The 102344-nt window shown below is 40.6% G+C and overlaps 3 protein-coding genes across 28 annotated transcripts; 1 reads left to right on the top strand and 2 right to left on the bottom strand.

Moving 5' to 3' along the window:
- Window positions 1-5492: 5492 nt before the first annotated feature.
- ATP5F1C (ATP synthase F1 subunit gamma) lies at window positions 5493-24548 on the bottom strand. 24 transcript variants are annotated; one of them, XM_081053594.1, is made up of 12 exons: window positions 24376-24461; window positions 22631-23106; window positions 21267-21375; window positions 16167-16201; window positions 15535-15666; window positions 13223-13427; window positions 12526-12669; window positions 12343-12407; window positions 10992-11147; window positions 10390-10486; window positions 7542-7578; window positions 5493-6922 (listed from the first exon to the last, which is right to left on the bottom strand). In XM_081053594.1, exons 3-11 carry the CDS (start codon window positions 21290-21292, stop codon window positions 7572-7574), a joined length of 867 nt encoding a protein of 288 aa, XP_080909720.1. In that variant the 5' UTR covers window positions 21293-21375; window positions 22631-23106; window positions 24376-24461; the 3' UTR covers window positions 5493-6922; window positions 7542-7571. The 24 variants fall into 24 exon arrangements, with proteins under 24 accessions (XP_080909720.1, XP_080909719.1, XP_080909721.1 ...); XM_081053593.1 differs by lacking the exon at window positions 22631-23106 and having other exon boundaries at window positions 24376-24512; XM_081053595.1 differs by lacking the exon at window positions 22631-23106 and having other exon boundaries at window positions 21267-21340; window positions 24376-24510.
- A 104-nt stretch (window positions 24549-24652) lies between these two features.
- On the top strand, window positions 24653-50950 carry KIN (Kin17 DNA and RNA binding protein). Its single transcript, XM_081053807.1, has 13 exons — window positions 24653-24819; window positions 28425-28519; window positions 32179-32222; window positions 32307-32429; window positions 33242-33423; window positions 34214-34262; window positions 35182-35239; window positions 36846-36975; window positions 39467-39517; window positions 42414-42482; window positions 43283-43382; window positions 44854-44954; window positions 48572-50950. Exons 1-13 carry the CDS (start codon window positions 24706-24708, stop codon window positions 48632-48634), a joined length of 1179 nt encoding a protein of 392 aa, XP_080909933.1. The 5' UTR covers window positions 24653-24705; the 3' UTR covers window positions 48635-50950.
- Window positions 50917-83957, bottom strand: ITIH2 (inter-alpha-trypsin inhibitor heavy chain 2). 3 transcript variants are annotated; one of them, XM_081053777.1, is made up of 22 exons: window positions 83655-83957; window positions 83000-83415; window positions 81656-81730; window positions 80088-80120; window positions 78528-78697; window positions 75780-75884; window positions 73531-73693; window positions 71745-71852; window positions 70938-71066; window positions 69510-69626; window positions 67569-67737; window positions 66870-66995; window positions 65294-65475; window positions 64233-64418; window positions 63735-63874; window positions 62151-62320; window positions 60033-60170; window positions 56715-56828; window positions 55682-55880; window positions 54941-55113; window positions 53641-53752; window positions 50917-52138 (listed from the first exon to the last, which is right to left on the bottom strand). In XM_081053777.1, exons 2-22 carry the CDS (start codon window positions 83081-83083, stop codon window positions 51991-51993), a joined length of 2841 nt encoding a protein of 946 aa, XP_080909903.1. In that variant the 5' UTR covers window positions 83084-83415; window positions 83655-83957; the 3' UTR covers window positions 50917-51990. The 3 variants fall into 3 exon arrangements, with proteins under 3 accessions (XP_080909903.1, XP_080909904.1, XP_080909905.1); XM_081053778.1 differs by lacking the exons at window positions 81656-81730; window positions 83655-83957 and having other exon boundaries at window positions 51818-52138; window positions 83000-83240; XM_081053779.1 differs by lacking the exons at window positions 80088-80120; window positions 81656-81730; window positions 83655-83957 and having other exon boundaries at window positions 51818-52138; window positions 83000-83178.
- Window positions 83958-102344: the final 18387 nt, after the last annotated feature.

Raw genomic sequence — 102344 nt, forward strand, 5'->3', positions numbered from 1 at the left:
GCCTGGAAGGACGCAGGAAGAGGCTGCGCCGGGTGCAGGTGGAGGAGGCCGCGGGAGAGGCAGGTGCTTGGGACCTTCCGGGGTGGGGGTGGGGGTGGGGGTGCGGTGACTTGGAGAGGAAGGGAGAGTGGACCGTCGGTGACTTAGGGGCAGAAGAGGGAACCGGCACATGAAATTAAAATGCAGGTATTAGAAGTTGGGAACCTTAAAGACTGTGAGTGCGGGAGCGGGATTTGGGGCCTGGGAACCGAAGGGCTCCCCCAAACGCGGGTCTGATCCGCTCTTATCTCTACTCAAAAAAAAAAAAGGGGGAAAGATATTTGAGCTGCGTACCATTGTCTAGATTAGGTCAAGTTCAAGCTGTTCGGCGTGCGATGCCGAGCCCTTCAAACAGGACGGGGACGAGGGTGAGGCGAGGGAGGACCGGACTCGGTGCACAACTTACGGGGCATCAGAAAACGTACTCAAGATCCACAATGTTTTAGTACACTATGTATTTTTTAAAAGTACGAACGGCTGCTAAAAAAAAAAAAAATGTCCTGCCTCCCTCACCCCATTATGATGCCCTGGTTACAGCAGAACGTTATTTACCAAAACAGGCCCCCGTTTGCCGATTGGGCCTCCGCCAGCCACGGTGGCGAAGGGAAAAAGGCGCCAGTCGCCTGCAGAGGCCAAACAAGCACCTTCCCTCCGCGACGCCGGCCGAGGGATGAGGGACACCTGCCTTCTCCAGAGCCTCCTTGCAGTTCCAGCCTAGTGTTGCCACGGCTTTCCGATTTGCCAGAAATCGGGATTCTGTGATCAATGACTCGAGTTTTAAATACTGGGAATACACTTTTAGTTTTAATTTGCAAACGAACCCCATGGTTACGGCAGATTCAGGCAGGTTGCAATGGCTCACTTACTGTTTCGTACACATGCCCCTGTGTGCGTGTGTCTCCCCCCAGCTTCTGGGGTGTAGCTTCCTAACTTGCCTTCATCACGCTCCTCTGTATCGTCCGTCAGTTTCTCTTAGGTAGTCTTACACTATCACAGTGCATTTAGTGTTTGCGTTTCTGTGCCTCCCCCAATAAATTGTGAGCATTATAACCTCCCCATGACTACTCCAGAACCTTGAACATACATAATATTCAATTTTTAAAAAGCCTTGAAAACCCGTGGTGGCCGCTTAGCTCTGTTGGTTAGAGTGTGGTGCTGGTTGCACCAAGGTTGCCGGTTGGATCCCTGCAGGGGCCACTGTTAGTTATGCCCTTCTTAAAAAAAAAAAAAAAAAATCTTAAAAACCCAGTAGAAAACTATTGTACTTCAGCTAAATGACCATCCGTAGAGAAAGGAACAAGGTGCTAGGTGGCAGGGTACCTATAACATTTTCTTCACTAACGCTTCTGACCCTAAGATTATCAGGGACCTTTTGGGTGCTAAATCTGTGGGCCACTTCATTCCTAGCCTTACTTGACCATTTTGTAGCCATTTGATAACATTGAACACTACCTTAATTTTGAAACTCTTGTACCTTGGGTCTCATATAACCCCACTGTCTTGCTGTTTCTTCAGTACTTCGGGAAGTTTCTCTGTATCAGACCCATCTTGATTTGTGGTGCGTGTGTTTTAACCCCTTAACATCATATTTTGGAAAATTTCAAACCCACAGAAAAGCTGAAACAGAAAAATATAAACACAGGTATACACTTCACCTAGATTCACCAATTATTAACATTTTGCCATATTTACTATACACACACACACACCTACCTTTTTCCAGAATAGTTTGAAAATAATTGCAAACTTCATGACACGTAACCCAGAAATATTCAGCATGTATCTCCCCCAAACAAGGACATTTCTCTACATAATTATATGTCACAGGTTCAGTTCCCCAGGAAGCCATTTCTGAGCTGGAGATCAACCCACAGGTGGTTTATTCAGGAGGGCTCCTGGGATCACCACCTGTGCAAAGGAAGGGGCTTGCAGTGCGCTTTGAAGGAGGCCTCAGCCAATCCCATAGGGAGCTCTAAAGATGGGCTGACCCTTCAGATTTGTCCTGAGATGGCACAAGGGGGCTGGACCTTTATATTCCTGAGTTGGTTAGGTCCTTGTGTGAGGCCTTCCCTGAAAACGGTATGTGACCTTAGGCAAAAGTGCTCTCTGCAGCAGAGGCAACTCCAGGGGAGGCGGGAGTCCTTCAGTCCTGAGGGGATCTGAGCACTGCATTACAGTGTTCAGTTCAGTCCTAGTCTCATCGGGCTGCCATAACAGAAGACCACAGACTGGGCCACTCACCAACAAAACGTTTTTCTCACAGTTCTGGAGACTCGAGCTCAGGGTGCCAGCATGGTCAGGTGAGGGCTCTGTTGCGTCCTCCTAAGATGGAAGGGGCTAGGGAGCTCTTTTATAAGAGCATTAGCCCCATTCAGGAGGGTTCCACCGTCATGACCTAATAATCACCCCCAAAGGCACCACCTTCTAACTCCATCACATTGCAGTAAGGGTTCCAACGTGAATTTGGGGGGTGGGGGGGACAGGACACAGACGTTTAAACCATGCAACTAGGTTCCACTCCTTGTACCCTCAGATCCACTTCTTGGTACGAGTTTGAGGAACAGCTCAAGGTCGATGGACCACCGACATTAGGCAAGAGTACCAAGAGGCGCCCAACCAGATCACTTGGGTACCAAACATTCCTCCTTGTCCCCATTGTGTGACGGCAGCCTGATTTCCCGAAGATTAGGGTCAATTACTCTCTCTGCATGCTAGCTCCTGGCCTAAGTGTTCAGGTGGCAACTGTAGCTGATGTTTCAGTGGGACTCCTTCTGTTTCCCCTGGTGAAAAAAGTCCTCCTTTGGGAAATAAAAACTATCAACCTGGGGAAGCCAGCATTGCAGAGACAAGACAGTTTCCCAGGTGGGTCCCTGGGAATGATGGTAAGTGATGGAACTCCAGCTTTCACCGTGTGTCATCTACCCAGCACCACAGACGGGTCATTGACTTAAAGTGGATGTGGCATCCTGGGGACCACACCCCATCCCCACAGGGCATTGTCCGTGAGCTAGTGCTGCTCTAGCGGGCCTTCAAAGGCCATTCCATGGCTCTGCCAGGCTGCCGGCTTGAGTGGTATGGTAGGTGACATGACCGGATTTCACAACCATGTGCCCACTCCCAACCTTTGTTGTCACATGGCTCCCTAGGTCTGACACAGCTTGATGTGGAACACCCACTACATTACTGAGTAGAAAAGGCAAATCTGTACCTAGAACATGTGCCTATTCTTATCAAAACAAATGGATTCCGTTTCTAGGATGCACAGGGCCACGGTGGTCAACATGCCAAGTAGCTGGTCAGTTTTCTTGGAGTGTAGTTGGCTCAGGCTGCCATAGCAACATGACAGACTGGGGGGCTAAAACAACGGGTTTATATTTTCTCAGTTCTGGAGGCTGGAAGATCGAGATCGGGGTGCTGGCGGATCCATTTCCGGGGTCCTCCTCTCTTCTTGGCTTGAAGCCATTTTGATTTCTGAACCTTGTGACGTTTTTCTCTGACAGCGTTTAGGTCTTTACCTCCATTGCTCTGAAATGTCACGATGATCTTGAATGAGCATTCTTGGACAAGTCTTTGCACACTTGTATGAGTACTTCTTTAGACTATTAGAAGTGGAATTGATGATAAACTGTGTACATCTTAAGCTTAATAAGCACTGCCAAATCGCTCTCAAGGATTGCAAACTTGTACTAACAGCATGAGATCAATCCCCCCTACTCTCTAAAACTGTCTTTAACAATCTGATGGGTGAAAACACAAGCTGACCACTCATTCATTCCCCATTTTAAAAATTGACTTATCTTTTTTTCTCACTGAAATGAGTTCTGTGCAGTGTCATAAACCCTTTTGTCAGATTTTGCAATTTAAACTTAGGGAACTTTGAGCACCCTGTTGGATAAGAATGCGCTATCAGTTTTCCTACTTTCTTAAATACAATCTGATCATATAAAGGAAAGGAATACTCAGTGTGGGGAAATGGTAGTATTAGAATTTTTGTACTTCTACTAGTTCCTTATAGACGCAGCACCAAGTCAAGTCTTGAGAAACAAACACATTGCTTCAACAACCACCTATAGAGAAGGTAGTTTTATATGCAGAGACCAGGGGTTAAGAGCCTAGACTGGGGCGAACTGGGTTAGAATCCCAGGTCAGTCTTATGGCTGTGACCTCGGGCAAGTTCCATAATCTTTGTCTGATCATCTGTGGAGATTAAAACAGTACTTAGGTTATAGGGTTGCTGTATTGAGTCAGTATTTGCACAGTATGTCTTACGTGACATGGGGGAATGTTCTGATTAAATGTTGCCTGATCTATGTAAAAGTGATCGTCAGTTCAATAGAGACTATTTATGCTCTTTTAGGTATTGGCACTTGTCAACTCGGAAGATACAATAATTAAAACATTTCTGCTAGGATCTTAGTCTTGAGCAAAGACAAGCAAATAATGAAAAAATGTGATAAGGGTTGTAATTGGTGAGCACTCAACAGGGATATTCCGCCAGCCATTTGAAAGGAGCTGAGGGGACTGAGAAGGCTGACCTGCCTGGAGAAGTGATATCTAAACATTTCCCATAAACCAATGACCAACAGTAGAAATTAGAGAAGAAACTACTGGGGCAGGATAAAACTGGAAAGGTTATCTGGGGCAGGATTCTGAGCACATCATGCTATGCACTTTAGACACATAGAAAGGAGCCTTGAAGAGTGAGCTTCAATTTTTTGCCCAAGTTATGCTTCCTCTTTCTTCTGCTAAGTGTTGTAACAGTGCAATTATAATTAAAAAAATGTTTGCATCAGTAGAGTTTATTACATTCACGGGCTATCGTGTTTTCTCAGGAAAGCAGAGGGAATCCAGGACAGCTACGTAGTTGACAGAGGACCACCTGTAGATTGGAACATCCCATACTCGGGACAACCCGAGGCTGTGACCACCAGGGCCCCCCCTCCTCTTCCGAACCTGAAGGAGTATGCCTCGGTCAGACTGACAGATTGTTTTTACTTATGTTGAATATGTGCTAAAATTCCTGCTTTTCCTCCTCCTACGGTCTAGAACATTCCATCTGTCCCCAAAGAAGTATTCTGGTAGCCTGGAAATTGGAGGGGGGCCAAGGTGAGTTTCGAAGCAAAATTAAAACCGCAGTATCCCATCCCCTGCGGACGTTCGGGAAAAGGTATCTGGCACTTGGCTCCCACTGCAGCCTGCCCAGCGCCTCGCTTGTGGCCAGCTGTTCCTCACAGCCTCTCCCACTGGCCCATCCAGAAGTGGCTCTTACAGAATTCAGGAAAGCTAGAAAACGACCACGCGTCTGTTCAGTTTGTCTTGTGGCAGCCTTCTTACAGTGGCAGCATTGCTCTGTACTCGTGCTTCCTAATCAATTTTTATCATACTCTGTTCAGTTAATCTTTATGAATAGTTGTTGGCAAAATAAAATATCTGGAGAATTCTTTCTAAATATATTATTTATTTCATGGTTTTTAAGAGTAATATACGTCAAACTTTTAACTAAGAGTGGGTTTTATATTTCCATATATTTTATTTTTTTATAGTTCTGTGGTCTTTTGGAAAAGTGTATTACTTTCGTAATAGAAAAACTAAGTTCCCTATTTTAAACAAATAGGAAAAACCCTGAGATCCTGGCATGGAACTCGTTGTATGGAATCAGCTAGGCATCCAGTTATCTAAATGTGAGTATGGAGTTCTAAGAAGTGCTTAGAAAAGATATTTAAAAATTTACTTTGGCTAAGTCTATGCCTGGCGTTCTATATCTCACATATGAGAAACAGCAAATGACTCCAGGCGCATTGTTACTTCATTGTTGGCTGTTCTTTGAAGGTTTCCAGAGGATGGAAGCCTGGGCTGAGGGTGTGGCTTGTCGCCTCTTCCTTCCACCCCGACCCCAAGGAGGCCAGACTTTCTAAGATTGATTCAGAAGAGACTCTTCAAATATCTTTTTACAAAAATAACAAAAATTAATACCATTTCCCCGAAAATAAGACCTAGCTGGACAATTAGGTCTAATGTGTCTTTTGGAGCAAAAATTAGCATAAGACCTGGTCTTATATTATGTAAGACCGGGTCTTATAATAAAATAAGACCGGCTCTTTTTTTTTAAAGATTTTATTGGGGAAGGGGAACAGGACTTTTATTAGAAAACAGTATGTACTTCCAGGACTTTTTATTTTCCAAGTCAGTTGTTGTCCTTTCAGCCTTAGTTGTGGAGGGCGCAGCTCAGCTCAGCTCCAGGTCCAGTTGCCGTTGCTAGTTGCAGGGGGCACAGCCCACCCTCCCTGCGGGAGTCGAGGAATCAAACTGGCAACCTAGTGTTTGAGAGGATGTGCTCCAACCAACTGAGCCATTCAGGAGCTCAGCGGCAGCTCAGCTCAAGGTGCCGTGTTCAACTTTAAGTTCAACCTTAGTTGCAGGGGGTGCTGCCCACCATCCCTTGCGGGAGTCGAGGGATCCAACTGGCATCCTTGTGGTTGAGAGCCCACTGGCCCATGTGGGAATCGAACCGGCAGCCTTCGGAGTTAGGAGCACTGAGCTCCAACCACCTGAGCCACCGGGCCGGCCCCAAGACGGCGTCTTATATTAATTTTTGCTCCAAAGGATGCATTAGAGCTGAATGTCTGGCTAGGTCTTATTTTCTGGGAAACATGGTAGTAGCATGTTAATAGCTTTAAATATTTTAACATCTCATTTTGAAAACTATAACTGTTCTTATATACTAAGAAAGACAGGAGTTTTTTATTGTAAGTTGTTTATTGTAAGATAATTTACAAATATCTTGCTGTCTTTGGTAATTTCAACAATTAGACCAACAATTTCTTCTGACCAGGACAGCAGTAAACTAAAACCAAAATTAACTGGCTGAATTTTCCTTCTTTACCTGAAAAACAAAGTACAGAACAAATAAAAATCAATCAATACTTTTTCTGAGAAAATAATGACATCAAGAGATAATACATAGTTAAGTGGGGTTTAGAGAACTGACTTTACCTAACAAAATGGTCCACTACAGGTAATGGTTCTCAGGTTTTGGTCTGGGGACCCTTCCACAGGGTCCGTGAGGGTCAGACTATTTTCATAATAATGTTATTTGAGGGTTTTATTCTCATTCTCAAGAGTATACGGTGGAGTTTTCCAGAGTGTGATATCAAAACGGAATGGACAAAAATAGATGAGAATCCAGCTGTTTTGTTGTTGTTGTTGAGTCAGACAGTCAGGGGTCCCAAAACCATAAAGTTTGAGAACCACCACTCTTCACCAATCTATACTTAATATCTCAAAATAATTCTAATTCTCTATCCTTAAGGTTTATTTAACAAGTCCAAGAACAAAAGCCCCCCAGCATTACCCATATGCCCCAACCAGCTGGCTACTGTAAACAGACCTAGCAATCTAAACCTCTCAGAACCTGTGTCACTTGCTCAGTTAGCTTCAGTTACAGCTGGCGGGGTGTCTTTTCTCAAGGGGTGTGGGGAGAATGTGAAAGGTCACCACTTTACCTCTTGTCTGAGGATGAAAGTTGATTTTCATTAATTCCTAATTATTGTGTTAAAAGAAAAAGACAAACACAAAACAAGCTGGTTAAGAAGCAATCCATGCTAGTTAATCATGTCCACTTTCCAACTAAAAAACGTCGTTTATTTCCTCACTTGTTATTTTGAGTACATCACATACTTACCAAAATACTCCTTGAAAACAGATTCAGTGATTATTATAAAAAAGATGTATTTTAAATCTGATTACAAGCAATAAAACCATGTTCATGCAAGTAGGCAAAACTGAATATATGATTAAAATCACTACTTTTTCTATACATATAGCATACAATGTATTTAAAATTTTTAGGTTGGCAACTAGTACTTGGCACCTCAAATACTATGATTTATTCATGCTTTTTAATTTTATTACTAAAAAGCCAAATGTGTTTCTGTTAAATATTAAAGTCTTCACCCAGAATAACCGATAGGTTAGAGAATATGCAAGTCAAGTTCATTCATATAAACAATCCAACTTTGGGACGACACAGCTAATTTTTTATACAGGATGTGGACAACCTTTCTAGAAAGCGAAAATTTATTAGTCAATTTCCAATTATTGGAATTCTTTTTTTAATTCTCAGTTTTTATGTCCTAATCACCCTCTCGTCCTTTCCCTTGATTTTGCTACTTCATAGTCAGGTTTCCCACATTCCTAATCCAGAAAAACCCTGGTCCTCAATTCTGCGGAACTCGTGCCCCCGCATTCCTTTCTCAAGAGCAAAAGAAGAAGCTTGGTTCTCTGGATCTCACAGCCCTGAACCTTCAGAATGCAGTTGTTTCCCTCAGGCCTTCCCTCACTTGCCATCCAAGAAAACAGACGACAAAACTGAGCTGCAGAGTATCTTAACCAAGTTTATCAAGATACTAAGTGGCAGGGCCACTGATTGTCGCACTGCACTCTATGATGCTAAGAGAACATTAGTGACCAGGCTGAGAAGGCTTAGTCTTGACGTGTCATCTCAGAAAGCAGAGTAAGAGAAGAAAGAAGCCTTAGGCCAGCAAAGCCGATGAACCAACTAATAACTTTGCGGATGGTCTCCATCATTTTTGTCTGGCATTTGCCCCGTTTCTGTCCTTGAGAGACTATACTTAAGGACAACTTTAAATTTCACCTTAGTGATAAAGCTTTCCCTGATTCTTAAACATGGACCTACGTTTTCGCACACTCAATAAAATGTTATTCCTCTCTCTTCTGAACTTCCAGTTCTTAATATACTTATGGCATGTCATTCAAGTCACTTAACATTTATTGAAGAAGTATGCCAGGTGACACAGCTACAAAAGTGAGAAGACGTGGTCCCTCCCTAGTGGCAGGACCACAGAGACAAATAAAAAATCAATTCCTAATAAAATGTAAGTGCTGAGAAAAGGAAGCACACAGTGCCAAAGAAGAGTTACCCTCCCCCCAAACCATGCAGGAGGCTTTTCTGGAGGAAAGGATTCTCCCTGCTCTGGAAGGACGAACAGGAGTCAGGCATAAGAACCAAGGATACAAGGGGACAGAAAAATGGCATTTCAGGCAAGCGCACGTGCCACTCTGAAGGCAAAAGAACGTGATGTGTTTATAGAACTGGCAGTAGCTTAGTGTGGCTGAAGCTCAAGGGAAGTGAGAAATGGCAGTGGGAAGTGACTAGACTACAGGTTCACATGTGTCAAGCCAAGCGGATTTTTCAGGATTATGTGAGAGAATGGGCTGTCATCTTCCTCATACCACTCTCTCACAGGGTCAGCAAATGTTTTCTGTGAAGGGCTAGATAGTAAATAGTTTAGGCTTTGTGGCCATATACTGTCTCTCTTGTTATGAGCCATTAAAATGTGAAAACCATTCTTAGCTCTGGGCTGCAGTGTGCTGCCCCTGTTCATTCTACTGCAGTTTCTAACATAAGGTCCGTCTTCCCTGTTAAGGCTGTGAGCTCTTTGAGGGGAAATACCATCCCCATCACATCCTCAGTGCCTAGCACAGGGCCCGGCATGTCAGAGGCTCCCAAGACACATCTTTTTTAATTCAGGAGAGGAATGATGACAACGATCTGCATTAAGTGGGCAGAAAGGGGGAAGAGTCAAGGGCTTTTAGAAAGCAAAACTTAGGGAACTTGGTGACCAGTTGGTAAGAGGGGAGAAAGAATGAGTCAAAGATAACTTACTACACATTTTATCCTTCATCACAATTATCTGCATTTTTTTATCCGATTAGAACATAAATGCTTTTAACACTGCGCCTACCCAGCATTGTACTTTGCATATAGTGAGTGTGCAGTTTAATAACTTTTTGAATAGAATTCCCATTATCTTAACCCTGGTTTTACAAACATTAACATGTAGGCAACGAGAAATTTTCTTGAGGAAAGTGGTACACTATCTTATGATACTGATATAGAAATTTCAATAATTAAAAGATTCCTGGACCCTATTACCATTCAGCGATTTACAGATTTATGTAAAACCAAACCCAAAACCAGTCCTGTAACTCAGAAAGTTTGGTTTATAATGGTTTTAAGTTCCAAAGACAGGTTTTATAAATGATAGTGAATTATTCACATCCTCATTCCAAAAGCTTTAGGAGAAGTGGAAACTACCAATATATAGATTTCTAAAAAGAAGAAACTAAGCCTGAAACAACCAGAATAAACCAGAGATCTCCTTTTCACCAAATTTTCATATCCTAAGAACAAGGTTACAAAATTAAGCAATGGATCATTTATTTCGTCTTTAACAGACAAAACAAACCCCCAACTCAAGCATCCAAAGGTTAAGTCAGCAGACATGGAGATGAAAACAAACTCTCTAAAGGGAACCTGCAGTTACTTACAGGGCCGCAGCACCCGAGATGATTTCAATCAACTCTTTTGTGATGACAGCTTGGCGAGTGCGGTTGAAAGTCAAAGTCAATTTGTCAATCATCTCAGCTACAAAAGAACAAAAGACAGATAACAAAATCTAAAACTAGAAAAGAATAACTTCTTTTTTAACGTATCCATAGATATATGTTGCTTAATTTAATAATAAGAAATTCTGTTCTTTTATTTGGGGGGTGGGAGTGAGGATGACGGTAGTGGGGTACCAAAACTGGCCTCTTGAAACATTTCAAGAAGATACTTTTAAATCTTCCATGGGATATGTTTTCAAAGTACTGGCAGACTTACTGCCTAAGAAATAATAATACCCACTTCCTTTAAGGCAGAGAGTATTATTTTTCTATCTTTTCAGAAGACCAAATTCAAAGAAAGACGGTATTTGGTCAAAAATTTCACAGAACCAGTAGCAGATCCCAGGCCCAATTCCTAGCTCTCTTGCTTCCTGGTCTACTTAAAGAATGGTCATGTTTTTCATGGGAGGGTCTCAGACACGCTTTCCTGTGTCTCAGACAGTTTCCTCTCAGCCACAGTTTTCTCCGCAATCCACTGTGCTTACAAGCATTCTTGCTAGCGTTGTCCATGGCCGTCATCCTGGCGCTCTGCTCACTCGTGGTGGATTCCTTTAGAGAATAGTAGATGATGTTGGCCAGACTGTATTCTTGGTAATTCTGCAGCACGTCAGCATCAATGTCATCGTAGATGCTCATGCTCTCTGTTAAAACAAGTGATAAATATCTTTGAAGCTATACAGTACAAGAACGATTTAATCAAAACAGCTTACTATTATAAAACTCCTTCATAATTACAAAGCAGAAGTAAATGAAAGATAGGTCAAAAGACTCATTCCTAAGCTTTCCATCTATTTCCACATCGTAAATTACAGCCAATTTTAAATGTACAAAGCATTGGATATTCTACTTTATATTCTACATTTCACAGTTATGAAGTCTTCTAGATAGCATCTAGCTGACTGCCTGGCACAAAGCCAGCAAACAATCAATAAATGGTTTTTTCAATAAAGAAATTAAGAACTGAAAGTAGTCTAGTGTAATACAAAAATTCCAGTTCAGCCTTTTGATGATTGGAGAAATTGGGAGTCAGTCAGTCACGCTTCAGAGAGGGAAAACTTTTCCACGAACATGGAAGACTGGGAAAATTTGAGGCTGATGTGAACTTCAGTAATCAGGTGGCAGAAATTTCGCAGGACACTCCAAAATTCATTCATTTGGGTAAAGCCGTGCAAACAGTACTATATTTCATCCAACTTAAGATGCTATGGATTATAAACACATTTGATGTACCATTAAGAAAGAAAACAACATAGGCAATTAATAATGACATGCCACTGACTGGGAGAAAAACCCCAATTTGAGGCATGTTAAAAATGTAAGAGTGTACATCTTAGATGAAATATGATACACAGAAGGGAAAAATGCGTTAGGAAAATAAAATCAGGTCCAGAGTATTGCTTCTAGGATGCTTCACTGAGCAATGGTGACTTTATTCAAGCAACAGAACAGAAGAACCGACTGGGTCAATGTAAATGAGCTGTGAATTTATTCAAATCTCTGTGCTAGAGCTTCGGACTGTATTGCAGTTAGGTACACTTCACACACAGACTGCAAAGCAAATTTCTAGCTAGGCTCTTCAGTCCCCGAGGACAGAAAACCTATGTAATGACGGCCCTCAACAGATATTTATTTGTTTAATTAATGAAGGAATGGAGTAAGTCGAAAAACAACGCATGGATTAAAACATCACGGAAGCCATTAATAGTTCGTGATAGAAACGGCCCAAAGGCATTTCGTTACCGCTGAAACAGGCCAACCTGACAAATACTATTTTCCTAAATGTCCAAATCTCTCCTTTCTACATGGAAAAATACTTGCCATACAAAAACTACTTACCAGCACTTGCAATGGTATTAAGGGAAAAGATGGGCTTTTCGTCTGTCTTATAGGAGATGACAGACCTAGAAATGACAAAAGCAAATGTAAATTTCAAACTGATAACTTTTCAACTGTTAAGCAGAGTTATTTTAAAATATAAACATAAACATAAAAAAACTTTGATTTCTAAAATTTTCTTGCCTGAATCGATTAAAGACAATAGATCCTTCGTCAAATTCATATCCAGAATTTAATAATTCCAGGGCAATGACTGATGCATCTCCAAAAGTAGGGGGTTTTCTTCCCACTTCTTTGAATGTCACCAGGAACTGGTCAGAATGAGTCCTACAAGAAAAGGAAGAGGTCACCTAAAATAGTGTAATAGTATACTTCTGCTAAAAAAACACAGGGAACAAGAAATAGTATTGCTATGGATCAATTTTTTTTTGGGGGGGTTGTTCACTAAATTAAGTATTCCACCCATTTGTGGTGATTCCTTTCCTTCAGCACGTGCAACAAACTAAGGACCAGTAATCAGGCCTTTCTTGTTTTCTATTTCTCTGTGCTGTTCTCTCTCTCCTTCTAATCCTAAGTTAAACTGTTGTTCATTTCGGACATTCCCAGGCTATGATAGCTCCTTCGAGTTCAGTTCTCATTTTTTAAAATGTCAGAGGCTTGTGACATTCCTACTGCATTCCATGTATGGTTTGGATGAAAAAACAAAAGACAAGTAGAGAATAGAGGAAATCTATATATTCTAATGTGCTCTGGAAAAACAAACAAAAATCTCTTGAGTATAAAATAGGTAACCCAAACGGGCACCTTGCTTAAATAAACTATCAAAGAAACTTCCATTTAGTCATGCTGTCACCCTTTTAAACAAACTACGTTAAATTACCTATGAAGTATACCCCTGATTTTATCACCAACTCCAACAATCTTCACTTCTTTCCCGGCTGCTGTGAGCGTAGCCACCTCGCTTTTGATCTGCTTAGCAACCGAGGAGTGGATAGCCCCACAGAGCCCTCGATCTGAGGACACTCCGATAAGGAGGTGTTTCTTCTTGTCTTCAGGCCCCTTGATATCAGCCTTTTCATACAGAGCTTAAAAACAAACAAAAAGAACCAAGAATTTTTTATATGTAATTTATACGAAATACAATAATAAGCCCTAATTTACAAAACAGCGGGCGGTTTTCAAAACGATGCATTTAAATTTAGATGGCACTTGACTAACATAATCAAAAGCGCCCATGTATTTATTCCATTTACAATCAGGATGAAAAGCATCTCTATATGACAAAGGTTCCTAAGAGCCCATTAATGGCCACTTTATCTTAAATATGGACTAAAAGAAACCTCTAGTACAATTAAAGAACTTGTAAAGAGGCCAGAATTATAGAGGTACCAACTTATCTAGATATCAGACTCCAAAAGAATGCAAATCTTCAGTGTACAACCAAAAAAGTACAAAGCAAATATTTACCAACTGCTCATATAATCTGCATTATCAAGCTCTTATAAAAACTGTTGATGATAAAATGATGCCACTTTATTTTGGGGATTACTTTAACAACCTCACTTTGTTGGTCTAATTTTCTAAGAAGCAGGGCCAAGAGAGGATTCAGCAGGATGCAATGAAATATACGTGGACTTTACTAGGAGAAATGACTGAGAGAAAACAGGAAGTCAGGAGAGCCATGATACCACCATGCAGGTCGGAGCAGTGGGAAGCAGAGAGAAGAAAGGGTGGGTGGCAGCTTTGCTGACCACTGTGCAATTTAAGGGAAGTTCAGCAAGGCTGCTGGGAGCCCAAGTCTCCCAGGAATATGCCTGCCTGCGTCCAGCCTGTGCCCAGCTGCTGACAGGAGCAGTCCACCGGAAGCATGGCCGGGTCACAAATGCAGGATGGGCTTCCGCAGCTGGTGCTCACTGCAGTTGCAAGGAGCATCTTCGTGGCCGCCATATCCACCCATTTCAACAAATTCCTGCCACTACCCTTACAGAGCCATGATTCTCAGATTTCAATACCCGAAGCCCCCCATACAAATCAGAGAGAATACTCAACTCCAAAGTTCAGTGGAGTGGGGAGAATATTTCTTTTAAGTCTCTTTATATTTTATAATGTACAGCATAAAATGCCTGCTTTCCATTTTTAAATATTTTAAATGATTAGTCATTTACAATATACCAATTAGTATTTTTTTTTAGTTTCAAGGACTTTATAGGAGCTGACTGGCAGCCTCAACTTGGATTTTTAGTATTTCACCACAAATACTCCAATCAGATATCTCAGCCAGTTTCTTCTTTATTAGACAACTTTGTGGTAATAGACTTTGGGAGGGAAACAAATGTACTATACCTATTCATGTCAGCAAGAAAGGTAAACAGTACAGTGACTTTCCTTTTTCACATCAATATGCTAGAGTAATTACCAACCAACATTTACTGAGCCACCAAATAGATGCTTAGAATTGTCTGGGCAGAAAAGGAGACTCATGAGAGCAAATGGCTAGAGCTGAGAAGGATTGCTAAAATCTAACTTGCCAACTCTACTCTAGTTGAAACTAAGTATGGCATTTTAAAGCAAGAAGCCATTTCCACTGAGGCCTTGTGCTCTATGATTTTCTCATGCAAAATTTCTTTAGCAGTGTAAATGCATATTTAAAAACTATGGAAGAGCGCAAGAAAACCACTATACAAGATAGATAATTTCACCTTCTTTACAGTTGATGTATAAATACTGTATTTATTTTTTTTAAAAAAAACCACCACCACCACAACAAAAAACCACTGCACTCATGTATTCACGAGCCATATCCATGCTCAGTAGGTCAACCCTCCACCACGTCCCCCTCTGGCAGTCCTAAAATACCACAATTTCACAGGAAGAAATCAAGCATTGGAATTTGACGCAGTTTGTTTCTAAGTACTTTTGGTGGTACACTGAACAATCTAGGAACCTTAGGAATATTTAAAAAGTTTGGTATGTGACCTTGGTCAAATTACTTGTTGTTATTGTGCTTCAGTTTTCTCATTTGCAAAGCAGGACTCTAATAGTTCCTCCCCTCATAGGGCTGCTGTGAAGAATGAGAGCATGTAAAATACTCAGAATTGGCCTCCCATTGTGGGAAGCATTAAATACGTCCCTAGTCGTGATCTTTGTTAAATACGTACTTCTCCATAACTGTGCATTACACGCCTCTCTTACCCAGAGATCCTGTTCCATACACCCGAGCTGGCTTCAGCTCCCTCTCCGCTCGGGCGTATTTAGCTGCCGCTACCATTTTCATAGACTTGGTAATTTTCTGGATGTTTTTGATTGACTTTAGTCGCCTGGTAACTGAAAAATAGAAGTGCTGTGTTAAGATACAAGAGCTATAATTTTATTTGTAAATTTACTGAAAACTTTTCTAAACTGCAAGGTAGAATAATTAGCATTCAGCCCATCACTTAACGGCATGATGCTAAACTAGGCTTAATGTCAGAATGAGTACTAACTAATAAAAGGTCAAACCTAGCTGCTACTTAGATCAGACAAGCAAAATGACATTAGAGAACAGTAAATTATACATTTATAATGTTAAACGATATTGAAAATGGCCTTTAACCATATATTCTGTAACATTTTATATTTACTCAAATAGTTTAGCTTTTCTTATTATCATTCTACAGATAATAGAATCAGCATGTGAAACAAGTTCAAAGTTCCACATATGATACAGATTTATTTTATCAGTTTTGACCAAATAGATAACGGGCTAAAGCAGCATATTTTTGAAAATATTTTTAATTGTCAAAATTTAGTTTTTCTTATTTCACATATTGAGATCAAGTACTTACTATCTTTCAAAGTTGCCATATTTCGAACTTGGATCCTGAGAATAAAGGTTTTAAAAATATTTTAATTTTTTGAAAAATAGCTCCATTATACAAGAAAAACATTCAAAGTTAATGTTTATTTAAAGAATGCCCCATAGAGAATCATTCAAATATAGAACTTTCAATGTGTGTGTGTGTGTGTGTGTGTGTGTGTGTGTACACACACATACCCGGGATGCCAAAAAAAAGTACACATTTTAAGATATGTTATCTATGTATTACTTTTCGAAGTTGAATTACAGTAGCAATCAAATGAATGCTAGCCGTCATTCATTGCATTACAATTTTGATACAGTTTTCCCTGCCTTAAAATGTGTATACATTTTTTGGCACCCTCTGTATTTTTAAATTCCTTAATACTGATACCACATACTTTGTCAAAGGCCTTATTTTATTTACCCAACTAACACAAACCTTTCACTGAACTCACAGGGCATTCACTTGCTCTGTTCCCACCTCCATGTCTTGGCCTGTACTGTGTCCCCAACAGAAAAGTCCTTTCCCTTCGTAGGGTATCCAACTCTCAAGGTCAAAAAGCTTTTCTTGATTTTCTCAGTTCACCAAAACCTTTCCAAATAACTCTTATACATCCTAACATGATGAAATGTGTGAAAACACTGTTTATTTAAACTGACTCTTAATTCTTCCAACTCAATTCAATAAACAGTTCAAGCAGCCACTGTCTTCCAGAACATGGTCTCTAATCACAAGAAGCATACTGTTATCTCAGAAACGAGATTCATGAAAACTTAGATTGACATACAATTTACATTATTCTTCTATAGTCTTTAAAATAAAAGTGCCAATGTATAAGAGTCAAAATGATGTGACTTAAATGCAATGTTAATAGAAGGTAAACATGAGAGGATGCCCACTCTAATGGGGAAGACAACATGTTATCAAATATAAATGACCTTTCAGCCCTTAAATCTACACAAACTACCTATGTTGCCTGGGAGAATCCAAGAATCAGTAAATTTGTGCAGAAAGAAGGAGGGCTTAAGGAGGGCATTCCCAGGAAGGGGATAGTTTTGAAGCTGGAGACAAAGGATGGGTTAGTAAGTTCAAATATTATTTGATAGGTAGTAGGGAAATGATAAATGTTTATAAGTCCACAAATCAGTTTAGTTTTTCAGTGAAGTATCTTGGACAGCAGTGAAAACCACAAAATGACATTGGAATCCTGATGACATGGGGACTAAATAAGGGGCCACTGCAGCTTCCAGACAAGAGAAGAAACTGGACTGAGATGTTGGCAAAGCAACAAGACTAGATTTGAGAGCAACTTATTAAGAGTGAAAAGGAAAACGATAAGAATGACCCAAAGTTTTCTAATTCAATGACCTGAGTGGACAGTGTTATCATTAACCAAGATAGATAAACTGGGTGGGGGTGATATCCCCTGAGATAATGAATTTTCAATATGATATAGTTAAACAGACCATGCGACCAGGTGGAAATGTCCAACACTTCTGAGAAACATGTAACGACATGTAAGAACACGTCCAACATGTTCTGAGATTTGAGATGCAGATTTGTAACTATCAGTAAACGTGGTAGTTGATGCCCCAATCCCCCCCCCCCAAAAAAAAAGAAGGAAAAAAGGAAACAGATCAGAAGCAGAGGGATCATTTCTAATTCTATGAGCCCAGCATTAGCCTAATACCAAAGCCACATAAATACAGTATAAGAAATGTCAATTAGAGAACAATATCTTCATAAACATAGATGTAAAAACCCTCAACAAAATATTAGCAAATTGAATCCAACAATGTGTTAAAAAGAATCATACACCACGACCAAGTGGGATTTATTCCGGGTATGCAAGGGTGGTTCATCATTCCAAAATCAAATACTATCCATCACATCAACAGGTTAAAGAAGAAAAACCATATGATTAACAGATGCAAAAAAAATATTTGACTAAATCTAACACCCTTTCATGATAAACACCTCTTAGCAAATTAAGAATAGAGGAGAAAGTTTTCAACCCAATAAAGAACATTTACCAAAAAAAATCCCTATGGTTTACTGGTGAAAAACGAGCAGTTTTCCCCCTAAGACTGTGAACAAGACAGGGATGTCCTCTCTCACCACTCCTATGTAACATCACATTGGATGTCCTAGAAGATGCAATAAGACAAGAAAAAGAAAGAAAAGGTATACAGACTGGGAGGGAAGACATAAAGCTGTCTTTGTTCATAGATGATATGATTGTCTATGTAGAAAATACCAAAGAATCAGCCAAAAAAAGAAAAAGCCTGGTGCTAATAACCAACTGTGGTAAGGTTGCAGGATACAAGGTTAATATGTAACAACAGCCAATTGCTTCCTTTTATACAAGCTATGAACAACTTGAGTTTCAAGTTAAAAACAACAGTACCACAGACTGTAGACTTAAAAATGGTTATGATAGTTTACATATATACAGGTATTTTATCACAATAAAAAACATACAAAAGACGTATGTATAAATCTAACAAAATATGTATAAGATTTATATGAGAAAGACTACAAAACTGACAAAAGAAATTAAAAATCTAAATCAATGGAGAGAAATCCTATATTCATGGATAGGAAGATTCAATGTTGCTGAGATTGCAATTCTTCCCAACTTGATCTAAAGACTCAATACAATACTAATAAAAAAATTCAGCAAGTTATTTTGTTGTTATCAATAAACTAATTTTATCAATAAACATTTATGTGGAAAGGCAAAACACCCAGAATAGTCACCACTGAAGAAGAATAAAGCCAGAGAACTGACACTATCTGATTTCAAGACTTTACTATAAAATTATAGTAATCAAGATAGTGTAGTATTGGCGAAAAAATGGACAAGTAGATCAATGGATCAGAAGAGCCCAGAAATAGACTCACACATATACAGTCAACAGAAGTTTGATAAAGGAGCAAAGATAATTAAATGGAGAAAGGATACGCTTTTCTTCAAATGGTGCTGGACTACTGTACATCCATATGCAAAATATTAATCCAGAGAATAACCCTACACATTTCACAAAAATTAACTCAAAATGGATCAGAGATCTAAATGTAAAACACAAAACTTCTATAAAAACCTAGGTGCTTTGGGTTTGGCTATGAGTTTTTAGATAAAACACAAGCATAATCCATGAAAAAAAATTGATAAGCTGGACTTTATTAATTTAAAAAACCTCTGCCCTTCAAAAGATATTGAGAATGAAAAGACAAGCCACACGCTGAGAGAAAATATTTGCAGAATACTCAACAATAATAAAGATGACCCAAGTTAAAATATGGGCAAAAGATTCTAACAGACACCTCACCAAGATACACGGTGGCAAATTAGCATAGAAAAACATGCTCAGTATCATGTCATTAGGGAATTGCACAAAAACTTATCATAAAACCAACACAAGTATGTTTATAGAAGCTTTATTCATGATCGCCCAAAACTGGAAGCAACCAAGATGTCCTTCAATGAGAATGAGTGGATAAACAAACTGGTCCATCCACACAATGGAGTACTATTTAACAGTAAAAATAAATGAGCTATGAAGTCACAAAAAGACATAAAGCAGCCTTAACTGCATATTGCTCAGTGAAAGAAGCCAATCTGTAAATGGCATATACCCTGTTTCCCCGAAAATAAGACCTAGCCGAACGATCAGCTCTAATGTGTCTTTTGGAGCAAAAAATTTATATAAGACTTGGTCTTATTTTACTATAAGTCTTATATTAATTTTTGCTTCAAAAGGCGCATTAGAGCTGACTGTCCAGCTAGGTCTTATTTTCGGGGAAACAGGGTATGTATTGATTCCAAATACATGACAGTTCAGAAAAGACGAAACTATAGCAATAGTAAAAAGCTCAGTTGCTAGGATTTTCGGGAGAGATTTTTAGGGTAGTGACACTATTCTGTATGATACTGTAATGGTAGGCACATATCATTATGCATGTGTCCAAACCCATAGAACTGTACCACAAAATGAGTGGCATTAATGAAACTATGCACCTTAGTTATTAATGTATCAATAATGGTTCACTAACTGTAGAACATATACTACACTAATGCAAGATGTTAGTAAGTAGGGAAATTGTCCAGAGTGGGGTGGGGGTATATGAAACTCTGTACTATATGCTCATTTTTTTCTACAAGTCTAAAACTGTACTAATAAAGTCTCTTAATAACTTAAGAAATGAGGTTATGAAATGATATGTGATCCTATTTTTGTGATATGTGTTTATGTGCATAAAAATAAGTCTGAAAGGTCATAACCAAAAGTTATCTTTAAAAATCTCTTCACTTATACATCTTACTACTGGTATTACTCAACCAAAGGAAAATAAGGAAAATAACAGAAAGGAGACTCTATGGACAACATTAGGTTTAGTTATAAGAATGGATCCACTAGAAGAAACGACTAAAGCCATCAAAAACTGACAAGCTCTGCTATTTCAAGTATAGGCGTATATGACATAATGACCATTCCCTGAACATTTTCCCATAGTGGCACTTGAGAAGTGACCCTGTTGTTTGGATGACTTTCTTTTTTTGGTGTAAACTTTTTCACCCCCAACATTCTAAATATATAGATTATAAAGAGTGACATTTGGACATTATGGTTTTAGGCAAACAGTCTAATTTAACTGATACAAGTTTCTAGTCAGAGAGTATGATAGGGAACAAATTTGAATTGCATGCCATATTTGGATGAACACAGAATGACCACATGTTTCTGTAAGTATCCCAGACAAGGTAGGATCTTTTGTGATTCTTTATGCTGTGCACATGCCCTAATTTCCCGTTTTGAAGTGCTCTGATGCTCAGCCTTCATTTAGTTCTAAAGATGTCAATCTATGTTGCAACTTTATTTTTTAAGTACAATTTGAGTACACAAAAACCATAGCTTGTTTTATCTAATGAATATACAATTTTTGCAAATGAAAAGATAAAGTTCTGAATCAGTTTTATGTTCTGGAAAATTACATCATACCTCAAGAAACATTCAGGAAATTATTTGAGAAACCAGAAACGTATGAAATACAGTGGGTGGGAAAAATTAGATTGTGGATTACCAGTCTCTCCTGTATTTATACAGCATTGTCAGAAAAGCTGAAGAAGGCAGTGGTGGAAGGAATCAGCGAGGTTGCTAGATGAATGATTTATCAAAGACATTACAGATGCCTGAAAGAATTTTAAGGAGCATATAAATGCAGTATAATATAAAAATTAAGGAAGCAGCAGCAGCCACCAATTGTTAAGGAAAACAAAATCATGATGTGTAATTATAACACAGAATGCCTGCGTGCAAGTCCATCACCTGTCCCTCCACCAGAAAATAACTCCCTTGCACTTCTTCACCAAGACTCAGCCCGCGACTGAGTCTTCTTTGGCAATAAAACTTCTTACATTCTTACATTCTATAATAAACCTTCTTACAGTCTATTTTATACAGTAGAAACTGTAGTTATAAACTTGGTCTCATTTTTCAATTGATACGTCTGGGTCCACAGCAGCGTATCTTCCACTGACCTCAGTTCTTTACAAATACTGACTCATTTAGCCCTCACATTCACCCATTAATTGTGTAGTATTATTATTACCTCCATTTAATAGGTAAGTAATATCAGTAATATTAGTAATATCAGACACTGAGTAACCTGTCTAAGGTCACACTGCCAGGTGAGTGGCAGTCAGGATTCAAAGCCCAGGAGTTTGGCTCCAGCCCACCTCTTGTACCATACATACCTTGCTGCCTCCCGTTTTGTACATCTGCTTTCTCAGCCTCAGGTGACAATATCTGCCTTTTCTCTCCTGAAATGCCATCTCCCTTCCTTTTCAATGTACATATTTCAATTTATGGCCACTGCTGTATTATAAAATAGTTCAATTTTAGAGAATGTGGAATACTAGGGAATAGAAATGCACTGTCCCCTAATTTGAGACAGAAGAACAGAAACTTTTCCCCCCAGATTTCTTATTTCCATTTTCTTCTATGCTATTTTTTAAAAATACAGGTTTAATATATAAAAATTTGGGGTGTTTTCTGATCCCTTAAACAATTAAAATAATTTCATCATGATTTTAAGTACGACTCATGTTTAGTTAAAACTAGCATGCTAACCTCCCCGAAACAAAACCTAACACTGACAAATTGTACATTTCAAAGCTTTCAATAACCAAGAGAACCAAGGAAATGCCACTTGGTTCTGTTAAAGCAAAGGCATTTTTCTTTCCTTTCAAATTAATTCTGTGGAGTGTGAATCATTAATATGGTTTTCATTTCTGAATTTAAAAGGCAATTATAATGAATGGGAAGCAAAGGGGCAGCAGAGGCAGTAAAGATGTCAGGCACCCAGAGTGATGGAAAATGTGAAAAGGGGACAGAATATGCTTTCCACAGAGGAACATTGATGGCTAATGAATATCCATAACCTACCAATTTAAAAACAACATTCCAAAGGGGTGAAGATCAGAAGCATGACCTTTATTTGCTGATTGAGGTTCCAATTTAAGGTCCTGGCAGTAGTTTTCACAGATTGAGAGTGAGCTCATCGTTAAAACAGCTCTTTATTAAAAGATCTTCAAATTGTCTTACAGGGTTTTAAAAGAAGTTATTTCCACAGTATTATGTAAAATACTTGTCCTCATTTCAGGAACTCTGCATTTAAAGATCAACTTAGATACCACTTTATGGTTCTAAAAATAATGACCATTAACATGAATGGACAGCAAGACGGGAAGGACAGGAGAGCTGACTGCTGAGCCTCAGTGCGTCCATGAACCGCTCCCCGAAGCAAGACCACGTGTGTCTGTTCACCACCACATTTCAGCGCTCGCCGCAGTGCCAACCTGGGGCAGTACAGGCACCTAACAACTGTCAGGTGTCTGCCGAGTGATTACCAATGGCACAATCTGCACGACAGAAGTCCACTTGTGGTGAGTTCTTAATTCCCACGAATTTCTTTTTCAGTATTAGGGAAAAAAATCTGACTTCCAAGGCAAATCCGTCAACATTTTTATGTAGCTATTTCATATGACAATTAATTTATTACCCTGAAAAGCTTGTCTGTTATAAATTCTTGGCTTAACGAAAACCACACCTATTTCAATGAATGACTTACAGTCCCTTCACACACATGTGGATACAAACACCGTTTTTGTAGCATCTTAGAATTCTTCTCCACTGTAAAAACGGGGAATTGCTACAGACTCCAGCTAACAACCCCCTTAACAATGAGTCTGAAATTCTCCTAGATTCTTGTTCAAGATTCTAGCTTCAAGACACTGCATCCTATTATACGGGACCACCACAAACCAAGCTTAACCTAGCTACTCCTAGGCCTTCTAATCTGCAACTGTGTTCAGGAACCAAGGGTTAAAATCCTTACAACGTGCACAGCAGTTGACAGACGGCCCTTAGCTGCATCTCCTCCTCCCCTTCAGGACCTTGGGACAATTTCATGACCTTGCAGGGTTACTGCCTCGGCTCGGTGTCTTTCCCTCCCTCGCCGACTGACGGGTATGTGCGGTCCCTCCGGCACCCCAACGACCAGCAGCCCCCGAGGGCACGCACTGGGTTCCCCGGGGCCCAGCAAGGCGCCTGCGCCGCGGGAGGTGCTGCCTGAACGTCGCGGCCGAAAGGACCAGCTCGCGAAGGGCCACCGCGCCCTGCCCCGGCGCCCGCAAACCCTGCCCTGCACCGCTGCGCCTCAACGGGAGTCAAGGACACGGAGAACACTTAACCTTCCCCGCGACCTCGCCCAGGGCGTCCCCTCCCGCCCACTCTGCGGCTCCGGGGAGAGCGCGCGACACTCGCCGCCTGCCCCCCCGCAGGCGCCCCGCGAGTGCTCAGCAGCCGGCTGGAGCCGGGACCGCCCCGAAATTCGGACGAAGGTCTCCACACCGAGGTCCCAGATGACCACTCCTCGTGGCCTTCACCCCGCCCCACGCCGCCTCAGGAGACGTGGCGTGACCGACAGGTCCGTCCAGTCCCTTCGCGCGCCCGTCCCGATCGGAGGCGCTTCCTGCAGCCCGCGCTTCCCGGGGCCTCCGGGGGACTGGAGGCCGAGCAGGCCCTGCAACCCCAGTTCCGTCCGACTCGCTTCCACCCGCTTCCTTTTCTGCCCCACCGAACTCTTCCATCCCTCGCAACCCTCCCGTTCCTACCGCAAGCTGCCATACCATTGCGGCTGCACGGCCCAGGCCGAGACCCCCACGACGCCCGCCCGAGAAAACATGGTGGTACCGGCCCAAGCTGAAGGTCGGTCAGACAGGCCTCGCCGCGCATGCGCAGGAGACTCCCCACGGCCCCTCCCCCCCGCTTTCTCCTTCAGTCTCGCCTGTAGCCGCCAGGCTGAGGTAAACCTCGCGAGCGTTGGGGGCTCAGCCTTCCGAGGCTCCACCTCCTTCCGGCTCGCAGCGGGTGTTTGTCCCGCCCACGCCTGTCAGCCCCGTTCCGCTTCCGGTTGGCCGGGCACTGGGTCCCAAAAAGTAATCGCTGCAGTGGTCGCGATGGGGAAGTCAGACTTTCTTACCCCGAAGGCCATCGCCAACAGAATCAAATCCAAAGGGCTTCAGAAGCTGCGCTGGTATTGCCAGATGTGCCAGAAGCAGTGCCGGGACGAGGTAAGGCGGCCCGGGGGGGCCCCTGCCCGGGCCCCGGCCTCTCGCCTGGCGGGGTCCGGCTGCAAGTCCTGGCTCGGGTCCCGGACGCCGGGGGTGAAGGCCTGGGTCTCAGGTCCCCAGTCCTGGGGTCTGCACCGGGCGGGCCCGCTGCTCCACCCAGTAGGGACATCCCTTCCTGCAGCGCCGGTCCTGGCGGGGAACCAGGGCTCTTTGACGCCCCCGTCTTCCCCAGTCTGCCCCCGAAAGACAAGAAATACGACTAAGAAAAGGTTTTGCCGTTCTCGTAGAAGTAAGCGATCCTCCTCAAGCGTTCGTAAAACGGAGGCCTGAGTGGTTAAATGCCCGGACGCCTGGGCAGTAGAAATAACATTCCCCCCGGACTAGACGCGAAACAGGACGCTGAGGACTCACGGCTCTTTTCGGGAGCAGAGGAAACGGAGCGATAAGCTCTTGTGCGCTGCTCATCCAGCAGTCGCATGTTCAGCCCGTGGTATGTGCCGCGATGGTATTGGGAAGGTGTGGGCACAGTCAGACGGCCAGAATCACAAGCCCAGCCGCACCGCTTGCTGGCTGCGTGCTCTTGGGCAAGTTAGGTTCTGCCTGTTTACTTGTCCGCACCGTGGGGACCAGGACTGTGCCTACGTGTGAGGTGGTTGTGAGTTTTAAATGGGTTCTGTGTCACGTGAGTCGGGGTCTTGGGGCAGATCTCGGAAAGCTTTGCGTCCTTGCTGTGCAGTCGCCGCTGTTGCCCACTAGCGATGTGGGTGCTGAGGAGCGGGCTCGCGACGTCGTGGTGCTTTCCTCTGCAGGGCCGACTGGTAAGGACGGAAGAGCACTGGGGAGTGGGCACAGTCTCCTCTGCTGAAGTGTGGGATGCGACGTTTTAGGTGGGACTCGTATTGAATAGCACTGATGCGGTTATTCGCTTTCATTTCTCTTTCGTTCTTTCCATTTAAGTCAAGGGGAAATTCTCACACAGAACATGAAGACTCGTGCAATGAACATCCATGTATCTACTACCCAGATCTAACATTTTAAGTGTTTTGCCACATTTACTTTTTTTAAAAAATAGTTTAAATTATAAACAGAAGGATATTTCACCTCTAAATATTTACATATGCATCTCTAAAATATCAGAATTTTTTTTAGAGTCACAATCTATGTCATCAACGCATAACAAAATTAAAATGCTTTTACGTTGTCTGATACTTGTTCCATACCCGTGTTTCCTCACTTGTTCCCCCAAATGCTTTTCAAAGCAGTTTTTTTTTTAAGCCAGGATCCAATCAAAAACTGTGAATTGGATTTGGTTATTAAGGCTTTAAAACACTAGACTTTATTGTTTTGAGCCGTTTTAGATTCATTGCAAAAATGGGTGGGAGGTACAGAGATTTGATATACATATATGTATGTATGTGTGTGTCCCCTGCCTTCATACATGTATGGCTTCCCCCGGTACATTTGTTACAATCAGTGAAGCTACACTGACTCATCTTTATCACCAAAGTCCATAGTTTACATCAGGGTCACTCTTGGTGCTGCACATTCAGTGGGTTTGGACAAATATATAATGACATGTATCTACCATTATAGTATAATAGTTTCACTGCCCTAAAAATCTCTGTGCTCCACGTTATTGGGACTTTTAATTCTCTCTCAATTCTGAATTTAGAGTAGCATTCACTCCCCACCCCAATTTGTTTCTTGACATTGACTTAAGAGACTAACTCAGTCAGTTATCAGGGAGCATTCCCACCTTCTGGATATGTTGAATTGTTTCTTTGTGATTGTCTTTTGTCTTCTTTCCCTAACTCTTGTAGTTTCTGTAAACTGGGACTTAGACCTAAAGGCTTGATTAGGTTCAGGTTAAGCATTTTGGGAAAGAATACTTCATAGATGAGCCAGTGTATTTCATATCGCATCACGTAGGGGAGCCCTTATGTCCAGTAGTGCTAAGGTGAGTGAGTAAAGATGACAGCCTGTAATGTTAGGAAGTAATATTGTCTCTCTTGTAAGAGCAAGTAATGAGTGGAGTGATTCTTTGGAATCATGGTCATATATCTAGTTTCCCATCAACCTTTTACCTACATGTGTTTTAGCAACTTTGCCTGAGTCAGTTATTTCATTAGGAGCTGCAAAGTGGTTATTTTTCTAATTCTTCGTGCATTTCTTATTGGTTGTCAATTATTTATAAAAATGAGCTTCTCATCAGCTAGTTTTGGGTTATTCTCAAATGTCATCCTGAAATACAATTCCAATGGGAAAGGGAAAAGAAATGCTTAATCCTTCTCCTTAAGGCATTTCCGCTGGTCCTGGCCTCTTTGCCCCCAGATCTGTTCGTTGCCCTTCAACTATCAGGGAGTCCAGCCTGGGGGAGGAGAAGTTGACCCCTATAAATAGGGGTCTGTCTTCTGTCTCGATATTGGAAGATAAAGGGGGAGGAAGGTCAGAGCTAGAGTATTCCCCTCCTTCCTTGGGTTTCCAGGATTTAATAACATTATTTTGTTTTCATTTTGACTTATTTTTAATTTGGGGAAAATGGGACTGGTGTTTCATTTATGAGACCGATACTAAGTTTCCTTTTAAGACACATTTAAGTAAGTGAGATGCAAAGATGAGCAAGAATTTTGTAGGAGGTCTGTGGATGACTAAAGATTAGGATAGGAAAGTACCCTAAGCAAGATTCAGTGTTGAAATCAGGACAGTGGCAATGGGACCAAGAAGAGGTTACAGAGAAGGCTGAGTAGACTTAATGAGGAATAGAAAGTGGGATGAAGGAGAAGACACCGGGAAACCATCCTCGTCCTGGCGTGGTGATTGGGTGTGGAATAGTGCTGTTCATTGAGATGGGGGTCAGGAGAGGCACGTTTTTCATTTCTATTACTAGTGAAGAATCAGGTTCAAGTGGTAAGTAGAACAGATACAAAGTCAAAACTTACATGTTTTTAACAATCATCTGAAGACTATACAGATTTAGTATGTTTAACATAAGGTTCTATAGTATGCACGAATGTATTTTAAGATAGTAGACTTGGGGGGGCTATCACTCTGTGAGGGGTGTAAATGTCTGCCCATTATGTTGAAACTATAACAATAAAAAAATTAATGTGTTTTGGAAAATGAGATAAAGGAGAGGAAGAGTGAATGAAAAATGGTTTCTTAGTGGAAATTAACTAATGACCTATTTTATTTCACTATATCCCTCGAAATGCTTGAGTAACACTCTATAGGAAGTAGGTGCTCCATAGGAATTGGTTAAATTTAGTCAAAAACAACAAATCACTCTTCTGCTACTGTGCCCAGTAACGTTTCTTTTTATTTTATTTTTTTTTAAATTTTTCTTACTAATATCTGTTTTCTAAAGTACTATTTTTCTGTCTCTTTAATCTTGGGGATTAGTCTTTGATTAGCAGGGTTGCTAAATTCAACTTCGTAAAAAAAAATTTTTTTTTTAATGATAGGGTGCTTACAAGCTAGTGATTTGATTATTTTTTTACAATTTATCATCAAAGAGCAGCTTTTTACGGTTTAATTACATACTTCTACTCAGGGCCCATTATGATGACCTAAGTCAGAATTTAACTACTGCCTTTATGTTTTTGTAGAATGGCTTTAAGTGTCATTGTATGTCTGAATCTCATCAGAGACAACTATTGCTGGCTTCAGAAAATCCTCAGCAGTTTATGGATTATTTTTCAGAGTAAGTAACTCAAAGACATCTTTATCTCATAAGCTTTATTCAGTTGGACTTTTAATAGATGCTTAATACTTTATATCTCGGAGGCTCTGTTTATTCCTTACATATTAACATGACAGCTATATTATCTCTGTGCTCAGTTTTTGTCTTCCTTTGCCAATTTATCATAGTATGAAATTGTTAAGAAAATAGTTTCTCGCAATTCAGCCTTTCTTTTTCCTTCACTTTAGACAAAGGAAACTGTCTTTCAGCCTGATTTTAAACCTTCAAATCTGAGCCTGTCCACTGTTTTTCTGTGCTTAACTCTCCTTATCTGTAAAATGGGACTAAAAATAGTACCTTCTTCTAAGTATTATAGTTTCTTCATAGGGTTTATATGAAGATGAAATGAATTAATACTGTTAAAGTGTTTAGAAGAATGCCCAATACACAATAATATTAGCTGTTACTTATTATTATTATTACTATTAATAATTAATCTTGCTTTTATCCATCTCTTTCCAAAATTCTAGACCTTTTGGTCTTAGGACCAAATTTTACAGTCTTAAACATTATTGAAGATTCCCAAGAGCTTTTATTTATGTGGGTTATGTCTATTGATACTTGTAGATTAAAACTGAGAAATTTTTGAAAAACATTAATTCATTAAAAATAATAGCAAACATATTACGTGTTAAAATAAGTAACATTTTAATGAAAAATAACTATGTTTTCTAAAACAAAACAAAAAACAGTGATAAAGTAGCATTATTTTGTATTTCTGCAAATCTCTGGAATGTCTGGCTTAATTGATTTTCACATCTGCTTCTGCATTCATTCTATCTCAGAATGTTTTGGTTGAAGCACATAAAGAAAGCCAAGCCTTTACATAGAGTTGTAGTTGGAAGGGGCGGGCAGAGTATTTTAGTAGTCTTTTCAGATAATTTTGAATATTCCGCTTTGGTATTACATCACAACACAACACGTGGTAATTTCTTAAAAGTTAGTTGCAATGTGGAATTTGAAACCCTATCAGTGAACTTTTCGTACTCTCTCACATTAAAGTACATTGAGTCAAAGTGAAAACTTTGACTCTGGATTGTGTATTCATGCATGATTTTGTAACACCATGCACTGGTTATTTGGAAAATGTTGGTTCACTGAGTTACACAGATCTTCCGAATGGTGATACATTTTATTATGCAATATCATAAAATTATATTCATTAATCTCAACATCAGTGTCATCAGAAACATCTTTAAGTATTTGGAAGCATGTCAAAGTCATGGTGGTGGATATTAGTTTATCAAAATTCAGATTTTTTTCATTAAAGCTGAAATTTTATCATTGGCAACAATTGCTGTAAGTTGTTTTCCTTGACATGACAGTCTCATTTTGGATACTTTAAAGAAAGTTTCTACTGAATATCCAATTTGGAATAACCATGGTTTATGTCAGTCATTCTTTCAAGTAGAGATGGTATTCGGTGAAAAAGTTTCAACTCACAGCTCAAACAGTCACACAAGTGCTTTTCCTGAAGATAACCATCGTCTAGCAGCAGAAGTGCTTTATTCATAATTCTCATTTCATCGCACAGAATATTAGAAAGATGTGTGTACTCGAAGATTGAGAATTCATGCAAGTAATAATACTTGGTGCTTCATCAAGGACATTCCTGATGCAGCTAGCATTGGTTTTCACTGCGAGTGCCAGGCCGTGAAGAATACATTGACTGCTGGTAGTTTGGCATCACTGCCCACTGCCTTGACTTGGCTAAGAGGCCAGTAGGTGTACCCTCCATGGCTTTTATGACACCAAGGCAGACAACACAGTGAAAAAGGCAAAAATTATTTATCAGTCAACCACCTAAAACCATCTTGAATACCACCGGGGTACAAATGGCACACTTTGGGAAATACCAGGTATTTTGGCAAGAGCCGTCTATACTCAGTGCCTTCCTGGTCACCTTCCATTCACTCCTCCATCCACGGTAACTGACTTGTGCCTCTCTCAGTCTCCCGAAGTCTTTCTTCCCTTGATTTTCTTCAGTGGGTAAGCTTTACTCTCAATTGAAACAGCTCTCCGATTTACATTCTTTCTGATTACCCTCCTACCACTCGGTCTGAGCTCACTTCCTGCATGAACTCCTCTTCCTTTCCCAGCTCCTTCTGGTTGCCCGCTTGGCTTCCTTCATCCCACTCTGCACAGTCTCCATGAGTTACGTTATTCTGTTACCTTTCTGTTTGGATAAACATAAACTCCTAAATGTAGATGTTCACTCCTAACATCTGTCTTGAGTTATAGATTTTTTTTCCTGAACTATATTCCTGAAGGCTATATCAGAGTCAACATTTCTAAAGCTGAACTTAGAATTCTCTCCACCCCACCTGCTGGTTCTTCTGCGCTGGCTAATAATCACTGCCTCCCGAGACTGCTAAGCTCAGAGCCCTCCGGGAATTCCTTCACGTGGGTTCTCCTCTATAGTGTCCTGTAAACTTACACCCTTGTTATCCTCTCATCATCTCCTCCTAAAAGGTTTCAGTGACTTCCTCACTGGTATCCTGACCTGCTGCCTTTACTCCTCCTATACAAGTTCTGTGCCTCTGGTCACAGACCAGTGTGTGCAGCAGAATCACCTTGAGGCCTCACCTTGAGGGCTGTGAAGACAGCCGGCAGACCCCAGGCCCACTTTCTGATTCACTTGACCTTGGGTTGGGCTGCGGGCTTTGCATCTCTATCAGGTTCCCAGGTGATGGCCATGCTGCTGGTCTGGAGACCACACTCTGGGAATTATCCTTGTATACTGTCCACCAGGATTATCTCTGGAAATCACAGACTTTCCCTAATTAACTCCTAAATAAATTATTTCATGCTTTTCTATCATCTGCATAAAACCTAACCTCTTTAATATGACCTTCAAGGCACTGCAAAGGTTAACCCTAACATTTTCCAGCTATGTCTTCTCCCAGTTTTTCTATTCTACCCCCACTGTCACACTCATTTTTATCGGCCCTCCATGTTAGCCAAAGTAGATTGTCATTCCTCAAACCTGTGATACTTTCCTGTCTCTACCAGATGGGAATGGCTTTCTCTTTCTCTTCACTTGTGAAAGTCCTGTTTATACTTTACCACCCATATTAAAGATCACCTCCGGCATCTTCCACAATTCGTTCTATGATGTTTTGTTACATCTCTTTTCCAATTTGACTTCTGTTATGATTGGTTCTGCTAGATTGTAACCTAGGTCAAGATCTATGTTTTATTCACCTATGTTTGTCTAGCACTTAACACAGTGGCCTCAGTTCAGAGGGATACATTGAATACCAGTATCTTGTGGAATAAGGGCAGTTTTGGTATCATCAGTAGAATGCAGTTATTATGACACAGTCAGTAGTGCTAAGAGACTTCATTAAGGACCCTCTCAAAAGACGTGTTGTCACTTTTTCTGTGGCTGATTGGCCAAGACAAAATTTCGACTCCACACTGACTGTTGACTTTAATTCTTGAAAGCTATAATCTTTTGGGATTCTTTCCTTGTTCCATTCGTAAAAATTCATAACAGATATTCACATATATGCATATATCATTTGAGATTTCAAACTGTACGATGGCTTAAATTTCAGGAAAGTAATGCTATATATTTGCAGAAATTACCTTCATGCTTTCCTTTCTTTCTCTCCCAGAGAATTCCGCAATGACTTTCTAGAACTTCTCAGGAGACGCTTTGGTGAGCATCTTAAGCATTATGCACATAATAACTTCCTAACCTTACAACCTGCTCAGGGTCAACAGCGTCCTGTTTTGTTCTTAGGCACTAAGAGAGTTCACAACAATATTGTTTACAATGAATATATCAGCCACCGAGAACACATCCATATGAATGCCACTCAGTGGGAGACGCTGACTGATTTTACCAAGTGGCTGGGCAGAGAAGGTAAGAGTAAGACATACTTGAATAGATGTGATGGGCTCCATTGCAGGGAGAGAACGAGTTGTCATAGTTTCTATGTAAATTTACGGAAAAGAGGATGGGTAGGGCGATTAAAAACTGGTGGAGAGGAGTGGAGTAGTCCGGGGTTGGTTCTGTGTACTCCAGTCAAGTATCAGTGTCTGGAATAGTTCTTTTGACAGTGTCAAGATTTATCACTGAAGTGTCCTCTCACGTAGGTTAAGGATTATTGTCACTCCTCTTCTACCCCCACCCACCGCCATATTCATTTCACTTTAGGAAACGTGTTACTTCTTAATGAGATTTTTACAATTTATGGCTTCTTTTCCAATTTTTAAACTTCATAGGATGAAAAGTTGGGAAGAAGAAAAGAGAAGGAAATTTTGTGTCCATGTATTACTTATTCAGTGCGTTACTCTATTCCATTTTTGTGGACTATTTCTACTTAGTTAAGTTAGCAGAATATCACATGCTCATTGGACGTTAAATACTTAGACAGTTGAATGATTACTAAACAAGATAATACTTCTTTCACTTGTTTTCCTTTTTTAAATATGTTGCCTCAACCTAGCTCATTAAAAATCAGAGTGATAACTTTTTTCTGTTCAAAGAGATAAAATATTTCACTTAAAGTATCTAAATCTCATTATGAATATGGAAAATTCATGTACTGCATGAATGCATACATTTGAATGAATAAGTAAATAATGCAGAGATAGAGCACATTTATATTTACCTTTAGCTTTGATTATATGCAAATTTATGGTGTCTGGTTTTTTGTGTGGTTGTTTTTTCAGGCTTGTGCAAAGTGGATGAGACACCAAAAGGCTGGTATATTCAGTACATAGACAGGGACCCAGAAACCATCCGCCGGCAACTCGAACTAGAGAAAAAGAAGAAGCAGGACCTTGATGACGAAGAAAAAACTGCCAAATTTATTGAAGAGCAAGTGAGAAGAGGTCTGGAAGGCAAAGAACAGGTGGGCAACAGTATCATTGAGAGAGGTAACTGAAAAGGGCCAAACAAGTAAAACTGCTTATTCTTTTAAGCCCAGAATTGCGTTTTATAGGTCTAGTTCTGTAACTAGGAGGAGAAAAGAAAATGGCCGAGTCTCAAAGCTCGGGTTTTGGAGTTGAGACAAACCTGGGTCCCTTCCTTACTTACGGACTTCACGCTTTTGTATAATTATATCACCTTCTAAACCTCGGCTTCCTTCTCCTAAAACGAGGCTGTCCTTAATGGGGAAGAAATGGAAAGACCATTTGTCCAGAATTTGATGAATGCAGTGCTAGAGATTGGCAGTGGAGAGAGTAGGGCGTGGGGAAGGGGCACGTACAGGGCTGGCACTACTGGCTGCAGCCTGGGGAGGATGGGAGTGTCTGGAGGTAGCTATGTATAGCCCCTTGGTTGAGGATTGTTGGAAAATTAATGGGCAAAACCTGGGTAAGTGGAGAAGGGATGGCATGGTGGTGGTTCAGGGGTTAGAATAACTGGATCAAGGCATTTATTTTAATAAATCTTTTTTGGGTGCCTCTTGTGTGCCAGGCACGGGGGAATACAGCAGTGAACAAAAGATTTACAAATCCTATAAAATCACTCAATCGGAGAATATTTACAATACATATAATTTCTTAATTAGGATCTTCATCCTTTTAGAGTTATATCTTAGAGCTGCCTTGTAACATAGGGAGCAAGTCCTAATTTTGGAATATTGAATGTTGATAGTAAATTCACTTTGAACCAAACCTTCAACCTTCTTCCCCCCTAAGGAGACTCCTATTTTTACGGAATTAAGCAGAGAAAATGATGAAGAAAAAGGTAATTGTACTTTTTTCTTTCTTTTTTTTCTAACGTGGATGGTTTTGTATTGGTTCTCCTACCAGCTAGTCACATGTTTGGGAGTAAGACATGGAATCCATCTGGATTGCATTGTTCTCCTCAGTACTAATGAATTGGATGTGATGCCCTCAGCTACAAGAAACAAAATAACAACACTGACTGAGCTCAACCTAGTCAATAAGGAGAGATCTTGCCATACCAAGAGTCCCAGAGGGAGGGTAGTTCAGGATGTCATACTATCAGGAGCTGGACACGAGGTGGCTGCCAGCACTGCCATCATATGCAGACTGAGCATTGTCCAGACGATGACATAGAGCATCTCTCCTCTCTCCTGGAGTCCCCTATAAGCGAGGAAACTTTTCCTAGGAGACACAAGACACCCCTCCTGCGGACTTCCTTTTGAATGTCATTGGCCAGACTGTCATGTGTCCACCTCATGAACAGTCACTGTGAACGGCAATGAGATTATCTTGATTGGTTTAGACCCAAAGGTACTACCTTGTAATTCCATCCCCTTGGGCGTGGGCTTTCAACTCATTTAGTTGTGAATTTTGGGGTGACAAAAGCATTCATACCATAGCATCCTCTGAGCCATGTGTGATAGGTCTGGACATCTAAACAAAACTGGATTCCTGCTGGTGAGGGGAGCAGGGGCAGTGGGATGGAGAGGCAGCCAAAGCTGTCTGCCACAGCTCAGTCATAGGAAGGTCTTTCCCAGCCCTGTCAGCGTCCATCCAGCACATTCTACAGGAATTCGTGATCTCTGGAGAGGAGCATTCCGGCTCTCACCTATTCAGAATGTTCATGAATTTGTATGTCGATATATTGTGGTATCTTATGTGCTAAGTTTTATTACAGTTTTCCTGAAATACCTGGAACACCAATTGTTCTCTTCTAGTTACATTTAATTTGAATAAAGGAGCATGTAGTTCAGCAGCAGCATCTTCCAAGTCAAGGTGAGTGAGCTGCATGAACAGGTACCTTAGAGCTTGAGAATTGTGGGAAATGTCCATTACTATATTTCAAAAGCAGCAGTGTTGTGAATGACCTTTTCTGGTTGTAATTTTCATTTTGGGGTTTTGTTTGATGGTTGGTTGGGGTTTTTGTGTGTGTGTAGTTTTTGTAGCAGCTGTTTTTTTTCTTAGTTGCCTGTCATAAGATGATTCTGTCTTTTGAGGAAAGGCTCATTTTGATTAAAGATGAACTGTTGCTTCTCCGTAAATCCTGCAGTCTATGGTTCCTTCTATGCTACTGCAATACTATTTCTTTTTCTATCATAACCTGCTTAGCAAGTTTAAATGTTAGCTGGGTATGCTTTTTTGTTTCACCTGCTGTGTTAAGATTTTCTGAGACTAGAGACTAAGTTATTGACCTGTTTCCTCCATACAAGCACCTAGTACAGTATGAATCCACTAGTAGGCACTCAGTAATATTTGCCTTTCTTTCTAGATGGTGTAGTATAGGCAGGAGTCAGAAACTCTTTTCTGCAAAGGGCCACATAGTAAATATCTTAGACATTCTTGGCCATATAATTCTTTGTCACAACCACTTAACTCTGCTGTCAGAGTGAGAAAGCAACCATAGGCAATACATAAGCGAATGGATGTGGCTGTGTTCCAGTAAAATCATATTTATAAAAACAGGCCGCAGGCTGGATTTGGCCCTGAGGCTGTAGTTTACAAAACCGTGGATTAGCACGTAGTCAGTACTTCTATCCACTTCTCGTGTTCTCTTTTCTTCTAGTTCTTACATATTCTTTCACCAAATATTTATTCACTGTTTGTTATGTGCAGTGCATTCAGTTTAGTTAAAGAGGTTAAAAAGCTAAATATAAAAGAAGATATTCAGGAAGGTACCAGTATATACAAGAATTTAGTTTTAAGCTGGATGATATTTTCTATTTTACTTAGCATTTTACATGTTTATTTAGGGCCTAACTCAGGGTGTTTTGTGTTTTTTGTTTTGTTTTGTTTTTTTGGTTAGTTTATAGACTACACTAAATGATTGGTAGGAGAATTGAAGGAAATGGTTAGGCCGAGTCAACAGTGTATAACTGCTTCTGAATGACTTGCCAAATGTCTTAGCATTGATCAAAACATTTTAGAATTAACACCTACCGCATTTCCCCGAAAATAAGACCTAGCCGGACAATCAGCTCTGATGCATCTTTGGAGCAAAAATTAATACGAGCGATATTATATTATATTTATTATATTCTATTGACTCGGTCTTATGTTAATTTTTGTTAAGCAGAAGTAGCCTCAAACCCTGATCTGCCTCACACTGGAACCAATACCGTCATCACTGCTGAGCTGATTATTCTGGCACTATTATAACTGAAGGGGTGAGGTGACGGCAGATGGGGGTTAGAGACTGGAAGGGGTACCTGTTCTCCTGTGCCTGTAGTCCGCTAAGGGACACAGACAGCTCCTTTCTTGTTTTGAGTAATCTATTATAGATGAATCACGTGAGACATTTCTTCTGTGCTGTTCATTATGCACATTATAAACCCTCCCTCTGTGTGTACTTTTCGTTAACAAGCACGGCTCCTCTGTTCTTCAGTTCTTTGGGACCAAGTGCACTGAAGATCATAGAGACTACAGCATTGGTGAAACGGAAAGAGTCTTCTCAGAGCTCAGCTCAACCAAAAGAAAAGAAGAAAAAGAAATCTGCACTCGATGAAATCATGGAGGTACAGTGCACGAACTGCCTTATCAACTCGTTAGTGTTAGAGGAATAATGAATGCAGTTTAAATTAGAGAAACTGAAGTAGTTTCACCATTATTCGATTCATGTAAAGTTCGAAATTGTGCATATACTAGGTGAGGGAAAAGGAGCTGAGATGCAGTTCCATCTGCATAGAGTTGGAATCCCCCACCGAGGTTTAGTTTCTTGCCTCAAGTACTGTCTGCAGGACTCTCCATGCAGCTATGGGCAGTCGAGGTCAGTGAGAAGGACTTTGGTGGTAATGGAAGCTGGAAATTAAAGCTGGTCTCCTTCTGTGGTTCTGTGAAATTGGCACCCTCCATGGTCCCCCCCCCCCAATCTGTGCTCTCCTCTTGTCTGACTTCCACTTACTGCCTCCTAGCCAGTAGGAGAAGGCTGTGACATAGCTTTAATTTAATTTAGCCTCATGGCTAAGTTTATGTGATCAATCATTGAAAACTTGTAATTATCTGGATCTGGGGCCATACTTTCTACCTGGAACATGGAGCCGTTCTGCAGAAGGTTCTTAGTATACCCCCTGAATATTCCTTCCTCCCTCCTAACACATGACCTTACCTTATCAGTAAATTTATGAGATAAGTGCAAGAGAAGAGAAATTCTAGGCAACGAGAAAGGATAAATGGATCCAAGAAGCAGCTTCCTTTTTCTGCAATGTCATTTCCTCTAGTCTCCCCATCCCTTTTCTTCCACTGTGAAGGGATGGAGGTCACTCTTTGGTCTTCCTTGTTTCTGAGTCCATACCATGCAGGGAAGTCTGGAAGCTTGAAGAGTAATGTGAGTGCACTGTGAGATGTGCTCATCCCATCGTTCAACAAACAGTGAGTCGCTGTTACGGACTAGACATGGTGCGAGATCCTGGGTCTGCGAGTAGGAGAAAAACAGTCCCTGTGTCTCACGCAGCTTTCATTCTATTGAGAGAGACATTCTGTGAACAAGTGAATCAGTGAATAAGTAATGACAAAATGCTACATGCCAAAGAGGGCTGAGGGCAGGGATTGCGGAGACGGCTTGTGAAAAGGTTCTAAGGTGGGAAAGGTCTCTAATTCAAGCATCTGAAGGAAAGAGCCATGTTGCTGGATGAGCATGGTGAGCACAAGAATATCACAGGCCATGACAAGAGTTTTTAAATTTAATTCAAAGGCAAATGGAAAGCCAGATTTACCTGCTTTGAATATAATCTGTGCTAAATTTAGAATAGTCTTTGTTCATATTGAAAAGTTGGAGAAATTGAAATGAGGTTTAGAATCAACTGAAGAATCACACTGTTCCGTCCCCTTGAAAGTTGGTATTTTGGGTTCTAAGTCTTAGCAGTTGAGAAAGAAGACTGCGTGAGGTAGAGCCACAATGGCCAGCCTGCTCTCTTTTCATTTGGTCATGCTTTTAGTGATTATACGTCTCTGCTGGTTGTATGTTCCTTGCCCTCTGTTCACAAGCTGGATTTTCCTTATCCAACAGGGAAGCTCATTTTCGCCATCATAGTGTCCCTAACCTTGCTGTGCTAAGTTGCTCTGTCACTGTTTTGTTTTTACCACATGAAAATAACGCCTGTTTTCCAGCTTGTCACAGTGACATGGGAGGAGGCAGGGAGAGGGCCGCATAGGACTGGCAGATGGCCTTGCCCAAGGCAAGGTGGTTTGTGTTTATTTTCTTGGTCAATTGACTTGTTTTATCACGTTTTTTTTCTTCAGTCCAGATTTCGTTTTTTTAATCAAAGACTAATTGCAAAAATAAAATATTTATTTTTATTTATCAGAGCATACAAATGATATCACTGATCTTTTGTGAAGTATGTGTTTTACGAGGTGTGACAATTAAGTTCATGAACTTGGATGAATGTTGCTAACTAACATTTTTTGATATCGAGGGATTATTCATTGTGAATTTGTATCAACTGGACAAACAGTTAACCAAGTTTACTATTTGGAAGTGCTGACAACGCTGTGTTAAAAAGTTAGACGACCTGAACTTTTCGCCAACAATTCATGGCTCCTGCATCACAACAATGCACCAGCTCACACAGCACTGTCTGTGAGGGAGTTTTTAGCCAATAAACAAATAACTGTATTGGAACATCCTCCCTACTCACCTGATCTGGCCCACAGTGACTTCTTTCTTTACCCGAAGATAAGGGAAATACTGAAAAGAAGACATTTTGATGACATTCAGAACATCAAGGGAAATATGACCACAGCTCTGATGGCCATTCCAGAAAGAATTCCACAATTGCTTTGAAGGATGGACTAGGCCCTGGCATCAGTGTCATAGCCCCCCAAGGGGAGTACCTCGAAGGTGACTATAGTGATATTCAGCAATGAGGTATGGGGCACTTTTTCTAGGATGAGTTCATGAACTTAATTGTCTGACCTCATATGTTGTTCTTTTGCTAAATAGAATGTTGCTTGAAATGAATTAGAATTTTGAAGAGATCATTTTATATTTGTCTTCGTGTCCTATAGATTGAAGAGGGAAAGAAAAGGGCTTCCCGAACAGACTACTGGCTGCAGCCCGTATGTATTCAGCTGGAGCTCCCTAAGTTCTAAATGTACTTTCAAGTGAATGATTTCAATAGCATTTGGTATAAATGACTAAATTTCTCAACTACGTATAACTTTGATAGCTAGACCTATGACTTCAATGAGATTTTTTTCCTCTTTGATCTTTAATTATTGGTTGCACCTGTATTGGAGGGTGACTTCATGTTTATGGGCGGTAATAGTCCTTGATTTTAATGCCAAACTTGTTTATGGGCGCCTTAAATTGAAGCCTGGAATTATTTTCCATTTTCACTATAAAACAAAAGATTTTAGTTTCAGACATGAGATTAAAAAATAGAATTGCAAATGCAGAAGTCCTTGTTTTCAACTTATCTTAATGAACTTAGAATGCCCCTTTAGGTACTTTGTCAAAAAACAAAACAAAACAGGTTTCGATTTACAAACTCAAGGAAAGCTTTGTATTTTGCTCGTTATTATTGTTTATTACTTTAAGATACTAATTTTATAATAATTTGAAAACATTTAAATAATTTTTAAAATTGTTCTTTATTGATGATGTGTTTTGAACTTACAGAGATGTGAAGTCGTATAAAACCTTCAGGGTGCCTTATTCTTAAGGAAACTGGGTTAATCACTAGCACGAGAATGAAAAGTAGTGTGTTATTTAGGTAATTTCTGATTTGAAAAATAAGATTAATAATAACCTGGAAGGTCAAGTCCAAAGTTCTGATTCAGATTGTCATCGTCATTCTGCCACTAGGCCTGAAAATAATTTAGCATTCGTGCCTTAGTTTATATTCGTATATAATGAAAGACATTTCTACCTGGTGATCATGTCACAGACCATCAAATAAGTTATTTGATACAAAAACACTTGCTGTGTTCAATGGAAAATACGCCTTTTGTATGAATTGTTTCAGTTAATTCTCTGATCAGCCCAGGTAATTCCTGTTATTATTCTGTTTTATAGGTGAGAATAAGCATAGAGTATTTGAGTAATTTCCTCAAGGCCATTTAGTAAGTGGTGAGCCAGGATTTCCCTGGCAACCTGACTCAGTAGGTTGTACTCTCAACTAGTAAACAATACTGCTTCCTGGGAAGCGTAACTCACCCTGACTCTCTCTGAGAAGTTTGGGTTAAGATTCGTAAAGGAAGGACCTGTAGGGAAGAAACCAACCATCCATGAATTATTGTCCTTTTCCAGTTAGAGTAGTTAGCATTATATATTTATGAAAATGTATAAAAAAAGCAGTAGTTCTTAACCAGGAGTGATTAAGAAAATTGTTCCTATGCTTACGTTAGTTCCTATGCTTACGTTAGTCTCCATGATAGCAAACATCATTCATGGCATAATTTATTGCACACACCCATCCTCTGAGACAGAAGCTTAGGGTCCTATAGGTCATGGGATTTCAAACTACGCAGGCTCTGGTAGTACTGCCATCTAGCCTCCTGGTGTGAAATGCATAGACATGGTCACTAACCTCCCAGGTGAATCTGATATGTACCCTTGGTGAAGAACCATTGGTTTACAGGAAAAAGAAAACAAACTAAAAGCAAAAAGAAAAAAAAAAAAGAAAAAAAGGGCAAAGTATTCCAAATTTTAGTTAGTCCCAAAATTCTCTTTCCATTGCCAAAACTTTTGGTTAAATTTTATTTTCTGTTGATAATTTTCTCATCTGGTAAATTGTTCAGATTTTCTTCATACTTTCCCTTACAGAGTGGTAGGTTACAAGTGACAGTCAAACAATAGTGCTCTGATGACTCAGTGTATCTCTTATTTTGAAAAACGCAATGTTTGTTAAAATAGCCAGTAGTCCACAGAGATAGACTGGAAAGCTTCATTTTTTAAACTCAGAAAAGGCAGTTTTTGAACAGATCTATTACAAACATGTGTCAAAAAGTCAAATGATGTGATGAGTTACCTTTAAGTTTTAAGAATGTGTACCCATGAGGGCCTATGAGAAATTCAGTCCCGAAATACTCTGACTAAATCAGAGAAGCTGTTTAGGCATTATTTGGCTTACTTAGAAAGTAGGCAAGACACTTAAGAATAAGGCCCGTCAAGTCTTCTCTTAGACTCGTCTTCCTACTATTGAATATCCTCCCCACAAAGTCCTTACTGAAGTTTTATTAACATAATTGTTAGCATGGCTTAATGGAGTACTTGTGACCACCTACTACCTACTATAGTTGTTCAAAGTAGCAAATGTAGAATTATAGTGAGTATTGCAGCAAGTTAGGCGATGTCATTTTTACTATCAGTCATTACACAGCTAATCCAAACTAGGAAAACGAGAAAGAAGCACGTCAGAATGCATTATTATGCAATAAGCCCAGCGTTCTCTCCCATTCCAGAATTAGTTGCTCAGAAGAATGATACTTTTAGCTGGAGCTAATCTGGAACAATCCTGCTTGTAGCAAAAATTCAAAGCAGCATATGGAGGAAAAAACACTGTGGACAGTGTCATGTCCTGGGACTTCCCTGGGAGACTGGCTGGCTGCGTTTTTATCAGCAGTGAACACCAACAGTATAAAATCCTTGATACTTTTCACTTCCTGGGATGGACAGAAAAGAAGAAGCTGTCTATGAAAGACATGAATTCCTAGAGTTGAGATTTATAGGTAAAGGTCCTAGATTTCAAAAAACATGCACTTTGGAAGTCTGCCATTAGATGTATATTTTTCCCCTTGGTAACCATGTTTTAGAAGAAGAGAAAGAAAGAATGAAAGATTGGTAAGGAAACACCATCATTGGGAAGGCTTAGAACTCCAAAATTTCCTATTTAGCGGAGCAGTTATATTTTGTGATGATTTTTGGTGAACATTGTTTAAAATGAAGGAGTAAAACGGAAAAGATAATCTATATCTTACCTTTCATCTTTATTTTTTTATTGTTATTTTGTAGGAAATCATTGTGAAAATTATAACCAAAAAACTCGGAGAGAAGTATCATAAGAAAAAGGGCATTGTTAAGGTAAGAACATAGTTATGAATGGAATCTGTGAAAGGGGCTGATGGGTGACTGAGTAAAGCCATCTTGCCATGCCTTAAAAATAAAGTCATAGTAGCGGAAACCATCTGTCTAAGGTTCTTGATGGTTCCATAAAAGGAAAGTTGTATTCCTAATTGTTGGAAAGATGTGTCATTTCCAACCACCGTTTATACTTAACCTTGGTCTGCTTTCTTACTAGAGCAAATAGTGTGTATGAAATCCCACTGGTACCTCTTAAACTCAGTGGGCACGCCTTGCTAACCAGTAAGCTGCATTCTCTTTATTGATGATGCGCAATATAATTGTGTCCTCAGGATTCCAAGGAGGACTTCCTTGTGTTTGGCTTGAGAGACCATCTTTTGGCCGCTTTAGGAGTTTAAAATTTAAAAATCAACACCCCAGTCCTTTTCTCCCTTTTGCTTTTCCTGAATCTAGTTTCATTGAGTGCCCAGCCTGTGCGTGCAGAAATTGCCCTTCCACTGTACTGGAAGCTGGGCAAAATTATCCCTCTCATTATATTTCTTAAAGTCTTATTCTAAGATCACCAGCCTTTTATTCTTTCCCGATGAAAACCTTAAACTAAGCTTTGAATTGAATTCTTTATTAAGAAACATAGATTGAGAAATCGTATACAGAATTTATAAAACAGTGTCATTTATGGAAGGAGCTACTCTTATCTTTTGACTAGAAGTTCACTTGTTTTCATTTTACTGATTTCTGTCTTTTGAAATTTGTGTTCACATATCTCTTCTGTTTTTAAAATTGTTGATTTTACATAACAGGAAGTAATTGACAGATACACAGCTGTTGTAAAGATGATTGATTCTGGAGACAAGCTGAAACTTGACCAGACTCATTTAGAAACAGTAATTCCTGCACCAGGTAAACCTTTTTTGCAGACTAATTAATGCAAATACCAACAAAATGAGTGATTTCATTTGTTAAACTGTAGTTTTTTAAGATTACCTGATAGTTACAGAGACGAGCTTCCTTTTTAGCAACTGCTAGTATAGCTGATCCTATTTCATTTCAGGTGACGTGGTAGTTTGCCAGTCCTCTGAGAAGCTATTTGTGGCATGAATAAATTTGCCTTCCTAAAGTTATTTTTTTCCAGAAACAAAACACAGACATGTCTTGATAAATTCAGCCATATTAGGGTTATTATTAATATTAATATATTTAGGTACCTGAGCTACCGTGTTTCCCTGAAAATAAGACTGGGTCTTATATTAAGTTTTGCTCCAAAAGACGCATTAGGGCTTATGTTCATGGGATGTCGTCCTGAAAAATCATGTTAGGACTTATTTTCTGGTTAGGTCTTATTTTTGGGAAAACACGGTAGTAAAAGTCAGTATTATTTTGCTTTTGCTTTTTCTTAATTATCTCGATCATTTGGGCACTAACGCAATATCTAGTATTAATGCTACTTTGGTCACCTCATTTGTCTGACCCAGTCTCTTCTCGGTGATATCATTGCTGCCACAGTAATAATGTTAGTCTCTAAAATTTCGCTTCTCAGATCCTTTATTTTTTCCCCTCTAAAATACAACTCCTTTAATGGATTAAAAATATTTTTTTCAGCTTTAGTGAGATGTAATTGACATTCAGTAAGCTGGACTTGTATAAAATATACAATTTGATAAGCTTTAAAACATGACTACTCTCATGAAACCATTCCTGAAATCAAGATAATAAATGTTTCATTACCCCCTCAAAGTTCTCTCATTTCCCTTTATAATCCTTCTCTCCCACCCCTCCAGTGGTCTCCTGACTTCCCACAGGCAACCATTCATCTGCTTTCATTACTGTGTGTTTATCCAGTCACCTGTTGATAGACATTTGGGATGTTTATAGTTTTGGGTTGTTAGAAATAAAACTGCTGTGAACGTTCACGTGCAAGTGGACATATGATTTCTTTTCTATTGGGAAAATACTTAGAAATAGAATGGCTTTAGTTATATGATAAGCATACGTTGACTCTTTTATGAAACTGCCAAACCGTCTTATGATTTTAAAACGAGACAAAGTAAAGCAAGCAAGTTTTTTTCTGATTACTTGTGGACTCTGAGCTTTTCCTCCAAGTATTATACCTTACACACCTTGCAATCTAAAATGAAAACATATCCCTTTGACAAATAAGTGGGGGAAAAAATGAGGAGTCTTATAATATGATAGTAATCAAAGTATCTACAACTATGCTTTAGAATATTACAGAGTTTTTAAGTGATCAAGAACTTCTAAGAGAAGGGCTTTGGTTTTCGTTATATTCATTCAGTGCATTTTGCTGTAACAAAGTAGAAGAAAAAAGTAGACCTTTTCTTTGCATTCGGTGTCATATTCTTTTCTATTGTAGGAAAAAGAATTCTCGTTTTAAATGGAGGCTACAGAGGAAATGAAGGTACCTTAGAATCCATCAATGAGAAGACCTTTTCAGCTACTATAGTCATCGAAACTGTAAGTGTGTTTACACAAAGACAGAAATTTTAAAATGCTCTGAAAATGTGCCATTTTTCTTTTGTTGGATAGATCTTTGTTTTATTTTAGAGTTTGGGTTTTTTGTTTGCCTTCTCTCCTACTCGGAAATTTGTAAGTAAGTTTATTTTCTCTAGTGACTACCATTGCTAGAGCATTTTATTTTCTGATTAAAAAGGAAATGTATATGTGTCTTAGTCTGTTCAGGCTGCTGTAACAAAATACCACAGACTGGGTGGCTTATAAACAACAGAAATGTATTTCTCCTAGTTCTGAGGGCTAGAAGTCCAAGATCAAGCACTGGTAGATTTACTTCCTGGTTCATGTGTCCTCACATGGTGGAAGGGACAAGGGAACTCTCTGGGGTCCCTTTATAAAGGCAGAAATCCATTTATGGGGTCTTGCTCCCATGACCTTATCACCTCCCAAAGGCTCCACCTCCAAATACCATCACATTGGGCATTAAGCTGTAACATATGAATTCTGCGTGGGACACAGTCTATAGCAATACTCACTGTGCAAATACAATTTAATATAAATAATTTTTAAATTACCCATAATCTCCCAGCCAAGGGATAACCCCCATTAATACTTTAGTCTATTCCTTTCTAGTCTTTTATTTTATAAAATTGTATACAATATGTAGTTTCATCTCCTAACGTTTTTGCTCTCATATCTAATAATATAAAACTCAATTTGGCATGGTATAATTCGTGGGGAATGTAGAGTCATAATTAATGGGGGAAAAGCCAGAGGTCAATTTTTTTAAACATCCCTACTCCTTTCATAAAGGATTAAGGGAGAAGAGATCAATAAAATAATTCATTTAAAGAAATCTGACATCAAAGATTGCTTACTGATTTAGAACTGCTCGTTCAGTGACCGGTCTGTGTGTGAGGCCATCGGGGACCTAAGACGTCTTTAGAAGGAAAGATCTGAAACATGCTTCGTCCCCACTGCCTAATTTTTTTTTAGGACTCTGAACTATGCATTACGTATCTTTTTCTCTAAATGAAAGACTTCTTCATCTCCGGTACAGTTAAGTGCTCACATTGTGGAGAGCCTTGTGAAAGTTCTAAACTCTCTCCGAAAAAATTGTACACAACTGCCAATTTTTATGTTTTACCTTAAGGAGTTCCTAGGCCCCTAAACCCCTGTATGGATTGGTTAGAGAATTGTGTCTCAGGAAGGTTTTCTGGAAAAAGCATTTGGGTCTTTATTTGAGAGATATTACATTTTAACTAAATTAGGCCTTTTATTTTTTTTTTCCTGACCCTGACAGTACTAACCTAGAAACTGTCACATAAACTAGAAGAGAAAAAAAGGATGTTGAAGATTTTATCAGTCTGGCTGAACAGATTGAGTTTTTAAGTCAGTAAGTTTTTCTCTCTGAGTCAGTCAGTGTAAGTCATGGGAAATCTCCCACTTCCATGGCAGGTTGGTCCTCCTCTACTTTTTATTTTATAATACTATCCAATTTAGATGCTGTCTCATGTTTTCATCTCAAAGAAACACAAAACAACTAATTACAACTGAGGCTATTCCTAAGTTCCATCCGGATACCTTTGGTTTACAGTTTGTATGATTTTCAAGAACTGGAAACCCCCAGTTTCATCTTTCTTTCTAAAGCCTTAGTTGCTTACAGAGCTGTACTGAAATAGAACCTAGGGGGAAATCTACCTTTCTGGTTGGTTGCAAAGCAGCATGTACTTTTGGAAGAGGAATCCCACCTGCTTATTCTTTGTTGTTTTTTTTCCCCATTTTTGTTTTGCTGCCTGCCTCCATATTAAAAAAAGAAAAAAAGTCTGTGTTTCTGGTGCTGTGTCTCTGTTATGTCCCATGTTTTCTCCAAGACACTGCCATGAAACACACGAACTTTTCAAGTGATTTCTCCTGCTTTTTTTATTTCTGGAATCTTAAATTTGTGTCAGTATCATAATATTTGAAATTTTTATATTTATTAAGCAGATTTAAAAACAGTTAAATTGTTCAAAAATAGCCTCAGTTTTTTAGCTATTTGCCTAGTTAATGCAAATGTCTAGCTCCCTTCTTATTCCTCAGCCTCATAGTCTTATCATAAAAGTGTAATTGACCATAGATCTTTTAAACTCGATAATGTAAGATTCAACCTGGGTTATGCTTTATCTGGGAACTTATTTCCCTTACATATAATCATTATGATCATATTAAAAGAATGGCGTCTTAGAAAGCCTCTTGAAGGAAAGGCGTGTGTCTCACTAAAAAATGTTAAAATTTCAGTTCAGGATTGGAGTCATTATCATTTTCTATTTTGCAAGGGAGAGGACCAACTTTTAAATTTTAGCCAAAAGATTTAATAATGAGTTGAAAATTATTGAGCTCATACTCATAGTATGTTCCGGGTATTGTTCTGAGCCCTTTATATGTATTGACTCGTTTATATTTACCAACAACTCAGTAATATAGGTACTTTATTATTCCCCAGTAGGGGATAATGGACCACAGAAGGGTTTAGTCACTTGAGGAGGGCGGGATTTGAACTTGGGCAGTCCAGGCCCAGAGCCCATATTCTTAGACTCTGTGTTCTCAGGTTGTGTCAGCTCTTATGACAGGTACTGTCTTTCACATCTAGTTGTCCCCTTTCCCTTTTTGTTGGATATGAGGAGAAGATGAAAATATGTTTAAAGTTGGACTCAGTTTCTATAATAAAGACCAGCCCAATTGTCACAGCCAAACTAGACAAACATGTTTGAGTATTTATATTACTTAAAATAATATTTGCTGGAAAGGAAGAAAGGAAAGGAGAGAAGGAGGAACGGAAGGGAGGGAGGGAAGAAAAGGAAGGAAGGAAGGAAGGAAGGAAGGAAGGAAGGAAGGAAGGAAGGAAGGAAGGAAGGAAGGAAGGAAGGAAGGAAGGAAGGAAGGAAGGAAGGAAGGAAGGAAGGAAGGAAGGAAGGAAGGAAGGAAGGAAGGAAGGAAGGAAGGAAGGAAGGAAGGAAGGAGAGAAAGAAATTATCAAATTGATAATGGTACAAACATAATAGAGGTTTATCTCTTATGCTAAAAATCCAAAATGGTGCTCTTGATCAGGGAACAGCTCTGTTCTAAGAGTTAATAAGAGGTAATTGTGAACCCGGGGTCCTTCCAACTTGTGGCTCTACCATCCTCAACAAGTGGCTTTTACAGCTGTCATGTTGTGTGCTTCAGGCGGACCAACGGGGAGCTTTGGATTGAGGGTAGAGGACAGCATGGCCTGGGCTTGGCGGGGGCACACATCCTTCTGTGCACGTCCGTGGGCTGCTCCATGGCCACACCTAACCACACGGGGAGCTAGGAAATCTAACTATCCAGGAGGCAGATGAGATGGTGAACAGCTGGCAGATCTCACCGCAGTATCTAGTGATAACACTTTTCAGATACCATTGAAGAATGTGTGCTAGTTCTTAATGAGAAAGCCATAGAATGTTCTTAAAATATATAGCGATAGAAACGTTAGTGTCCTGGATGGTATTTTCAGGATATGGAAAAGCCAAATTTGTATTCAGAAGTGTACTGTCATTTTTGTGTCTTTTAAATACATGTGTGTTTTTAACCTTTTCCTCAATTATTTTAATTTGTAGGGCCCTTTAAAAGGACGCAGAGTTGAAGGAATTCAGTATGAAGACATTTCCAAACTTGCTTGAGTTTGAAAATTTGTTAACAGCATATTAAAGTCCTAATGCATCAAATTGGTGTTCACCAAGGCATTATTAGACTCTACTGTGTGAGGGTGTTTCTTTTGTATAAACCAATGGATTTGTTTAACTATTACTGTATAGTTGTTTAGCGAAACTTAGAGAAAAATCTAATTATGTCTCATGAAATATCAAAACCATGTAAATTTGTCGATATTTTTATTTCCTTTGTAACATTTCCTTGATTTTTAATCTTCATTAAAAGAATGTTATTGTAAAGTGTTTTATACAATACAATTTAGAATCATATAACTAGAGGAAATTCTTCATATACTCTAAATTTATATTTTTGTAGTAAAGTAGTAACGTTGAATTGTAAATATAAATATACATTTTCAAAAGTTAAACTAAATAGCAGCTTTATTGAGATATAATTCACACACTATATAATACTACCCATGTAATATGTACGATTTCAGTGGTTTTTGGTATATTTGTCGAGTTGTACAGCCATCACCACTATCTGATTTTAGATCATTTTCATCCTCCCAACAAGAAACCCTGTCCCTTAGTCGCTCTTTTCTCCCTCTCTCTCCAGCCCCTGGCAGCCACTAATTGACTTTCTGTCTCTAAGGGTTTGCTTGTTCTGGACATTCATACACATGGAATCATACAATACATGGTCTGGCTTCTTTCACTCAGCATGTTTTCAAGGTATCCATGTGGCATGTATCAGTGCTTCATTCCTTTTTCCCCCCACTTCATTCCTTTTTATTGCTGAACAGCAATAAAATGGAAATTATATGGATGGACAACATTTTCTTTATCCATTCATCAGTTGATGGACATTGTGGTTGTTTTCACCTTGGGGCTATTATGAATACTGTGAACATTCGTGTACAAGATTCAGTCAGTTTTTTGTGTACAAGATTCAGTGTGAACACATGCTTTCAGTTCCTGGGAGTGGAGGTGCTGAGTCACACTGTAACTCATGTGATTTCCTGTTTAACATTTTGTGGAACTGCCAGACTGTTCCAAAGGGGCTGCACCATTTGCAATCCCACCAGCAATGTTGAATTATACATGTTTTAAAGTAGAGCCATGTATTATTATTCAGGGATGCAGAAAACAGGACACCGAGCTCACATTTGCTTATGCACAAAAAAAAATAAAAGGAAAGGAAATTTCTAGTTCATGTAACTGAAAAGGAGCAGACCTTAGCTACATGTGGAGTGGAACTCAGAGAGTGTGAGCAGCCTTGTCAGGGCTGGGCCTTCACTGAGTCTGTGGAGTCACTTCCTGGTGGGACAAGGCTGAAGAAGAGATGCTGCTGTGTATAGTATGAAGTGATCCTTTAAAGCATGTAGAATGACTTGCCTAAGACTTCATACCACTAAGTACTAAAATAACTCCTGGCAAACAGTATTAATAAGATTATTTTACAGGCAATGCATTTCAAAACACTAGCTTTCAGCAAAGTATTGATAATTTGAATAACATGGATTTGATTTTAAATCTAGTCCTTTCGATAGGAATCTAATGTTCAATAGCCGGCATGTAAATATGTACGCCAGCATTTTCCTCTTCCTAAAAGCAACAGAGCACATAGAAAATACCAGGAATCAAATTAAACTTCGCTAAAGGAGAAGTTTTAAAGTTAAAATTTTTACCAAGTAACAATTACAAGAACCCACTTTTGAAGTTTGGGTTGAATATTAGCATTTTAAGATTAGTATTTTTGGAAAAAAAAAGATTAGTATTTTTGAAATAGGAAATAGAGAAGATGTACTTTTTTTTTTTTAATGTATCAGGTGACCAGTTTTTATAGAAGTATAAAACTAAAAGGCAATGCCACTTTCCTCTTCAGTACTGAGACTGGATTATAGAAATAATCGTATTTATTTAATATTTTACAATTAGGTCAAAAGGCAATCACTCATTTTTTCAAATGTGGGTTGGGTATTCCAAGAAGAGACAGTTTTCGCTACTTTCTAAAATGAAAAATTATTTTTATCAAATTATGGAGAGAAAATTTCATAAAAATGCACCTTAAAAACTTATAAGTGTAATTTTATCACTTTGGCCTTTGAAAGTGTGCCCCTTTTAGGAACTGATTCTTAAAAGAAAGTTACAAACGAAGGAAAGCACAGAATTACAATGGGTAACACTTGGATTGTATCACCAAAATCTACACAGACATCATAAAGTTGGTCACCCAATTTCACTTTAAACTTGTTTATTTTGCCTTATAAATGTCATTAACCTTTTGTTTGGACACAATTTACTAGTTAATTTATTTTGAAATAAATCTGATCAATAAGGTTTAAAATGAAGTGGCTTTACTCTTAGGAATCACTTAACTATAATTAAAATCAAAGGTCTACAGGGAGTACTAAGGAAGTGTTGGTGTTCAAGATTTGTGCTTCACAGAGGGGCTTCCAGAGCACTGGGAACTGTGATTCTGTCAGAATTCATAGTAACGTTAAAACTGTGCAGTAAGCCATCAGAGATAATATCCTGAGCAATTTTAAATATGTGAAGAATTTGGGAGCAACAAAATCTCCAAGGTGATCTTAGAATAATGTCAGGGAGGACTGTTACAGGATTATAATTTAATCAGAAGACACCTACCCAATTGTGTTTCTATTTTTGGAGAACGGCTAGCTGGTCAACTAAGACCTTGTCATAGCTTATTTTATGTGTCAACTTAGATGGGCCCTGGGGGGACCCTGAGAGTTGGTCAAACTGGGTTGGTTATACTCGGTGTGTCTGTGGGGGTGTTTTGGATGAAATCTACATTTAAAAAGGTAGACTGAGCGAAGCAGATTGCCCTCCTTAAGGTGGGTGGGTCTCATCCAATCAGTTGAAGGCCTGAATAGAACAAAAAACTGACCCTCCCCCAAGTGACTGCCTTTGGACTTCATCTGCAACATTGGTTCTTCCTGCCTAATGGCCTTTGAACCAGAACATCTTTCCTAGGGTCTCCTGCACCATTAGCCCACCCTGCATATATATACATAGCTCCTATTGGCTCTGTTTCTCTGGAGAACCCCTGACTTATACAGGCCTCGGGGACTAAAACGTGGCTCCGAGGCCAACACTGGAGGGAATCTCGGCTAAGTGTATTGGGCCTTCACAGGTACCCTGGGCAAGGCTATGCCAACAGATGAACACACTTGAGAACTGAAAATGCAACAAAATCCTAAAGTTTTGCAAAGCATTTATTTTCTCGGTAGGTGTCAACAGCTTTTATAAACGACCCTGATAACTGGTTTGTTTTTAAAATAATTCAAACTGAAGAATGACTGCAAAAGTGGCAGGGGAAAATGTAGGTTTATACATGTAATTTCCGAAACTCCAAACCTTTAAGGCCATGTGAGGAAGCTATAGAGTTGAGGCACAAAGTAATCCTTGTAATGTCGATCAATGAAACCTTTTCCACTGTTGTGTACAAACCAACAGGGAACGTCTGTTCCAAACACTGTATCTGTTCGGTAGTCTTTCTGGAGGCCTCTGCAAGGAAAGGGGCATGGACGGTTAGGGCATAGAACAAGGCACGCCAGCCTGCCTCTCCCCAAAGGACACACTCTCCCCTTTGCTGTTCATGGCGCCCCTTCTAGCACCCTATCTGCCTGTCCCCACCCATCCACCCCTGCTACAGGAAATATCAGAGTTGGGGACTTGGTGTTGCAAGGACAGAATAAGCAATGTGTCCTTAGAAACTGACCAATGTGGACTTTTCCAGCAAGGTAAAGAGTGCAAATTAACGTAGAAACAGAAAGAAGGAGGGAACAAGACTCTGACGTGTTGTGAGCTGACCTCACATGTTACCTGCAGAATGAACCCGAGATGCCTGTCACTTTCACTTTATGGATGTGTGTTTTCTGTAAGGGCATGCCAGATGTTGCTGAGAAATTCATGTCTTTCATGTAAAGGACAAAGGAGCCAGTGATTTGAAAAGTTACATGGCATATTGCCATTCATGAGCTTTATGATTTATATAACTGTGTATGGCCCACAGGTCAACTCGGTTTCAGTGGTGCATCATGGGGGCTTGCAGTAGACGAAACTGAAGCCCAGCATTTACCTTTGGTCATTCCAGTTTAGTAGATGCATGTGCACTAACTTCAGAGAAGCTTATTACTATTACCGTTTACCATTTCTTCCAGAAAACATGCTTACCCAGCCCACTGCTAACGCCCTGATCTCTAGTAAACCGGGGCCAGTTGGGTGGTGTACTCACCAAGAGCTCATTGTTTTAGTTCACCAATCTATTTTTGTGGTAGTACGTATTATTGTAATCTTATGGTTTAATTATTATTGTAATTTGATGGCTTAATTAAGTCCATGGAAGTCAATGACACTTGTGGGCAAAGAGAGTCATTTCTGATAAAGCAAATTTGGTTGCTTTGTAAAAACTCTCAAAGGGCAGAAAATGCTTTAAAATGATACCGAGTTAAGCATTGGTGAGAACTGTAAAAGACTGAGAAAAATTAAAAGCATAAGAATTGTACACAGCATGCTTTACAAGTATCTTAAGTTCTCACTCCAAAATAGCATATGGATATAGTTTAAGAAAAGCCACACAAAAAGACACTCAGTAGATTCATACTTAAAAAGAAGGCTCTAGCTTTAATATAAAAATACACATTCTCTCTCTTGCACTAAGGTACATAGTGCCTTGGTTTAATTTTTATGATTTCCTTCTCTGAGCAGCTTTTTTAATTATCCAGCTTGTGACCATAGGGCTGCCACTGTTTGAAGGTGACGACAACTGACCAAGTAATCTTGGATTCTACAGTATGTACTTATGTATGTAGACATTGTTTTCATTTCAGACGGACTGTCTGTAGTGTCCTTATGCACATGCTACATATGTGTCTATTCCTAATGAATTCTTTGATTTGACATAGGTCATACGTTAAAAAAGGAGCTTTTCTTACTCTCCTGTTTGCTGTGTGAGTCCAATCCTACTAGGAGCCCTTTCATTACTGTCATGTGCATCTGAGGCTTACCTGGTGACAACCAAGTTTTGTCCTTTCACCTCCATGCTTGCCTCTGGCTTCTTGGGGTCCTTTCCTGGCCGCTCATTGAAGATGCGTATCTTTGGCTCATGCATGAACTGGCCTAGTGAGACAAAGTCCAGATAGGGATTTATACGTAACACCAAGGTAAAGAAGAAGACAGGCGGGTCATTTGATCCAACCCACCACTTGGTCCTCCCTCCAGAATTTCTGGGGTAGAAAGACATATTGAGAGGAAAAGGGCACAGCAATGGGTTCTCCTGAGAGCCAATCCGTGCTGCTCACCCCGTGGTCACTATATACGAGGCTGATCTACTGAATCAGAAATAACATCGAGCATCCTGATGACAGGGGGTTAAGGTCAGAAACTGAGAGCATAGCTCAAATCAGAAACAGCTTTGTGATGTCATATGCTTAAATCAGAACCATTCTTTAAAAAGAAAGTTTACCTAGATGTCCTGCTTGTTATTACAGACTTCCTAAGCCAGACTACTTCTCTTCAGTTAGAAAAAAATCTTTAGCATAAAACTTAAACTGTATCTGCCCCTTCTCTGAACATGCCCAGTTTGTGATGATGAAATCCTGGTCCCAGGAAAACATTGTCTGGAACAGTAAAGGTCCTCGCTATAGCATTACTGAGTCACCCCACCCTGCTCTCTTGGGTTGTAGTAATCAGGTTGTTTATTTTCCGTATATTACGATGTTTTGACATCTTCATAAACCTGTCTCTCGGTGGAGAGACTGCCCCGCCTTGGGCAAGCCAATTCTGAAAGATAACAAAGGACTCCACCAGAAGCTTGTCTTGATATGCAACTAACCAACCCAGAGCCAGATCCCCTACGGCCTGTACAACCCAGAAGAAAGCATTCCAGGGCCAGATGCCAGGCAACTGGAGATCACCCTCTAGCTCAATGCCCAAGGGAATCATTCAACCAACCACCCTTAAACTACCCTGCTCTGTCTTGTCTTCCCACGGAAACCCTGATAAGGGCCTGGCCTGAATCTACTGCTCATTCTTGCTTTCACTTCCTAAACCAAATCTGGCCTTCCTCCCGTGGCCCCTGCGTGGCCAGCCAGACCTCCTATTTCCAGGGGAAACAGTGAGTGACAGTTCATTCCAGTGGCATTGACCTCTTTGGGTCATCACTCATTTGCTTTATAAATTAAGATCCTGTGCTTTTCAGTTTACCCAGTTTGTCACTTTCCCAAGTTCTAACCAGTGTCACCCAAAGCTGCTCACGACCTAGTGTGGTCCCACACTTGTCAGGTGGTCGGTCGGCCGAGACTTTACCTATCAGTCCATGCGCTTTAGGTGAAAACTTGTTTGTGGAGGGAATGTAGATCCCCAAAAAGTCTACGTTGGTCGGATGCTTCTTCCAAACGCGATGAAGTAACACAGAGAAGGACATCTCCTTATGGAGAGTGATCATCACCGTCTTCTCTTTCTTCACTGAGACAAACACACTAGTGGGAAAATTGAAATGGGGTCAATGATTTCAGAATAGACTCTGCAGAAAGTCGTCCCTCTCATCCCTAACATGCACTTCCCATTCCTCCCAGTACAATCCCACTAGTTTCTAAGAGATTTACCATGTTTTGGTCATTTGATCAGAATGCTGTTTGAACTCCCAGCTCTGAAATTCTACCAATGTATATGTTCGTTTAATTAAATAATTAACAGATACTAATGGGAAGAGATTACTCATTAGACACAATCACAGTGTTTCTGAGCATATCTGACACAGAGCTGGCTGTGGATTTCAGTTGGTGGACTCATTCACTTACCCAACACGTATTTACTGACTACCTACGTAAACGCATGCCGGGCAGTAGGCTAGCGCTGGGGCACCCGGTGACCGAACACATGGTCCCTGCTGCTGGGAACAGAAGCGTGGGTAACCAAATTTTTTTGAACCTCAACTTCTTCATGTTTAAAATGATTATTTTAAGGTCTATGTTTATGTTCAGATATCTGGAATGATTTATGTAATGTGTCAAGGACAGGCCCAAGTGCAGACATAGTGACACTTGCCTCTGACTAATGACCTGAGCTGTGTCAGACCAGGACAAGATGGATGAACGAGAGCCCCGGCTCATGGTGATGGTCTCAGTGCTGATTTCTATTTTCATGTCTTCACTTTGGAAATAAAATCCCAGTTTTCCAAAATAGGTGCTTAGTTTTCCATTGTTGGGTTTCTTGGCACCAATGAGCTGTCCATTGACCAAAATTCCTACAGAAATAAAAAAGGTTTGTTTTTCCTTCTCTCTCATGTGCCACTTTCTTTTTTCATGTGTGGGTACCATAATTCAAATTTATAAAAACTGACAGTATGAGAAAATTATTATTTTGTTTATATAACACTTTTTCCTCTAACTCTTATGTTATGACTATGCTTTATTATAGTTTCATTATATTACAAGATCTGCTAGTTCATACTGAAGGAGAGTAGTTTATCTGTAATAGTTCAAACACTTAGAAATAGATTCATAATTTATTTCTTACTATTATTGGAGTTTGGGAAATAGAGGGCTTCTATTAAGGTGAGAAAGAAAGCTGGCCCGGTGGCTCAGGTGGTTGGAGCGCGGTGCTCCTAACGCCGAGGTCGCGGGCTCGATTCCCACATGGGCCAGTGAGTTGCTCCCTCTACAGCTAAGATTGTGAACAACAGCTCTCCCTGGAGCTGGGCTGCCGTGGGCAGCCAGAGGTTGGTGTGAGCTGCGGCGGGCTGCCGTGGGCTGCCGTGGGCTGCTGTGGGCTGCTGTGTGCTGCCGTGGGCTACTGTGTGCCACCATGAGCAGCTGGCGGCCAGCACGAACTGCTGTGAGCCACTGACCGAGCACCGCAGGCCTCAGCTGGGGGGAGTGTAAGGCTCATAACACCAGCATGGGCCAGGGAGCTGTGTCCTACACAGCTAGACTGAGAGACAACGGCTTGAACTGGAGTTGGGGAGGGAAGGCGGAAGAAAGGGGGATAAAAAAACAGAAAGAAAGAAACCCCAGGTACTAACAGCGAAGCATGACAATGATCTAATTGTCTAATTCAAATGTGTATCTTTTAATTTTACCTGATTCTGGATCTGAAACAAGGTTGAGGATTTTTCCAGGTTCAGAGTCAATATTGAAACAAATATTCTTTTGGCTTTTTGGTAGGTAAATGATGAAGTGTGGGTCATTTTCAACTGGAAAATATACAAAGAAAATGAAAAGAAGCGAAAAATCATAGAAGGGAAGATGATTTTGAAAACTATTCTACTCCTGAACATCTCTACTTTAACAAGAACAAACATTTATTGTGCTTCTACTATAGGTTAGGTACTGTTCTGCTAGGCACTGGGCCTGGTGCAATGGATACTTATTCCGCAGCTATCACATAGGTACTGGGCTAGAGATAAAAATAAATAAGAAAGACACAAGAAGTAAGACACAGACATACACACTATATATACATATATATACACAAATATATATACAAAAAATGTGTAACACTTTAAGAAAGGAAAAACTATTAAAATTATAATACTCAATATATACCAATAACAAAGGATGAATACAAGTCGTGTTTGACTTTTGCAATTACAAGAGGTGCTCAAAGTGGTTACCACTAGTGTAATTTTAATATTTTTTTCCTTTATTAAAATGTATATACATTTTTTGGGCACACACACATATACTACATATGGATAAACGCATATACAGTGAAAGTGTGTATAGGTAGGTACAAAGATATGTATTTTATTAAGTAGCCATACACAGTATATAAAAATAAAGGAGAACAAACATTATTTGGTGGCATACAGATTAATATTAATCAATTCCAAGAGCAATGAAGAATCAAGTTACTCCCAAGAAAGTATTCCTTTGTGACTGAACACTATTCTTCTGATCTTATTTGTTGATTTGTTTAACCATTCAACAAATATTTAGTGAGAAAAAAACTATGTACAAAACACTGAATTAAGCCACATTTGGTGCTGCTTTATATAAGTCCTGGTCTGTGGCTTCCAGAAAGTAACACTTTAATGAAGGAGTGACAGAGATTCTCTCCCGGATCAAACTCTACTCAGACTCCCCTGAACTTTTCAAGTACACCTTAGCTTTTGGACTTCCATGTTCATCTCTGCGTTGTTTCATTTAAGCAAGAATCCTGCCAAGTCAGTTTAACCAGAAACCCCGCCCTCCGCATTGGATCACAATCGATATCTGATCAGGTCCCTCATCCCCCACCATGCCCCAAGTGGTGTCTGATCAGCTGGCCTGCCTGCAGCAAGAATCCTGTTAGGGCGGTTTAGCCCAAATCCCCTTCCATTGAGGTATCCTTGTAGAAATCTTTCATCCACTGACCCCAACCCCACTTCTTGTCTATAAACTCCCACTTTCCCATGTTTTTATTTGAAGTTGAGTCCAATCTCTCTCCCCACTGCAGTGGTCCTGAAGCCCATCGGCCCTTGAATAAAATTCTTCCTTACCATGCTTTCGCAAATGTCACAAACAATTTTTTCCTTTAACACTTAGAACTTTATGTTTTCTTTCATAGAGGCGGACAGAACCACTCATGTAAGCTAGAATGACGTAAATGATACAATGGCCTAAGCACAATGCTCTGAGAACAGAGATGCAAGGATACTTGACTTCACCTGGGCAAGTTGAGAAAGGCCTTAGGAAGGAGTTGAGTTTTGAACTTTTAAGTCTTAAAGATAGGAGGAGAAAGGGGAAGACTACGACACAGAAGACAGAGAGGGATTTTATTCTGAGTGGACAGAATGAAGAACAGAGGTAGAAAAGTGGATGGTTTGTTTAGAAAGGACCTCAGTGTGACTCATGGATGGGTTCTTGAACAATGTAGAAAAAGATAACACTAAAACTGTACGTAGGTGATGAAGACAATGGAACACCATGCTAAAAAGCGGGCCTTCAAGCTGTTGGGGAAATATTAAAGGTTTTAGAGAATAAAGGTGACATGATTCGACCTTCATTTGCGAGGTTACTGTTCTCTAGATATTATCACAAAGCTCCTTACAAACATGAAGTCAGCTCATTCTCACTGTATCCTTAGAGGACAGATGACCTACCCGAGGTCACATCACAGACTGAGTAAGTGCTAGAGCTGTGACTCACAGCCACGCTGTCTGACTACAAGTCCATTCTCCCAACCGTTCTCTGACACGCTCGTTCATTTTCAAGTGTGTTTTGAACCTTGAAATCGAGGATAAACTAATCCAGAGCAGGAACAAAAACTTGTATTTCTTTGCACCCGTCACACCACCAAGCCCATGCTGTGTATTTAATAAATACTTGGTTAGTTGATTTTGTATTGGAGCTGGGCACTAGAGGGCATCATTAAAACACAGAACAAAGGTTCCCAACTCCTTTAAAAAAAATAAATTAAAAATCATTTTATTATGCTATCCTCTTCCTTCCTCTACACAAATGTGGTATTTGGAAGCATTCTGTTTGAAGGAAATTGTTTTTATTAGAGATAACAGTTGGTTTTGCCATTTTAATTAACCCAGATCCCACCAATCAAACCTTCTGATAAGCAACAATGAATCAGAGCTGCCACATTGAGTTGATATTATTCTAGGCAACAGAAATGAAACATCATGTTTAAGTTGCTCTGTGCAGCTTTAGATTTTAATTAGGGTGAAAATAGATTGAGTGCTCCAGTGACTGACTTCATAGATCCCTAATGGTCTGGAATGACGTAAGACTAGCCAGTGTTTATTGAGCTTCTACTGGGAACCAGGACCTTACCTTATAACCACCTTGTAGAGGAGGTATTATCATCCCCATTTTATAGGCAGGCTACCTTTGGGAGGTAATAAAGGGTTAGATGAGGTCACAAGAGTGGGTTCCCCATGTTGGGATTAGTGTCCTTATAAGAAGAGATACCAGACAGCTCTCTCTCTCTGTCTCTCTCTCTGTCTCTCTCTCTGTCTCTCTCTCTGTCTCTGTCTCTCTCTCTCTCTCTCTCTCTCTCTCTCTCTCTCTCTCTCTCTCTCTCTCTCTCCCCGCTTCCCTCCCTCCCTTTCTCTGGCTCTCTCTCCAGAAGTCATGTAAATTCACAGGAAGATGTCGGCCACCTACAAGCCAAAAAGAAAAAAGAAATCTACCATGCCAGCACCTTGATCTTGGACATCTGCTTCCAGAACTATGAGAAATAAATTTGTGGTATTTATTTATGTGGTATTCTGTGGTATTCTGTTATGATGGCCCAAGCTAACTAATACACAGAGTTATTGTCTTTCAACGGAAGGCAATTATGCCTGTAAAAGTCACCTATTTTCCCTGGACACAGCAATTTTATTAACACATGGAAGTGCTCCCTCCACAGATTATGACTCAATTGAATCTGGGAGGTGAAAGCCATGTGGAAGTTTTCTTACCTCTCATTACATGGGGAGGAGGAGTGATCTCAACCGCGGGAGCTCCAACAGCAGGCATTGGGGTCCTTGGTGTTGGTGAAGGGCTGACCCAAGATGGGAGTGAACTTGGAGCAACTTTGCTGCCGTAATACAGGGCACCTGTGTAGAAAACCTTTTCAATTCCTGACTTCTCTCTCCTATGGCTCCCTCTGTCAAAAGCTGTAGGCCTGCTGTAGGGTACTCTGCAGAGTCTGGGACATGGGCTGGGGTCTGCAGCAGGAGGAACTGCCCCACAGAGTTGGGGAAGGGCCCATTGGACATGCTAGTTCTGTGGTAGATAATGTCCCATCCATCCCCTGAATTAGTCATCACCTTCCTGATCTAGTCCTGTTTACCCAACAAACAAAAACCTGAGTAATTTACTTTCCCAAAGAGGTTCCGTATCAGCTACAACACATTTATTCTGCTTTCTGATCTCTAGTCCGTCTTATTGTCTTTGAGAAACAGATGCCAGTTCACCTAGGCATTTCATCTAGGCAATATAAAGTCACCTATAAATGCCCGTTTATCTAGGGTGAGTGTCTCCCTGGATCAATGTAGCTGTGAGGCCCCAGCCTGTTGAAACTGGAAGGCGAGAAGTCAGAGTTCCTTGAATCCTGGGCCACTGCGGTATAGGTGACATCTTGCTTTGACAAAATTAAAAATTCAGCAAATGATCCCTCTCGTATACGCACGTCATTCTTAAGACTGTGTTTGAACAGTCCCTGAGAAAGAGGAAGGAAGGAGGTGGACAAACTAAGGTCTTTTAAACTTGGGAGCAGCCCCTCAGGCATGCCTTGGGACTTTCCGCAGGACGTAGAGGTCATGGATAGTTTTTAGGGCAGTTTCTAGGTTCACAGCTCTCACATCTGCTCTTTCCTAAGCAAACCCCTCTCCTAGTTTACAAGTGGAAAGCATGCTCGCTCCCTGCTTCCTCTCACCAAAAACCTCCTGGGAACCAAAGCATCCTTTCGAAAACTGGTGTAGTGCCAAAAAAACAGAATGGTTCCAAAGACTGAGAAACATATCTGTTTGTTCCCAATTCTTTGTTCCCTGCAGAATTGGAGTAGGGTCCAAGCTGTAATCTAATAGATTAGTAAAAATAATTTTTGAATTACTTAGAACGGTGTGAGTTTTATCATATAATTTTGAAGGTCAGGTGAGTGGCATTCCTATAACTAAGTTCTTTACATTCCTATCTACTTATCTTTGTCAACAAGGTTTATCAGGACTTATGTCAATAAAGTATTTTTTAAAAGTAGAGTTGATGCTGAATCTTGCCTCTTTCAATCGATTCCGAAATAACATTTACCCATAGATTCATGAAAAATACACTCAGCCACATTTTTCTCATTAAGAGATGATGTCCAAGAAAATATCCCTTCTTATGTATATAGAAATTTATAACACATTTATTTATTTTGATCAGTTGTCTACTCACAGTAATTTTAATAAAACTCAACCCAGAAGAAAACTTTGAACACTCATAATCTTAGGGTCACAAACAACTGAAAGTATTTAAATTTGTAAACATGTTTTTCTTGCAGCAGAGAAGGATGATTAATAACAGGATTTCAAGTATAAAAATACGTTATGTTAGGATATGATTCTGCCCGGAAAGTGGAATGGGAATATAAGGTCCACTAGAAAAAAAGAACAATATAAAATTTCCAGTAATTAACATAGAATTTGTTCATGTACTTTTTTTAATGGATGATGGTTTGTGTCAATGGACACACTTAAAACAGTGACGTCACAGTTTTATTTAGAAAGCTCAACCTTTACGTTGTGCCAGAAATTAAATTCGTTGCAAGTACTTAAACAACATGGAAACTTTCTAATGCCGATTTAAAAACTGTATGAAGGGGTACATAAGTTTGGAAAATTCCTTTGGAAAATTCCTTTGGAAAATATGTGAGCAAAAATGTTTGACGATCACAGCAATAAACCATCCACAGAGTAAACTGACAGGAAGCGCTGAGCACAGGGACACAGGCTTGGGAGCCAGGGGCGGACTGGGTGCATGAGAGGCTCAGGGGGTCCTAGGCCCTTGGCACAGGCTACGAGAGTGATGTTTCTCCACTGGATTGAAACACTGACCTGAGCAGCAAGAATGATCTTGGGGCGGTGCGTCGGCCAGCATGCGCTCGTTTCCAGCTTCATTCTCAATCACCATGGCAGTGAGGGGGGTCACAATGTGATGTTCCAGAGACATCTGCAGGATTGTTTTTGTAATTTTCCTTTTGGCAGCAGCTGTAGGAGCCAGGCTCCTGTATTCAGGAATTAGAGACATTACAGAGCATCGCTATATTTCAGGCTGAGTGAACGTCCCACAACCCCACCACTTCCGATGTTCCACCAGGGAAAACAGAACTAACAGGTTTCATGAAGCCATGAAGTCCTAGGGAATTTTTTCATGGACTTAATTTTGTTGGAGCAGTTTTAGGTTCACAGCAAAACTGAGTGGAAAGTACAGAGAGTTCCCATATACTTCCTGCCCCTTATCTCCTGCCCCGTTATCACCAGCCCCCACCATATGGGACATTTGTCACAATCGATGAATCTGTATGAACATGGCATTATCACGCCAAGTCCACAGTTGGCATTAGGGGTCACTCTTGGTGCTGTACATTCTATGGGTTTGGACAAATGCATAATGACAAGTATCCACCATTACGGTATCATATACAGTAGTTTCACGGCCCTAAACATCTTTCATGCCCACCTATTTACCCCTCTCCCAACCCCTGGCAACCACTGATCTGTTTTATAGGGGATTGTTTTCTAAAAATCAGTATTTAACTTCCGCAGCAATTTGCTATCTCCTTTTAAATGCGCCCAGTGCGCTCCCGTAAAGGGGCAGAAATACTTCTCACTCATTTCAAAGCCACAGCTTATAGCCGCTGTGTGCTTTGTAATCTTATTAACACCATGGATTTTCTCTGTGAGCAGTTATACAACTGCACGTCATTTCCCCCAACCTAGTTCAGATGACCCTTCTGCATGTTCCTGAGAATCTGACAGACACGTAGAGTGGGCTCAGAAATGGTAATTTTCTTAATCATTACATATACGTAACTGACGCCGGTGGTTTAAGAGCCATCCATCCATTACTCTAGAAGTACAGTTTTTATACTGGAGAGTTTAAACACAGGTCGGCTGAGAAGCCATAGATGCAACAGATCTCTGTGAGGGAGCCCTTCCTTATGTGATAACAAAATCGCATCCCTGTACGTTTCTGTTTGGACAGTAACCCGTTTCCAAGAGTAAATCCAAACTCCTGCTCTGCACAGCAACGTGGACGAATCTCACAGATGACATAGTGAGTGAAAGGAGCCAGAAACAAAAGAATACAGATTGTATTATATCATTATATGCAAGAAGTCTTCTATATTTGGATCTGGGTGGGGATTCCATGGGAGATATATATAAAAATTCATTACATAGTGCACTTAAAATCAATGCACTTCACACACTTTACTGTATGTGTGTTACACCTCAATACAAAATTTAAAACGTGAACCCAGCTTTAGCAAACGTGCTTAGAACCAGTGGAAATTAATAATCCAAACCATGTAATAATTGGCTGCCTTTCTTGGTTTCAAACTCTTTTTGTGTATTACTTCGAATATTCAAGGCAAACCGCATACTTTTGCAAATCCCTGTGGTGCATGCTATTCTTACCGCTCAGCTAGAAGTTGGTTGATTGTCAGGTAGGCCCACAATTTCCTGGTGAAATCAGGATCTGCATGTTTGTCTTTTGAGAGAAAATCCTCCAAGTCATCCATTTGGGCCAGGGTCTCCAAGACCAGCTCCGTGTTGGCCTGGACGATGCAGGGTTCAGTTTAAAGACAGCAGAGTTCATTATAAATTATAGTTAAGAAATTCACATTTTTATACCTACTGGGAGTGAGTCAGGGTACTATGCAACTTTAAGGGGAATGTGAAAGAAGACCAAAGAAGAAGTAGGTGCATACTTCTGGAATTTGGGATGAAAAGGTAAGGAATTATACAGTAATTGGTAAGATGGTAAAGATATTCTCATGTCTTCCTTTTGATATTGCTTTTATTTTATATATAGGAAGGATTCTTGGAACGCAGTGTTAGTCTGTTAATACACAAGATCGACTGTATCCAGGGGACCAGTTAGTATTTTTAGAATAAGCAGACAAGCCAAAGTACCGAAGTTGCGGTGATAATGCTCTGTAATTGCTCTGATTTTTCAGGGTCAAATTTTCCTGCCACCACAATCTCTGAGCCTCCAAAATAGTTGTGGAAACTGTTTTGAGTGACATCCGTTACTGATGTATGGGGATAGTTGAACTGAACATTCTGAAGCAATGGAGTAGAGACCTGGTTGTAGAATTTCTACAATTCATAAAAAAACAAAACAAAACAAACAAAACAGAGAAATCATTATTTTTATATGTCTAAAGGATTTTTCTCTGAGACTATTCAAATGCTTAACAGATATCTCTATCTCTTAATTTATTCTCACAGTATCTTTGGGAGAAGCTATGGCACAAGGCAAATCCTCACAATTATCAGACGAACTGAGACATAGAGACGATAAAGACTTGTTAAGAATATTCCCTTTGACTTAAGAGCCCAGCATTTTTTTTCTTGCGTGTTATGACCAGCACGAACAGCTTTTCGTAATAAAAAACATCAGCGAGGTTGATATTCCCCAAATTAGAACCTTATCCCTGACCTGTCTCCATGTTTAAATATGGGCCTGCATTTGATTTATGGTACTTGGTACTGATGGGGGGGCGGGGGCAGGAGAGGGGGCGGAGGTAAAGTCTGTTTTTCTCCTACATCTTTTTCTTGTTCATTTAGTCAAAATAAACAAGTAGGTCACATACTTTATATTTAAGGACACTTATAGGCTAGTGTGATTCTCTGTGTCGCATTATAAAATTGCACTTTAAAGGGAAAATGGTGGCCATGACAGTAAGGAGGGCCAACTGCTTCATGGAGCTGGAGGGCCTCTGAAGACTTGTCCAGGGGGTGAGGGGTGTCCATGGCCTTTCTGCCTCTCATCTCACTCAGTATTACTGCAGCTGGACAAGTAGGGTGAGCTGCGGGAGAAAGGAACGCACACGTTCTTAATTCTTGTGACCAGATATAGCTGAGGTAACGATAATTTTCACTTAAACTCCTCCATCTTCATTTAAGTGTCAAATATTCCTAGAATGATTTTGAGTAAAGAAAAAGAAGAACAGGAAAAAAAAAAATGTTACCTTGAGCTGGGTAGAAGTGTCCTGGTTTCCATAAATCCTTTGAGCAATTCCACGGTTGTCATTGGATAGTCTCTTCAAAAAATCATAATCAACATCAAATCCTATCCCCAAACTGAACAAGGAGATGTTGTCGCGTATGTTCTGCTTCACGTTTTTCTGAATTTTGGACAACTTTAGTTCACCTAAAGGTGATGATGACAGAAAGGAAAGGAATGAGGAGGCAGTGTCATACAGTTTTTGGAAGCTCCATGGAGGGCCATTTAGTGAAATTTGTCCAAATTAAAAATGCATTTACTGTTTGACTCAGACTCAATTACTAGGAATTTTTCTCATGGATGCACTCATACATGTTGAATGAAGTATGGGCAATGACATATAGCAACATTAGTGGAAAAAGTCACATAGTGGAAACAACTTAAATGTATCCCAATAAGAAAGATTGGTTAAATTATGGTACATTCCAACTGTGAAATACTGTACAATTATTCAAAAGAACAAAGCAACTCTCTGTGTATTTATATTGAATGATCTCAAAGGCATTTTTAAAGGGGAAAAACAATTAAAATATTGGTGTATGTAGGATGTATGTGTATATACTATGCACACATGTGTGTGTATTCACATATATGTGTACATATGTACATATAGTATGCAGATTTGCATAGAGTATCTTTGGAAAGATACACAAGTCTCCAGCAACTGCCTCCAGGGACATTTTTGCTCTATTTCCTTTTCTTCCTTGTGATTTTATTCAAAAATTGAATTTTTAAAGTGATCTGATCCAAGGGGGAAAAGAAAGACACTGAATCTGCAACAAGGACATCACAACGGCCATTCTAGTCTCAGCGTTCATAAAACGGTTGTTCTTCGTCTTTCTCAAACTCAGGTTGCCATGACAGCATCACCGTTTTCCTCCCACTGAGCTGTGTCAGGCACAGGTCAGACACCATCGTTGTCCACACGAGAGACTGCAGCACAATCAAGCATTTGCTCGTACTTATGTTTGTCAGTGTAAAGATAAATGAAGTAAATAAAAATAACAGTACATGATAGAAGCAGGGAGTTGCTGAGCCATCTTGTGGATAAGAAAAACGCTTCACAGGAGGATGTATCAGAGAGACATGATTTGTCCAGCGGCAGTGAGGAAGCAGGGATGTGGAGGCAATGAGGAATACGTTATTGTGACTCCAGAGGTACCACTGCAGACCTGGGGTCAACCCTCATCACACACACCCCCCGGTTCACCAGCTTACATACCTTGAGTTGAGGAAATGGATGTATTTCACTAGTATGCACCAGCGATCCTCACAGCATACGATTACAATTAAAATGAAAGTTGCCCCCCATTGTAGAAGTGACACCGAGGCATTAAAGGGCATCACTGAAAAATGTCTGGGCACTGGTTTAAGCGGGTTGAGTGTTTCAGGGTCAAAAGAAGCCTTTTGTCAGGAAGCATGGGTTTAATATGGTTTAGAAACTCCGTCAAATGCCATTAGATTTCCCACTGTAAGCAAGTCAGGTTCCTACGAAATGATAGTAAAAATATTTGACACTGGAAAATTGAAGTGGTACTTGCCTACTGTTGGATCGCCATCAGAGACCAAAATGATCAGAGAGACCGAGTTGGGGTCTAACAGTCCCAAGTTATTGGCTTCATTCAAAATAAAGATGGCCCTCAGTAGTGCTTCGTTGATATTTGTACCTGAAATGGAAATACAATGTGCTGCTCAGTTGTATGATCTTTCTTTGCACAGAAACAATCGTATTTTGGGCTCAAGTTCATCTGTCTGGTGATCACTTGTGCATAATTTACCAGGTACCCAAGTCATTTGATTGCTTTTCCCAAGGGACAGCAATTTTGCCCAGGCTGGAGTAAAATACTCACTTTGGAGTAAACGATTCCCTTAGCCCTTTCAAAGCACCAGTCCATGATTTGGGGAAACACCAAATAGAAAGTATTTAAACCAGCCTTGCTGATCGACTTGGACACGGTTCTGCAGACACTTACCATTTTATGCTATGCAAGTAATGAGAAGATGACTGTCACTTATGGATATCCTTTTCTGAGGAGGGTTGGAATAATTAAAAACTTGTGTGGGATGGGTTGGTTATGTGTTGTACTCTCGCCACGAGCTTAGTATTCGTCATTTAATAACAAATGTATTATTTAAGGCAGACCATCGCAGACCGGGCAAAGTGCACTGTGGTCGGGAATAACATTTCTTCAGTGAATCAAGATTCGAACCCTCGCTGGGAGTAGGTGACACCCACTCACCCCCACTGGGCTGGATTTTCTCAATATACTTCTTGGCATCTGTGACCTGTGTTTTACTTGCTGAGACTAAATCATTTCTCCAGGTGCGCACGTTGTGGTTGAAATCAACCACTGAGAATTGGTCATCAGTTCTCAAGTCATCCAATATGGTCTTCATTGCTTCCACCGTCTGTCCCAAAAGAGAAAGGAGAAGGGTCTCATCACGTATGCTTTAAGCCCGAGAAGAAAAGAGGAAGACCAATATTTCATCCTTGTCATCTTTCAAGTACTGACTCAAGCTATAGATCTTGAAGAAAACCTCTTAACTCCACCTCAGTAAACACAGACCTACCTCTCCCTTACTCTGAACACAGACTGTCTGCATTTTGAGACGTAAACTTTGGGTGACTTACTTTGTTATGCACAAATACTTTGACTCATCCTACTTTACATCAAGGATCACAGACTTCAGGTGCCCCTTTTGTGGAGCCTGAAAAGCAAACGCGTTTCTCAAGTCTATCTACTCACCCACTCTCTTAAACTACTACTTCTCGTCTTTCTCTTCAAACCACCAACACCTTCCTGCAAATGGCACTCCTGATTCTTTTTTTTATTTTATTTTATTAGTTTCAGGTGTACAAGACAAGGTAATACTTAGACATTCATCATTTATATCCCTTACACTGTGGACCCCCCTCCCCCCAACCACTATCCCTCCGACCTCGCACTGAGCCATCACATTATATATATAAAATTATAGTTGGCATTCATTATTGTTTAGCTTCTGATTCTTAATACACTACTCTTTTCTTTTTTTAAAAAGCTTTTTTCATAACACCACCATTGACAATACTTCTAAGTTTACTTATTATATTTATTGTCTATTCTCTGTCCCCCTTCCTGTAGAATGTAAGCTCCATAAGCTCCATGGGGGCAGGGATGACTGTTTTAAAAATGTTTTTGGTTGATTTTGTTATTGGTGAACTAAGTGCCTGATACATAGTGGGTGCTTAATAAATATTCATTAAAGGAAGGAAGGAAGGAAAGAAGGAAGGAGTGAAGGAGTGAATGAGCTGCTGTATTAGAGCAGTGGTTCTCAACTGAGGGCAGTCCCTCCACCCACATATCCCAGGTGCCATTTGGCAATGTCTGAAGACATTTTTGTTTGTCACGATTGAGGGGGTGGTGCTACTGGCAACTAGTGGGTAGAGCCCTGGACACTGAAACATCCCACAACGTACAGAGCAGCCCCTACAACAAAAAATGATCCAATCCAAAATGTCCGCAGTGCCACTGCTGAGAAACCTGGTGTTGGCATATGAGCACAGTGTGTAGGGGCCCTATCTTTTCCTTCTTTTTGATCCTAGAAGAGTAGTGAACACTTGCGAGGTCAGAAATGGTTGCTGAACAAATGAAGGAAAGAACGAATGAGTGAATGAATGACTAAATGGATAGTTGCTTGTTCAAATTGTTTGGATGGATGGATGGATCGATGAATTAAAATATGAAATTTCCTTGTTTGCTTTTTAGAACTGCATCCATTTACGACTGAATAAGCCTATGTTGAACTCCAACGTGGAAGACATAAGACAGGGTGGACACCCTCACCGAATTACAGTATAATTAGAAAAGGTTTGCATATAACAATGTCAGAGTTACTGGTGAACAAGGGCAAGATATTCAAGTAAAACGTTATGCAGAAGGACCACTGTTCTGCTTCATCAAACAGCATAGTGATCAGAGTGAGAAGAGGCTATACTGAGATAAATTTTTCAGAAAGGTGCCTTTTGAGATAAATTTCCGTTGTTCCCACATAAGCCTCCCAGTCGGTGTTGCTTTGTTACAGCAGCCCAAACGGTCTAAGTGCTGGGGTTGGGGGCAGGAGAAATGAAATGACTGTATTGTTGAGAGGGATCCCAGGAGGCAGGGCTGCCACGTATCACTGCCGACAGGGCTACTTACTTGTTTCATTTTTACTCCCCACATGGATCCACTGACATCAATGACAAACAGGATGTTTTTGGGAATTGGGTCCATGTTCTCAGGAGCAAAAAAGTGGACAAAATATCCGTTAAACACCTGAAAGACAGAATACATGTGTGGGCCAAACCGTTGTCAATCCACTGAGAGGGCAGGCATCATGGTGATCAGGAGGCGTGAGGATCCTCAAAAGGAGAACCACGGTGGCAGCTTGGTGTCCATCTTCTCGCCCTCCTTCCTGCTCCCTTCTTCCTTTCCTGTGAAGGTCCCAACCTTCTCGCAGGTTAGCGGCCCCCAGGGTATTTCACTCTGTTCCTCTCCCCTCCACTCCACCCAGTCTCCACTGACAGCCTCTGTTCCAGGCACCCTGCTCGCCATCATGGGCCAAAGGGGAACCAGACAAGAGACAGTTTGCAGCTCCAGTGTTCAGTGCTGCAATCAGGAAAATAAAGCTCTCAGAACACCCTGTGGAGGAGCAGCTCATTCTGACGGGGGAGTCTTTCTCAAGGAAATGACATCTACATGAGACTTGAGTGTGAGTTTGAAGTTAGCCTGCCAGGGCGGGGTTTGGGCCAGGTTGGGGCGGGGTATGGTTGGGGTGGAGAGTTCCAGACAGTGCAGCCCTGGCCATGAGAGAATATGGCACGCTTGGGGCTCTGTGAGTGGGACCACAGAATTCAAGAATCCAGGAATCGGGGAGGATCATGATGGGCCTTTATGGGTGTTCTCGGGAGTGTGGATTGTTCCTGAAGAGAAGGGGAGGCCACTCCAGCTGGATTCCACTGGAAGCTGTAATGACTGGCTCCCCTCATTCTCCTCCCATGTCCTCTGGTTGCTCTGCCAGGACATTATAGGATCCATCCAGCTCTAGGGTGTGTGGCTGTGGACACCTCCCTGCCTCCCTGGGAGGACAGGCTTTTTGGTACCCTCCAAGGATGCTTACGTTAGCACCGGGGGAAATACACACACCGAAGACATGACAAAGGGGGAAGGAAACTCTTCGGGAACTCTCCCAATGAACATCGACCCTGGAATTCAACATTGGCCCAGATCTTTCTCTAGGCTTTTGTTGTTCATCCTCCCAGCCCCATAAATTCTCTGCTTTCTGTGACAGTCTAGTTGCAAAGGGCCTGGGAACGTCATCCAAAACTCCCATTTTGTGATTTTCTATTGTTTCTATGAGGCCCAGAAGTACCTTTCTGGAACAAGGACATGAGATCCAATGACGCTTTATCCAGTTTTCCTGACGTGAAATGCTTAGCGACACTTAGGGAAATAAGATTTCAGCCCCTTTTCTGCAGCCTTGACACTTTGCCTTGGCAGCTGCAGTTACTCAGAGGCCAGGGAGTTTGTTCAACAAGAAACAGTGACCTCAGCGGGGTGGTTCTCCTAGGGCCTGTGTGCACCCACCTCAAGTTCTCCGGCTTTCTCTTCTCTGTGTACGTCGTACACCACCACCAGCTCTCCGTCCACCGCAGTCTCAGAGCAGTTGGAGCATTTTCTTTGCTGTGCTACCGTGGGCTTGAAGGAGACATGTGCCTGGAAAGAACGGTGATGTCAGAGCCCGGGCTCTGGCCCCAGCCCTCTGCAGGTGAGGGGCTGACTGACAGCTGCACCTCCTCACGCCCACAGGTAAAGAGGTATGACCCAATGACCCATGGCTGTTCTGCATCAGTTGTCCTGTTACTGATGAATAGGACAGTGGCAAGGCATGTGAGGGGAACATCTGCCAGTCTGCGAGGCTGTTGGCCAAGTTTCAGACCCTTCTAAGAGACTCAAAGAATTCCTCCCTTCCCCCATGGAAGAAATGGTTACCCAGCTCTAGAAAGTTTGTGAAAAGTTTTTAGAGGAATTTGACTCCTCCATACTTGGGTATTATTGGCCACGAAGGCAGAGAGAATTAAGCTGAATATCTCTTGCTGTGATTAAAGAAAATCTACCATATATAAAACCTGTCTTTTAGTTACTGGTCAAGCAGATGACTTCGGTGAAATGGGACTCCAAAAGGGATAATCACTGATCAAAATGAAACAATTGGGAGTTTTGTTTTGTATGTCTGTGGAAGACCCGACACTTTGCTCAGGGGTCACTGCTTCTTCATATAGTTCTTTCAGCTCAATACCTGACTGCTTTCTAATTCCCCAGAACACAGGAGGTAAGTGGAACCCATGTCTAACGGTCACTTAGACTCTTGGCAACATGCGGTGCCCATGGTACCTTCTGGTGTCCTTTAGAAATGACTGGAACACCATCAAAGTGACCATCCGATGTGTCAGGAACATGAAGAAATTTCAATCCCTGAGGCTCAATAATCCACACATCTACCTAGAGATGGGAAAGAAAATACTCAAAGCATCAAAACATCTTTCAAGTCTTTTTGAGCAAGAGGTACAATTACTAAGTTCTCTGCTGCTTTTCTCATCTTCAAGTTTTTCCAAAGACCCAGCATGGCTCCATGATGACCCTTACGGAAATAAGATTTCTGCACATTCTTTAAATTCTGTGGGATGTGATCCGTCTTATCATGGAGGCTGAAGACCCTTTGGGCAACTCAGTGCTTACCTTAAATTGCTTCCTTTCTCTAAGATTTAATTCCCTGTCTCATTCTAAATTTCTATTCTATTCTATTCTATTCTATTCTATTCTATTCTATTCTATTCTATTCTATTCTATTCTATTCCATTCCATTCCATTCCATTCCATTCCATTCCATTCCATTCCATTCCATTCCATTCCATTCCATTCCATTCTTTATTCCATTCCATTCCAACTATCCCATCCCATCCCACTCCATCCCATCTAATCGCATCCTAAGAGCACGCATGTTGTTAGGAAGAAAGCCATTCTGTAATTTACTCTGTAGATCTGTCAATAACAGACCATTCTCCTCACACCCTGTCCTTTTTATTACTTTCCTGTCTTCTTGTTTTGAGCAGAGCTAATAGGAGCAACTCCCTTTTCGCAATCCTTTTGGCAATCCTTGGCAAAACCATAGTCATATCTTCACTTCTCTCTTTCTACTTTAAGTGCTGTGCTGAGCACTTCACATGTATGAATTTGTTTAACTCTCACTGACATAATTATTATTTGTTATTGTTCTCACTTGTTATTTTTCATTTTACTGATGAATAGAAACTGATTCAGAGTGACGCAGCTCCTAAGTGGCTGAGCCACCCTTCATACCTGGGGCCCAAGCTCTTAATACTTTGCTCCCTACTTCTTGACTTTCATCAGCTTCATCTTTTCAGTTGACACTGCCACAGTACTCTTCAGCCCCATGACAAAATATGTGATAGTACCCTTTTCGTAGCTGAAAACATGGACACTCAGGATAACTTGTCCCACGTCAGAAGGCTGGTGTAGCGGGTTGAATAGTGACCCCCTCACCCCCCCCCAAAAATGGTATGTCTACATTAAGTCCCTGGGACCTGTGAGTGTCACCTATTTGGAAAAGGGTCTTCACAGACGCAGTTAAGAATCTCGAGATGAGATCATCCTGGACTACCCAGTGGGCCTAAATCCAGTGACAAATGTTCTTATAAGACATAAGGCAGAGGGAGATTTGGGACACCCAGAGGAGGCGATGTGACCACAGAGACGGAGATTGGAGTGATGTGGCCATAAGGCCACACGTCAAAGAATGCCAGCAGCTGCTAGATAACACAAGAAACAAAGAATAGATTCTCTCTTCCAGCTTCCCCTGCCAACAGCTTGATTTCAGGCTTCTGTTCTCCAGAACTGTAAGAGAATATATTTGTGTTGTTTGAAGCCACCCACTTTGTGGTCATTTGTTACAGCAGCACTAGAGAACTGACACAGCAAATAAGCAGCTGAGCGGCAACTGGAATCTGTAAGGCAGTGGCCTGGTGGACTCCAAACCCAGAACCTTTACAGCACAGCACACTGTTTTGCACAGTGAGTGGCATCAAACACCACAAAGAGTAGTGACTGACAGAGCCGTAAGAGGACGGCATCACCGCACACCCTGCAAACCCATGCTTACCTCCAAATGTTTGGCCAGGCGTCCCGGCTGCAGGTGAAGCCTATGTTCATAGGATCCCAGCTTCCTCCACTTCACTTCCTGGTAGTGAAGTTCAAACTGCACCTTTGCTCCAGGGAGGACGTTCACTTCAGTTTTGAAGTTCTCCATATCAAGAGCCCGGCTCCTAAAGATGTGAGCCCCCGATGTAAGTCATCACACGTGTGATCAAGCACACGCCCCAGAATCTAGGCAGAGGGCATCCAGACTTTCCTGGCCAATCACACCTGCTCAACTGTTCATGAAAGTGAACAGTAGGTACAACAGAGATCCCTGAAACTTCCAGAGAAACTTCATTCCAAACTTAAAACCAACGCTTTCTGTCTCCTCTCCTACTTGATCTTTTTCTTCCAGAGCTTCTTACAGACTTGAATGTCATTTGCGCAAAGCTACTGGTTATTGCTCCACATTATGTGCCAGGAACTTGACACATGTCATCTTTAATAAAGCAGCTCTTCAAGAGAGATATCAGTACCCTCGTTTATCAGATGATAACCAGTGAGGCTAATAGAAAATTAGTAACCTGTGAAGAACATGGGGCTAGTGGATTGCAGGGCTGGGACTCAAACCCAAGTTTAGAGTACTCCAAATACAGCACACATTTCCTCTGCTGCATTGGAGACACATTCTAGGAATTCTTTCTATTGCTGAAAATCTTCAGAAATTATTTCATCAAATTGAATATGTATTCCCAGCACAAGGCCTTAATTAGTCATGTACATATCAAATCCAATGTCAGCATTGATCTTGAGGTGTCTATGGTTTTAAAGAGAAATGATCAAATGAGGGTGATTTGAGCATTAGGATAAACAATGAATGACTTTTAAAAATTAAATGACTAAATAAGCAAGGTGGAACTGTGATAATGAGCCCATTGGGGGTCGGGGAAGTACCAGGGGGAAGTGAGCCGGAGATATCAGGTAGCTGAAGAAAAAGACAAGCGTGGCCCAGAGCACTCCTTAGAAGCAGAGCACATGGGGAGAGGCCTTATTATCTGGGGAGGGGGCTAGAAGGAGAGCTCGACCGTCTCTGTTGTAGCCTCAGGACCGACAAGAGTTTCCCTTACAAATAAATATTTGTGGAATAGGTGAATGGATGATGTGGTCAAGGTGATGGGTGAAGAGGGCAAAATGTTATGTAAAGATAAAAGAACCAATTAACCTGGATCCACCCTGCAGGTGTTCCCTCTACTTGGAATTTCTTCTCTTCTTTCTCCACCTCAATGAATTATTTTAATCTACTTGGGCTCAGCTCCAACATCACATCCCCTGCGACGATTTTCTGGATTCACAGACAGAATTGTATACTTGAACTCCCATAGGGTTTTGTACCCTCTCTACGTTGGCACTTACCCCGTTATATCTATTATAGTTACCAATATATTACATAAACGAGGAGGAGGAGATGAAGAAACAAAGGGTGGCAGGATATGGCAGAAAATTAGACATGCAGTGTGAGGAGGGGTGGTTGAAAATTTCTTTGAAGTTTCTTGCTTGAGAGGCTGCCTTTTAGAGGGTGGTTTGGCATTCCCGGTGTCTTATTTAAGATTATAAGGAGAAAAACATAAACAGAATCTAAGCTAAGTAAGTGGTGCTGAAAAAGGCTTACCCCATAAAAGTAAGGCAGAACACGTCATTAAAACAAATTCCAAACTTTTATCTCTGTATACAGTCGACCCTTGAACGATGCGGGAGTTAAGGGCACCGACCCCATGCAGTCCAAAATCCAAAATCCGCTGTAATTTTTGATTCTATAGTCAGCACTTCCTATCCACAGTTTGGTATCCACAGATTTAACCAGCTGTGCATCAAAAATGGTGTTTTCGATCCCCTGTTGGGAATCTGCGGTTGGGAATGCAAAAATACTGCTTCTTCCGAGGCTGGCTGAATCCCCAGATGGAAGTGTAAGCGGACTTTCACAGTTCAAACCCGTGTAGCTCAAGCGTCAACTGTCTAAGGTAAGTGTTGTCACCAGAGCACCAATATTTCTGTAGTTCCTCTACCGCACTCTTACCAAGTCAATATTTAGCTAGAGAACATCCATCTGGCTGCAAGGCAAGCTATGCAAGGATAACTTACTTGTTGCAGAGCGGCCTAAGGGAAGTAGAAATGGGGACACCTAACCCTTCTTAAAGGTTGTGTGACTTTCTGTGTCTTTGAGGGAAGGGACTGAGCAGAGGCAGCAGTTGGAATAAAGACACGCCTGGGCCTCACCTCACCAATCCAGCGGTTTTGCCTTTTGCTTTGGCCTGTGAGTACAGTGCTCGGCCGACAGTTTTCTCCTTAATGGAACTGGTGAACGTCGTGCCGTCTACAGACCTAGAAAATGATGGAAAGACACCAGTGGGTCTGAATAGTAGATTTAGCAAAACAAATAAAAAACAAGCTAGCATGCCAACCCAGTGGATTTAATGAATTGATTTCTTTCCTTATGCACCTGTTAGAAACAAAAAGAGAGACATCTGGGTATTTTGTAGATAGGAGCACCTTTATCTGACAGTGTGATTTACAAGGGTCAGGTAGGTTCCCAGCCTAGAAGCTTTCCCTTACTACTGTTGCTTGCGTTTAAAGTTTTTCTTCATTTTCGAGTTTTACCCTTCAGATTAAGCATTGTTCTCTTTGGGTATCGCTTTTGAATCACAGATGTGCCTAGGAGAGGTGAGTGGTAAGTCATGAGTGATCCAGCTTACATTTGTTTTCTAAGGTCAGTCATCTAGGAGTTATGGGTGGGTCTGGCATAGCCAGGGGCGTTTTGCTCTCCTGCAAAGGTGGCAGAGAGGAAAGAAACATGAGGAAGGTGCTGGTGAATGAACTCTTTGCAAAGTTTTTGTTTATCTCTCTGACACCTTTCTTGGGGACTTCTCGCTGCATCTCCAGCTCTACCCACTTGACTTTTTACTGGCTGTCGTCTAATCCGGTCAGAACAGTGCAATCACAGAATTTTGGAAATGAAAGGGAATTTATGGCACTCAAATAGGCAGTGTCTCTCTCCCAGAAGGAACTTAGGAATGCGTGGAAAGGTTTTGGGTTATTCTGATGACAGAGGGCACCAAGAATGCTAGACATTCTGCAATGTGAGGGACAGTTTCACTAACATTTTCCTGCCCCAAATGTCAATAGCATGCTTGCTGAAGCACACTTCTAGGTTCGCCTCTTTAGATGAGAGAAACTGGAGCCAAGGAGGCAAGTGACGTGCTCAAGGTCACACAGTTGGTCAGAGACCGAGCTAGAACTAACTGGACCCTAGGTGTCAAGGTCAGCACTGTTTCCATAAAATCATGCTAAGTTTCAAAGACCAAAAAGTCTTTAAGACAAAAGAAAATCAGGTCTAATGGTAGAATATTTGGAACCTTTATAAAAAGGCAGAAGAAATATTTTGGATATGGAGGTCTGCACAACTCATATTAAACTCTGATAATATAAGCAGCTATCTTCTCTGGTCTTATAAAGTCAGCTCCCACCCAATGTAGAGAGAGACCAAAATAAATGTATATTCACAATTCTGTCTTTCATCCCCTCAAATCTGTGGAATGAGATGGGGAGGGAAGGAAAGAATAAAGAAAAACAGAAAAAAGATATTCCTAGAATAAATTCTGGTTATGCGATTTAAAAATAAAAATGTATTAACATAGTTTTAAATATAATTTTTCAGACATGGTGTTCCAAACTATCACTATGTAAAAGCTTTCCTTTCTATAGTTGCTTTTTAGAAAAGGCTACTGAAAAAAATTTTTAAGTACATTTCTAAGCCGATTCAAAGAATACCAATTCAAAGTCACATGATGCCTTTTCCCCACCTACTTTTCTTGTTTAGAAAAGAGTTAACTGGCTCTGCAGTTTGTAGAAGCCAACATGCGTGGTATTTGAACACTTTATTTTATTTGTTCACTGTTATCATTGGTGTATGAAAGACAATAGCAGATGAGAGATAACTCAATAAAAGATCTTTAACAATAACCAGACTGTATGCAGAGCATTTGCTCTGTTCTAGGCAACTTGAGAAGGTCACTGACTAAGTGGAGCACACTCTGGTGACGGCCACCCGAAGGGTCAGAGGATAAAGTGCCATCTAGTCATTTGGAGGAACAGGGAACGTTTAGTCTTGATAAACAAAACTGCCAGGTGGGACAAGGTAACTAAGGTAACAGCCTTCACTCTTTGAAAGGCATTGGAGTGGTTTACAATTTTTCATTTATTGTGGAAATCTTCCAACATACACAAAATAGAGAAAATTATATAAGAAACCTCGATGAAACTGTCACTGAGCTACACCGTTATCAATATTCAGCCAATCTCAGTAATCTGTACCCCCACTCTCTCCACCTCGATTATTTTGAAGCCAGTCTCGGACAGGATATAATTTCATCCTTGAACACTTCAGTATGTGTTTTGTAGAGAATGAAAAAGAAATTTGTGAGTAGAAGTAGAGTCACTGGGTAGAAAATGAAACAGATTTCAATGAAGTATAAGAAATAATGCTAACAAACCCATCAACCACTGCGTGGATTACCCGGGGAGGTAGTGAGTTTGTCATTAAGGAGATATTTAAGTTAAGACTGGATAACCCACATGTCAGTGGAATACACAGAGGAATTCAATCACTGGATAGATGATCCTGAACTGCTCTACACCCAAGGTTTCTTGGAAGCCAGGGCAACTCCATATATTTCTCTCCCCCAAAGGAAACACGTTACAATGTAAGTACTTGGGAGGTGGTCACCGTAGAGATGCTTTAAGTTTGCGTTAAGGTAATTAGACATGAAAGCCAATCCTTCACAAATTCCGATTTCTTTGATCAGAAACGAATTATTGGGATCCATTTCACGATGACCCTTGACATCCAGTGGGTCCACAGCTCTGAGAGTGAGAACCCCGGAACAGTTAACCGTGAAGATCCACTCTGACTGACTACGAGGGTGGAGCGTATCCAAGTTCTGTTCTGTGCAGGAAGGAGTTACTCACATGGAGAAGTTGGAGATGAAGGCTCCTTTGGGAATCTGAACATCGAACACGACATTCTGGGGCTGCGGGGAGTTGTTCACTACTTTGGTCTGGATCATGGTGGTGGCCATACGAGAAGTAATAGTGGACTGCACTTTGTAGCTGTAAAGAGTTACTGGATCGACATCTTCCTGTAATTGGCAAGAAAGGGTAACTGTAATTTTTCAGAGAAAAATTACACAGAACTTCACTGCCTGTTTGATGTTAAGAGCAGTCCGTTTAATTAGGAACAATTCTAAGCCACCATTAAGCATATTGCTCCGGTATGATTACTCATTCTCCTAACTTGAAATACCCCCTAGCAGAAGTCTGCCTTTGTTTGGAGATGCCTTTCCGCTCTACGATTCTATCAATAATGATCTTTAAAATTAGAATCCAAGTAGAAAATAGTTGTGGGAAGCAAGATTGGATTGAGAAAGTCCAGGAAATAACTTCAAATGTGTGGCCATAGCAAGGGAAGGATACAGGATTGCAGGGTTGGCGGGGGACCCTTGCTGTATCTCCAGAGTGGGGCACAACAGGGGTATGGTGGGCTGGAAGACAAGTGTGGTCCCCATATTGCTATCTACTGTCTTCAACCTTATCTGTTACAATTTCATCTTCTCCCGGTCCTCTTCTCCTTCCCCCAATGAAAATATGCAAACACTGATGGACGTGAACAACAAATGGAATATCATGACAAGAAAATGTTATTCTGATGCAATTATTAGTCCAACGCTCTTTGCCAGGTCCTTCTCTACTGATTTAAGGCAGCTCTGGTGTAAAAATCACTGCAGTATATTCAAAGGCAAGATGCTGCTAACACACATCTTTTAGGAGGTGCCTGAGAATTGCCAGCTGCTTCAGGGCTGTGGTAATTAGGGGACCTGTTCGATTTTGCTTTTTTCTCCAAAAGGATTTACTTATTTCAGTAGTGAGTATCATCCCGCAAACTTTGTCATCCAAGATGAGACCTTATAGCTCGATAACATGCAGCTCGCCTCCAGCTAAGATAAGTTATTTGTCCTGCCTACCCCTCAAACCTGTGCTTCTCACAGATTCTATCAGTTCAGAGCAGGAAGCCAATGCAAACCACTTCCTTTTGACGTTTTCTTGCCACGGGAAGGACGACTTTGAACAGATCAAGGAATCTGGCTGTTTCATGTTTAAGAGTTCGTTTCCCACACTCATTCTTTTTTACCCTCTTAAGCTATAAGGTGTCATATTTTAAATGAAAACTGTCAAGTTGGAATAAATACATATACTTGGATGAAATCTATGTTGTTGCCAAACGCTGAGAAAATAAAGAGAGAGGACATTTTCAGCTCTCCGTGACATCACTTCTGGCTACATGTACACAGTGCTCTTTCATGCTGAGTTTTAGACACACTTCCAAACAGAATTGGGCAAGGGGGTATTTCGAAAATCTGATAAATGCTCTTAGAGAGGGAGACAAAGAAAGCAGCAAGACGGATTTCTAGATAATAGGTAACAGAAAAATCATTCAGGTTTCAATTTTTAACAAAATCAAAGTAAACTTACCACCGTTTCTCCAGATTCTCCAGAAACACTTCTCTGTGAAAGGAAGTTAGATAATCATTCTTCAAAAGTGTGTTACTTATTACCTTGGTGGAAAAAACTGCTTTCTCTCAGTCGAAAGAATTTTTTTCCCTTCACTACTGAGTTGTAATTCAGTCACTGGAGCTGAGATATAAATATCAAACATTCTGAAATACTGTTTTCCCACTGGTGTGTTTCTCTGAACAAACTTCTCAGCCAGCATTGGGTTACATGCACATCATTTTTGATATAATGCTAAAACAAATGTTTTTAAATGAAAATATTCAACCAAATGCATGCTGAGAAGGGCATGTGGCCTCTATCCTATTTGTCTGACTGATATTTTTATTCAGTTGAGTAGTTATTGGGATTGCCTCATTCTACCATGGTGCTCTGGCCATGCGATCCCCTCTGTCTGTGGTGCTCTATTTACCAGATTCCCTTTACCCCCTACCCCCGTGTAACTAACTCCTACTCATCCTTCAGATCCCAGCTCTGGCAGAATTTTCTCAGTGACGTTCTCTCTGACCCCCTCCTGCCTCATACCAGGTAATCTTCTTTTACTAAGCGTTTCGTAGCCTCATAGCCCTTCTTTCAAAGTGAGAGGGTCGGAATACATGTTCTGTCATCCTCCATTAGACTAAGCTACACGAGAGTGGGGATTTCGATGTATTTCCTCCTTGGTGTAGCCAAACGATGTGACTGGCATGTGGAAAATTCTGTACACTAACCACTATGTTAGGGAATTATTCACAGGAAGGATTGTCCTGTGGGCATGGAAAGCTGAACAGCTTTAGTGATGGGTGCACATTTAACGTCTAATGTATTTTAACACAATAAGTCAGGTGTTGGATATAAGCTTAACTTGCCTGATGTGGGGTGAACTGAGGTTTTAGGGGGTGTTATGTGACATAGTGAGGGCAACGGCTGCCTTTTTTAAAGACTTTTTTGAGTGCAGTTCTCAATGAGGAAGGTTTCTCTTTTGAGACTAGATAAAGACCTTGACACGAGGGTTTACCTGTTGGGTTTTAATATTATTGGTCTACAAAAAAACCCTGGACTTTTAGAGAGTCAGAAATTCATACCCATACAAAATAAATCATCAGTCAGCTTAGCATTGCTCCCATAAATACCAGCTCCCCATGTTCTCTGAGCTACTCCCCAAGACAGCAGTGACCAGAAGGAGAATGTGTGGCTGCAGTGGGACATGCCTGCTACCGCTGGGATAGGGAATACCCTCCTAAGAAGAAATTCTTCCTTATAAAGCAGTAAAATCATCCCATAATCTTAAAATGTGAAGAAAACACGTAGCTGTATATCCTTTAAGGGACAAGGGAAACCGTTATGGTTTGGGGGCTCACGGACAGCAGTAGGTCTCACTTGATTTCACCTTGACGGTGCTACTGCCCTGGTGTAAAACCAGTGGGCTCTTCTCTGCTAAAAAACAAGCTCTTGAGAAAATCCAGCACAAGACATCTTAGTCCGTCTCCTCCTTCTTTAATCATGATCTCTCACTGATTTTCCGTTTGGGAACTTAAGACTTACTATACCTGGTACCTCCGGTTCTCTGGCACAAATTGAAATTTGCCCGGGGCCAGTTCCACAAGATCTCCATATTCTGCAAACTTAAACAAGAATTTAGGATATTTATTTCTATTAATAACAAAGATTGAGAGCAAAAGAGGCAGCTGGTGACAGGCATAAAGGTATTCATTATATTACTTTACCTTATTTCCTATGTCTCTGGGCAATCTCATATTTTCACACAATGATTTCGTTAACGTATTTATGGTTGCTAGTTATTAAGTGGAAGGAATTCATTTCTGAGTTTGCCAGAAGATGATGGGATGTAAGGTAGGGGACACAGTAACCCAGTGATCGGTCAGATGGGTGCCTGGGGGAGCTATTGAGTAGATCTTAGAGGCATCAACAGTGTCTGTCTGGATAAGTGTGAACCATCATCTAGTGGATTAAAAATGTCGATCTGAAGAGAATATCAGTAAGAAGTGACTGAAAGGCCACAAATACTTTTGGATTTCTTGACTTCAATTCCTGGCTCTGTCATTGAGATTTCCATCACACTCCGTTGGTTTTTAAAGTGTTGGAAAATATGATAGTTTCTTAGCAGACAGAGTGGTTTTCTCCCCCCTCAGAATATGCTGTCCTGTTCTTTGGCATTTTTGTAGGTAATTCACTCTGTGTCTCTTAGGATAGTCCCATAATGCACATTGCTTTTAGCGGATCAAAACAGCTCTTGTATGACTTTCAAAATGACTCAGTCCAAGATTTTCCTTATGTGGGGATGGCCAAGAGACCAAAGAGGAGAACTTGAGCTATGAGATTAATTCCTGCACTCCGCCAGCCCACCTGCCATCTTCCCCTTTAACAGGAATATTCAAAGTGCCTTTAGTACCCAAATCACTGCCAACCTGGGTATGAAAAACAATGGTGCTTTGGTAATGACTTTCCTTACACTCTCAGTACAGAGTGATAATGCCATGTCTTCACCATCATCATTATCATAGTTAATAATTATTGGGTGCTTCCTAGTGCTTGCCCTGTGCTAATTTACACGTCACTTACTTCTCAAATACCCTTTGGATTAGGTCAACTATTATCCCCATTTTTTAGATAAGAAGTGGGCAGCTGTACTCCATAAATGGTATACGATAGGGCCCCCCATTGAACTTAACTTAATCTCACGCGAAACCCTTAATGCTCTTAAAAGGAAAATACACATTCCAGTAATTATAACAGTGAGCACTTCTACTCAGATGAGTGTTATCATAAATTTCCTTTCCACACAGAATACAGATCTTGAATAGCAACAGCCACAGGCTGGTCCTGGAGCATACTTACAAGCCAACAGCAAGGAGGCTTCTAAACGTACTTACTTCTGGAAGTGCATTGGTCGGGATCTTGAAGCCTTGCGCCTCAGCAAGAAAGAACCAGAGGAGAAAGCATGTAAGCCGTTTCATTTTGCTGGGCAGCTTTGCCAAGGTCTGCAGTGCAGCGTCGGGGGAGAATTCCACTCCACACGGACCAAGTTCAAAGGGACAGCAGAGGAATACAGTTCGTTTTTAAACAGTAGAAAAAAGAGAAAGAAAGCTCTCAAACTTTGTTCAAAAATGGGACAAATATTTGTTCTGGAGTTCAAACCTGAGCTGTGGGGGTGGATGGGACACCCGGAGGTTATTCAAACAGCAAAGCGGTAGGCAGTCGCTGGGCTGTGAGAACAAGTCAGGGTCGGATGGATATGAGGCCGCTGCTGCTTTTTCTCTCGCTTCAGCGTTTGCTGATTTCTGTTCATCTTAAAATCAGAGAGACCCAAAGATAAGTGCCATCCTCTTTGAAGGACCAAGAGAGGGAACTATATACTGAGAAACAGAGTCAGAGAGAAAAGAAGCTAAGGGAAGTTTCTGGAAACAAAATCCTTTGATTTACATGAAAGCAAGGACGAATTTAACAAAAGCGGGAGAAGAAACCCTGTCGTTTTCTGAGCAAAGCATTCCTGGTCGGTGCTTTTCCCTCCCTTTGATAACTCAGTACCTGTTACATGTGAACACCGGACACGCCGCCCCGCGGGACACACAGACGCGCTTTTCAGGGAGGACACGTCGCACAAGTGTTTGATTAAGAGACCCGTGTCTGTTCCTTTTGCCTCTGATGAGACTTTGCTCAGGTCGGTGGCGAATCAGTTGTCCCCAGTCCCAGAATCAGGAGAAGGCCAGCCTGGAAGCCGAGTGCGTTATGCGTTTCCGTTCGTAGTCCGAATATAATAATAATGGTAACTAGGATTTATTGAGGAGCCCTTCCTGGTGTCAGGCAGGCCCTTTTACTGTCACGAGCTTCAACCTATAAAAGGGCTGTGTGAGGTGTGTTTGCTTTTTTATCCTCATTACAACGGAGGAAAGTAAAGCTAAGTCATTTAGTCCACATCTCGCACTTACTAGTAAGGGGAGGCTTGGATCAAGGTCAGCCTGACCCCAAAGCGTTTGCCCTTTGTCACTATCCCTAAGGGAGGCAACCTGCCCTGCATCACGGGGTTCAGTGCCCCAGCTGTGAATTTACACTAGAATTTACCTGTTATCCCCAACCTGGGTGGCCAGTCTACTTTTCCTGAGCCTCTGCTCCAGACATCTGCGTGAACAAGGGCTGTGCTGTGGACCCTGATTTGGTCAGGGGGAGACCTGAGCTCCCACGTCCTTTCTGGCAGTTTCCTTCCCCGGAGTGAAACCCATGGCTTCCTGCCCCAAGGTCCTGCTGTGGCACCTGGTCGTGGCCCTGCTGCTGGGAACCACGACTGCCTAAAAGTCCACTCACGCAGGGGAACTTGCACCCGGATGGAAACTGGAAGTCGGCCGCGGCCTCTGACACATGATGAGGTAGGGCTGTTCCCTCCAGATCCCTGAGGATGGTCAGCAGGTCCCCTCGCCCCACAGAGAGTGACCGAGGATCACATAGCACTCAGGACAAGCAGGTCAGTTGTCTGAGGTGGCTTTCTGATTTGGTTTGAAGGGAAATGGTTTCAAGTTTGTTTCAAAAGCAATGCCAGTGAAAAGAGAAAGTTAAAACAATGCCCTAAAAGAGAAACTTACGGATTGAAATATGCAGTATGGTATTTTTAAAACTACCATTTTGTTTATGATAGCCAAGCACATGCCAAAAATAATTTGAAGTGTTGGTTCAAGTACAAAATACAAATAGATTAAATTTATCTGCAAGATTATGAAGGCTTACTGATGATTTTTTTAAACAGTCAACCACATTCTGTCTTTAAAAATTATACTTTATCTCCACGAGAGAAAAACAGATTAAAAGTTGAGATTGCATTAAAATACTTAAAAACAGGGACTACAAGGTTGGCATCTGGTTAAAATATATGTCATTGAAAATAATAAAAAGAAAGTTAGAAAACATAATTAAATCTAACATTAAAAATGAACTAGTTAGAGAAAGAAGATAATAAAATAAATTTTTAAATTAGAAGAAAATGACAAAGCTGTTCAATTTTAAAAATGGAATATATAATAATAAATTAAAAATGAAAATGAGATGTGTAATTAACATGAAAGGCATTTTAATAATAAATGTAGCTATTACTGATACATAGGGATATTTTTAGTGTGTCAAATTTATAAGAAATCTTATATGAAGTGTAAAATATTTTAAATGGTCAATAATATAGAGATAAACAGACCAAAAACAGACAAATAGAAAAAGTTACATAAAAAAGACAGTTAAGATACAAGGAACTCATGAAACTCAACAACAAAAAAACAAACAACCCAATTGAAAAATGGACAGAGGACCTGAAGAGACATTTCTCCAAAGAGGATATACAAATGGCAAATAGACATATGAAAAAATGCTCAACATCGCTAATCATCAGAGAAATGCAAATGAAAACCACAATGAGATATCACCTCACCCCAGTCAGAATGGCTTTCATCAACAAAACAAATAGTAACAAGTGTTGGAGAGGCTGTGGAGAAAAAGGAACTCTCATACACTGTTGGTGGGAATGCAGACTGGTGCAGCCGCTATGGAAGGCAGTGTGGAGGTTCCTCAAGAAATTACGAATAGAATTACCATATGACCCAGCAATCGCTCTCCTGGGTATCTACCCCAAAAATATAAAAGCATTTCTCTACAGAGACACGTGTACGCCAATGTTCATTGCAGCTTTGTTTACGGTGGCCAAGACATGGAAACAACCAAAATGTCCTTCGATAGATGAATGGATAAAGAAGTTGTGGTACATATACACAATGGAATACTATTCGGCGTTAAGGAAAGATGATATAGGAGCATTTGTGACAACATGGATGGATCTCGAGAGAATAATGCTAAGTGAAATAAGTCAGACAGAAAAAGCAGAGAACCCTATGATTTCACTGATATGTGGTATATAAACCAAAAAGAACAAGACAAACAAATGAGAAACAAAAACTCATAGACACAGACAATAATTTAGTGGTTACCAGAGGGTAAGGGGGTGGGGGGTGGGTGATGAGGGTAAAGGGGATCAAATATATGGTGATGGAAGGAGAACTGACTCTGGGTGGTGAACACACAATGGGATTTATAGACGATGTAATACAGAATTGTACACCTGAAATCTATGTAAATTTACTAACAATTGTCACCCCAATAAAATTAATTAAAAAAAAAAAAAAAAAAAAGACAGTTAAGCCTGACCATTTTTTTCTGAACTTCATAGGATATGTATTATAATATCTGTATAACATACAGAAAGTCATGTGTCCCATTTGGGAGACTACCTCAGGGATACTGTGGATGCCTGATCATGGCATTGTACACCAGAAGCTAAACAATAATGAATGCCAACTATAATGTTATATATATAATGTGATGGCTCGGTGTGAGGTCGGAGGGATAGTGGATGGGGGGAGGAGGGTTCACTGTGTGAGGGATATAAATGATTGAACGTCTAAGTATTACCTTGTCTTGTACACCTGAAACTAATAAATAAATAAATAAATAAATAAATAAATAAATAAATAAATGATATAACTTATTGCTTGAAATAAAGTACTGTATTTTTTCTTGTCTACCAAAAAAAAAAAAAAAAAAAGAAAGAAAGAAAACATAGGTACTAAACTTATGGACCTTGGGTTCAAAGAGCATTTTATGAATTTGACTCCAAAGGCAATGGAAGTAAAAGCTAAAATAAACAAATGGGACTATATGAAACTTAAAAGCTTCTGCACAGCAAAAGAAACCATCGACAAAATAAAGAGACAACTGACTGAATGAGAGAAGATTTTTGCAAACAGTGCCTCCGATAAGGGGCTAATATCCAAAATATACAAGGAATTCATGAAGCTCAACAACAAAAAAACAAACAACACAATTGAAAAATGGGCAGAGGACCTGAAGAGACATTTCTCCAAAGAGGACATACAAATGGCCAATAGACATATGAAAAAATGCTCAACATCACTAATCAGCAGAGAAATGCAAATAAAAACCACAATGAGATATCACCTCACCCCAGTCAGAATGGCTATCATCAACAAGACAAATAGTAACAAGTATTGGAGAGGCTGTGGAGAAAAAGGAACCGTCACACACTGTTGGTGGGAATGCAGACTGGTGCAGCCATTATGGAAGGCAGTGTGGAGGTTCCTCAAAAAATTACAAATAGAATTACCATATGACCCAGCAATCCCTCTCCTGGGTATCTACCCAAAAAATTTGAAAACATTTATACCTAAAGACACTTGTGCTCCAATGTTCATTGCAGCTTTGTCTACGGTGGCCAAGACATGGAAACAATCAAAATGTCCTTCAATCGATGAATGGATAAAGAAGTTGTGGTACATATACACAATGGAATACTATTCGGCGGTAAGAAAAGATGATATAGGAACATTTGTGACAACATGGATGGATCTTGAGAGGATAATTCTAAGCGAAATAAGTCAGACAGAAAAAGCAGAGAACCCTATGATTTCACTGATATGTGGCATATAAACCAAAAACAATAAAAGAACAAGACAAACAAATGAGAAACAAAAACTCATAGACACAGACAATAGTTTAGTGGTTACCAGAGGGTAAGGGGGTTGGGGGAGTGGTAGATGAAGGTAAGGGGGATCAAATATATGGTGATGGAAGGAGAACTGACTCTGGGTGGTGAACACACAATGGGATTTATAGATGATGTAATACAGAATTGTACACCTGAAATCTATGTAATTTCGCTAACAATTGTCAATTGTCACCCCAAGAAATTAAAAAAAACATACAGAAAGTGACTACGTGGTTTTTAATTCATTTAATGAAGTCGGTGTTGTTTTTACCCTTAAATCTGAAAATTACAACACACACACACACAAACACACACACACACAAAGTTTCAGACCCACTTAATTGATCAAAAATAATAAATATGATTATGGACAACATTTTGACTCCAGGAAAGAATAACCCACAATAACTGAGAGTGGATTAGCCTAGGAAATTGAAGCTGGTATTACACAAGAAAACTTATCAAAATAAAAGTTGGGCAAAAAAAATACTAAAGATTATTGCACTATCTCAATAGCTAGTGAGAAGCCACTTGATAAATTCCATTTTTTTTCAGATTAAAGTGCTGAAAATATTAGTTTTAGGAGGCAATTTTTCTTAACATGACAGGAGGTGTGCGTGTGTGTGTGTAAGTAAGAAAGACTATGCAGAAAAATCACTTCTCTCTTAAAAAGAGAAACCAAAAGATAGTTTTGTAGAGGACATGATTCATTATCTAGAAAATCTAGAGAATCTAAAAAATTAAATTACTAGAGGTAGTACTTATTTGTCCAAACAGCAAGATAAAAGGTGAACCCACAAAATCAATTACATTTGTCTTTACTAGTGATTAAACAAAAAATACCATGAAAAAAGTACCTTTTTAACCAATTGTATTGAAAGCATATAAGAATTTAACTCAGAGATTTATAACAAGAAATAAACTGATAAAATAAAGGAAGACATGAATAGATGGAGCACTCCACTATTAGAAATACTAACAGTTAATACCAATAACTGAATTAGCTAATAAGTAATTCATTAGCTAAATTACTATATACATTTTTATAAAATATTGATGTTTGTGTCCCCATAGAAAAGTTTATAGAACCTGAAAACTCTAGAGGATGAAAAGACAATAAAAGCCAAAAGAACCCCATGATTTTAAAACAATAATTATGCCTCGTTCTTTAGATTCTAAAATATATTACAAAGCATGAATTAAAATATATGGTTTGAGGCTTAAAAATAGAGACACCAATCAATGGAATAAAATAGTGCATCCAGAAATACATTTCCTATAAAATATATTACAAATCTGAAGCAACACAACATTGGGGAATGAATTTAGCCCTGAATAAACGTTATTGGAACAATTAGATAGTGGTATGAGAAAGAACTAACTTGAATCCATTTCTTCTCCCCTTTGGCAAACCCCAGCTGGACAAGCTCCCAGCCAGGTGGGTGCCTCCACCCAACCCTCATGGAAAAATCCTGTCACAGCTTTGCATTATCTGCTGAGATAATGCCTCTGAGCAATCGCGACCCTATGGCATGTTTTTCAAAAATAATTATGATTCCCAACATTATGGCCTTTTCAGTCAATCGTTTCATCTTGATTGTAATCTGATCTACGGAATCACCTCAGAACAACCAAACCGAGGGCAGCCTGGGTCAGTCTTCTGTTTTCATGCCAATAGCCTATCTCCAAATCCCAAGGTCTTGGATGAAACACCATGTTTGATCTCTTCATGTTCAGAAGCTCCATGACTCCCTGTCAGGGTGTGTGTGTATTCAGGTCACTGGGTCCTGAACCTGGGACCCTCCGTCCCAGCCCCAGGCCAGGGCGGCTGTAATGTGGATTGAAAATATCCACTATAACTTAAACTCTCCTGATTTATGGAATGGAAATCACTACTGTAAATGCCACCAGAATATTCATTTTCATATATTTGAAAATCAGAGAGAAAAATTGACTATATTTCAAAATGTTTAAGTAAAATAATAACTCATTAAGTACTCAATAAAAATTTTAAGAAATATAAATCAACCTGAGATTCATGACTCTGAGGGTAATTCATTGTGGCGTAGCTAACAACATGTGGCGATAGCCATCACACCTTTTATAAAATTCACTTCTGGTTCTATCATTGGGAAAGCATAGTTCTATAAGTGCAAAGTCAAAGGTGAACTAACTTACAAATACCTCTATCTGACCCTCAGCTGCTTGTTCATTAGTTCAGATGAGACATAATCTGCAGAAGGTCTGTTTTCTACACATACATGAACTCATGGCTTCCTTCTCATAGTGAAGTCCAGACATTTTCCTTTAGGTTTTCCAAGAATTATTTATTTTCGTGTCTCAAGATGATATTTTATTATCTGTCACATCTTTTCCCCCCCTTTTCTCTTAGGCACAGGTATGGGTTCATGTAATTTGGGCCAGAACATAAAGAAGTTTCAAAAGAAAAATGTTAGAAATTGGATACATGTGCCACAAGCCAAAAGTCTGACATCAGAGAGTGTGGGGCTTAAAACAAAATTTTGCTTGGTTCTTGGACATACTTACTACCTGTTGCCCTCACTCAGGCCCAGACTGAGAGAGGCATGGGAGGGGGGACAGAAAAATGAGGAGTACATTGATCAAATACTTCTACCTGGAAGTGACATCAGTCATTTCCATTCATAGTTCAATGGCCAGAGCAAGGCACATGGCTATGCTTAATTTTAAGTGGGGAGGAAATTGCAATCTTTTCCTGTGCCTGGAAGAAGAAGGAATTTGGATTTTGGTGTAGAATAGTGTCTACCACTGGAGGAAAGCTGGGACTGAGACTGTGTGTTGAGTGGGAAGAAAAGTGGATGTTACCAGAAGAATTATGTCCAGAGTTTGTGGAATCTTGGGGAGGCCCTTGAACGTTCCACCAAGCATGGAATTGCACATGCAAATCACATTTACCTAAATAGCAAAGGCGAGTAGCTGACAGAGGGTTACCGCAGTCACAAATTTGCACTTTCCATCAGATCCCGCGCCCCCTGTCCCCTAGATACCCAGACAGCAATACTGACTTAGCCAGGAGGCCCTTCATCATATTGGGAAGAAAATAAGTCTTTGGAGTCAACTGATCAGGAGAGTGCTCACTTCTAGGAAACACGGGGTGTTTTCAGTAGGGAGCTGCTGTGTGGCATCAAGAAAGAGGGCAACAGATCAAATACACGGTGATGGCTGGTGAACATACAATGTGATATACAGATGATGTATTATAGAATTGTACACCTATATAATTTTACCATTGTCACTCCAATAAATTTCATAAAAGAAAAGAAAGAAAGAAAGAAAGAAAGAAAGAAAGAAAGAAAGAAAGAAAGAAAGAAAGCAAGCAAGCAATTTGGGAGATTCTGTAAGAATGACTTTAGAGCCATTACATACTGGGGGGAATGAGGCCAGTTTTATTTGAAATTTCTTAATGTATTTATAAGTCTATCTGTGTCTTTTGGATGGTATCTATATACAACTCTGATGGCCAAGAGTCACTTGAAATGTTTTGTCAAAATGTGTTCCCACTAGATGGCGCAAGGGGCTCACCCATTTTGAGCTGATCTAAAGGAATCATGCAAAGTAGGAAGAACTTGAAAGTATTGATCACACAGTTGGGGGGGAGGGAGTTATGAACTATTGTGTCATTCTAGAATAATAAGAAGCTTTAATGTAGTGCATTAAATAAGCAAATCTGATATTGTTAGAGCCAGTTATGTCGTTTTCCTTTCCAAAAACATTTAAATCATCACATATTAAAACTACTGATTGATTCTGACATACAGTAATGAATATACAAGAGTGATTCACGTGTAAGTTTATGCACAAACTGTACTTGCAAATCAGAAGATGTGGATATTTATTTACAGTAAACTAATCAGCCAGTCAAGCCACCAATAGTCACTGACTACTTTCTATCAGTTTAGTGCAAAGGTCATTGCGGTTTAAAAGGTTAAAAGTGATTGCAAAAACCGCAATGACTTTTGCACCAACCTATGCAAAGCAGGCTGTCAGACTTTCTGCAGCACATGCAGCCGTCTAGGGGGGTGGTTGAGAGCCATCTTTGAGAGCCCAAATTTGCACCTTTCATTTCTACCACTTATTAGCTATAACCGTGGGAAAATTACTCAACCTGCTTGGAATTCTTGTTAAGTAAAAAATAAATATCGTGTGAAGTTGGCCACTGTTCCAACACATGCAGATGAACACATCCTGTCTGGTGGAATCAACGTTTTCTTTAAAAAAGAATTCTTATCACAGACCGTTTCAAAACATAAAAAAAAAAAAAATAAAGACTAGCATGAGTACTCATGAGGACCACTTTTCTCAGAAAACACACCTTTTCATTATTTACTTTTACCACGTGTTCACCCCAGCATATTTGTACTTGTCACAAACTTATAATTCCAAGTTACCCTTAGAGTCAGTTCTCCATATCAGTGCTATTGGAGTATGGGGAAGGTTTTTAAAAAAATAACTGTTAAAAATTGAGATGAAATCATGTAACATAATATTGGTGGCACGGAGTATATTCACAAAGTGATACAACCACCGCTTCTATTGAGAATGGGGAGGTTTAACAGACTTCATAAGATAAGCATTGGGCTCTCCTACCATTTCCGGTTACATGCTTTGTCTTGTGGTAGGCTGGGAAGCTGTCTGGGGGGAGTGGGTGGGTCTCTTTTTTCCTTCCCCCTCCTCACTCTTGGTCCTCAGCCCTTCACCAGGTATGTCCTATATGGTACCCAGGGAAAGAGAGGGAGGGGAGGGCTAGGAAAGGCAGCTGTAACTCAGCAGAGGCTCTGTGATGGTTCATTTTATGTGTCCACTTGGCTTGACCTCGGTGCCTAGATATTTGGGCAAACATTGGATCCTTGTTTGAGGGTATTTGGGAATCATATTAACATGTAAATAGGTGGATTTTGAGTAAAGCAGATTGCTCTTCCTCATGAAGGTGGGCCTCAACCAATCAGTTGAAGGCCTGAATAGAACAAAAGACTGACCCTTTCCTGAGCAGACAGCAGAACAGCTCTGTACTCAAACTGCAGCTTTTCCCTGAGTCTCACTCTGCAGATGTTGGACTCACCACACCTCCACAATCACGTGAGCCAGTTCTTTACAAAAAATCTGTTTCTTATATGTACACATCCTGTGACTCTGGAGAACCCTGACTAAGAAGGTGCCCTTTGAGTGCGGCTGATTTTGTTTCTCTCATGAACAGGATGGCAGGACACTTTCTCCTGTGGGGGAATCTCCAACTGCAAACCCATTAGCAGCAGCCATGTCCTGCAGTAGCTCAGGGCGCCTCCCTCAGGCCTTGGCTTCCTGCTCTCTAAACCACCCTGCTGGGGTCATGTTGAGTGTCTCCTTGCAGTTCCTACATGGAAACCAAGTGACCCCACAGCAGCTCCCTTCACAGCTGCTCGTCTATTCCCACAGTGTACACACACCTGCACCCTGGGCAACGGACAGCTCACACCTCAGGTTGCCTTCTCCCCTCACAGATGGCTCCAGCCAACTTCTAGGGGAGGGGCGACACCAGAGTGCCACAGGGATCCCTTACCTCGGTCTTTTCAGGCATCAATCCTCCAGGAAGGTGATGTGTGAAGGGGCACAAAACCCTTTTAGGGGGCACATCTTTCCAAGTACTGCATGGGGAGTGATGGTAGCACTCACTTTGCAATGTGGTGCGATGTATCATTTTGTTTGTGATCTTTGACAGAGTCCTTTGGAAGCTGCTTCTCTTTCCCCTCTCTTCAAAATGCAAAGTGCAGGCATTGGGGCAAGATGCCAAATAAACATTCAGAGGACGTGGTAGGCTGGATAGCAGCCCCTAGTATATCCCCCGTCCTAATCCCCAGAACCTGAAAATATGTTACTTCACAAGGCAAGAGGGATTTTGCAGTTATGATTAAATTAAGGCTCTTGAGATGAGGAGATTATCTTGGATTATCTGGGTGGGCCCAAAGTAATCACTAGGATCCCTGTAAGAAAAAGAGAGAGACGAGGGTCAGAATCGGAGAGGAGATGTGACTACCAAAGCGGGGTGATATACGACTATGAGCCAATGGAGGCGGCCTCCAAAAACCAGAAAAGGCAAAACATTCTCCCCTAGAGTTCCCAAAGGAACAGAGCCCTTCCAACCCATTTTTATTTCTATTTAGTTTTACTTTTTTATTTTATTTTATTTTTTGTTAGTTTCAGGTGTACAAAACAATTAATAGACATTTACACCTCTCACAAAGTGATAGCCCCCCCAACCTACTACCCCCCTGACATTGTATATAGCTGTTACAGTTCCATTGACTTTATTTCCTATGCTGTACTCCACTCCATATATATATATATAAACTTGTAGCTGACATTCATTATTGCTCAGCTTCAGCCTCAGGTGTACAGTGCAGTGATCAGGCATCTACACCATCCCTGAGGTGGTCTCCCTAATAAGACAAGTGTCCATCTGACACCTTACAAAATCTTTACATTATTGATTATATTCCCCAAACTGTCTTTCATATCCCCGTGGCAATCTTGTGGTTACCGATTTGTACTTTCTAATCCCCTCACCTTCTCCCTCATCCCCGCCCCCTCCCATCTAGCAACCCTCATTTTTTCCTCTATATCTCTGAGACTATTTGCCAAGTCATTGTTAGCCTTTAGACCTTCAGAGCTGTGGGAGAATACAGATGTGTTGTCATAAACTACTACATTTGTGGTCATTTGTTACAGCAGCCAAAGGAGACTAATACAGATGTTCTCTCGGGCATCTGTCACTGAAAGTATTCATACATACAAATATATCATATAAAAGAATATTTGCCTGTTGTGATGATAAAATTATCTTGGTATAAGGGGGACCTAATTGGCATTCCTATTTAAAAGGTGGTAAAACCATGGCAATGTAAAAATAAAAAAGATAGTCCATTACGAGTTTCAATTACTGAGTCAATGGCATATTCTATGATATATTTAATGACTTAAAAATTATAATAGACTATAACAGAGGCCAAATATTCAATAAAAATACAGCAGCCTTATGAGGAAATATAAGCTATGTAGATGTTTTGAGATTCAGACATCATGGATTTATTAAATGGCTGCACCATTTTGAACACCTGCAGGAGTTACTTCACCATTCTGAAGTCATATTTTCATCTGGGTGATGGAGATTCTTGAGGAAAACTAAGATATGGCGTGTACAAACGTAACACAATGTTGGCATAAGTTGTATTAAGAAAAACAAATTAGCTTTCTCTCTTGTGTTTATAAAGTTATTTAAACGAAACTCTTGATAGAAAGGGGACGTGTACTGGTATTTCCATCCAAATGGTGGTGAAACCATGGCAATATTTTTAAGTAAACAAAACCCATATACCCGATTAGAAAGTTATGCCATCAGTGCCAGAGCTGAGGAATGACCCCGTTGGGTTTCTTTGCCCAACAATCTCCTCTATTAGATGTGTCATGTCTAATTGAATGTCTTTCTTTATTCAGATTAGGCAGATCAAAAATAAAGGTGGCGAATATGGTAGAGAGAAGGTAGAAGACGTACACACACACACACACACACACACACATACTTGCTGGAAAACGTTAGGAATAGCAGGAAAAGACCCTGCCCCCTCTCCCTTCCCCCTCCTCCACCTAGAGTCACATTTTCTACAAAGAGGTAGAGTATAATAAATGTTACTTTTCATTTTCATTTTATTTTGAGAAAATTATAGTTCACAAAAAGTTGTAAAAATAATACATCAGGTCACATGTGCCCTTCACTCGATTTCCCCACTGGTAACATGTGACGTAACTATAGCACAGAATCAAGATCAGGGAAATAGTCACTGGCACAATCCATAGACTCAGATTTCACCAGTTACATGTGTGTGCGTGTGTGTGTGCGTGTGTAGTTCTACGCAATTTTGTCACACATGTAGAATTGTGTAACTGCCACCACCACAGATACAGAACTGCTCCATCACCATAAAGATGTCCCTCAAGCTGTGACCCTTTCATAGTTACACCCACCCGCTCCCCTCTTCAGCCCCTCGCAGTGACCCTAAACCCTGGCCAACACTAGTCTCTTCTCCATTCCTATAATTTTGTTTTTTTCAAGAACATTATAAAACAGTGGTACACTATGTGACCTTGGGGAATTGGCTTTTTTCACTGGGCATAAAGCCCTGGAGATCCACCCAAGTTGTTGTATGTGTCAGCACTTTGTTTCTGTCTATTGCCAAGTAGTATTCTGTGCCTCGAATGTACCATAGTTTGTTCCGTCATTTAACCATGGAGGAACACTTGGGATGTTTCCAATTTTGGATTTTGATGAATAAAGCTGCTATGAATATTCATGTACAGAGTTTTGTGTGGACGTAAGTTTTTATTTCTCTGGGATCAATGCCTGGGAGTGGGATTCTCGGATCATATGCTAAGTGTATGTTTATTTTTACCCCCATTAATTGCCAAACTGTTTTCCAACGTGGCTGTATCATTTTACATGGTCTCCCTCAATTCTAAAAGATCTGTTTTTTTTTGCAGCCTTGCCAGCATTTGGTATTGTCACTGCTTTTTAGTTTTAGTGGTTCTAATAAGTATGTGGTGATATTTCTTCATGGTTTTCATTTGCATTTCCCTAGTAGCTGACAATGTTGAACTCTTGTCATGTCTTCAGTTGCCGTCCATGTGTTCTCTTGGTCTGTTTATGGCTTTTGCTCATTTCCTAATCGGTTATTTATTTACAGTTGGGATTAGAAAGTTCTTTGTATGTCAAAGGAGCCAATTTCAAATATCATCACACTGGGGGTTAGGGCTTCAACATACAAATTTTGGGGATGGGGGACACAAACTTTCGGTCCATACACACGTGATGACCAAAGACCCGTGGCTTTTCTCTCATTCCTTCATGACTTGATGGAACTTAAAACCCATCAACGCATCCATGGGAAGGCACAGAACCTAAACAGAAAACAATAATTTAACTTAAAAAAAAATCTATATGGATGGTTCATCATGAATTGGTAAAAGTCAAATTCGTTCTCCATGGGAGAATGGGGACTCAGTATGGAGACAACCTTGAGATGTAGAAAGAAAGGATTACATATTTCTGTTCGGCAAGTCTGCACCTGTGCGATCCCAACCGGCTACATGTGTCACAGAGAGAAGAGGCCATCTCCCTCGCCAGCCAGGCAGCCGGCACCAAAACAAGCTGATGACAGCTTTGATGTCAGGTCTTGATTTCAAGCACTGTGATACAGTCTTGGCACCAACCACAAAACCAACACCTTTACTTTCATCAAAACCCTTCCAAAGACACACCTGTGGATTTTGGCAAAAGCTCTCTGGCCATCTCCCAACATCTGGAAAAGGTTTGGCAAGTCTTCAGGGAGAAAACACACCCCATGGATCAACTTCAGGCTGTTCTGGCTTCTCTCTTCATGCCTCGGAGTCAGAGAAAGTAGCAGGGTGGGGCCTGTGTGTGGGCACGGAGGCGGACTCCAGTGAATCTCCCTCTCTACCGCCCCATCAGTGGAGCCTCTGTGCTCTTCCAAGTTTCCTGTGGCCCCAGGTTAAGCCCCAGAAAACTAGGACACCACGTCTCATCGTAGGCGTCCTTCCAAAAGAAAGTAAAAATGGTTCTTAATCTTGCACTGAGATCGTTCAGTGTTTAATGAGCATTTCTATAGGACAAACCATCACTCAACCGACAGATCTTTTTGTTCAGAACTATTTGCCTGACTTTGCATTATACATTGATGCAGTAATGGGCTCGTGAATGCCTGAGAATGAAGAACTGGCCGTGATTTCGTGTGTTTGTGAGCACCTCTAGGAAACAAGGATAAATTAATGCTCATTGTGTCCTCTGAGGACTACGGGAATACTAAAGTTATATTACTACATACAGAGAGTGCCAAAAAATGTATACACATTTTAAGAAAGGAAAAAACTGTGTTAATTGTAATATGAAGTATATCGATAACAAAAGAGGAATACAAGTCACGTTTGACTTCTGCAATTACAAAAGATGCTCAAAGTGGTTGTCATCACTTTGACAACCACTGATTACAGCGATCTACTGACACTTCTGATTACAGCGAACTACTGCTTGAGCATAGATAACATCTCGTAAAATGTGTATACATTTTTTGGCACCCCCAATATTATAAGCTTTAAACATTTTTCAGAGTGAGAAATGCTTTGAGTGTGTGTGTCTGAAGAAAGACTATAGCAGTTTCTGAGAGCATATTTTTTGGGGAAGATCCTTGAAGGGACAAGGCATTCTGGGATAGAAATATAAAGGTAGGAGTGGGGAAATTGATGGATTAGAAATTGCTTCTCTCACCATGTAGAATCCAAGTGTATCAAGAATCTAATGCTCTACAAGAAGATTAAGGATCAGATAGTATTTTATCAAGGGTCTAAAATTCCGTTGTCTTTCCCCAGTTCTTACAACTGAAACTCTCAAAAAGATGAATACATAATAAAGAGGGATAATTGTGCGCCAAAATGTTTTTGGCAGTTGCAGAGTCCATATTTTATTTTTCTTTGAAAATATTTATCTCCGGAGAGGTAAATACCATATCTAAGCTCTTGCATCCAGTCAGGAGCCATGCACACTGGTGTTCTAGGGGTTCCCAATGAAATGTCCAACATGAAAAGCATATCATTCTACCAAGTCCTCCTTACTTATTCAACAAACATTTCTCAAGATCAGGTGACGTGCTGGCCGCGGAGGAAATGTACAAAGATGAATAGAACACAGAGCCTGCCCTCCACGGAGTCTTGATTTAGTGGGATAGACACACATACAAACGAAGAGATGAGGGCTCTGTTAGAGGCAGGAATAGCACTTACCAATCTGGAGGTTCTGACATTTGCAGGATGGGGTGTGGAGTCAAGGGAGGCATTCCAGGAAAGAGAAGAATTCATGCAAAGCAAGGGAGCAAGAAAGAACAAGAAAGTGTTTAGGAATCCAGAAGTAGTTGAGTATGGTTACAGTGTGTGTGTGTGTGTGTGTGTGTGTGTGTGTGTGTGTGTGTGGTGTGTGTGTGTGGTGTGGATGTGAGAGTGTGTGTGTGGGAGTGTGTGTGGTGTGTGTTTGTGTGTGTCATGAGTATGTGTGTGGTGTGGGTGAGAGTGTGTGTGGGGGAGTGTGTGTGGTGTGTGTCTCAGAGTGAGTGTGTGTGTGTGATGTGTATGTGTGTGAGTATGTGTGTATGGGTGTGTGTGTTGGGGGACTCCCAGGAAGGGAGGCTAGAAGTGGGGAGTGTAGTTCCGGCCCATTGGGTCCTGCTGAGGTTAGTAATTATCCAATGGGCCCAAGTCAGATCAAGTCTGATGTGACAGAAACTTGAGGCGTCAGCTCTTCCATTATTAGTACTGTTGTTGTTTATGTTGCAGTTACAATTTTAAATTACTGACTAATCCTGAATAGGTAGTACCTGTAGAGCGTTCAAAAATCAAATATTAAACGTAGAAAACAAATCCGTCCCTTCCTCTGCTGGATTTTGCCCAGTCCCATCCTGTCACCACTCCGCCTTCTCCACTTGTCTCCATTATTTATATTTCCTAGAATTTCTTTAATCAAACACAAGCATTTATGAATACGCTTTCTTCTTCCTTCCTTACACTAAAGTCAGCACGCCGTACCTATGACACTTGCTCTTTTAGCTTAATGATTTACTATGTTGGATATCTTTCTCTATCAAATACATGGAAAGCTTCCTCATTCTTCCAACTTCATAGCATCACTTTATATTTGACCAGACACCAGTTAATGAGCTTTTGGATCGTTTCCCATCTTTGGGCATTAGAAACAATGCTGTAATGAATAACTTGTGCTCACATCGTTTTGTGTCTGAGCAGCTTTATTTGTATGATAAATTCCCCTAAGTGGGTTTGATGGGCCAAAGAGTAGGTGTATGTGCAGATCTGAGAAAGACTGCTGCCCGAGACTTACGTGAATGATCAGGCATATCTCATATAGAATTTTCCACCGATACACTGGTCTCACAGTCACTTAGCCCAGATGAATCCTGGGTGGACAGTCGATAGCACTGAAGTCATCAAAAAGTACTTGCATTCAGCTCTTCACTATAGTATTGATAACGGGAGTAAGCATGGGTAACACAAATAGTAATAATTTCTGTCACTTCTAGGTGTGTAGTACATTTGTGGGGCGTGCAGGCAGGATTTCTGAATCATCTGGGAGGTTTTTCAAATGACGTGTCTCCCAGTGCCTTCCTAAGATTCTGGTTCACCATCTCCTTCTGCTCCCCCCAACATATTCACTCCCTTGGGGACATACTCCCCCCTTCCATTCTCCCACTCTGAGGTCTCACAGGGAAACACTGTCAATGGGAGTGACAGAAAAAAGAAAGGCCAGTTCTTTAAAGTAAAAAAAAAAGCTTTATGAAAAAATATACCACAATGCCTTCATTTTTCTCCTTTTGCAAGGAGCTGGAGCAAACGCTGTCATGAGCCCACACTGGTCAGCAGAATGGCATTTGGGGAGCCTTGCTCTCTCATTTCCCACCTTTCAGCTCAAGAAAATTCTACAGAGAGCTTCCCAAACTTGAATCTTTCCTCCAGTATTTTGTGATACCATTTCAACAATGTCAAAGACTTTTCCGCTCTTACGCCCTCCCCTTCTGTCTCCTTAGTGTTCTTTCTTCTCCATCTGGCTTTAAAATCTGATTCATGGAAAGAATAATATCCACTTCCTTCATGAAGACATCTCTAATTATTCTAGTCCACAATTACAGCCTCACCCTCTTCTCCACTTAGCATCTCACATATTTGTTAATCCTACCTTCAGATCTAAATGGTACACACTTCCAGGTCATGCATGGACCATGTCTAAAACTTCAGTTATACTGCACACAACTAGCACAGGGGAGTATAATGGCAGATACACATTCTTTCAGCCATTAAGCATACTGCATGTTGACTGTATTCCCGGCCATTGCCAGAGACTTGTGATATAAAACTGATCATGAGACAGTCCTTGCCCACGAAGATATCAGAGTCTAATTTGGGTCTCCAATCTGGAAACAGATCATTAAAATAAAACATGATGTATTACACTTTGTGAATAGTTGATAAATTCAGCAAATCATGAATCAGAAGAAATTAGAAAATTTTATTTTCTATTTCCTCTTCCACAAATCTCTCTGGATAAAACTCAATGGTTGATAAAATAGGTGAAAAGTGGGTATAACTATTCTCCCAAGATATCATGGGCTCCTGGGAAATCGTGGAGCCAAAGACAAAAAGACTCCATTTCCTCCTATCTATTTGATGCAGGAAGAGGAGGAGAAGAAAAAGAAGAAGAAGAGAAGAAGGAAGCCAGTTTGTAAAAAACTGTAGTGATTTTGCAAAGTTGTCAGGGGTCCAAGAGAAACACAAGGTCCTATAAGTACCTTGTTTCCCCCAAAATAAGACCTACCGCAAAAATAAGCCCCAGTTAAGATCGTCAGCCAGACAGACATGTTTAGTATGTTATGACAATGTTCCAGAAGAAGATGATATGACTGTATTTGAATAAATGTAGATTGTTGTACATGAAAAAATGAGACATCCCCTGAAATAGCCCTAATGGAGCAAAAATTAATATGACTCAGTCTTATTTTTGGGGAAACACGGTAGATAAAAAGGTGAGACCAAGGAGGGGAGAAAGAGCTGGCCCAGGATAGAACAATGGTCTCAGACACTCAAGAGCATTGGGGAGGGCCTGAAGGGGGGCCCAGAGGACTTGAGGGCTTCAACCCCAGAACAGCTGGATATAGGAACCAGGGGGTATCAGGATGTAAGTTCAAGGCAAAGGAAAAGAAAACAGGCAGATGACCTGTCTTTCTCTTCAATCTCTGCCTTGGCTAGAGTAGCCATGGCTTTTGGCCCATCAATCAGCAGTCTGAAGTGGGAGACCAGGATAAAGCTGGTAACTCCGAGTCTGATTCTAAAATGTGAGGACACTTGGCCCATCCTTCAGTTACTCGGGGAGACATTTCCTTGAAAGAGCTGGCCAGAGCGCCTCTCAGACCCAGGCCAACAGCTCCTCTTCATTCGTGTGCTCCGAAGCCCTTGCTGCTGAGTCCTGGGCTTGGATTGTGTTGGGGAAAACCTGAGGTGTTGCTGAAGGTTTGTCTCTAACAGGTGTGTGGTCCTGGGCAAGCTCCTTAAGGTGTCTCCCTGGAAAAATCAGGATTGAGCTAGATGTCCTTTAGGATCTTTTCCAGCTTTGAAGTTCTAGGGGTTCAGTAGTCTCAAACTAGAAAATCAGCTCCTCCTGCAAGTGAAATGAGAAACATGGCATCAAAGGACAAATGTGTGTGGGAATACCTCAGCCTCTTTGGGAGGGACAGTTCGTTTTCATCTTTATTTATAAGGCCAATATATATCATTGCCTATGCTGGTCTACACTGGTGAAAAACTTTCATTGGGTCTTATTTTTACTACACCTTCCTAGTTTTTGAAGACCATTTCTATTTGGTCATACAGGTGCTCAGATGTCACATAGAAGCCTAGGCTATTACAGCTGGCAATTACTTGGATGTTCATGACTCCCAAATCATGTAGCTACACAGCGGTCAAGTTCAGATGATAGCCCAGACTTCCTCTTCCCCAGCACAACGAGCCTGGCCTCCCCTGTTCACCCACGCAGACCCAGAGAAAAG

Source organism: Rhinolophus hipposideros (genome assembly GCF_964194185.1).
Source record: "Rhinolophus hipposideros genome assembly, chromosome: 1".
NCBI classification, from domain to species: domain Eukaryota; kingdom Metazoa; phylum Chordata; class Mammalia; order Chiroptera; family Rhinolophidae; genus Rhinolophus; species Rhinolophus hipposideros.

Excerpts from the sequence above, each read along its gene's own strand:
- ATP5F1C (XM_081053600.1), bottom strand. The coding sequence starts at position 22,746 with ATGAGCTCACTCTCAATCTGTGAAAACTACTGCCAGGACCTTAAATTG. Across the intron at positions 15,667-16,166 it reads TATGGCAACTTTGAAAGATA|TTACCAGGCGACTAAAGTCA; the intron begins GTAAGTACTTGA and ends TCTATTTTTCAG. Across the intron at positions 13,428-15,534 it reads GTATGGAACAGGATCTCTGG|CTCTGTATGAAAAGGCTGAT; the intron begins GTAAGAGAGGCG and ends TTTGTTTTTAAG.
- ITIH2 (XM_081053777.1), bottom strand. The coding sequence starts at position 83,083 with ATGAAACGGCTTACATGCTTTCTCCTCTGGTTCTTTCTTGCTGAGGCG. Across the intron at positions 71,067-71,744 it reads TTTCTAAAGGACACCAGAAG|GCACATGTCTCCTTCAAGCC; the intron begins GTACCATGGGCA and ends CGTTCTTTCCAG. Across the intron at positions 52,139-53,640 it reads CAAAACTTGGTTGTCACCAG|AGGCCTCCAGAAAGACTACC; the intron begins GTAAGCCTCAGA and ends CTTTCCTTGCAG.
- KIN (XM_081053807.1), top strand. The coding sequence starts at position 24,706 with ATGGGGAAGTCAGACTTTCTTACCCCGAAGGCCATCGCCAACAGAATC. Across the intron at positions 32,430-33,241 it reads CAAGTGGCTGGGCAGAGAAG|GCTTGTGCAAAGTGGATGAG; the intron begins GTAAGAGTAAGA and ends TTGTTTTTTCAG. Across the intron at positions 42,483-43,282 it reads AGAAAAAGGGCATTGTTAAG|GAAGTAATTGACAGATACAC; the intron begins GTAAGAACATAG and ends TTTACATAACAG.